Raw genomic sequence first — 144,179 nt, 5'->3', positions numbered from 1 at the left:
GCTGGGTCTTCCAAGTGCTCCACAAAACCTCTTTCTAAAATATTAACATCCATTTTATCAGCAATCAAAGACGGGCTTCAAAGTTATTGTGAAACTGCCTATTCTAGAGGTGGCGTGAATCAGATGTGGATACTTAAAAATTCCAAAGATCTTTTAGAGTACATACAATCTAACTCTCTTTCATCTTGTAACAGTATTAAAACATTTGACTTCTCTACTCTTTACACAAGTATTCCACATTCCAAACTTAAAGACAAATTAAAAGAGTTGGTATTACTTTGCTTCATAAAAAAGAATGGCCAACGTAGATGCAAGTATCTTGTCTTAGGGAGGGATAAATCCTACTTTGTAAAGAATCACTCTGATTCAAACAAAAAATTCTCTGAAACCGATATTATCAAGATGCTTGATTTCTTGATTGACAACATATTTGTTACGTTCGGAGGACGTGTTTTTCAACAGACTGTCGGCATCCCAATGGGAACAAACTGTGCCCCTCTACTTGCTGACTTGTTTCTTTATTATTATGAGGCTGACTTCATGCAGGAACTTCTTAGGAAGAAAGATAAGAAGTTAGCAATATCCTTTAACTCTACTTTCCTCTATATAGATGACGTTCTTTCACTAAACAATTCAAAATTTGGTGACTATGTGGAACGCATCTATCCCATCGAATTGGAGATAAAGGATACTACATATACAGTTAAGTCAGCTTCATATCTTGACTTACATCTAGAAATTGACAATGAGGGTCGGTTGAAGACAAAACTTTACGACAAAAGAGATGATTTCAGCTTTCCAATTGTGAACTTTCCATTTCTAAGTAGCAACATTCCAGCAGCACCTGCATACGGGGTATATATCTCTCAATAGATACGATATTCCCGTGCTTGCATTTCCTATCATGATTTTCTTGATAGAGGGTTACTGCTCACAAGGAAGCTATTAAATCAAGAGTTCCAAATGGTGAAGTTGAAATCATCCCTTCGTAAATTTTACGGACGCCATCACGAGTTGGTTGACCGTTATGGAATAACCATTTCACAAATGATATCGGATATGTTCCTCACGTCGTAACTACAATCCCCTTCCCTTTCATGAATTTGACCTACCGAATTAGACTATTTACCGGATTTGTAATCACATAAGCAACACGACGGGTGCCGCATGTGGAGCAGGATCTGCTTACCCTTCCGGAGCACCTGAGATCACCCCTAGTTTTTGGTGGGGTTCGTGTTGTTTATTCTTTAGTTTTCTATGTTGTGTCTAGTGTACTATTGTTTTTCTGTTTGTCTTTTTCATTTTTAGCCATGGCGTTGTCAGTTTGTTTTAGGTTTATGAGTTTGACTGTCCCTTTGGTATCTTTCGTCCCTCTTTTAATAATCAGGATATTTTACCAGCGTGTGACCTATCAATAGTACGATCACCTATACCTATTTTGCGATTCCTATCTTTGAGTAACCGTCGACCCCCTATTGGCCTCGACTTCTTTTAGCAAAGCTGAGGCTTTAACTGCTATGATTCAAATCAGCAGAAATAGCATGTAAGGTAAACAATTTCATATAAGACAATATTGTCTGTACATAAAAGAAACAGTTTTCTGCATTTACTTTTTTCATAGACAAATACATAATTTTAGAAATTAAAGACGAGTTTCCCCGATTAAAACATTTTTATGCAATTTTAGAATCCACTTCTTTGAGTAATTCGTAATCAATTCAAAAATTAATAATTAAAGGGGGGTTAGTGCACGGTCTGTCCGAAACTTTATTAATGCAATTAAGTACATTTCAACTTTGAGAGAAAAATATCTCATGTTTTGCACCTACATAATCGACTGTTTTGTGAAACTTTTTCCTTCAAAGTTGGCAAGGATTGTCACTCTCTACACTATAATTTAACTATACACACTTATAGAAGACGAAAACATACTAATACAAGTACCTACATTTATATTCAAATCCCAGAGCTATAGATGTAAACAATTCGAATATACCAACTTGACTATTTCTTATGTTGTCTAATTAAGAATTCTATCTATTTTATTTAATTCCAATTAAATTTCAACCTGCATGTAAGCAACAACCCTATATCAAGGAAATCGTAATAAAAGATGAAAGTTATAAGATACTATATTAGATAGAATTATATATTCCATATGCAAGCGATTCCGGCATGTTGCTACATAAACATGGAAAGTACATAAATTGTAATTGAGAAGCTGTTTTAAACATCATCAATATAGCGGAACGTGAAGGTAAAGGACAATGCAAGCTTCTGTTCATTCTCCTAAAATAAATGAAAGTTATAAAATACTGTATAAGATAGACGTTATATACTCCATATGCAGAGGTGATGCAGGCATGTTGCTGCATAAACATGGAGAGTACATAATTGGGAAGCTGAAATCATCTGTTTTAAACTTTTGTTCAAAGTCGTATATCATTGTCAATTTGTAGGATGCACACTTTACTGTACCTGTTTTATCATAAACTTTTTCTTCAAGTTCGTTGGGATAGATGCCTTAAACATAATCACTAAACTTCGAATTATTTAGTCAGGACATCATCAATATAGCGGAACGTGAAGGTCAAGGACAATGCAAGCTTATATATTAATGCGCTAGTTCTCGGTCAGGAATTCGGTCAGTTATTTTTTTGAATTAATGTATATACATGTTGTTAGGTCTTTTTTTAAATTGTTCAGTGCAATTAATTTTTTCTCTGTAATTAATCACAATTTATTCAAAATGGAGGTTATGATAGCGTGACAAATGATTATCCAAACCATGGCTCATCTAGACGATTGTATGTTGACTTATAAGCGGTTTTTTTTAAATAATTCTACTTTTATCAATACAAATATCTGTTCAACAACATAATATTTAAAAAGTTAAACAACATATGCATATTAATATCCGCTCAAAGCGCTTCTCTGAATTCACCTTCACCAGGATCGCTCAAAGTCAAATATTTGAATGCCAAGAATATAAACCAAACAAATTAAAGAGCTATACACCGTATAACAAAAACCGACATAACCAATGAATGAACACAATGTTATAAACGGTGATTGCCGAACAGACACAATATCCATTAAGTCAAACTGAAGAGATTGTAAGAAAATAAAGAAAAAAATTGTGTTAAAACTCATAATGTAAAGTCAGCTTAAAAACGTATGGACATGAAAACCGTGAAACATTAAAAACGAAGAAACTAATTCATAACAATACTATTTAACTATCTACAAAAATATAACAGGCTATAACTAATATAAACTACTAAAATACAGAGACCTCACATCGGAAAAACAATATGACAAACATGTACCATCGACAATTCTTAAATTCAAGACTCCTAATCCAATGTAGACAAACACAGAATGTGGAGGTTAAACATGTATGTGAGTGCTCAACTATCCCCTTCAACTCGGACAATGGTTTGACAATAAAACAAGACAATTTTAAAAGTTGTATTGTAATGGCTTTCCTCGTTTTACTTATACAAAGCATTCATTTTAATAAGTAAAAACAAAGATACAGAAAACATGAATACTAAAAATTAAATAAGAGCTAGTTAAAAGCCAACAATTACAGTAAATGAATAAATCATGTTAAGCCACTCCTGTTTATTTAGTTGATTCATTGGGCTTATTTTTCTGGTGTCGTTTTTATTCTTTATTGTTTCAAAAAGGACTAATAATTGCTAATAATGATGCATTATTAGAGTAGAATGTTTGTTTTTAGTCAATTGTTTACCATAAAATTTACAAACTACATTCTCCGTCAGTCTTTGACTTCCAAACATTTATCTTTAGGGACAAACGGTTTACTGTTTTTCTTTTTTTTTAAACCCATGCCCTTTTCAATTTTGATCCATTGTCAATTGTCAAAAAACAAAAGTCTCATTTATAAATTTGTGGTTTAAAAAATCCATAATTTATCTTCCCTTTGTTTATTGGAACATGTCCCATACATCTTGAATTTTTTACCAAATTAACAAAGTATATAAGGCGTTTAGAATCAACTATTCAGCACCACACTGTCATCGTATCGAAGCTGAACAAATCAGAATCAAGTAAGTTACTTTTTTACAAAATTAGATATTTTTTTTTTAACTGCCGGCAATGTAGTTTCTGTAAGAAGAAATATAAGCAAATGTATGCATTACTGCATAAAATGTGTTATTCTATATTACTTAACGGTATTTCTTTATCCCTTAAAGGACAAAATATAATGATGTGTCTTTAACTACAGGGAGTTAGTTTTGTGTTTTCGTTGTTTGCACTAGACTAGACAGAAATTTTATGTTTTAGTTTTATAAATAATCAGAAAACATTATTAATAAATATTAGTGTTGTCAACGGTTAACCGGTTAACCGTTCGAACGACCGAATACCAAATACCAAAAACGCTAACCGGTTAACCGGACTTCTCTTCAATATTAATAGATTTCATATAAATTTGTATTGAAATCATTAAACATATGTGTTTTCTTCAAAAATTGTCGTCGTGGTAATTAATTTGACGGATCAATTGTTCATTATACTGATTGGTATTGTTAATCCAAAAATATAAAATAAATTAGAACGTGTCGCTCAGCTCGGGGCAAGATCTTTAGGAAACATAATTAGTATCATGGTTTTTAACAGTAATTTTTAATCAGTAATACGACTAAATTGTACGATTTACTTCATTACTTCATTTTGATCTCATATTGTGTAGACCTACATCTGAAGGTGCAATCTCCGTCGTGCAAGTCTTTGTCATACTTTGAACTCAAAAACTGTAAAAAGCAAACCAACGTGAATGTAATCAATGTATACTTGATGATACGAATATCAGGATTAGTCAACTTTAATTGAAACACCTCACATTATTTTGGGAGCCAACTAGACAAAATGGAAGAATCGTCGGTTTCAGACATGTATGACTTGGATGGCATGCAGTCACACTAACAATCATACCACATCTTCTTATATAGATGTGAAATGTACTTTTAATAAGGCCTTCAAACATCAATTTAAACTACCGGTTAACCGGTTAATCGGTCGAACGTTTGAAAGAGTAACTGGTTAGGCAAAAGTGTACGATTTGACAACACTAATAAATATCCTTGTGTAGATTAATTGTTCATAAACTTACTAGTACTATTCATATTCCCCATATAATGAAATGTTTATATTCATCATTACAGAATTTGTTAATAGTTCAAAATACGTTTCAGATATGTCTATACTTCTGTCTATTATATGACACGTGTCCGCAGTTTTAAATTTTGATATAGCAATACATGTTGTCTTTTGATCTGTAATTTCACCATTATTCTGACCGTAACATTTTGACTAAGTGTGGATTCACAAGGCAGATGTTGCATGTCTTTTATGATATGTTTAACATAACGATCATCCGGGTTTGATCCTTTTAGATCCATTCGATTCCATACCATTTTAGCTTGTTACCTAGACTTGTCTTCGTAATCGATTTATTTGTATTTGAACATGGGTAAACTACTGTGTTATCAATTCGCAGTTTCAGAATCTAATGCATCCTGGGTAATATTTTCAAAAGTGTACACCAAACGTCGTGATTGATTAAAAATGTGATAAACAATGGAAATTCAACCAATGACTTGACGTGGGGTACACACAATGAAATTACCCATGATTCCTCAGATTCTGTAGTTTAAAAGATGTTAACAGATTATTTGTCGGTAGAATACACCCAATTTATTTAATAAAACAGGTTCAAAAACGGTATATAAAGTAGTATACCGAACGGATGTTCAATAGTCATAAGTCTATTAACCAAACACAAATCCGTGTAACAAACTAAAAATGAGAAAAACTCATAGCCCAAAAAACTTTTTTATAAACTATCAAAGGAAAACAACGGACATACAGAACCGGAACCACTGAACTTGTAACAACACAATCAAACGTCAACATACATAAAAACAAAAAACGTGCACATTTTTACAGAGCCTAAATTCGAATAAAGATAATATAAATCTCTCATCTTTCTAAGTCAATTTGTTCATAAGACAGTCTGTCAAGGCTCGGTGGTTTTTTTTAATTGTGTCATTTGTGTATCTGTATGTGTATTTGTGTATGTGTTTGCTGTAGGACTGCAATTTGCAAAGTTTACAAAAAATAACATCATTTTGAAATATGTTTATAGATATTTTTTAATATAAATACAAGTTATTCCATATCGTGAAAATATTAAAAATATAACTCACATTAATATCAAGAAGCCCGATTACATTTGAGCCTGACAAATGGGAGTTTTTAAACAAAGAAAATCGGATGTATTGTAAAAACATTATAAAAAGCCATGTAAAATGCTGTAGTGTATTTGTATTTAGGATATTGCTCAAACGGTTCATTTTATTACAAAAATTATAAGATTGCATGTTTGTATATGAAAAAAAAGTATAGTTTGTTCCTTTTTGAATACATGGACTCATCACTTATACTTGTATCAAATGAGTTTAAAGGTAAAAAAAAGGGGGGGGAATGAACAAAAGATTCCGGAAGAATTTGCCAAATGCCTATCTATGTCTATGATAGTTATTATTGAATTACTACATTTTAATTCATACGACCAACTGATTTGCACATGCTTTGTAGAAGTTTAGCTAACAGGTAAACTTGAATAAATTATGTACCTTGAAACGGTCGCTATCAGCTAAATACAAACAGGTTCTCCAAAAAAATGTCCTCTTATTATCCTGGGAATAAATATGCAAAAGGTCTTTTCCGAACTAATAGGGATAATAAAATCAATTTTCTTCTTTTCAGAATGAAGATTACAATTTGTCTAGTGCTTGCCCTCTGTAGCGCAGTCAGTGCCCATGGGTATGGAGGAGGAAATTATTATGGAGGAGGAAATGGAGGTGGAAATTATGGAGTTGGATGGGGCGTAGGGGGTGGATGGGGAGATGGAGGGGGATGGGGCGTAGGAGGTGGATGGGGAAACGGAGGTGGTAGATACGTAGGAGCAGGACACGTATATGTTGTTAGAGGTGGAGGACCATGGTATGGCGGTTATAGTGGTGGATACGGATACGGTGGAAACGGAGGTGGATACGGATATGGTGGATACGGAAACGGAGGTGGATACGGATATAGTGGATACGGAAACGGAGGTGGATACGGATATAGTGGATACGGAAACGGAGGTGGATACGGATATGGTGGAAACGGAGGTGGATACGGATATGGTGGTTCAAAGAAAGGTGAGATAATGTTCTATATAATATTTTGTTATGATGATTTCATGGTTGTATGTCAGTTAGAAATATACTGGATATGTCAAAAAGATTCAGTGTGATTTGAACAGATGGAAGGACAATATATTACATGTTTCCTATAAATTCCTGTAAAACAAATGTTTTATTAAGCAAAACGTTTAAAAGAAAATAGCAATTTGTAAAAGAAAATAGCCGTTATGGTGATTAAGGAGGGGAAAGTTGTAAAGATATGACAATAATTGTGTTGAAATATTTTATCTAATTATGCCCTTACTTTTTTTTCAATACGACTGTACCGCTTTGGTTTGTCTTTTTGACAATAACAGATATAAGGACATAGTATTAACTTACCTTTAATTGCTTCTGTGAATCATCATGGATAACGTGCTTTCTAAAAATCATAGTATTCAACAATTAGTTGTCTTTGAATAGATATCATATAAATAGTAACACATAGTTCAGAGAGTGATAGAGTAAATTGGTACCCCGAGAAAACATTGTCAACCGCAGTGAATCCAAGGTTAACAATGCTTTTTCGAGGGGTACCAATCTGCTCTATCACCCTCTCAGCTATGTGTTATTTAATTTATTATGTTATTTTGACGGTCAAATAATAAAAATTGAGCCAAAACGTAGAACTTACGCCTTGATTTAATTACTTGATGTTAAATTTAATTCATTGCCTTTTAAATTATTGATTTTTGATTGGTCCGGACGAGAGGGGAATATTAAAAAAAATGTCACCCGCTCACCAATGTGCTAGAGTAAATTAACATCCTCGTATTAGCCAATCAAAATATGGCATTTTTAACGTGAAGTATAATAAAAGAAGATGTAGTATGAGTGCCAATAAGACAACTATCTATTCAAGTCACAATTTGTAAAAGAAACCCCAATTTGTAAAAGTAAAAAGCATATTTTCACCTTTGATAACTATTTATTCCAGACGTATTCATAATAAACAATAAAACATCCTGGTACCTTTGAGAACTGTTTATTCCAGACGTATGCATAATAAACAATAAAACATCGTTATAATATGTTGTATGTGTTATACGAATTAAAGGACATATAGATAAGGTAAACGAGACAATAAACTATTATAAAAAATAAAGGCAAAAGTAATATATACCGCAGTTCAAAAATTAAATAAATCGAGTGAGACAGAAAAACAGAATCCGGGTTACAACCTAAAACCGGGGGGAAACGCATAAACTATAAGAGGAAAACGACCAAACAAAAGAACACAGAAGTGCAACAAAAAACAAACGACAAATCGAATGCAACATACATAGATATGAAAACAATACCGATAAGTTATTTATTGCGAACCCAATTGAACCTTTCTATAGATTCACCTGCAAGTTACCTGTCCATTTAAACTTTTGTAAGTTCTATTGTCCCATCTAACAAATACAACAGGTATTGTTCTCTGTATAGTTTATTCACTCAGACCTTTAAATTTCTTCTAAGAGAAATCTATCACTCATTGATTAATCTACCTGAGTAAAAAATGTATCTGCTAAATTGATAGAAATAACACTTTTACTATGTATAAAAAACTGTGTATGAGTTTGAATGTATTATATTAACAATCTGTTGAATGTAAACACTAATTCAAACATTAATAAAAGTTGATTTCTGAAAAAAAATCAACATTATTCCTATTTCTAAAATTTTTTTTTATATAAAACCCCTAAAAATGTTGATGTTTATATATTAAGGCCTTCTTAAAAGTATTCTATAACTTAACAAAAACTGAAAGATGCAAATTTTCATAAGAACAATACTTTTTTTTTTAAAAACAAACTTTTTATGATTAAATTATTAAGTATTTTGAACAGATTGAAAAAAGTATTATAAATGTTTAATAAACACGAAATCACAGGCATTTTTCTTTATGTGAAACATGTAATTTCTATCAATTTAGCAGATAAACTTTTTACTCTGGTAGATTAATCAATGAGTGATAGATTTCTCTTAGAAGAAATTTAAAGGTCTGAGTGAATAAACTATACAGAGCACAATACCTGTTGTATTTGTTCAATGGGACAATAGAACTGCCAAAAGTTTAAATGGACAGGTAACTTGCAGGTGAATCTATAGAAAGGTTCAATTGGGTTCGCTATAACAAAGAAAAAATACTTATTTAAGAATTGCTATAATTCATAATTTAACGAGTTTAACACCACTATTAAATTTACAGCAAAAACTATAACTTCAATTTACTTTCTTTATATTGTAGGATATTAGAAGTAGATTCCTTACCGTAACGGACAACGGATGATGTTCTCTTTGTAACATTTGTTATATTAAAAATATATTCGTAGCATTCAATTCATGTTGAAATTTTCTATTCCAAGTTGATGGTTATCTATTAGACTGTAGCACATCTAGATTCCTCAAATATTTAATATTAATTATATTATACATTAGACCACAGAAAATAAGGATCCTGGGATAGGAGGTGAAGACTGCAAAATATGTCTCAAATTGATTGATATATATGTTGAATTGGATCGGTTGTTTGATGGAATTGTTTGACGGGTTGCTGGTTTGATGCAACTTTCGACACGTTTGTGCTTTTTCCCTGGTGGTAGTCAGTCTTATTTCCTGGTGGTCGTCTTCAGATGGGGCAAGATATACTGCTTGCCCTTCCGGAACACTTGAGATCCCCCCAGTGTTTGGTTTGGTTTGTGTTGCTTGGTCTTTAGATTTCTATGTTGTGTCTTGTATACTATGATTTGACTGTTTGACTTTTTTAATTTTTAGCCATGGCATTGTCAGTTTATTTTTTATCTATGAGTTTAACTGTCCCTCTGGTATCTTTCGCCCCTCTTTTACGGTAGAAGAGGAAGCCGGTATTCCCACAGAAATCTTACGACGCGTGATAGCAAAACTAATAATCATAGTTAATTTAAATTGGAGCCCAGGGCACCTGTCATATACCGTATTTGAAGTCACAATATCAGTGCTGTCAGGCTAGTGCTCAATACAGTAGTTGGACTACACTTAGACCACCTGGTATGTGTTGCGGTTTAAGTACCGTTATACTATTATTAGATCGGCAAACGAAAAACACGTTTAAATAAATTGAAACAAAAAAAAATACCTTGCAGAACAATAGATGACACCGAAAACAAAATAGCAATGTCTTTTATTCGCTGAATTCACAAATATTGAAAGCAAACTCCAAGTACAGTCGTATTTCAAAATTGTTCCACCTATCAGAAATTCCCCTATCATTTCATTTCAAAAGATTGAAAAAAAAAGTTTGTCTTGATAAAAGTTTTGTCTTAAAAGAGGCACTAGCTACGAAATATATTTATGACATATATAAAAAAAAATACGATTTATTTTTTCAATAATTAATGAAAGTGAAATGGTGAGGTAATAATTTACATTTAGCAGCCTTTATAATACAATTTTGTCAAAATAAGTTAAGAAACGTCAATGATCAACTGTTCACTTGCAATAGACAATACTTTATTATCAAACCTCAGACACATAGGTGTACAAGAGGACACATTTACACATAAACATATTTCTTTATACTCAACACCTTCAAACTTAACATAATAATGCATGCACGGTAAAATAAAGCAAAATGTCATTTTACAAAATGACCATCACATTCAACTTAAAAAAAGACAAACATAAATAATAAGTATCGTGTAAATATTGCTAAGTTTTTGTAAAGATCTACATGACAAAATATTAAAACCTGTGTTATTTTGTACTACGTTGGATTTGCAGTATAATATTGTGGTATATATTTTTAACCAGTTGTATTTCCTGTGTTTGACATTTGAATAGTTATGAAATTCATCTCCTGTCCCATTTCCACACAGTTGACAAATTCACTATTTTTGGCTTATTCGATCCAGACCATCTTGCCGTTTCTACATTATCAAAATTGGGCATCTGAGGTTTGCTATAAAAATACTGTTACACGGCTTCAACTTTATCAAATAGGTTCCTTAACGAAATTCCAATTTGGTTTGAATAAAATGCACCACTTGAAGAGTAATTCATTTTGGAAAACCAAAGTTCAATAAACTGACCATTCATTTGTCGTGAAATTATGTTCTTTAAACCTATGCAGTTTATCCAAAGGAAGTTGATCTTGCAAAATAATTTTACTAATTCGATGTTCGTCAAACATGCAAGCAAAATCGAGGTGTTGTTAACCAGTTAACGGACCCCCTATCCCCCCCTTTCAAAAATATGTCCCCAATACACGGATGCCTCATTCGCACTATCATTTTCTATGTTCAGTGGACCGTGAAAATGAGGTAAAATCTCTAAAATTAGATAGATCATATTATAAAGAACATGTGTACTAAGTTTATTTATCCATCAAAGACAATTCATATAACAATCAGTAATATCAAAGGTTTCAAATGACACATAATCATCAATCAACAGTAATTAAAAGTAATTATAAAATAAAGTGTAACAATGCAGCCAAGAATTTTATTTAAAGTAACACTTTATTTTATAATTACTTTAATAATATACATAAATCTTAATATATATATTTCGTTCATTGATGTAACATATACATATCATAAATGAATATAGGGCGAACGAACCCAGGGAGAACGGACTATCAGGGCGAACGGACTATCAGGGCGAACAAACTCAGTGCGAACGAACCTAGGGCGAACATGTCATCAGGGCGAACAAACTCAGTGCGAACGAACCTAGGGCGAACATGTCATCAGGGCGAACGATCCCGATACCATCTTTAAAGACCCTCGGGTCAAAGAGGAACTGTCTTGTCTCCATGACAAATATGTTGTTGTTCTAGCTGACAAATCCTCAAACACTTTTGTTTTTGTTTGCAAGAAACACTACATTGACTGCCTGATGAAGGAACTGGGGATAAATGTCACACTTGGAAATCCTACATTTACACTTAAGTACGCTTACGAAGCAGGAGATCCTGGAAAACCACAAATCGGTTCTAATCTCCTTTGGTGTTAATCCAAAGGATGAATACCAGGATCTTCTATGATCTATCCTTATATTCCTAAGTTTATAAGAATACTTATAAGGAAAGGTATATTACAGGTTCTTCTAAGTGTTCCACTTAAACCCTTTCTAAAGTTAGAAACTGCCATACTCACTGCAGTCAAAGAAGGACTACAGAAATATTCCGAAACGTCATATAGAGTTATTTGTGAATTTACAATCTCAATCATTAAAACATTGTACCAACATTAAAACCTTTAAGTGCTCAACTCTTTGTTACCACTATTCAAAATACTAAACTTAAAGCTCGACTGAAAGAACTCGTCAGCTTCTTTAACAAAAAGACGTTTTAAATATCTTGGACTATTCAGCTTACTTTGTAAAAAATCATACAGAGTAAGGGAAAAAAATATACCGACGAGGATATCACTGCCATGCTGGACTTTTTGATTGACAACATATTTGTTGAATTTGGAGGTTTGATCTTCCAACAGACTATTTGAACCCCAATGGGTACCATGACTTTGTGCTCCTCTACTCGCAGATTTGTATTTTATATTCCTATGACGCAGAATTTATCCAAGGGCTTGAACAAATAGCTGAAAAGAAATAAGCCCAGTCTTTTAATTTCATCTTTCGGTATATTGATGGTGTACTGTCTCTTGATAATAGAAGTCTCAGTGATCACTTACATTTAATAAAATAATAATATATCCAAGTGAATTTGAAATTGAAGATACTACCGACATAGATAAATCTGCTTCATATTTAGACCTTTTTTTCTCGAAATGACTACTGATACGCGGTAGGTTGAATACCAAAATTTATGACAAACGCGATGATTTTAATTTTCCTATAGTCACCTTTCTATTTCTGTATAGTAACATCCCAGCGGCACCAGCATATGCAGTATATGTGTCTCAATTGATACGTTACTCTAGAGCTAGCTCAAAGTACGTTGATTTTGTTGAACGAGGAATGCTGCTTTCTCAAAAGTTGCTTAGACAGGCGGCTATGAATCAATGAAATTAAGGTCATCACTCAAGAAATTTTACGGTCGCCTTACTAAGCTGATTGGCCATTATGACCAAAGTGTGTCAGAAATCATATCTGATATTCTTCCTGAGTGATAATAAGCTTCTATCAATTCCGAACTGAACAAAGAAATAACACGACGGGTGCTTACCCTTACTGAGCACCTGAATTCACTCCCTATTTTAGTGGAGTTCTTGTTGTTTTCGTAATTATTATTCATATGTCCTTTGGTTTGGTGAGTCTTTGTTTACCCCTTGGTTTTGATTGTTATTGTCTTGTTACGCTGAAAGACTTTGAATATCAAGCATACCAGAGACGTTTAAATCGTAAGCATTGAAACTTTAAACTTTAAAATTGGGGAACAAATTTATCGGGACATGGATTTTTAACAAAATATGTCCGGGATTTCGGGATTTCCTGATATTAAAACCGGGAAATCGGGATGAGACCCCCTCTAGCCCCACTCTTGAATAGCAGATGTTGCATATTGGATTTTATTTGTTTTTAAAGGTATTGGATGCTCTCTGCATTATATTGATAACTTTTGTATTTTGAGATTGTTTTGTATTAAAACACTGCCTATTTCTGTATATAGCATATAACAAAAAAGTGTCTGCTGATAATGAAGAAAAATATTAAATGACATCATCTTCTTTGATAGATGCTAATGTAATTCTTTAAATTTCATATTGAATAGAATAGTAAGTGGATGCTGGCTTCCTATTGTTTTTAGATTCTAGCATCACATCAGACTGGAATGATGAAATCACATGAGATTGGATGCGACCATCACAAAATATGAGGATTCTGGCAACCCCATATAAGGAGATTCTGACTTCCCAAAATAGGGTGATTCTGACTTCACAATTATTTAAACAAAGCTTTTTTAATGATGGCTTACAAATTTAAATGCTGCTTTATAATCGAATGATGACATCACATGAGATTGGATGCGACCATCCCAAAATATGAGGATTCTGGCATCCCCATATAAGAAGATTCTGACTTCCCAAAATAGGTTGATTCTGACTTCACAATTATTTAAACATAGCTTTTTTAATGATGGCTTACAAATTTAAATGCTGCTTTATAATCAACTGTCTTAAAGTATTGGTCCACCAAGATAGCACCAACTACATTTCCTAAGGTATTGAATGCACAGGGAAAACAAACCAGTAAACCAAGAAACGCAAGAAACTACTGATGAATGCTTCTAGAGAAGATGATAATTTGTGTTTATTTTCATGTCCAGTGGCCATTTAATTACATTTTGAGAATCCGAAATCATTGGTCACAGAGTGAAATGTATACTTGACCAACATACTGATTCTGATTTGTAAAGTATTAAATTTCTGTGTGAAAGCTGATGCCAACAATTTGATATTATAAAACTATGTCAATATTCTAGCTTTTCCAATAAATGGCATATTCTCATGTTATTTTTCCTACTTTGATTACCATTATGTAAGACATGTATATTGTGGTCTCTAGACAAATTACAATTTTCCAGTCTAAAATGCATATTTTTATAGAATCAGAGATAATTAAATTATTCAGATCATAAATAACAATGAAGTTTAAATTCTTATGCCTACTAAGGTTGAAGAAATTGATCAAGCCTTAAGCACTTCGATAAAATCTGCAGATTTGTTGTTGCAAGTGTAATAGGTATAATAAGCAAGAAAGAACCAAAAATATATTTGTTTACATACCAAATTTTATTGGGTTACAAACTGTAGTCTACTAGCATTGTATTTTTTAATCCTGTATTTTATTTCACACAGATAATATAATGTTTTAAATGCACAGAAAACAGTAGATACATTACATACTTGTCATTATTAAGCAACAATCTACAATGGTGTACAATTATATTCTATATTATCCATTAATAACCGAAAGAAAATATTGTTAATTTCATTACTGGTACAATAACTACACTGACATTTTTTTATGTCTTTATAATTCATTATTTGATATACATTTTTCTATAAAAGAAAAGCTATCTACAGCACTTCAGATGATACATAAATAAGAAATACGGTACACTATTAATAAAATAAAGTAACAGTTAATATTTCATAGTAAACATTTAAAAAAAAAAAAGAAACCACTTACATTCTTGTGTAAGTATAAATAAAATAAAAAATGTACCTTTTGCTTCATTCATTAACTGGTTATAGTTGCTATCCTTATCTACAAATATTTTAAATTAAAGTTACTGTATATCAAAACAAATGACTAAATAAAAAAACTAAATTCATATATTGCTAAGGTAACTAATTTACAGATTCATATCTTTGGTATAGTTTTGCAGTGTTTCGCTTAAATTATACTGTCTCTGTTGAAACCACAAAAATAACCTCACTAGCCTAAATATTTCTGATATTTTGAAGAAAAAAAATTGGGATCCCACATTACAAGTTCAACTGCAAAAGTAAAAATTTCAATCAAATGTTCAAAATGTTTCAAGTTTTTTATACTTCAATGAGTATAGTTTGTCTGAAATGATGGTTGAATCATCTTCCTTGTTTCCTTAAAAAAAATAATCTCAATTCAAATTTCTAATAGAGATGGTAACAATAACTACACATTTAAATACATCATAAAAAATTAAAATATAAAATATAAAATGACATACAGGCATGGTTTAAATTAATATTAATAAACAGTAACTTAAAAAATAAAATTTAAAGCTACTCATAATTTTCAAGCAGTGTAAGGGAGGTAATCAAGTTATCAAACATATATATAACAGTGTTCTTTAAATTTCAATTGGATTACCTCTCCTTCACTGCTTTTAAATTTTCTAAATTGTCTTTTAACCAGAAAATCACGTTTTCCCCCTTTTTTGTGCCTTAATGCTTATAATGATTTTAACCTTACCCCCTCCCCCCCAAATTATCTATTTGTAGTATGTAAACTTGTGGTGTAATTTCAGAGAGATTTATACACTTAAACATGACTGAAAACTAAAAAGAAATGCTTATTTTGGCCCCAAATTCCTACGCATTTGGGACCATAATCCCCATAATCAATCCAAATCTTCTACCTGTGGCATTAAACAGTGTGGTACAATTTCAGAGCAATTGAAATGCTTATACACAAGTTGATATACTGAAATTAGAAAAATGCTTGTTTTGGGCCCCTTTTGGGCCCCTAATTCCAAAAAGGATGGACCATAATCCTAAAATCAATCCCAATCTTCCTTTATAGTTATTGAACCTTCTTATAAAATAACATAGAGATCCATTTACTTTAACTAAAGTTATTGTCTGAACTCCTAATGTGTCTTTGGAGGACCGCACAGACAACAACGCAGACGATGACGACATCATACCATTATACAAATGCAAAATTTTTTTGCGGTGGTATTAAAATTAACCATATTAAACCTAAATGTTTACACCTGGAGTAAAACTAGTATCTCTTTTTCTTGCTTTCGCGACAAAAATGTCACAAGCTCGGTCAATTAAGAGCAACGTAAAGAAGTACAATTCTTGGGGAAATTATATTAATTCATATTTTCTTTACACCACAAACTCATCGGAAAATAGTAAAATTTCCCATCAAATCACACCGATTTAATGTTTGATGTTACTTCTTTACATTGACCGAGTACCAGGATGTCATAGTTAACCTGTCGAAAAATAATATAAACCAGAGTCAAAAGTTGGTAATATGAGAATAGTCTATTGGAACCTTATAACATAATGTATCTCAATCAAATATTTTTATAGTTTACATCTATAAAATTATCATCATTTTTTTTTTTATTTTACTTATCTTCCCTTATACAGGTCTGTCGATTTCAAATTTTCAGGAAATAAATTGAAAAAATAGAAATCAGTAAAATGGTCTTTACAAATTAAAGCGTCAACAGGTAACACGTAAAGGTTGTACCATACTCCAAGACTCAATAAATTGGTTTGTTGAATTTTTATAAAAAAAAAAACTTCTCACAAATAAACAAACTTAAAAAAAATTTTTAAACACAAACTTCAGCAAAAAACCTTCATTGGATTAAAGGAGTTTGAAAAACACTAATTCTCAACATCAAAACAGGCTTAATATTTCCGTAACTGTAGAACATGAAGTAGATACCATTGAGATGGGAGCCATCTCTGTGGGCCCTGCTGTCAATAACGTGGGGTAAATAAGTTGTATGGATAATCTAATATGAAGCATTATTTTAAGTTATTACATTGTCTCATTTGTGATTTTATTCTAAGATTTTAAGTTTAAAACTGATAAATATTCTCAACTTACTTTCATAGTATAATAGTGACTGCATGATGTGAACTCATTGTTGACTACTCTAAGATGACTTCTGGATATATGGATTGATGTTTGAACAATATTTTTAAAGGTGCTGCCCAATTGATATTTGTCACATATTTTTAGAATTATGCCTTCAATATATTATGACCCACCAAGTAGAAAGTATGAATTATTAACGGTTCTCGAGAGGTAGAGCGGACACAATTTGTTAAGAACAACAAACGGATGGACAGACCGACGGACTGACCTTAGACCTAGGATGCATACATTATGACACATTCTCTGGTGTTGGTTAATACAAGTTGAAAATGTTTGTCAGGTATAAAGTATGAAATAATAACAGCTATCCTCTCAAAATATAGTGTGGATTAAATTTGTTAGCCATGGACAGACCAACAGACAGACAGACCTTTGACCTAGGAAGTTGTACATACATCATGACCCACCCTCTGGTGTTGGTTAAAATGGATGTCAAGTATAAACTTTGAAATCATAACGGTTATCTAGATATATAGCGGACACGATCTTCACCACAGGACATGGGGTTGTCAACTGAAACCAAAGTTTTTGACCTTGACCTTTGACCTAAGAAGTTGTACATACATCATGCCACACCCTCTGGTGTTGGTTTATAAACATATTAAGTATCAAGTATAAAATCATAATAGTTATCTAGATATGGAGCGGACACGATCTTCACCACAGGACGCGGGGTTGTCAACTGAAACCAAAGTTTTTGACCTTGACCTTTGACCTAGGAAGTTGTACATACATTATGACACACCCTCTGGTATTGGTTAAAATGGATGTCAAGTATAAACTTTGAAATCATAATGGTTCTCAAGATATAGAGCGGACACGATCTTCACCACAGGACACAGGGTTGTCAACTGAAACCAAAGTTTTTTTACCTTGACCTTTGACCTAGGAAGTTGTACATACATCATGACACGCCCTCTGGTGGTGGTTAATAAACATGTAAAGTATAAAGTATGAAATCATTAAGGTTCTTTAGATATGGAGCGGACACAAAGTAAAAGTGTTACGGACGGACGGAAAGACTGATCACTCTAGGGCGACCCGCCTATAGGCGAGGCCCTAATAAAATGTTCAGCTGATTTTCAAAAAACATCTCCATGTGGTTTAAGTATGTACAATGTACTTCGTTAAAATTAAAAAAAGACAATAATTTAAATTTTTTACAAGTCAGAAGAGCATAAGTTTAGAAACAAAAAAAGCTAAAAATATTAATTGGTCATGAAGCTCCTTTACAAGATATCGTAATTTTTAAATATTTCTTGAAAAATAAGATTCTTTGACATATTTTATCATTTTACAGAAATACATAACTTTCTGGTTTTAAAAGATAAACACAATATATTCTCTATAAGTAACTTATAAAATCATGCATTTTTTAAAAATGTAACTCATATTTATCAAATGTTCACGAATTAAGAAAGAAAAATGTATTTTTTTGCTGTATATTTATCAAATAAAAAAAATTACAGATAAGTCATTCAAATTTTTTAAACAAAAATATTGTTTGTCTGTTTATCCTGGCAGTGTTGTTACTGTTTTACTACCAAATTCGGCAACATGCATTTCCTGCAGGTCTGTGAAATGACTCTCTGCAAAATAAAAAAAAAAAACATGATAAAAAATTTATAAACTAAAAAATGAGATACGGTCATATATGTAATGATTGCTTTTCTAACTTCTGCTTTTATAGGCAATAAAAATCCATCTTTGAGATGACAATTCCTTAATTGTTATTATTATCATATATGGCATGGATCTTATATACTATTCTAATATGACAATGCTTCTTTTGATTTGTGAACAAACCCATGCTCTAATTCCAATAAAATTTGTTTGCACATGTGTATATTGACTAACTTCAGAAACATGAATTTTATCAAATTGTCATGCACTTAATATATTTCCTGAACTTTAAAACACTTTCAAACCTTTTTTGGGTGCACCTGATGTTAGTAATTCATTTATTATGACTTTAATGTGTTGCATTCCAAAATTTACATATTTGAACTAGATATGACAACCGTTCATGCTGGCTGTTCAAACTCCTCCCTCTGAAAATTCACAGTGCCAGCCGTTTGCTTCTTTACAAATACAAAAGGGAGGTTCATGGAAAAACTTACACAAATTATTTTACACTTGTACTTATCAGGCATAGAAATTACCTCAATTGTCCTATTCAGAATTGAAATAATTCATCGCTTGGGCAAAAATAATCACAAACATAATGACTTCCCATGTTAAAACTACAATAAAGTATAGCTTGCATCACTTATTTCTTAAGTACATATTTCATTATTTGTGACTGCTTTACATAATGAGACTCATAATCCTAATCATGCTAATTGCCAGTTTATATAAGATTTATGTCATTATCAATAATGTGTATAATTTTGTACTTAATAGTTAGCATAAACATCAGTCAAAACGCCAAATCTATATTTGATATTTGATTCTGATGCACCTTAATCTTATTTTCATCATATGAAAATAAAAGGTTCTTGATTTTGTGCAAAAATAATGTACAATATTATCCTGATTTAGAGTAATTTCTCGCAATTTGATTATGTCAATTGGAATTATCTCCCTTATACCATTACCTTAAAAAAAAAAAAATTTAGTGGCTAAATATTCCTAATGGGGTAAATTCAGTAAAAAAATCTCCCATTGACTTTAATGTTAATCTATGAATGGAATTAAATTTATACCTGATTTACCTTTAGAAATTGGAAACTTTCATATAACATTCATGAAAGTAAAAATGTAGCCTGATCTTTTGCAACAATAAAAACATAGGGTCATGCAGCATTTTTTGGCATTCACATGGCCTTGATTACAAACATCTACCAATCAGAAGAGCATATGACTTCAGTGTTATACAAAAAACTCTCCCCTAAATGGGCGGTCCCTGATGACGTATATTTATTTACTATATTTACCCCTATAAGGGACTTTTTTACTTCTTTTCCCCCTTTTCTTGTAATAAACATGTAAGGTATCCAATTTTCAAGTTCCAGTTTCAATACAACATTCATAAATGCTGAATTTGTAAAGATAGAGAATTTTTTTTACTACAGCCCATACTGCGTCCAATGTATATTTGGTATATAAAGTTGCACATTGACTGTTTTTAAAAGAATGGTGTAAAATACTATTAAATAAATATGAATTGTTTTCTGTGTTTGCTTTGACCAGTATTGCAAGTACACCTAGAAACTAAAGACTTGGTGTACTCTTAGTTAAATTTTTCCTTGATGGAAGTTTTTGATTAATTACCCTGAAAAGGTCACAACAAGACTTTTCAAAGGCTTTTTTTAAGCAGTTTGATACCAAATAAAACAACAATTATGTTTAATTATACTAAATCTGTGTTTTAATTACTTGTAAAGATCACAAAATGTCATTGACAATCACTCTGCAGAAATTCATGTTACCCCAACATCAGGATGGATTCTTTGCCAAAACTAGATAGCCAGAACTGAAGTAGAAAAATAATGCCAATATGAATAAATAAGACTTAGTATAACCAAACTTTGCATTTGAAAAATTAAAGTAACAATTTAGAATATTCAAATGCAATTATTTAACATAAAATCCTAGATGAAGGAAATTCCCTCCACTCCCATTTCGATGTAATAAAACAAAACTCAACACATAAGTAATGATAATCATATTTTGGCATAAATAAAAATATACAATCATACATATGTCATAAATAATTTCTCATTTAAAGTCCATATTCTTGATAAATATTAATTTCCAAAATATATAAATGCACCAAACTATAAAGTGTGCAGTGTAAAAGAAAAAACTACATTATAATATAAACATACCTGATTATACAAACAACAGTTACTACTGGAATCCTGCAAACTAATATAGGTTCACAGGTACACCAGATGCAGAAGTAATGGTATAGCCCAGCTGAGCTTTCTTGACCATCATCTTCTGAAAAATAAAATTAAAAACCACAAAGTATCTTGACCAAAAATACAGGTAAATACATGTACAATATTCTATAATTACAAATGATTAACTACACCTATAAAAAAGTTTCTTAAAACTGAAACACTAAAATAACTAAAGTGTAATCTATCTTTAAAAAAGCATTTACTTTTGTAAATAGATCCTGGTTGCTGAACAAATTGCTTATAAGTTTTGACAAATAAAATATTTTTCTTTAAAGTTAACTTTAAGCCAAAGCTTTATTACATTCTATTACAGTTTCTTTTGTGTCATCAAAATCTATAGGTCTTGGCAAAATTGCTGAAACTATTATCTTTAAAGAAGGAAAAACATTGCAAATAAAATCAATAAAATTATTATAATATTGAATAATCAATTTACTGGATGAACCATTCCCAACATCATGTGTGCCTACATGCAAAAAGAAATGTGTGTATTTTCTTAAAAGTGATTTAACGTGTTGAATTGACCAGTAAACATTTCGAAATGGTTAGGAAATATTTATGAAAATTTACTTGAAGTGAACAGGTATTTTTATTAACCAACAAATGCGTATAAATTACAAACGATAATTTTTTCAAATGCGTATACATTACAAATGATAAATTTTTGTACAAACAAGTAACGAGTGATGTCAAAAGGTAACGAGTAACGAATGTCGAAAGCATCTGAGATGGAATTAAGTATTTTTAATCTATTGAAAATTTACCCATAAAATTGAGAATGGAAATGAGAATGTATTAAAGAGACAACAACCTGACCATAGAAAAAACAACAGCAGAAGGTCACCAACAGGTCTTCAATGTAACGAGAAATTCCTGGATCTCACTCAGGAGGCGTCCTTCAGCTGGCCCCTAAACAAATATATACTGTAGCTAGTTCAGTGATAATGAACGCCATACTAATTTCCAAATTGTACACAAAAAACTAAAATTAAAATAAACAAAGACCAGATGCTCCTGACTTGAGACAGGCGCAAAAATGCGGCGGGGTTAAACATGTTTATGAGATCTAAACCCTCCCCTATACCTCTAGCCATGTAATCATGAAGTTGTCTGGTATAGTTTTTAAATAAAGAAACGCAATGTGTTATGTTAAAATAAATGAATACCTTCATGTAGTCAGATTATTCGAGTGCTAAAATACTAGAAAAGTGCTTATTTACCACTTGTTCTACAACTTAACATGGGGAACACAGCAAAAAAGAATCACTGTCAAAGGGAGGTAATCTGGGTTTTTTTCATGATTTTATATACAATATGAGGAGAAATATGTGCAAAATGTGATGTAAATGGGGAGTATATTGATGCCTTTCATTGATATCATAACTCTAAAGTGTAATTTCTGTTGTTTCTTTCAATCTTCACACAAAAACTGATTTTTACCATATACCCCCAAAAAATTGCTTCCTCTCACAGTACACTCAGTGCATCCTGGATAGCCGCAGCTAAGATAGAAATTTGTGTAAAAAAACAACTTCAAATGGTTCCAAAATCCTTCCATTATATTAACATTTACAGGAAATGAGTTTGTTGATTATTTTGTGGCCTTGGACACGTACAGTGGAAGAGTGCATATTTTCCTACAGGGGTAAATTCAGTAAAAAAAATGCTAATCTATGTATTGAATTAATTTCATACCTGATTTACCTTTAGAAATTGGGAACTTTCATATAACATTCATGAAAGTACAAATGTAGCCCTATCTTTTGCAACAATAAAAACATAGGGTCATGTGGCAATTTTGGGCATTCACATGGCTTCATGTTTACAAACAATGTAGATTTGCACTGATTTCCTATACTGACACCCATTTACTTTTCAACCCTTTAGTAAAAAAATTTAGTACATTCAGAATTTTTTTTTTTTTTTCAACTCTAGTTTTGATCCATCTGCCAAAAAATATTTATTACAAACATTATCTATCAATCAGAAGAGCATATGACTTCAGTGTTATACAGAAAGCTCTCCCCTAAAAGGGCGGTCCCTGATGACGTATACTTATTTACTGAATTTACCACTAATATTTTAAGTTTTCACAGTTTTAGACTAAATATCTAGTATATTTTGTTGATATTGTCCTAATTATTAAATTTGTAAAAGGACAAAATCAGAATACACAGTGTGCAGTTGCCCTAATACAGAATACGCCTCACCCGATATGAATTTTATTTCCCAGATAAGTTCTCCTATAATATTATAACTAATAATATTCTTTCAAAATAATGTTCTCAAAGCTGACTTTGAATTATTATATAAAAAAAACTAAATATGATAAATAATGTACCTGATCCCTTCTTCTGTTACACATTGGTAGCAATTTTTCCATAAGAGTAATCCGCCACCTTTTCTGTTTCATTGTTTAATTTTGTAAAGGAGGCAATTATATATAAGGGGATTGATCGCTCAATATTTTTGGCATGAATTTTCCTGATTGTTTCTTTCTTCACCTGAAATATATATATGACATATGTAGATTAGTTTGTGATTTTTAGACTAAACTAGAGGCTCTAAAGAGCCTGTGTCGCTCACCTTGGTATATGTGAACAAAGGAAGCAGACAGTTCATGACAAAATTGTGTTTAGGTGATTGTGATGTGTTTGTACATCTTACTTTACTGAACATTCTTGCTGCTTACAATTATCTCTATCTATAATGAACTTGTTCGTGTAGTTTCAGTGGAAAATTTTAGTAAAAATTTACAAATCTTATGAAAATTGTTAAAAATTGATTATCATGATTATAAAGGACAATAACTTCTTAGGGGGTCAATTGACCATTTTGGGTCATTTTGACTTATTTTTTAGTCTTAAATTGCTGTACATTATTGCTGTTTACAGTTTATCTCTATCTATAATAATATCCAAGATAATAACCCAAAACAGCAAAATTTCCTTAAAATTACCAATTAAGGGGCAGCAACCCAACAATGGGTTGTCTGATTCATCTGGAAATTTCAGGGCAGATAGATCTTGACCTGATAAACAATTTTACCACATGTCAGATTTGCTCTAAATGATTTGGTTTTCGAGTTATAAGCCAAAAACTGCATTTTACCCCTATGTTCTATTTTTAGCCGTAGCGGCCATCTTGAATGATTTGCCGGGTCACAAAACACAAATTTTAAACTAGATAGCCTAATAATGATTCTGGCTATACTTAGTAAAATTTGGCCCAGTAGTTTCAGAGGAGAAGATTTTTGTAAAAGTTAACTAAGATTTATGAAAAATGATTAAAAATTGACTATAAAGGGCAATAACTCCTAAAGGGGTCAACTAACCATTTTGGTCAAGTTGACTTATTTGTAAATCTTACTTTGCTGAACATTATTGCTGTTTACAGTTTATCTCCATCTATAATAATATTCAAGATAATAACCAGAAACAGCAAAAATTCCTGAAAATAACCAATTCAGGGGCAGCAACCCAAGAACGGGTTGTCTGATTCATCTGAAAATTTCAGGCAGATAGATCTTGACCAGATAAACAATTTTACCCCTTTCAGATTTTTTGAGTAAAAACCAAAAACTGCATTTTACCCCTATGTTCTATTTTTAGCCATGGCGGCAATCTTGGATGGTTGACCGGGTAGAAAAAACACAAACTTTAAACTAGATACATCAAGGATGATTGTGGCCAAGTTTGGATTATTTGGCCCAGTAGTTTCAGAGAAGAAGATTTTTGTAAAAGTTAATGACAGACGACAGACGACGGACGACAGAGGACGGACGACGACAGACGACGGACGCCAAGTGATGAGATAAGCTCACTTGGCCCTTCGGGCCCGGTGAGCTAAAAATTATCAGAAATGATTATGCAATTTGACAACACAAATAGCACAGCTGCAGTGTATTTGTACGTATCATGCTTACAAGGGGTATTTGCCTAATGGCTCTGGAAATTTGTACCTCTCAACCGGTATTTTTGGCACATACCCCTTGTAAGCATGATATATTTGTATATTATCGAATATTTTCTTATGTTTGAAATCTTAGATTATCTATTCATTTAGTTTTTTAATTTTTAACCATTTTTCCAATGGATTTACCTCTTCTTCTGCCAGGAAGATAAAATCTGCAGCTCTGAATTCCTTTACTGCCACAAACGTATATAGCTTCAGGCCCGTAGCCAGGAATTTTCAAAGGGGGGTTCGTTTGACTCACAAACTCGACTTTAACAGTCACAATTCGAACAGAACATCGACTTTAACAGTGCTTATTTTTTTTCAAGGGGGGGGTTCAGACGAACCCCCCGAACCCCCCCCCCCCCCCCCTGGCTACGGGTATGAGCTTATCTGTATTCTCATCACTCACTAGACAGTCAGTCATGCTTTTAATGAAGTTCTCAAACTCCAATCACTGAGACATGCTTAAATATTTAATATCATAAATTATGACTTGTAATTTTTTAATGATTTTTTTTTAACTTTCTGCCTGTACTATACATAAATGTTTCTCTAAATGGATACATTTTTTCTAATGCTACTGTACATCATTTGTAAAGCTGATTTTGATTGGAGAATGTGACTAATTGAGTCTATGAAAAGTTAAAGTGCATGTACAAATAATGTATAACAAATTTTAAGGTGGTTCAACAGAATATTTTTCCTAAGATGGAATTTGTTCATACTTCACTTGAATCAATATTTCCCCATGCTGTTTTTCAAAAATTTGATAAGAAGTATTGGGTCACCATGCTATTTCTTAAGCTACAACTCATGCCAAAATACCCAAAAAAAAATAGATAGTTCATGAAAACCACATTAATACCATGATAAAATTGGAAGCTGTGAGATGTAGTTTTGAGATCAATAATATAAGCTTTAAGCTAAAATATCAAAGTTTGATAAAAAACATCCCAAATTGTATATGAATTTATACATTTGTTGATGTAGCATGCACACTCTCTTGTTATCATGTAGCTAATTAAATATGTAGAATGAAACTACCTTTGTGTTAATATTCTCACATCATTCAAAAACATGGTGTCAGATGTGGGGAAAATGGGAGATAACTCAATTATTTTGAATAGTCTACATTAAGGCATGTGCTTAATCAAGTTACTACATTTTGTACTTCCTGTCAAATATATGTATTAATTATATATACTATTATTGCACCTTTGTTAATCATGTTCTGATGTAAATATGTAAATATGTTCATACTTTTATAGTTTGTTAAAAAAATGTTGTACTAACATACCCCATATGGGGGCTTTAGTGAAATAAAATGTCTTATGTCTTATGTCTTATGGCACATACAAGGAACATACAATAATCCAGAAATTCAAGGCATATTCCAAAAAGAACATAAAGTCAAGTGCATAAAAGGTAGTTAAACTTACTGTATACATGGTTGAGTGTCTGGAATCACTTCTGGATCTAAATCTTCAGTCATCATACTTATACCAGTATCATCTAAATCTTCTGTCATTATACTTATACCAGTAATATCTGAATCATTTGCATCTGGAATAAGCTCTACAAAGAAAGAGAACTTTCATTCAGTAAGACAATAAAATAAAAAGATAACAATACATCCTTCCTTACAATCAAAAGGAGTAGGTTCGGTAAGACCCTTTTTTGGCCCTAAAATATGGCAGTTTTACAAAATTGTTAAAATGTAAACTTATAGTTATTTATTGGATAGTAAAATGGTTCTGCTACATAAATATGGGCTGTTTTTGACAATACAATGCACATATATTGGGTACTAGCACCATAAAGTCATGCTAAATTACTGAAATCTTAACAATTCCAGCATTTTACTTAAATTTTAGACGGTTTCCGTGTAAAACGAAAGTGGCCGCATTCGTGTTCATCCAAAATATTGAAATGGAAGTTGTATTTGTTGATAATACATAACATATATAAAGGTTGAGGATGAACACGGATGCGGCCTCTTTCGTTTTTGACAAAAACCATCTGAAAAGTGACATTTTTTCGCATATTTGGTAGATTTTTCATATTTGAGCTTGAATCGGATCGTTTTTAAAGACGAAATAAGTTAAAAACTTTAACATAAATTAATCGAAACATATAAAATAGACACTTAAGTGTTTAAAAAGTGGTCAAAATCTTTCGTCAGATGAAACTGAAATTTGAGGCCAAAATCGGTCCTTACCGGACCTACTCCTTTAAATTGGTGACATTCTGCTAGAAGAGTAGCTATTTATTTATAAAACTTAATTCAAATATTTCCTTTCAATTTGTAAAAAGATGTATGGAAATTATTATACCTGTTTAAAAACATTCATCCTTTTTGTTGGAATTATACAGAATAACTATGCGTAAAAAATGAAAGATAAAGTTTACAACATACATATATGAGGGGGGATATGACCTCTATAGGGACTCCGAAATTGGGTATTTTTAAGCTCGGGATCTTGGGATTGATCCTTCCGGGTTCAAGGAATTCTTTTTTTCAAATTTCGGGACCTCAGGATTTCATGTTTTTAAGCCCAGGATTTCGGGATCAGGCCCCTCCTACCCTCCCTCATATATAATTACACTTGCAATGACATGATATAAAACTTTAATCATAATTTCCAAGATAGGCCATACCTATCCTAAGATAAATCTTATCTGTATTTGTAGTTGTAAAATCGAAAAATACTTCCAAGAATGCACTGCTATATATAGTTTTTGCATTCTTAAATTCTTCAGTGAATTCCCCTTTTGATGACCGTAAGTTGCTTACTTTTAGTACCAATTTTTTTGGTCTGCAAACATGATCTGAAAAAACAAGAAACAAATGGCATTTTTAAGTCAGGACAATTGTTTCTGCAAATTTAATGATTTAACTATGTTTTTTTGGATGAAGCTTGTATTCTGATTTGCTGACATTGCTTTGTTTATCAGCTCATAGACATATTTTAGTTATGTGACCATGATTTCATCAAGATTTTTTCATTTTATGTGACCTTGATGTCATCAAGATTTGTTCATGGTTTGCTCCTGTTTAAAATGGAACTCGAAATTAAATTATAGGAAATTACTGAAACATTTTTTCTTGTGCACATTTTAAAAGAACCTGCTGCACGAGTTACAATGTATTCAGTGAGCACCACATTTTTTATTTTATTTTGAATAGACAGAAAAAAATATTACAGTTATTCCTTAAATGTATAAACCTATGGTTACCTTAAGCCTCATATAAATTTAATGTCCAATTCATCTGAAAATTTCACAGCAGATAGATATTGACCTGACAAGCAACTATACTTCACATCAGTTTTGCTCTAAATACTTCGTTTTCAGAGATAAAAGTCAAAATCTACATTTTAATCCTAGTATGTTCTTTTTCTAGCCGTGGTGGTCATTTTGACACATTTTTTAAACTATATACCCCAAAGATGATTGTGGCTAAGTTTGGTTAAATTTGGCTCAGTAGTTCAGAGGAGAAGATTTTTATAAAAGTTAATGACGAAGGACGAGGACGACGAACAACAGACACCAGTGATGAGAAAAGCTCACATGGCCAGGTGAGCTAAAGGGCTAAAGAGTGGACAAGATTTTTGTTCTCAATCCAGATACGACCAAACTTTTTGTTTAAGGAGTCAGATTTTTTTTTTTCTCCAATATCTCAGACAACCTCTTCAAATCAAATGGTTTAATGTACCTTAGACTTTACATCTTTCTAGAGCTTATAGTTTGCAGTCTTGTAATTGACTGCTCCATAGGATTACATGCAAAACAGCTGATCTTTGAAAAAAAGAAAAAATGCTACATAGAAAAAAATTTGTTCATTTCATGTATGTACTAATGCGAAATTGTGTTTTAATCGGAAAAAAATTGGGTTAAGCAACGAAGAATAAAAAGTTACCTAAACCTGAAGTCAAAACATTTTATTTACTTTCTGTTTGCTGTTTTTACTAGGCCGCACCACTTCCAGTAAACATGATATCCTTCCATTTTCCTGGATTGATATCCTCCAAAAGATGCAAGATTTTCTAATAGTCTATATACCGGTATATGTTTCAATTAAGCATAAACCTATCATCGAACAGAAAAAATTGAGTTCAGAAAAAAATTAAGAAAAAAATGCACTGTTTTATTTCCCTCCTTTTGACATGCACCAGAAACTGGAGTTGTAATACAAGACTGGTACCTTATACTAACTGGGGATAATTATTCAGCTTTGTTATTTAAAATAGGCTGGGTTGTTATGTGGAACATTGAACACGTTTTCGTAGGCAAATAATATTGCTGTGAACTTTATTTTCATGAGAGTGTATTAGAGTATTCCTTTCTGTTTGTGAAATAGAAATCAATATGTTCATGCTCAATCCTGTTTTGCTTTGAAGATATCATGATTGTCATCCTCAGCCTAAGCAATGTATTACTGTTATTTGAATTTCAAAATGACTTAGTGACATTTTTCAATGCACTTGTTATCTATACCATCGAGTCCAAGCAAAGGGGGGCGTACACCACCCCTGGATCCGCAACTGACTAAAATACAAGTTTTAGGCTCACAAGATTAACATAGTTTGAAGGTTCATGCCCGAACTTTTGACAGGATAAAGAATGCAGTGAAAACTTGAACCTTACCCCTACACCTTGGGGATGCATCTCATTTTTATGCAGCTCTAAACACCATATCTTTTTAAAGGGGAATAATCCTTACATAAATTGATTGTCTCCCATATTACTTTCTCTTCCATGTGCATGCAATAACTGTTCAGTGTTCTATTGTCATGTATTTCATTTTATAATTTAATTGTTATAATACAAATCATTGTAATCATTGTATGAAATTTAAAACCCGCAAGGGTCCATAATCTATAATTGGATTATTAAAGTATTCTTTTTCTTATCCTTATACCTCTAATCAATGTAGAATAAACAAACGCACAAAATGCACACGGTAATACTATGTTTAAAAGAAGTTAGATAACAATGTGATAACACTGTCAGGCAGCACAAGAAACTAAGTAAAACCACTATGAAGAACCAAAGGTTATGACGGATAGGTTTTAGAATGTATATTTCTTTTTCATGTAACTTTTACTGCAGTTGGCTAAAATGCTTGTTTTGTTTAAACTATAACAAAAATAAATGTAATCAGACAAATTTGGTGTATTTTGAGTACATGTTTATAATGGTTTTGTCAGAATAAAAAAAAATGTACAGGTTAACTTAGGATTGACGCTGGGAGTGGCCATTGGAGCTGTAAGTTTCATGGTGAGAATACATAGATTATGACCAATTCATCCAAAAGCATGTAAAATAAATTATTATGCACAGATAAATTTATCCTTTTTTCCAGTTTAGACAGATAGATTTAAGAATGTATATTTCTTTTTCATGTAACTTTTACTGTGGCTGGCTAAAATGCTTGTTTTGTATAAACTTTAACAAAAATAGAATGTAATCAGACAAATTTGATGTATTTGGAGTACATGTTTATAATTTATTTGTCCAAAAAAAGAAGAAACTGCAAAGGTTCTCTATTTTCAATAAGATTGGTAGTTGTAGGTTAACTTGTATTTGAAATTTTTCACTTTGAAAATGTAGTGAAACAGACCCATTTTACTCTAAGATCTACTCGGTTACCAGTATATTAATAATTTGTCACATCTAGTCAAAACACTTTCAGTTAGTTAAGACTGGAGAATCTAAAAATAAAAAAAGAAGGAATGAAAAAAAAAATATCTTTTGCAATGTTTTTTGGGGTTTCCTGAATTTTAAAAACAAGTTTGTGTCCAGTAGTTGCACTATTTGGACCACTCTGTCATGCAGATGAGATCTTAGTACTTTATTACTAAATACCTTCCAACACTATTCAGGAGGTTAAAGGGTACAATTTTTTTTCATGACAAATTTTGTCTCTTACACTTTAGATGTTACTTCATGATATGGTACAAAAAGCAACCCAAAATATCAATTCGTTTTGGTCTCAGATGACTTTTGAAATGTTTATATCATGAAAAAGCTTCAAATTATCTCCCTGTGATGCCAAATATGCCACTTTTTTGCATTAAAACTGAAATATCTTTTTTACTCATTGGTGACATTCTATTATATTTTCTATAGTTTTTTTTTCAAATAAGCTGTACTTAAAGTAAACAATGGTAAAATCTTTTTCTGTAATAAAGTTCTTTCTTTATTTGGATATTACCTTTTTATCTCCTATCAGTTCAACAGAAAAAAAAGTACCTTTAACAAAAATGCATGCTTCTTTCTAAGGCAGATTGTGAGCTTAAATGAACAGTGACCCTAATTTTTCATTTAATTTTTCTCTTAATTATATGATAAATAAAATTGAGAATGGAAATGGGGAATGTGTCAAAAAGACAACAACCCAACCATAGAAAAAACAACAGAAGGTCACCAACAGGTCTTTAATGTAGCGAGAAATTCCCGCACCAGGAGGCGTCTTTCAGCTTGCCCCCTAAACAAATGTATACTAGTTCAGTGATAATGAACACCATACTAATTTCCAAATTGTACACAAGAAACTGAAATTAAAACAATACTAGACTAACAAAGGCCAGAGGCTCCTGACTTGGGACAGGTGCAAAAATGCAGGGGGGGGTAAACATGTTTGTGAGATCTCAACCCTCCCCCTTTACCTCTAGCCAAAGTAGAAAAGTAAACACATAACAATACACACAGTAAAATTCAGTTCAAGAGAAGTCCTAGTCTTATATCAGAAGATGTAACTAAAGAAAATAAACAAAATGACAATAATACATAAATAACAACAGACTACTAGCAGTTAACTGACATGCCAGCTCCAGACTTCATTTAAACTGACTGAAAGATTATGGTTTCAACACGTTCATTTATAGACAAAAATAGAAAAATCCTGTATTTGAAAAAAAAAAAGGATTTACATGTATACCCTTGAGTCCCCTTAAGATAAAGAACAATTATTAAACATTATTTTCATGTATTTCACAAAACTGTCCTCACATGTTTATCCTCAACACTTTCCTTTCTATTACAAATGTATTCTTACCATAATCTGCTTGTTTCTTCAATTATTCATCTCTAATTGCTTTCTTGTCTCTAATTGTGTCTTCTCATTCTAAAATAATTGCTTCTTTTCTTTCTAATTTACCTAAAAGGTAAATATGACAGTTTTTCGTTCAAAATTAGAAAGATAAATAAAGTTCAAATACAACTCTATAATCATCAGTTGATGTGTTCCTGTTTTCAGTTTCCAGTAAATTATGAAGGGCCTAATGGGGGTGGGTGGGGGGGTCTCATCACGATTCACCAGTGGTTTTTTGTCAATCAAGATTCACAGAAAATGAATAGCACAGATGCACCGATCACGAAGAACAAAAATAACCCATCAGGCCCCTCAACAAATTTTAATTCAGAAATTTTGCATGTATAATTGTGATCGTTGAATAATGAACACAAATACATTATTATTCATTTTAATAAATTTTAGGAAATGCCACACACAGAAACGAGCCTTTTTTAAAAAGTACAAAAAGTGACGTTTTTAATATTGCTTTCAATTTGTTGCCATTTCAATAATTACATTTGAATTTGACATACAGGGGGTACTATTACTTAAATAAAACCGGCCAGTTGATGAACACTGTATGTTGACATCTTTCCTTACTTATTTTCTGTAATTCCCTATATCTCTCATTATTTATATATATGCCAAAAACCAATAAAAGTACACTATATTTAAACATTTTACATTTATACAATTTACCACTAAAAGAAACTTAGACAATTATGCTATTGAAGGTAAATTAAAAAAGATCAAATCTGCAAAAAAATAGGATCCCAAAGGAAGTTATCATAAGTGCATTTTCACGGAACACTGAAATTCATGCTACAATGTATATCTAGTGGAAACCACATATATAACTCTGTCAGACGGAACTCTATTTGATTGTACATGTACTTACCTAATCTCCAACCTCCATAGACAAACCCACTTACTACGGCTGTTTATCTGGCCAACTAAATAAAAAAAAAAAATCATAGAACTGAAAATTGTCTCCTTCTACATTGCATTAGTCTCGATGACTAGATTTCGTCCTCTATGTGTCTCAAATAAAACAACTTTTTTTCACAAAGGTCAACAATCATGACCATACACATACAGGATATCATTTTGGGAACAAATTCATTAGTATCATTACATCCTTTTGTTTAATAAAATCTTATGTATGTATGATTCATTTTTACGATTTTGAGAAACATACTGCCAAGGATTGAGAGCAAAATCTATACCAATCTGATTAAGATTTGACTTAAATGAAACATTGAATTAGGCGATGCAAATTATCACCGGCTGATTGGACACCGGGGGCTGCATTGTACCTCAAAATTATAACACTTAATGCACATTTCATAATTTTATTGTGCTGTACATGTGAACTGTGTTGTTATTCTGTAATTTCTGGATAGAAATCAGAATCGGGGAGGACTTGTCACATATGCTTGATCAGATCTGATTTATGAGAGGAAATGAATTTAGAATTTAACTCAGTAGAATCAATTTATGTAGACCTTTGTGTCAATAATAAAAAGTGGCTAATAACAGGGTTCTGAAATTTGACCCTTTATCTGTACATGCACTTATCATACTGTGTACATTACCAATACCAGTATTAAAATTTCTTATATTCATACATAAACTAGATTTATTTGTCAGTACAACTTTCAGACTTGGATTATTCCCCTTAGTATGACATGTAGGTTCATGATCCAGATTTATTAAATCACAAATAATCACAATATATAAAAAAGAAGATATGGTATGATTGCCAAAGAGACAACTATCCACAAAAGACCAAAATGACACAAACATTAACAACTATAGGTCACCATACAGCCTTCAGCAATGAGCAAAGCCCATACTGCATAGTCAGCTATAAAGGCCCTCATAAGACAATGTAAAACAATTCAAATGAGAAAACTAACGGCCTTATTTATGTAAAAAAATGAACAAAAAACAAATATGTAACACATAAACAAACAACAACCACTGAATTACAGGCTCCTGACTTGGGACAGGCACATACATAAATTATGTGGCTGGTTTAAACATGTTAGCGGGATTCAAACCCTCCCCCTAACCTGGGACAGTGGTATAACAGTACAACATAAGAACGAACTATAAAAATCAGTTGAAAAAGGCTTAACTCATCAGATAGACAAAAAATACAAGCATCTTTTAATTATTACTTTTCTCATTTACTTGCATATCATAATTGAGATCTCCTAACATTAAAATATTATCATATTTTGTTGAAGCTTTGTCAAATGTATCTATAAAATCTTTGATAAATTCTGAAATATGTAAAGAAAAATCTACTTATCTCTCCATGTGCTTCTTCTGTATAAGGCCCTCTGTCCGCCTGTGGAAGTCCCGTCCTGAAAGAAAAAGAGTATGAATAAGTAAAAAAGTTTTAAAGAGTGTGCTTGGGCCTATGTAAAGAAAAATCTACTTATCTCTCCATGTGCTTCTTCTGTATAAGGCCCTCTGTCCGCCTGTGGAAGTCCCGTCCTAAAAGAAAAAGAGTAAGAATTAGTAAAAAAGCTTCAAAGTGTGTGCTTGGGCCTATGTAAAGAAAAATCTACTTATCTCTCCATGTGCTTCTTCTGTATAAGGCCCTCTGTCCGCCTGTGGAAGTCCCGTCCTGCAAGAAAAAGAGTGTGAATTAGTAAAAAAGTTTTAAAGAGTGTGCATGGGTCTTTGTAAAGAAAAATCTACTTATCTCTCCATGTGCTTCTTCTGTATAAGGCCCTCTGTCCGCCTGTGGAAGTCCCGTCCTGAAAGAAAAAGAGTAAGAATTAGTAAAAAAGTTTTAAAGAGCCTGCATGGGCCTATGTAAAGAAAAATCTACTTATCTCTCCAAGTGCTTCTTCTGTATAAGGCCCTCTGTCTGCCTGTGGAAGTCCCGTCCTGAAAGAAAAAGAGTGTGAATTAGTAAAAAAGTTTCAAAGAGTGTGCCTGGGCCAATGTAAAGAAAAATCTACTTATCTCTCCAAGTGCTTCTTCTGTATAAGGCCCTCTGTCCGCTTGTGGAAGTCCCGTCCTGAAAGAAAAAGAGTATGAATTAGTAAAAAAGTTTTAAAGAGTGTGCATGGGCCAATGTAAAGAAAAATCTACTTATCTCTCCAAGTGCTTCTTCTGTATAAGGCCCTCTGTCCGCCTGTGGAAGTCCCGTCCTGAAAGAAAAAGAGTATGAATTAGTAAAAAAGTTTTAAAGAGTGTGCAGGGGCATATGTAAAGAAAAATCTACTTATCTCTCCATGTGCTTCTTCTGTATAAGGCCCTCTGTCCGCCTGTGGAAGTCCCATCCTGAAAGAAAAAGAGTATGAATGAGTAAAAAAGTTTTAAAAAGTGTGCATGGGCCTTTGTAAAGAAAAATCTACTTATCTCTCCATGTGCTTCTTCTGTATAAGGCCCTCTGTCCCCCTGTGGAAGTCCCGTCCTGAAAGAAAAAGAGTATGAATTAGTAAAAAAGTTTTAAAGAGTGTGCATGGGCATATGTAAAGAAAAATCTACTTATCTCTCCATGTGCTTCTTCTGTATAAGTCCCTCTTTCAGCCTGTGGAAGTCCCATCCTGAAAGAAAAAGAGTGTGAATTAGTAAAAAAGTTTTAAAGAGTGTGCATGGGCCTATGTAAAGAAAAATCTACTTATCTCTCCATGTGCTTCTTCTGTATAAGGCCCTCTGTCCGCCTGTGGAAGTCCCGTCCTGAAAGAAAAAGAGTATGAATTAGTAAAAAAGTTTCAAAGAGTGTGCATGGGCCTATGTAAAGAAAAATCTACTTATCTCTCCATGTGCTTCTTCTGTATAAGGCCCGCTGTCCGCCTGTGGAAGTCCCGTCCTGAAAGAAAAAGAGTATGAATTAGTAAAAAAGTTTCAAAGAGTGTGCATGGGCCTATGTAAAGAAAAATCTACTTATCTCTCCATGTGCTTCTTCTGTATAAGGCCCTCTGTCCGCCTGTGGAAGTCCCGTCCTGAAAGAAAAAGAGTGTGAATTAGTAAAAAAGTTTCAAAGTGTGTGCATGGGCCTATGTAAAGAAAAATCTACTTATCTCTTCAAGTGCTTCTTCTGTATAAGGCCCTCTGTCCGCCTGTGAAAGTCCCGTCCTAAAAGAAAAAGATTAGAATTAGTAAAAAAGTTTCAAAGAGTGTGCATGGGCCTATGTAAAGAAAAATCTACTTATCTCTCCATGTGCTTCTTCCGTATAAGGCCCTCTGTCCACCTGTGGAAGTCTGGACCTGAAAGAAAAAGGGTGTGAATTAGTAAAAAAGTTTCAAAGTGTGTGCATGGGCCTATGTAAAGAAAAATCTACTTATCTCTCCAAGTGCTTCTTCTGTATAAGGCCATCTGTCAGCCTGTGGATGTCCCGTCCTGAAAGAAAAAGAGTATGAATTAGTAAAAAAATTTCAAAGTGTGTGCATGGGCCTATGTAAAGAAAAATCTACTTATCTCTCCATGTGCTTCTTCTGTATAAGGCACTCTGTACGCCTTTGTATGTCCCGTCCTGAAAGAAAAAGAGTATGAATTAGTAAAAAAGTTTTAAAGAGTGTGCATGGGCCTATGTAAAGGAAAATCTACTTATCTCTCCATGTGCTTCTTCTGTATAAGGCACTCTGTACGCCTTTGTATGTCCGTCCTGAAAGAAAAAGAGTATGAATTAGTAAAAAAGTTTTAAAGAGTGTGCATGGGCCTATGTAAAGGAAAATCTACTTATCTCTCCATGTGCTTCTTCTGTATAAGGCCATCTGTCAGCCTGTGGAAGTCCCATCCTGAAAGAAAAAGAGTATGAATTAGTAAAAGTTTCAGTATGTGCATGGGCCTATGTAAAGAAAAATCTACTTATCTCTCCATGTGCTTCTTCTGTATAAGGCCCTCTGTCCGCCTGTGGAAGTCCCATCCTGAAAGAAAAAGAGTATGAATTAGTAAAAAAGTTTGAAAGAGTGTGCATGGGCCTATGTAAAGGAAAATCTACTTATCTCTCCATGTGCTTCTTCTGTATAAGGCCCTCTGTCCGCCTGTGGAAGTCCCGTCCTGAAAGAAAAAGAGTATGAATTAGTAAAATAGTTTCAGTGTGTGCATGGGCCTATGTAAAGAAAAATCTACTTATCTCTCCATGTGCTTCTTCTGTATAAGGCCCTCTTTCAGCCTGTGGAAGTCCTGTCCTGAAAGAAAAAGAGTAAGAATTAGTAAAAATGTTTCTAAGTGTGTGCATGGGCCTATGTAAAGAAAAATCTACTTATCTCTCCATGTGCTTCTTCTGTATAAGGCCCTCTGTCCGCCTGTGGAAGTCCCTTCCTAAAAGAAAAAGAGTATGAATAAGTAAAAAAGTTTCAAAGTGTGTGCATGGGCCTATGTAAAGAAAAATCTACTTATCTCTCCAAGTGCTTCTTCTGTATAAGGCCCTCTGTCTGCCTGTGGAAGTCCCGTCCTGAAAGAAAAAGAGTGTGAATTAGTAAAAAAGTTTTAAAGAGTGTGCATGGGCCAATGTAAAGAAAAATCTACTTATCTCTCCAAGTGCTTCTTCTGTATAAGGCCCTCTGTCCGCTTGTGAGAGTCCCGTCCTGAAAGAAAAAGAGTATGAATTAGTAAAAAAGTTTTAAAGAGTGTGCATGGGCCAATGTAAAGAAAAATCTACTTATCTCTCCAAGTGCTTCTTCTGTATAAGGCCCTCTGTCCGCCTGTGGAAGTCCCGTCCTGAAAGAAAAAGAGTATGAATTAGTAAAAAAGTTTTAAAGAGTGTGCAGGGGCATATGTAAAGAAAAATCTACTTATCTCTCCATGTGCTTCTTCTGTATAAGGCCCTCTGTCCGCCTGTGGAAGTCCCATCCTGAAAGAAAAAGAGTATGAATGAGTAAAAAAGTTTTAAAGAGTGTGCATGGGCCTTTGTAAAGAAAAATCTACTTATCTCTCCATGTGCATCTTCTGTATAAGGCCCTCTGTCCCCCTGTGGAAGTCCCGTCCTGAAAGAAAAAGAGTATGAATTAGTAAAAAAGTTTCAAAGAGTGTGCATGGGCCTATGTAAAGAAAAATCTACTTATCTCTCCATGTGCTTCTTCTGTATAAGGCCCGCTGTCCGCCTGTGGAAGTCCCGTCCTGAAAGAAAAAGAGTATGAATTAGTAAAAAAGTTTCAAAGAGTGTGCATGGGCCTATGTAAAGAAAAATCTACTTATCTCTCCATGTGCTTCTTCTGTATAAGGCCCTCTGTCCGCCTGTGGAAGTCCCGTCCTGAAAGAAAAAGAGTGTGAATTAGTAAAAAAGTTTCAAAGTGTGTGCATGGGCCTATGTAAAGAAAAATCTACTTATCTCTTCAAGTGCTTCTTCTGTATAAGGCCCTCTGTCCGCCTGTGAAAGTCCCGTCCTAAAAGAAAAAGATTAGAATTAGTAAAAAAGTTTCAAAGAGTGTGCATGGGCCTATGTAAAGAAAAATCTACTTATCTCTCCATGTGCTTCTTCTGTATAAGGCCCTCTGTCCACCTGTGGAAGTCCGGACCTGAAAGAAAAAGGGTGTGAATTAGTAAAAAAGTTTCAAAGTGTGTGCATGGGCCTATGTAAAGAAAAATCTACTTATCTCTCCAAGTGCTTCTTCTGTATAAGGCCATCTGTCAGCCTGTGGATGTCCCGTCCTGAAAGAAAAAGAGTATGAATTAGTAAAAAAATTTCAAAGTGTGTGCATGGGCCTATGTAAAGAAAAATCTACTTATCTCTCCATGTGCTTCTTCTGTATAAGGCCCTCTGTACGCCTGTGTATGTCCCGTCCTGAAAGAAAAAGAGTATGAATTAGTAAAAAAGTTTTAAAGAGTGTGCATGGGCCTATGTAAAGGAAAATCTACTTATCTCTCCAAGTGCTTCTTCTGTATAAGGCCATCTGTCAGCCTGTGGAAGTCCCATCCTGAAAGAAAAAGAGTATGAATTAGTAAAAGTTTCAGTGTGTGCATGGGCCTATGTAAAGAAAAATCTACTTATCTCTCCATGTACTTCTTCTGTATAAGGCCCTCTGTCCGCCTGTGGAAGTCCCATCCTGAAAGAAAAAGAGTATGAATTAGTAAAAAAGTTTGAAAGAGTGTGCATGGGCCTATGTAAAGGAAAATCTACTTATCTCTCCATGTGCTTCTTCTGTATAAGGCCCTCTGTCCGCCTGTGGAAGTCCCGTCCTGAAAGAAAAAGAGTATGAATTAGTGAAATAGTTTCAGTGTGTGCATGGGCCTATGTAAAGAAAAATCTACTTATCTCTCCATGTGCTTCTTCTGTATAAGGCCCTCTTTCAGCCTGTGGAAGTCCTGTCCTGAAAGAAAAAGAGTAAGAATTAGTAAAAATGTTTCTAAGTGTGTGCATGGGCCTATGTAAAGAAAAATCTACTTATCTCTCCATGTGCTTCTTCTGTATAAGGCCCTCTGTCAGCCTGTGGAAGTCCCATCCTGAAAGAAAAAGAGTATGAATTAGTAAAAGTTTCAGTGTGTGCATGGGCCTATGTAAAGAAAAATCTACTTATCTCTCCATGTACTTCTTCTGTATAAGGCCCTCTGTCCGCCTGTGGAAGTCCCATCCTGAAAGAAAAAGAGTATGAATTAGTAAAAAAGTTTGAAAGAGTGTGCATGGGCCTATGTAAAGGAAAATCTACTTATCTCTCCATGTGCTTCTTCTGTATAAGGCCCTCTGTCCGCCTGTGGAAGTCCCGTCCTGAAAGAAAAAGAGTATGAATTAGTGAAATAGTTTCAGTGTGTGCATGGGCCTATGTAAAGAAAAATCTACTTATCTCTCCATGTGCTTCTTCTGTATAAGGCCCTCTTTCAGCCTGTGGAAGTCCTGTCCTGAAAGAAAAAGAGTAAGAATTAGTAAAAATGTTTCTAAGTGTGTGCATGGGCCTATGTAAAGAAAAATCTACTTATCTCTCCATGTGCTTCTTCTGTATAAGGCCCTCTGTCCGCCTGTGGAAGTCCTGTCCTGAAAGAAAAAGAGTATGAATTAGTAAAAAAGTTTCAAAGAGTGTGCATGGGCCTATGTAAAGAAAAATCTACTTATCTCTCCAAGTGCTTCTTCTGTATAAGGCCCTCTGTCCGCCTTACTTGTGCTGTGGGCATCAGACACATTTTCTAACTAGAAACCCCAATGATGATTTTGGCCAAGTTTGGTTGAATTTGTCCATTTCAGGCCAGGTCATCATCAAGTCGGAGTTATCTCCCATAGACTAAATGTCAAGTTGCAAAAAATTCAAAGCAACACAAGAACTTTAAAAGATGCAATCTCAGTAGTGAATCCAGAAATACTTAGAAGAGGGGGCCCACTGACTGCTTATGAGGGGCAAGCTCCAGTAATAATTTTGTTATTCCATATATAGACCAGGCTCCCTGCTCCACCCAGTGTTCTCCCCAGGCTGTTTTAGCATTGGGGTACCTTGATATAGTATATCATAATGGAAATAGAGCGTTGCCACGCCGCGACAAATTACAGTGAAAAAAATACATTTTTTGTTTACGCCAAATGTGATGCTATCCAAAATTTCTGGGGAGAACACTGCACCAACCCCTTCTCAGTTTCTGAATCTTTAAAAATATTTAAGGCTTAATTATGAGAAGGTTCCTATTTATCTTTAAGTAAAGAGCTGCATCTGAGCCCATGATATGCTTGTTTGAAAATGCATCCATTTAAATGGGGGGGGGGGGGAAATCCCATCTGTAAAACGCTTTTGTCCAAAGGGGGTCAGTAGTTAACATATAACGATTTTATCGCACATTGGACTTTTTCTCCTACATTTTGTTGACAAACAATAAAACACTACAACATGATAAGATGACGTCACCATTTGCAGTAGACGTGACGTCATGAACCCCCTATAAAAATTACTAACCCCCTACAGATCCATAGAGGGTTACCACATGATGACGTTCGACTAATCACAACATGCTAATTTACCCATGGTGCAATAAAGATCAATAGGGGGTCACCACATGACAACGTTAAACCAATCAAAACATCATATTTATACGGAGTGTGATAAAAGAGGGATGAAAGATACCATAAGGACAGTCAAACTCATAGATTGAAAATAAACTAACAACGCCACGGCTAAAAATAAAAAAACAAAGAGACAAATGATAGGCCTTATTCAATCTTTTTTTAAAAAGAATGTAATTGATTTTAAAGAAGACACTGATGAGTCATCATTCCAACAATGTAAATACCACCTGGGACAACATCCCTAATGCGCCTTGAAATGAGGAACTCAAAAGTCATGTGTAAAGAAAAAATCTCTGTGTAGTGATATTGGACATGTTTCTATTTTGAACAAATGACTGAACTTAAATATTTGTGGTGATTAGGAAAGTAGAGGAACATAGAATAAATGTGTAAAAACTATTGAGCTATTGAATGTGATCAAAGTATTAAATTTTCAAAGAACTTATTGTGTTAAAAAGGGGATATGTTACCACAAGGAGCCACATCACAAAAGGATGTTCGGGTTTGCTAATTTACGGAAAAAGTAATCTCACTTCGTACCCCGAAAATTTAACCACATATATGAAAATGTCACAGCTTTGAAACGAGCTATCATACATATCCAAGTTTACGATATGGACTGAGCTACAGGAAAAAATGTTACCATTACCGCATATGTAAAAACAATTAAAGATTTTGACCCACCTGGTCCAAGCAGCTGGGTCCAAGTACACATTTATTTCGTAGTGCATTTCTTTTTATAGACAATACTTCTAAAGTGAAAATTAGAAAAACCCCACCTTATTTTTCTCAATAATATTTTTACAGTGTGTTGTACTACTTTTAGTACAAATTATATCAATATTATATGAAACTTCATCAGCATTAACTCAAAATATGGACAATTTTATGTTAAGGGGGTCTTGCAATCTTTTGACAGCTGCTGAAATGCTAATTTTAACCATTTTCAGCTGTGAACCAAATAACTACTTTACTTTAAAATTTATGACCAAAATCTTTTTAAAGCCCAATTAAAACCCCTACTTCCTATTTGAGGCATATAACATTCAGAAATAAATTATGAAGGAGTATAAAAAAAACTGGCAAGTAACACTGTCCACATTAAGGACTATATTGGTAGACAACAAAAATCAAAGGACGATAACTGTGATCTTGGACTTAAATAGGATAAAAAATATGACCAATTTAATAAAACTCGATATGAGTCCAAAGCTTAATAAATTATGAGAATGCTTACAAAGTTTCATGGCAATAGAATATATTAAAACAATATGATAAACTCTATATTCAACTTTGCGTGTTAAATTTTTACATTAAAATTGAAAAATTTCAACTGTCAACATTAGGGCTTTAAAAATTAAAATATTGCAAAAAAATACTTTTTAAATGCCTATATATGTGATATATTTTGTATCGTAAGCAAAAGAGTAATCATTTGACCTATCAGACTTAACATAATTATTAAAAAGTAAAAAACTTTATATAAGCCTGTGGCTTAAAATGGAGGTTTTTCAATTAGGGGGGGCCTTACATGAAGATGTAATAAGTTCAAGCAACTTTAGTTTTGTGAAGCTGTATAGTTATAAATAATCTTTTAAGCACATGTGTATTTAATGTAGAAAAATTACAAATAACATATTGTATTAGTTTTAAAGGGTTTTAGTTCAAAATTTAAGAACCTTAGTGAGCACGCTCACATACCCCACGTCCCCGCATTGTCATTGGAGAAATTAAATAAGTGTAAGAAAAAAAAATTGTATAAGAAAAATTAATTTCCTGCCAATATGCACATCTAAATAGTATGTCCTTATTATCTACAAAATTTCATGAAATTCTGTTGTGTGGTTTCAGAGGAGTTGAGATGACAAACTGTTGCAGAAGTACATTGAAGCAAATAAGTTCAAAGGAGTGTAACTCCCTAAAAAAAAATGAATGGTAATTTCCTGTCGATATGCACATCTACATAGTATGTCCTTATTATCTACAAAGTTTCGTTAAATTCTGTTGTGTGGTTTGAGAGGAGTTGCGATGACAAACTGTTGCAGTAGTACATTAAAGTTAATAAGCTCAAAGGGGCCTAACTCCTAGAAAAAAAATTGAATCGCAATTTCCCGTCGATATGCACAACTACATAGTATGTCTTTATTATCTGAAAAGGTTTCGTGAAATTCTGTTGTGTGGTTTGTGAGGAGTTGCGATGACAAGAAACAGGACTGACGGATGGACAGACAGACGGGTCAAAAACATTATACCCTCCGCAACTCGTTGCGTGGGGTATAATTATTTCAGGTCAATCTAGGCCGTAGCACATATTTACATTTAAAAGTGCACATTGAAGCTATAAGAAAAGAAAATGTGTGTCTTTTTTATTATTTCTATACTCAGGTGACATAATACAATAAATCTGAGAATGAAAAGACTTTTGCATTCAACTTTTTTTGCAGACAGTATATGGTCTGATACAAAGATTTATCATTTTTTAGTGAAAAATTGTATACAATTTTTAGTCTAAACAGGCTTATAGATTGTTTGAATTACTTGTCATCCTACAAGAAAAGAAAGATATTATGTAAAATGAAGCAGGTAAAGAAGACATTGTACAGTGCTTTTTATACAAATTAAGTGAGGTCTTTATAAGGAATTTAAACTTTTATGTTCTAAGCTCCTCACATTAAACTTGATCCAAAGAGGGCGTTAAATGTTAATCATTAAACACAGGGCGCAGCTTTAAATGACAGCAATGGTTGAACACTGTTTGGGCAAATATGGTCACAATATTCAAGCTTGATACTGTCTGAATTTGGATTGTGTTCAAATTTTTTACATAATATAGATTTTTCGTCATAAAATAAATGAGGTCAGAGATCTAACAAATCTATAGTACAAATTTGAAAATTTTTGAAAAAAAAGGTATCCCTTAAAAAAATTGAAAAAATTGTATGGAAATAAACATTGGAAGGGGAGATAACTGTGCAAAAATTAGTCTTTTTTTGGTTAGTTTTTGGTTGATTTTCTTCAAATTTATGTAAAGAATGATACTTTGATGGGGTTATAAGTTTGTATCTGGTTAAATTATATAATCTTCTGCTCATGAAATATACAAAACCAAAGAGTTATGGGTAGTTTTTTTTGTGCATTTTTCATTTAAGAAATCGGAAATTTGAAGCTTTTTTACCATTTTGAAAAAATAATGTGAAAATTTGGCATTTTTTATATCTGTATATTATATTTTTTCAGCATCTTACTTGTCTAAAGAAAGTTTAAACCACAAAAAAAAAGGAATACAAGCTTACTTATTTTAATCAAATTTGAGATTCTTTCCTATGACATGTTGAAAAATTCATTAAACGGTCAACTAATGAATTACGAAATCTAGATTATAGCTTGATAATAGATATGAAAACATCTTTAGAGTTGTTTGTTATGCTATAAAGACCGCTAAAAAATCAAGAATCAATACATTCTGATGATTAGAAGCGCTAAAGTTATAGTTTTGTATCAATTTTCCTGTCTTTTTTGGCAAGAGTTATCTCCCCTTTCAATGTAAATCTCCATATGAATTTTAAACAGTGATTTTTTAGTCTTCCTCAAGTAAGATTTTTATGGGACTTTCTTCTGTGTATATTTGGGGTATTATGAGAAAGATAAAAACTGAAAAATCTTCTGTTGCAATTACTTTCAGGTTAGGGTCAAATTATGCTAGATTGACGGGACGGGACTACTATGAACTTGTGAACTTAGCATGCTAAAAGTCAATTGTTATGCAAGTACGTGCAGGTTGGCTTACATGTTCCTGACCTAAATATGTATGAAATAATTGCCAATGGTAACTAATTTTTTAAAGATTGATTGAACATAAATTACAGTAGAAAAATCAATAAATTTTATTTTTTTTTTAATCGGGAAATTTTCACTGTACTAATGAACTCAAAATCATTCAAATTATTTTAAGTAACTTTTTTTAATTCCGCCATCTGGGCAGAACACAGCAATCTACTTCCTTCTTCCGGTCTCGTTGTTGTGAAACTTTGAGTAGTCTAGTAAAATATAGGAACTCAAGGAACACAATACCAATATTTCATTTTTAATCATTCTTTGTCTTTGGTATGAATAAACGTTACCTGATGCATTGCGTTTCTTTGTTTACATTGAACATGATGTCATAACTTAAATAACACCACAAGTAAAATCCCTAACAACAGAACCAAAATCAGAAATGTTACGGTATTTCCATTTCTTATTTTGCTAACAAATATATGTTACAAAAAAATAATTCATGCAGACTTCGTCCCAATTCAGGTAATGCCTGCCTCATATTATGGGGACAAAGTCTCAAGTAACGGTAGAAAAAAAAAAAAAAAAAATTTAGGAAAATTTCCCGAATTTTTCATTCTACTAATAATGAACTCAAAATTGTTAACTTTTTTTTCAGATCTGCTTCTGTTTCCTATCTTGTTTGCACAAGACTTTGAATAAAATGTATAGGCCTATTTATCAACATATCAACAAATATAGGGAGGAATTCAACACCCAATCATTTTTAATAATTGTTTGATATGATAAAAAAAAATTCCCTGCATAACAGCATAATTTTTAAATCATTTGCATATCTATAAATACATGAATTGGATTGGTCAATTAATATTCTTCTCTTGGTTTACACTTCCATAAACCATGTTTCCGAAACTACTTTGATATTAAATCTATTCATGCGCGATACACATTCTTGCAGGGATACTGGAATTTCCAGCAAGTTGAGATTATAAAACAATTGCATAACAGTTGTTTCTATTCTAAAGCATATATAACCCAAAAAAAGAAATAAAATAAATGCACTAAAGCTTCGAAAATGTATAAAATAAAATTTAAATAATATTCCAGAAAATTTCATGAATGATTTGGCGAATTTACTTCATTGCAAAACACGACGTCATACGATTGAAAACTTTCAGACCGAAGATTATTTCTTTATTTGTAAGCTTCAAATTAGGATAGTATCTAATTAAAATGAAGTTTTTTGGGGTAGGTGATAGTCCATTTTAGATTCTGTTGCATTTATCGAACATTTAAGTTTTTTAGAAAGTCATGATGGCAGCATACTCCTTAATTACAAAATGCCATTGTGCTTCTGATGGTACATATAGTAGCCATCAAAGTAATAATGTAATTAATAATCGTGTATGTTTGGACAGTTACCTATTATGGTTCAATATTTAAAATATAATTACATTGTTAGATTAAAGCATATCAAAGAACCCCCAGGAATTCAATTCTTGATGATTTTCAAACAAAGTTGAATTTTGGACCCTTTTGACCTCAATAGGGGCCAATTTGAAAACCGGGCCCATAATTCATAAATCAATATACAAGGTTTGATTCAATATATCAAAGAGTCCCAACAATTCAATTTTGTTAAGATCAAACATAGTTTAATTTTAGACCCCTATTTGGACCAACTTGAAAACTGGGCCCATAATAAAAAATCTAAATACATGTTACAATTCAGCATATATATCAAAGAACCCCAAGAATTCAATTTTTGAAGAAAAATAATAAGCCTTTGGATCTTAATGAAGACAATTTGAAAATGGGACCAAAACTAAAAATCTAAATACACAGATTGGCATATCAAAGAACTGAAATAATTATTTTTTTTATGAAATCAAACTTACTTTAATATTGGACCCTTTGGACCTTAATTTTAGACCAATTTAAAAAAAAAAAAGGCCACTAATTCTTAAACAGTTCATACCATAACCCCCAAAATCAATCCAAACCTTCCTTTTTTGTGGTATGAAACTTTGTGGTACAATTTCAGAAAGAGCCATACACTTACACACAAGTTATTATCTTGAAACTAGAAAAATGCTTATTTGGACCCCTCTTTAAACCCTTAATTCCGTACCTGTTGGGACCATAATCCCTAAAATCAATCCCAACCTTCCATTCACTTAAACTAAAGTAATAGTCCCTAAAGTTATTGTCCCTAAACTAAGTGTCTTCATATGATGCAGACAACGATGACGAGTCATATAAAATGAACAAAAAAAGAAATATGTAAACAAACAACAACCACTGAAATACAGGTTCCTTACTTAGGACAGACACAAACATAGAGAATGTGACGGGGTTAAACAAGTTAGAGGAATCCCAACCCTCCCCTAACCTGAGACAGTTGTGTTAAAATTAGTTGAAAAAGGCTGAACTCATCAGATGGATAAAAATACAGATACAACAAATACATGTGGATGTGGACAGTTACTTGTACATCCTAACAACTAAAAGACATTAAGTACAGATCTGAGAGTACTCCCAGTTACTGACAGCTAGTTCAAAGCCACTAACAACTAATAAAACAAGAGTGCACACACTGAAATGTCTCATCTTCTTTACTAATCATTGACATTATTAAGAAAGACCTATATAAAAAGCTTTACTGTGTACAGCTACGGTATAGCGGGTTATGTTTGCGGATGTAAATGTTCACTTATTTTCACATAAAGAACAAAATTGCCAAATTATTTTCCGCCAATTTAAAAAGGAATTGATAAAAGTGTTAAATCCGCAAAAATATTTCGTATATCTTATATTATTAAATGAAAATCGTGAAATTTTACACCCCCCAAAAAATAACCAGCTATACAGTATCACATAAACTTAACATGATCCAAGAAAATGAGATCAAGGTAATATAAACAAAACAAGAAATACATGTTCACCTTACAATCATTCAATACACTAAATACAGTTGATCTATTGCTTATAGTTTCAAAGAAACAGACTTGACCAAGAAAACTAAACATTGACCAATGAGAAACATTGACATGAGAAAACTTTACCTTGTTCACTGATAGATGAAATGAGGTTGAGGTCAAGTGTCTGAGGGGCATGAGGACCTTACAAGGTTATCACATACCAAATATAGTTATCCTATTACTCATGATAAAAAAAAAATGAACATTACAAAATATTAAAACTTTTTTTTAAGTAGTCAATCAACCATAAAAATGAGGTCAAAAACAATGGACATGTGACAGAAGGAATCTTCATAAGTTCATATCATGAGGCATCTATATACAAAGGTTTGAAGCATCCAGATCTTCCATCTTCTAAAATATAAAGCTTTTAAGAAGTTAGCTAACCCCGTCACGGTAGCCACACTACAAAAGTCGCAGGCTCTCAACAAAAAATCCTGCATCTTATACTAAAATATCAATCAGTACCATCCAAAAATGGAAAATTATCAATAGGTAATGAAAAATCGTCACCTTTGTTTTAAATTTTAGTGTGAAGTTTCCCATTTAAAATCGAAATATCTGAATCTAGGAAAGGACGGTTATCACCATTTAAAGTTCCTTTGGGTAAAATTCTGCAGTATATTGAGAAAATTCTTGATTATTTAACAAAAAATATCATCAAGGTAACAGTAGGTGTTGTTGAATTTATCAATGAAGTGCAATTTCAACCTGTGTTTACTGAGTTTGGTCATAAACTGTGATTCAAAACACAACAAAAATAAATTGCTTTGCCAAGTGCAGCATGCTACGACCGCAGAGGTCCAACTCTGAACAGTTGGGACAAAATTATACACAATGTTCACGCTTGATACAGGTCTGCATTTGGATTGTTTTAAATTAAATATTTGACATGTAACAGGTTTTTGACACAGAATAACTGTAGTCAAAGAACTTAGAAAAATTGGTTATATGAATTGAATATATATATTTTTTGCTTTTGTGCAATTTACTATGCTGTAGTAAATTTCCCCCCCCCCCCCCCACTACCCACCCCCTTCCATTTTTCCAAAAAACAGTTAAATTCCCGTCTTTTTCTTTCGTGCAATACACTATGCTGTTGGAAATTGACCTCATCTCAAACCCAACCATAAAAATAAATTTTACCCCTCTTTTTTGATTGTGTTCAATACACTTTGCTGTTGCCTATTTGCCCCCCCCCCCCCCCCCCCAAAAAAAAAAAAGTGTGGGGCCCACTTTTTTTTGGGGGGGGGGGCAAATATTCTAAAACCTGACATTTCTTTATACATAATTTACAAGCAGTGTAAGGGAGGTAAATTCAAAGATACACAACATTGTATTTTGAATGTATTTCAATTTGACTTACCTCCCTTATACTGCTTTTAAATTGTCTTAATTGTACATTAACTAGAAAAACCTAGTTTCCCCCTTTTTTGCCCCTATTTTATAAATGGTTTGAGCCATAACCCCCTAAAAGTTGATCCTAACCCATCCCTTGTTGGTATAAAACTTGTGGTATAATTTCAGAGATATTCAAACACTTTAAAAACACAAGTAATTGTCTTGAAACTACAAAAATGCTTATTTGGGCCCCTTTTAAAGTTTTTTGGCCCTTAATTCCTAAACTGTTGGGATAATAACCCCAAAATCAATCCCACCTTTCTTTAGTAGTATTGAATCTTCTGGTAAAAAAATATAGAGATCCATTAGCTTAAACTAAAGTTATTGTCCAGACGTCTTTGGACGATTACGACAACATGATTGCATTATGATCGCATTATAGGATGCAAAAGTCTGCTATTAAAGGGGTGCAATAAGTCCCCATAGGAATATCTACAACCTGTTGATAAATATTGTTGCTAAAAAGTACATAAATATTATCAAGGAGAAAATTAACAGCTTCAATAATCTCATCCACCTACAGTAAGAATTTCTAGCATATTTACCAATCTCATTAGAGAGGAGACTTTAAATGAGTTGAAGCAAATATATTTGCATTCAGATTTATCAAACCATCATTTAATTAAACAGGAACACTTTTGTTTGATTCATGCATGTTCTGATTTGATCAATATATGTGTACAAAAAACTTTTAATTATCAGTTTGAAAGTAAGCTAATTTTAGCTTAATCCAATCAAATTGTGTAAGATTCAATAACAATGACTGGTCCACATCATAATAAGAAATAGGGAGTAAACTGGGTAAGGAGAAAATGACAGATATTTCAAGTTAATTTTTTTCCTAAAAACATTATGTAAATCAAAAGTTTTAAATAATTCACTTTAGACAAAAAATACCCCTTTTTAGAAAGTTTTATGCAGAGGCAGAGCCGGAGGGGAGCATAGATGGCATACCCCCCCCCCCCCCCCCCACACACACACACACACACCAGATGCACTTACATATGTACCAGTGATATTGTTGGCTTTTTACAAAACTACCTCTACCCTTTTTAAGTGTTATTTTTATCAAATTTGGAAATTTATAATAAAACATGAATTTGACTGAAACTTCAATTTACAGACCCCCTTTCAAGAGGTAAACCCTCATTTGAAATAAAAACCCCTTATTATCAGTAGGGGGGTTTCATCAGTGATGATAAATAGAACCTCAAATCTGCACAAATAAATGTAGTTGTTTTAGGCATGCAAAATGTTAAAATAAGTGTTTTTCAGTTTGTATACATGAACAATTACTACTGTGACTGCACTGTTTGGGAAAAAAAGTTGTCTTATAGGGAATAATTTTAAGCCCTTTTTTTCTTCAAATTTGGATTTTTCTCCAGGGGAAAAGCCTTTTATCTCCAGGGGAAAAAGCCTTTTTTCTCTGGTAATTTAAGGTAGACAATATCACTGTGTACAGACAGACATGGGTAAAACTTAATGTCCCCTCCTCTATGACTGGGGCACAACAATCTTGTGTTACATATTGCTTGGCATACATATTGTACAATAAAATTAACACCTAAATAGAACAACAGGCACTTGTTTCTGTCAATGTGTGGTTTAATTTCCACACCAGTCAGTGGCAGATCCAGATACATTGCACAACATGTATTATTATAAATATTCTTAGAAACTCAACAACACTTTGATTTTTTTTTTAATTTTAATAACTATTAATATATATATAAAAGTTTTTTCAACATGATTAAAATAAAAGATAAAATTAAATTAAATAAATAAAAAATATTATGTTCTTTACAGAGTGGAGTGGGTGCAAATTCTGTGTTCTTTAATTGGTTTTTTCCACTATTATCGATTAACATTTTAAATTACAGCATTGATAGCGGTCAACTCGATCGGCATATTTGGTTCATGTTTATTTTTTTTTGTTAGGAGGATTTTGGACTTGTATAAAAATCGTGGACTGAATACCTGGTAACAATAAAAGACATATCTAGCCATAAACAGGCGGGATGTGCATATTTTGCAGAACAAAATACAAACTAGTAAGCAATTTGAACAAAAGGCCCAACAGGCGAAAATAAATTCCGTCCGAGGAAAACTGAAATTCCCTCACAAGAAAAAAACAAATTGTCGTACCCTAAATATATTTAAAAGAGGTCGTAACATACATAATCTTCTTCTGTTTTAACTCGTTCGTGGCATTAAAATTAAACATTCATGATGTGTTAAGTTAAGGAAATATTTACCCAGTTAAGTCAGCCATTTTTTGTGTTGTCAATAAAGGAGCTACCATTTCATGTTTAGGGGGCTAGTATGAAATTTGAAAACAATGCAAGAAAGATGAGTTTTATTTCATTAAAAGGCAACAAGAAAATTTATGTAGAAATGTCAGGACCGAAAAAAAGCGTATACTTAAATGGCATGATAGAGACTACAAGTAAAAAATCCAGGACACTTTTTTTCATCCTAGCACCCCCGTAATATCAAATGGTAGCTCCCTAAAGAAAAGAAAAAAATTATCGAATGATAATACGACCACAAGTCAAGATATTTTATGTTTCAAACGACTAGTTCAATGATAGTGTTTTCTTATATTTATGACTTTCCTCATAAGAAAAATTGGAATAATAGAATTTACCCGCCAAAAACATTAACCAATAAAATAGAATAGAATAGAATAGAATATTTTTATTTACCAAATTAGGGCCCCAGACAATTTTATTATAAACAATAACATATGCAACACACACACAATGTAAGATATGTAACATGTGTTATAAAAAAAATATAATAATAATAATATACCACAGAAAATACACTCAACAAAATAGTAGCAATGTATTATTATTAGATGAACACTATGTTGAAATTGACTCAAGTGCACCCGGTTATTGTATCTTCACTTTGAAAAGACGAACATCAGGCATTAGTAGTTTGTGCGGAGAAATGTCAATATAAAAAATACAAAAAGAACCCAATAAAAAACAAAGCAATTAAGCACTCCCACATTTGACTATAAGGTATACTGCAAATAACAAAGTATATTAAATAAAGGATATTTAATATGACTTATCTGCAGAAAGCACCAAGAGTCGGTGCTTAAAGGGGAGTCCCTTAGGCCTACTTGTACTTAATGCAGACGAGTCAAGCTCCTAAATTATTGAAAATATATTTTAAAAACATATTTTTAAGATTATAGATCCTGTGTCCAGCCAGCAAGGATCATCAAGGGACGGTGCCAAAGAATTTGAAATTCTTCTCATGATCTGTGCATTCTTAACAGGGTATCCAAATGCATATTAAAGAGTTATAATGAATTAGTTATTACAGATTGATCATTAAGTTGTCCTTTAATTCTTAGTATCTTCTATATATTTGTAAAATGCAAATAGTACATTGGGATCCTCATTATTCATTATCTAAATTAATTTGTTTTCAATATTTAAATTTTGAAAGTTTGGACATGATTTTAATATATTTTGCATCAATTCCTCTCTTTTTAATAAATGAGTCTCACATTTAAATAAAAAATGAACTACATCCTCAACCTCACCTGAGGTGCACCTGAGACAAATTCGGCCAATAAGGCAGCAACTATTTGATTTTCCGGACAAACCTTTTATTTTCGCCTTCGGCGAAAACAATCTATTTTTTTGGCGACAAGTCGTAAACAATTTTTTCAATCAATTTCAGCATTACATATAGTGGCAGTTGAGGGTGAAACTAACATTTTTTTCTCAGGGTCAAAAACAAATTATTATTTTTTTTCTTCCAAAAACTGGAAACTTACTTTTTTTCCACCCACATCCATAGCCCCCCTAAAAACTTAAGGGTAGAGACGGTGCCTTATGGTACCCCAGCATCAACTGTTGTTTCGCCGCGTATCTCGCATTCCACTGTCATGAAAATCATGATGCGCATATAGATCTGACAGTCGAGAAGTTTTATAGCCATTTGTGTATGTTTTCTTTTACTCCATATTGACCTAGTTTTTAGAGTAATTTGATATGTGGTACTGTCTCAAATGCTTAAATGGTGAATTTGTCAAAGAGACAACAACCCGACCAAAGAGCCGAAGGCCACCAATGACAATGTTCACTGTTTTCAATCCTCTGTCTGCTATTATCTGTTCTGTTAAAATGTTGTTTACTGTTTTATATAAAATGGGAATCCTGTTATCTGTTACTTAACAAATAAAGTGTTCACTGTTTTTGAAAATCATTTCTATCATTTCATAAACTGAAAATTGTTAGTACTCAGAGTGGTCCTTATTGGCGATCCATCCTCTATTTTCAGGGGCATAATTAAAGATATCAAAGGAGATATATACAAATATCGTCCCTAGTGTGCATAGTGTATATAACTTTTTTTCATACATTTTTCAGATTTATTGATTTATATTTTATGTATAAACTAAAACGAAGGGGTGTGAAACTGCATGTAAAAAACAATTTGGTGACGAATTTTTAAGTAGTGATTTGGTTCAGTTAAAAAAAGGTAACAATTAGAATGTCTGAAGCTGTGAAACTGAATTAAAGACACCTCTTTTCATAGCATTGTGTTCATTTTGATTTAGAGCTGGAACACTTGTCACTTTTCCATAATTTTGATATTGTTTGTACCAAAAGTAGAAGACACTACAATGTTAAAATTTTGAAATAGAACAGGTGTGATTTTTTTTATTTGAATGTGTTGTCTTAAAGAAATGCACTACGTAATAACTGTGTTCTCAAGTAAAATATTTTAATTTTATCAATGAATTCTATTTGAAACTATCATACAAGTAATAAGCCGAGAAAATACAATGTAATATTTGGACTCTTTCAGTTAAACAATGAATTTCTAACTGCCAACCGACAGGCATATGTCAGTCAGAAATGTATATTCAGGTTATAAAAATTGACACTGATTTTAAACATGGCTACAGTCAAAATATTTTTTTAAAAAAGCATTTTTTTGTTGGGTCCTCTCTAATCTAAAATGCATTCTTTTTTATTGCAGATAGGCTTTTAAAATGACTTCAAACTGGCTGAAACTCTTATTGGCAGGAAACTTGTACCGCCCTAGGCACACCGAGAACATGAAATGGCCCCAGATCCCACAACACAATGCGTTTGTCTCCAGTTCTGAAATTATTCCTCTTATTCTAAAACTTGAAGACATTTAGTTTTTTAGAAAGTGTGAGCATTTCCTGCTTTTTGAAAGACGGCAACTGTCTTGTTTTTTAATCCCTCAATTTGGATAGAATAATCAAATTATACCTCCACATTGTACGGTTTTTAAAAAGGTTGTTTAGTGTTAATTAAGTATTTACACTCCTGTTATCTGTTATTCAATTAAAGTGTTTTGAAATAACTGTTATCATACAGTATTTTATATTTGTTATTGACTATCTTAGCCAAAATCCATCTTCGCTAGCCAAGGGTTACGAAAGCGGGGGTGTATCGTAATCCTTGGCTAGCGAAGATGGCCAAAATCAAGGTGTTGTTGATATGTGTATGGACCTCCTAATACTAGTTCTGTTATCCATCACACCAGCAATATCATTTATAAAAAAAAATTGAAAAGCAGATTCGTCATGTTTTACGCCAATATTGTTGAAAGTAATCCATCTCATTTACAGCTATTTTCCTAATTCATGTAGTTTAAAAGTTTGGTTGACATGCTTGTTTTGTTTGTAAAACTGTTTGCACCAGCATTTTATTTAAGTTTTATAATTGTAATCAATAGATAGATGGAGCCTTAGCTTTTATAAAACTCTTAGATGCTTGTACAAACATTTATACAAACAAAGCAAGCAAGCCGACCAAACCTTTAAACTACATGCAGAAGGAAAATAGCTGTAACACGAACATTAACACTCGTATATACTGATTGCGCCATGGAATCAAATTTGCTAATAATTCCAATATTGAAAAGCGTATACCAGAGTGTGCGGTGGTCAACATTGTCAAAAGCTTTATAAAAGTCCACGAATGCAGACTATTGCTTTTTTTTTTCTTTGTGACAGGGTTGTTAATATTATTCATGGAGAATCAAAACAGTATCAAGAGTTGATTTTTGGAGGCAAAATCCAAACTATTTGTAAAAAGAACTTTGTTATCTTAGGTCTAATTTAAATAAGTCGATTATTTAAAAGTGAGAGAAAAATCTTCGAAATTTTTCACTGTACCTTTGTGTCACATTTTCCTTTTTTGGAAGGTGTTCAAGGATTGCAATGAAAGTTCTATTATCATGATTATAATATGAAATTCTTGTTTTAACAAACGAAAGGTGTTATTTCAAAAATTTTATAACTTTTTTTAATTCTATAAGGATAATATTTTCTTTTTTATCTTAAATCGTGACAATTTTGGCATGTTGAGAGAGGTGTTAAATATAAACTGATGAGATATATAAAAGACTATTTTAATTTCAATATTCATTTTCGGTTGGTGTAAGTTTTCATTTTTCCAGGGTGAACTGAGGTCAATTTAAACTACTACTAATGGATGACACTTTTGTCACAAAGTTGAAGTGCATTGACATGATTTAGGATAGTTATCGAAAGTACCAGGATTATAATTTAGTACGCCAGACGCGCGTTTCGTCTACATAAGACTAATCAGTGACGCTCATATCAAATTATTAAGCCAAATAAGTAAAAAGTTGAGGACCTGCGTTATAGTTTCAACATAGAATTCAATTATTATGGCAAGCCGTTCTCGTCAAAACTCTGTTTAAACCCTTTTTTCGAAAAAAAAATACACACTGAGATTTAAAAACCTAAAATAACACACTGAGAAATCGAAATTACACACTGAGATTTAAAAAAATAAAAAACACACACTGAGAATTCAAAATTACACACTGAGATTTTAAATAGACACACTGAGATGAAATAAATTGAAAAACACACACTGAGAATTTTTAATTACACACTGAGATTTCAAAAATACACACTGAGATTAATATGCAAATTACTAATGAATATTCATGAGATAAATAATTCAACAGATTAATATCTTGATCTCAAGAACTCTTGTCATTATAATGAAATGCGATTCCTTCAACCAACATTCGTAATAAATTTCAAGACTTAACATCGCTCATATTCATAAGTTTGTTGCCTATAATTCAGATCATTACTACCAGTGAATCGGGATGATTTCTTTTTTTACTTAAAACCGTGGGTCCCTTTTCAAAAGTCTTCCAACTGTTTCCCTGGTTTCCCTAGTTAATCTTTTATATTTTTGTTACGTTTATATGCTATAATAGACACTTGGGTAAAAATTTCATTGCATTCTTTTGCAGATTGTTCCAATGTTTTCTTATAATTTTAATAAAGTTTTTCACCATTTGGTTATATTTTGTAATAAGAGTAAGTGGGTACTTTTCTTGTTCTTGTATTTCTTAAGTTTTTTTTTTATTAATAATTTGGAACCAAATCGAAGGACTAACGAGTTCTGTCCCCTTGTTGTTTTAAGCTTGTAATAGATTCAGATTAAGTATGCTTATTAGATATGTGCGCATAAAAAGTGCGCACAAATCTCAGTGTGTAATTTTAAATTCTCAGTGTGTAATTTTAAATTATCAGTGTGTAATTTCAAATTCTCAGTGTGTGTTTTCAGTTTATTTATTCTCAGTGTGTCTTTTTGAAATCTCAGTGTGTAATTTTCTATTCTCAGTGTGTAATTTTCAATTCTCAGTGTGTAATTTTCAATTCTCAGTGTGCGTTTTTCATTTTTGTAATCTCAGTGCGTCTTTATGAAATCTCAGTGTGTAATTTTTAATTCTCAGTGTGTAATTTTTAATTCTCAGTGTGTAATTTTCAATTCTCAGTGTGTAATTTTCAAATTTCAGTGTGCGTTTTGAAGTTTTTAAATCTCAGTGTGCTTTGTTGCAATTCTCAGTGAGTAATTTTTTCGAAAAATGGTTTAAACATAGTTTTGACGAGAACGGCTTGCCATAAATTATCATCAATTCCATATTTAGGACAGTCTAGTGTGTAAATGGGACAATTTTTTATCACTATACGTTCTCTTTTGAACTATTCAACTATCTGACAACGACAACTGGAATATGATCTACACATGGCTGTATCAGTTTGTCTCCCTTATGTAATTCAAATGGTATTATTCTTAAATGACCGTTAGAAATTCTTGTTGATCTACACCATGTGGTATTGGTAATATAAGCTAAAGTACCATCATTAGATAGGTTCGGTCTGAGGGTAACTTTGTATCTTCATAAATAACGTAGTTTCACGTTCAAAATGTTTAATGTAGCTTTTTTTCATAAAAATAATAAAAAGAATGCCGTCTAACTATTGAATTGCAAATCTGTCTCTAAATTTGCAGATTTAGGCAAATAACTAGACCGATTTTGTACTGTGATTGTACAATCCAAGATGGCGATATACCATCAATCTACCTTAAAGCAAATCTGACATGGCGTAAAAATGTTTATCAGGTCAAGATCTATGTGCCCTGAAATTTTCAGATGCATCGGACAACCCGTTGTTGGGTTGCTGCCCCTGAGTTGGTTCATTTAAGGAATTTTTGCTGTTTTGGGTTATTATCTTGAATATTATTATAGATAGGGATAAACTGTAACAGCTCACTGTTCAGTAAAGTAAGATCTACAAATAAGTCAACGTGACCGAAATGGTCAGTTTACCCCTTTAGGAGTTATTGCCCTTTATAGTAAATTTTTAACATTTTTTCTTAAATCTCTGTAATCTTTTACAAAAATCTTCTCCTCTGAAACTACTGAGCCAAATTTAACCAAACATGGCCACAATCATCATTGGGGTATTTAGTTTGAAAAATATTTGGCGTGACCTGGTCAACCAACCAAGATGGCCGCCACGACTAAAAATAGAACATAGAGCTAAAATTCAGTTTTTGGCTTATAACTCAAAAACCAAAGCATTTAAAGCAAATCTGACGTGGAGTAAAATTGTTAACTAGGTCAAGATCTATCTGCCCTGAAATTTTCAGATGAATCGGACAACCTGTTGTTGGGTTGCTGTCCCTGAATTTGTAATTTTAAGGAAATTTTTGTGTTTTGTTATTATCTTGAATATTATTATAGATAGAGATAAACTGTAAAGAGCAATACATGTCGGCAAAGTAAGATCAACAAATAAGTCAACATGACCAAAATGGTCAGTTGACCTCTTTAGGAGTTATTGCCCTTTATAGTCAATTTTTCGTAAATCTTAGTAATCTTTTACAAAAATCTTCTCCTCTGAAAATACTGGGCCAAGTGCATTATAGATAGAGATAATTGTAAGCAGCAATAATTTCAGTAAAGTAAGATGTACAAACAATGACATCATCACCAAAAAACAATTTTGTCATGAATCTGCGGCCTTTATTTAAGGTGAGCGACACAGGCTCTTTAGAGCCTCTAGTTTACCTCTTTATTTTTTTTTTCTACATTAAAGTTCGTCTCCCTTTGATAGATCTCTCTCCTTTCTCCCGCCCTTTCTCTCCTTTATCCCGCCCCTTTCTCCTTCCTCCCGTCCCCTTTCTCCCTGTCTCCCGATACCCTTTCCACCCTCTCAAGTTTCAAGTTGATTGGACTTCAACTTCATCAAAAACTTTACCTCGACCAAAAACTTTAACCTGAAGCGGAACGAACGGACGAACGAACGGACGGACGAACGGACACACAGACCAGAAAACATAAAGCCCATCAATGGGGCATAAAAAAACAGGAAACAAGAAATATTTATGAACCACATCAACAAATGACAACTACTAAACATCAGATTAAACATGTTTTAGGGCCTCAACTAATGAAGAATATAGTATAAAGTATGGAGAAGTCGAACAATTTTATTATATTGCAAAAATTGATAATTCAGCAATTGAATTTAAAAACAACTGAAACATTCTTTATTCTAATTTAACAAAATTGAGACAATATAAACAATTTTCTTAAAGTTTCAACATTATTTACGTAGCCAAATTACATCTTGTGTAGGCCAGTTGCCCATACTTGACTTCCGAAGTTGTCGCAAGTCCTTTGGATTGTAAGGAATAAACGAATGTTGCTCTAGAAAGTTTACAATGATTTGTCCCGAAGATTTGTTTCGATGAAAGATCCATTCTATCTGTATACCTTGAACAAATATTTTGTCAAAAAACTGATATGCTCTTTCTAAAGCCTTATGCTCAAATCCCTCAATGTCCATTTTAATGAATACTCTTGGAAATAAATTAATAAAAGGAAGTGTCAAGAGATCATCTAATACTATTGTAGAAATATTACTGTAATGTCTTCCAGAAACAGTTTTGCCTTTCACTGATTTTATATAGTCTGCGTTTTGATCAATGAAAGTTCCGCCAAAGTTTTTATCGTCTGCTCCTAGACTAACAGTTTCGTGTCTTGACGAAACTGCATTCATAATCAGATAAACATCTTCGAAGTGTGATTGGTTCACAGATGCACATAATTTTTGTACATTTAGATTTAAAGCGTCAATAGCAATAACCTTTCTTCCCAGTTTAGCAAATGATAGCGAGTATGTTCCCAAATTTGCGCCAATATCTATGAAGTTTAAAGTTGGATCTGATTCCATAAACTTTGAGATAGTTAAAATTTTGTCTTTATCAAAACTTCCAGTATTTATAATCCTTCTAGAAACCCATATATCCTTCTGTGGGTCGTGCACGTGAATTGGAAGATTACCAAACGGTGTCACCAATGTAGTCACCGTATCCTTATGAACACTTTTACAAATATCCATTCTTGGATGCCAAACTCCTAACAGGTCGTGACTCCAAACACAAATATTACGTCTTTCAATCTTTCTCACGTTTAAGTTTTGTTGAGTGTTAGGTTTTGAATCTTTGATCTTCATGTCTGTTGTATCAGATAAAGTACCCGTTTCAAATTTTGTGTCATCAGGTATTGATCCAGGACTAGTAATGATCATGTAAATAATGCAAAAGAAAAATAATACGCCTATTACTATACATATCTGTTTTATGGCTGCCATTCTGAAATAAAACCAAAACACATGGTCAAATGATTTAATTAAATATGTTTTCGTTCAACAGGATTTGTCATTTTAAGAAGTATATGGTCAAACAAGCCTCAACTCTGTCAAGATTTTGAAACATCTCTAGCTCTCTTTTTTTTTTTTTTCAACATTACAACTATCAGATAAAACAAAACTGTTCATAATAACATTTTGTCATTTTGCTGGGGCTTAGTTTCTTCTGTTACCCATTATAACATCAATCTTGTTATTTTTACTGTGCGCATTTCTGTGGGTTTTTTTTTCTAGATTGGCTGGAGGTATGTAGGGAGATGATTGAGATCTCAGAAAACATGTTCATACTCGCTCCAAAGTCAGGAACATCTGGTCTTTGTAAGTCTTGTATTTACTTTTAATTTTTGTTCAAATTTATATGTTTCGGAGTGAAGTACCTATAGATAAAAAAGATAAGAAGATTTGGTATGATTGCCATTGACAGAGACAACTATCAAATAACTTGGATGTAAACCATATTATATATATGTAAACGTACGGCTGGAAATTGAACGATGAGCAAATTAAATCCATATCGTATCTGCATACCGTATATTCAGCTATACTTTGAAAAGGAATCCGACATATAAACATGAGAAACAATTCAAACGAGTAAACCAACATCCTTATACATGACAAAACAATTACCGAATATCAAATATAATAGACACAAACGAACGACAACCACCGAATTAAAAGTTAATGATTCAGTAAAGACACTTTAAGAATGTTGAGATCGGTCAATCCTCCGCTGGATAACATGGGACAGTGATACAATAGCACAACATATGGACAAACTGTCTAATTTAAAGGAGATTGAATCATAAGATCATCGCAAAGCACAAATAGACAACCAATGAAATAAATATAAAAACAAAGTACTGATCTAAGGGTATTTGCAGTTGCTGAAAGCTTTTTAAAATTCAATTATGCACAGCTTATTATATATCACGTTTCCCACACTAAAATACCAATCAGAACATATCAAATGGAGTAAGTATAAAGACATGCATATACTTGTGCATTGCCAAGTATAAGTATCGACCAGACGTAAGACCATAAGTGTGAGTACTGCAATAAATAGTAAGTTATGTTTAAAAAATAAAAAAAATATTGCTAATAGTTTACTGCCGATAAAAGTATTATTCTAATGCAATTAGTTTATAACGATAATTTTCATTGGACGTTGATAAATATTTTGAGGGGTTAGATTCCACGTTCTACCAGTCCGTAACTAAGAAAGCCACCATTTTGAATTCTGGGATATGTAATTTCTCAAAAAATAAACAAGATATTCGCATTTTGAGCCTCAAAATCTTCTTTTAGTCTATATTGAAACCATTCTGAAGCGTACGAAAAGTAAAAATATGTTTAGTATTGATGTTTAACATCCAGAGTAAGCACATGACGTCACATTGTTTAGATGCTAAAGACAATGCAACAGTTTCGCGGACTTTTTCATTTATGCCATTTTTAAGCCAAAGTATTTATCAAATGACATTTATTTTCATATGTGGCATTAGAATGGAGATAACTGTATTGTATTTTAAGCTTGGCCTTCGTAAAACTTGATTTTACTGTCGCAAATATCCGTTTACCTATCTCCGCTCCGCGTCGCTAGGTAAACTCAATTTGCGACAGTAAAATCTACGTTTTACGAAGTCCAAGCTTAAAATACAATACAGTTATCTCCTAATTTAATTATCTCATTCCAGGGAGTCAACCATTGTCACATACAAATACTTCCCAATTCACCACAAAGAAACGCTAAGACTTACAGGGGAAAAAATACATCGAACACGCAGAACTGAACTACAGTCAACGGGGATTACGTCGTGAAATTTAAACTCCCCCTGTAAAAAGCGAAAATGTTGGATAAGATAGGCTTAGCATATAAACGTCCTTCCAAAGTTATTTATATTTTTCGACCCAGATGGGATACTATATTAGCTTCATAGAAATTATAGTATGCAGCAAATTCGCATAAAAAAGTAACGATGTTTTGTAAATATATATGAAAACAAACCGAAAATAGAACACTAAATGGTACAATTATCATCGACTCTCTCTATATATATTTCTTCACCTTACCTGAACATGAACCGGTCGTCATATTATAAAATTTGTAACGATGACAAATACATTGTGAAGGTATAAGGTGTGCGTAATCAAAAGTACACTAAAACATGCTTAAAACATTGTCTAAATCACTTGCTCAATTTTAATTGAAGCTAAAGGTAATTTGATATTTTACTTACTTGCACGTGGCATGTCTAACAGATTTATAATAAATCTGAAAAAGGAATAAATAGTGTACGAGGACATGACAACTTATTGTTTATTGCCTGTGGTCATTGTCACTTGGACTATAAACCTTGTATCCATACTTTCAACAAAGGTATATATCAATATATGTACATTTTGGTGTACGCATGCCATTGCATGACATGGCAATCAAATACAAATTAAAAATAGAAAAATTGAAAATAAGCGAAAGCCGGGGGATTAAAGTATTGAGAGGGTAATTATTTAAAATCGTTATATGAAAGAATGAAAATTCCATTGAAAATAAAAAAAAAAATCAGTCTGGTCTCAAAAGCTACGGTTTGATCGTCGATATTAAGCTCCTTTTAAATTTTTAACTTGATTTATATAAAATTTACAACTGATTTCGTTAAAATTATTCTGTAAAATTATTAGAGAAAGGTACTGGCAATACATATTTGTTATTATCAATAGAATAAAACAGTAAATGAAACACTTTCTGATCGTATAATTATCCAAACGATTTATTTTTATAAATAAAGGCAACAGTAGTATACCGCTGTTCAAAAACTCATAAATCCATGGACAAAAAACAAAATCGGGGTAACAAACTAAAACCAGAGACAGTATTATATGTCTCTGCTAAAACAGAGGGAAACGCATTAGATATAAGAGGAGAACAACGACATAACACTAAAATGTAACACAACAGAAACGGACCGAGCATCAGACAACATCCCACGAGAATAACAAATATAACATGAAAACCAAATACATGAATTTGGGATAGGCTAATAAGTACCGTGACACGTCTTATCGCAATATGAATTTATACTCAAAAATAAGAGAAAACAAACGACGCAACGTTAAAATGTAACACACACACAGAAACGGAACTATAATATAACAATGGCCATATTCCTGACTTGGTACAGGTCATTTTTAAAGGAAAAAATGGTGGGTTGAACCTGGTTTTGTGGCATGCCAAACCTCGCACTTTTATGGCCATGTGAAATATACTGACATCAAAATGACAACACAACAACACAGGACTACAATATAAATAAATTGGAGAACACAATTGACAAAGAATCACTCGAACAACAGCCAACAAAAGGCAGCAAGTTAAAATTTTAATACGCCAGAAGTGCATTTTGTCCACACAAGACCTACTAGTGACGCCCAGATACAAAAGTTTGAAAGCCGAAAAAAGTACAAAGCCAAGTTGAACAGCATCGAGGACCAAAAGTTCAAAAAAGTTGTGCCAAAAAACGGCAAGGTTTTTCTGATAGTTGCCAGGACATCCCTATTATTTAGAATAATTTATACTTTTGCATACAGTAAATTTTATAAAATGACTATTACACCCTCCCCCCTTTTTTACGAGACCGTATATTTTATGATGTACACAATCTGTGAAATATTGTTTTATTGACACCAAATGTAACTTTGGATACCCTTCCTTTAATATAGAATTTTGTCTTTCTCTAGACATTTTTTTTCATTCATGTGGACAAATTTCGAAAATATATAAATATGAGTTGGGAGACATCGTATTGGTGCTCTGGATAAAGGAGGAAGATACAGACATTCAAACATACGTATCCGGAAAGCGTATGGATTACGGTTTCGGATTAGAATCTGTCTCTAATTTCCGGATTTTTTTTTTGTAAACAATTAAAACAATAACAAAGATGCAGGTACAATGTACGTGTAGTAAATTAGGGAATAACATGCATTTGAAAATTACAAAGACCAAATATACAATTCAAACTACTGTAATTGTCTCACTTTATTCCATTCACATATTTTTTTTCATTAACTTGCGTCATCTTTGATCTAGAGTCTTACCGGATATTTCATAACAACGTGATATTCCAAAGTTTATGCACGTTAACTCAATAACTGTGAACACTTATATGTTTCAGGGTTATTTCACCACATCGTAATTACACAGTGATACACTGTGAACAAATGCATGTAGCATTATCCTTTAAAATCATAGTGTAAAATTATTCGACTGATAGAAGTAGCCATCTATATTTTTATCAAAAGAATTTTTAAGAAAGAACTACCTTAGCTGTACACAGAGGCCCAATATGTTGAGTTCAGTTAATGTTAACGACATACAAGAATACTCTACTAATTCCAAAACCAATGATGAAAAAGAATGTCGTCTTTCTAAAAGACTTTGCTATATCTTAAGATATGGAGCCTTGAAAGAAGGATTGGAAATTTCTGAAGGAGGTTTGTAAATTTTTCAATCTGAAAATTCTTTTATAATTTCATGAATGTAATATTAAGTAATTGTGTGGTTTAACTCAAAGTGAGTAGGAGCAGGAATAATTGAACCATACTTCTGGATACTATGTCATTGGATCTTGAGATCGCCATCAAGTGTTAATAACTGTTCTTTAAAATATACATGTACATGTACATATAAAATGTATTCTTCTGATTTCAGTCTAGAGAGACATATTGTTCAAATATTTTTTTTGTAGTTGTTTATACATTTATGTAGTTTGTCCATTATTCAAAATTTTGATCAGACTACAGATGAGGACAATGAAAATCATGAACATGATGAAGACATGATTTTACATGGTATCAGGTCCGTTCGCGCCCAGTACACTTTGGCACCCTACACGTTCGCACCTTGCACGTAGCACCCAAGGTCCGTTCGCACTCGAACAATTGAATAACAGTTGAATAATTGGAAAATCATGATTGTTGTTTTAAATTGCTTTGGTGTAAATACTGAATGTATTTATAGCTTGGTATGAGTAAAACATTGAAGATTTTAAACGAAAAACACAAAAGATAATTGTTTTAACAGCTTGGTTCCTTTGATCTGAAACAATGAAACAATAAAATTTATTCAACACACACAAAAAAAAACGTAGTCAGAATCTCACTTTATTTTGAAACAAGTCAGTAAAACATAGTTATAGATACACTAACCAAAACATGATTGATTAAGAGTTATTCAACACAAAATAAAACTGTGACAGAATCCCACTCATGACTTTATAAAGAAAGGATTAATATTATTTTTTTTAACACTACACTTTCCGAAACATGATTATTATTTATTCAACACACAAAAAAAATGCTGTCTCACTTTATTTTGAGACAATGACAACAATTATACTTATAAGAATACACTTGCCAAACTTGATTACAAAGTTATTTAACACAAAACCAATTAAAATTGGTCGCGAACATGTAGGATGCGAAAGTGAAAGGGGGCGAACATGAGTAGGTGCGAACGTGAATGGGGGCGAATGGACCCGTATTCATTTTACATCTCAAATCTTGAGAATTTTTGAGGGATTGTAAAAAAAAATACTTATACATGCATGACATGTACATTGTACAATGTACATGTATAGAAGTATTTTTTTGGAAAAAAATAGGGTGAGGTTATAACTTATACAAGAAGTACCCCTGAATTTATTTTCCTTGACGACATGCTAAATTACAAATTTATAAATATAATAATACTGCAAGCTACATTGTATGTGTATGTAAATGTAGTCCTTTATATAATATTTAAATACAAAATGTACATGTACATGTATATACGAGGGCTGTCCGTAAGTTCGTGGACAAGCTACAGTCTGCTTAAAAATAGCATTTCAGGGGAATTCTTTTTGCATATTTGTAATCCTGTACTATATCCTAGTTCAATTATATCAATATTTGTCCAATTTTAAATGCGAAATAATAACTTTTACTTCATATAAATGTATGCAATAGAGAACCGGAGCACAGCGAAAATATCACATAACATGCAGGCTGGTGTTTTCAAATGTTTGTTATTTTTAGTTTTAATATCCGCCAAAAATACATGACATTTGCATTGTGACGTCGTCAATAGTCTTGACGTTACAACTGATAAATTTGAATGGTCAAAATTTCGAAATGGTGGCGAAATCTCGATTTGAAGCATTGAATCCAGAATCGGCCTCACTGAAAAAACGGACGTTTACGGAAAAGGTGGAGCAGTGGGCAATTATTAACTTTTGTGTAGACATCAGAAAAACGCCAACAGAAACACACAAGTTCTCAAAACAGTCTGAGAAACATAGCAAGACAATGCACTGGCCAACACTTCTTTGAAAACTAGTCCAGAAATTGATTTACTTGAATTTGAATGTCTGCAACATCCTCCGTATAGCCCTGACTTAGCGTCAATGGATTTTGCAGTATTTCTGCATATCAAATCTTTTCTTAGTGGACAAAGGTTCGACGATTTATCTGAACTAAAACAGGAAACTTGTAATGAACATAGCTTAAAAATGAAAACAGACAGTTTGAAAAAAATATTTGATTACTGTGTAATAAGATGTAAAAAATGTCTTGCTTTGAAAGGAGACTACGTTGGGAAAAGTTAAAATGTTGTCGTCGTCGACCTCAGAACATCGGAAACATTTGTTTTGGTGCTCCGGTTGAGAGTTGCTTATGATTTTTGAATTGATGAACAAACGATAATACTAGCAGGTACTGAAAAAAATTTGAACACTTAATCAGTAAATCATAAAATTTGATACATACTTGTTTTATATATTTTGAACTGGTAAATAATATTTTATTGAGATTGTCCACAAACTTTACGGACAACCCTCGTATGTGTTAACATTTATTCCTGTAAAATCTGGAGGGGATTTGTATTCAAAATCTTTGTATTAAATTTCAGGTTTTGTTGATGTGTCTCAGATGATGGAATTAAAGATGATGAAACATCACTCTCTAGAAGATGTTTTACAAAATGTAGAAACATCTATGTCTCACAGAGGTGCCAAGAGATTTGAATCACAAACAGAAAACAGCAAAACTTTCATTAGAGCATGCTTCTGTCGTAATTTTGAACTGGTATGTACATGTATGTAGGTAAAATGTACATAATTAACATGATTAAATGATCAAACTCTGTCTGTATATATAATTGGTCATAGATATAATCAGTTTAAAGGAAATATATTGGTATTGGACTTTGAAAATAAAAAAAATGTGTTTGAAACTGCTGATGTATATTTGGTGAAGCATTAATTTTATAATTCAAAAGTAGCACTGGCATATTATATTCATATGCACACTGATGGATTCAAGCCCAAGGTTAAGGGAAATGGACATGAAATGAAGAAAGACTCAATGTCATGCTTCCAGTCATGCCAGTAAAGATGTACATTGTAAAAAAAATGTTTTATAATTATTTTTTTTGAAAATCTAATCACGCTTATAGAAATAAATAAATACAACTCTTTGACACTAAACTTATTATACAGAGATGAACATGTAATTGAGAGGGAAACATGTAAAATCATCTGAATCACATTGTAAATATATGTCAAGTGTGATGTACTGTATACTACCTATTATATGGAACTATTTAAGACTATTAAAAACTAGAAAATAATATACAAAGGCCTACAATGTAGGTACACATATCAGGCAAATAAATAGTAAATTGTTAAAGATTTGGAAAAGCCTGTATACATTTTGTTGATAAAGTCAATAGTTTCCTTGTTATTGGTTAATTATGCCCCACCTACGATAGTAGAGGGGCATTATGTTTTCTGGTCTGTGCCTCGGTTCGTTCGTCCATTCATTCGTTAATCCCGCTTCAGGTTAAAGTTTTTGGTCAAGGTAGTTTTTGATGAAGCTGGATCCAATCAACTTGAAACTTAGTACACCTATTGCTTATGATATGATCTTTCTAATTTTAAAGCCAAATTAGACATTTGACCCCAATTTCACGGTCCACTGAACATAGAAAATGAAAGTGCAAGTTTCAGGTTAAAGTTTTTGGTCAAGGTAGTTTTTGATGAAGCTGAAGTCCAATCAACTTAAAACTTAGTACACTTATTGCTTATGATATGGTCTTTCTAATTTTAAAGCCAAATTAGACATTTGACCCCAATTTCACGGTCCACGGAACATAGAAAATGAAAGTGCGAGTTTCAAGTTAAAGTTTTTGGTCAAGGTAGTTTTTGATGAAGCTGAAGTCCAATCAACTTGAAAAACTTAGTACACTTGTTGCTTATGATATGATCTTTCTAATTTTAAAGCCAAATTAGACTTTTGATTCCAATTTCATGGTCCACTGAACATAGAAAATGAAAGGGGGAGTTTCAGGTTAAAGTTTTTGGTCAAGGTAGTTTTTAATGAAGTTGAAGACCAAACAATTTGAAACTTAGAACACATGTTCCATATGGTATGATCTTTCTAATTTTAATTCCAATTTAGATTTTTTACCCAATTTCATGGTCCATTGAACATGGAAAATGATAGTGCGAGTGTGGCATCCGTGAACTTAGGACACATTCTTGTCTATTTTATATATTTGTAGATCACATATCATGAAGGTTCTAATGTAAGTTAGTTTCCTTATTAATGTTTTATTTATTTTATATATTTGTAGAGCACATGTCATGAAGGTTCTAATGTACCAACACTGCTGGCTAATTGTTTAGACCATATAACTTCTAATATAAATATGTATGATCTTGAAGACTTTCCTGATGAGTATTTGATTAAGTGAGTATGTATGTATATGATCTACTGCTAGAGACTATCTAAAACTTGTAGTCAGGTGAAAGTATTTGTTTTGCTCTGTGTTAAAGGCCTTGTGAATTTGAGATACTTTTTCATTGCAGTTTGATTTAAATTACAAATGAAGGAATATGTTTATCAGAATTTTTGTAATTAAAAAATGATTTTTGCTCTAAATTTGTGTTAAAAGACTCACTGTCACTCTGAAACGAAGAACAGCAATAAATCTGCTCTTCCTTTGCTTTTTTGTGTGTTTTGCTGTACATTTACTGATTTTGTATAATGGATATATATTCTACATTGTTTCTTTTCTTTTATTTGATTTCTTTAAACTTTCACAGTAAGATGATTCATCGCCTCAAACGACAAAAGAAATTGAACAACTCAACATTACGACAGTTACTTGTTCCCATTTTGGAACACCTTGACCTTGATGGTGTGTATGTTACAGAGGGCACTATCAAATTGATATGGAGGTCATGTCCTAATTTGAAGGTCATTAGTTTGAAAGACTGTGGATATGTGTCAACAGACAATTTAATGGAACAATTACTTAAGGTTAGTACAGTTCTTGCAAAATGATTTTGTAAATATTTTTTTTAATAAAAACAGTCTTATAACAAATTTAACAATAATATGAATAAACAGCACTATTGCTGTTGTTCAATAATCAAAGTAAAATTAGATGTTTCATACCTGCCAACTGTCACTATAATCTATTTGCGGGGGATTTCCCCCATGGAGGCTCCCAAATTGAAATTTTGAATGAACAATTTTGTCCACAATTTTAAACAAAACAATTAATTTTACAATGACTGTAGGCTTATAAAAGTATAAAGAAGCCAAAAATCAAAATTAAAATGTATTTGAAGGTCCCTTTGAAGATTTTTGTACGACCCCAAAAAAAATTTGGGATCGTACATGTATAATGGTATGATGCAACGTCTGCGTTGTCTGCGTCCGAAGACACATTGGTTTCCAGATAATAACTTTAGTTTAAGTGAATAGATTTTCATGAAATTTTTTCAGAAGGTTCAATACCACAAAAGGAAAGTTGGGATTGATTTTGGGGATGATGGTCCCAACCGATTAGGAATTAGGGGCCCAAAGAGCCCAAAACAAGCATTCCTCTAGTTTCCGGATAATTACTTGTGTAGAAGTATTTCAATTGCTCTGAAATCATACTGCAATGTTTAAAACCACAAGTATAAGGTTTGGATTCATCTCAGGGGTTATGGGGCCAAATTTTTGGAGTTAAAGGCGAAAAAATATGTCAAAACAAGCATTTGTCTAGTTTTAAGACAATAACTTATGTGTAATTGTACTACAATGTACCATATAACAAAGGGGAGGCTGGCATTTAGTTTTGGGTTAATTGCCCAAAATATGTAGGAATTAGGGGCCAAAAGAAGCGTGTTTCTAGTTTCCAAACGTTCTTGACAATAACTTGTTTAAGTGTATGGATTCTCTTTGGAATTGTTCTACAAGGTTCAATACTGCAATGGAAAGCATGGGATTGAGTTTAAGGGTTATTGCTCCAAGGAGGTTTCAAAAAGTGTGGGGGGGGGGGGGGGGGTATTTTTGGTTTACCATTTTTTGAAGAGCTTCCTTTTTTAGCTCATCTGGCCCGAAGGGCCAAGTGAGCTTTTCCCATCACTTTGCGTCCGTCGTCGTTAACTTTTACAAAAATCTTCTCCTCTGAAACTACTGGGCCAAATCAAACCAAACTTGGCCACAATCATCATTGGGGTATCTAGTTTTAAAAATGTGTGGCGTGACCCGGTCATCCAACCAAGATGGCCGCCACGGCTAAAAATAGAACATAGGGGTAAAATGCAGTTTTTGGCTTATAACTCAAAAACCAAAGCATTTAGAGGAAATCTGACATGGGGTAAAAATGTTTATCAGGTCAAGATCTATCTGCCCTGAAATTTTCAGATGAATCGGTTAACCTGTTGTTGGGTTGCTGCCCCTGAATTGGTAATTTTGAGGAAATTTTGCTGTTTTTGGTTATTATCTTGAATATTATTATAGATAGAGATAAACTGTAAACAGTAATAATGTTCAGCAAAGTTAGATTTACAAATAAGTCAACATGACCGAAATGGTCAGTTGACCTCTTTAGGAGTTATTGCCCTTCATAGTCAATTTTTAACCATTTTTCATAAATCTAAGTAATCTTTTACAAAAATCTTCTCCTCTGAAACTACTGAGCCAAATTAATCCAAACTTGGCCACAATCATCTTTGGGGTATCTAGTTTTAAAATTGTGTGGCGTGACCCGGTCAACCAACCAAGATGGCTGCCATGGCTAAAAATAGAACATAGGGGTAAAATGCAGTTTTTGGCTTATAACTCAAAAACCAAAGCATTTTGAGGAAATTTGACATGGGATAAAAATGTTTATCAGGTCAATATCTATCTGCCCTGAAATTTTCAGATGAATTGGACAATCGGTTGTTGGCTTGCTGCTTTCCAATTGGTAATTTTTAAAGAAATTTTGCCGTTTTTGGTTATTATCTTGAATACTATTATAGATAGAGATAAACTGTAAACAGCAATAATGTTCAGCAAAGTAAGATCTACAAATAAGTCAACATGACCTAAATGGTCAATTGACCCCTTAAGGAGTTATTGCCCTTTATAGTCAATTTTTAACAATTTTCATTAATTCGGTAAATTTATGTAAATTTTTACCAAATATTTTTCTCTGTTACTAATGGGCAAGGTTCATTATAGATATAATTGTAAGAAGCAAGAACGTTCAGAAAAGTAAGAACTTCCAACACATCACCATCACCAAAATACAATTTTGTCATGAATCCATTTGTGTCCTTTAATATGCACATAGACCAAGGTGAGCGACACAGGCTCTTTAGAGCCTCTAGTTTTCAAAAAATTTCAAATTTTGAATGTTGAAAAGTTTCAAGAAAAAATCTTCAATTGCACAGTATTGTGCAATAGATTTGTGAGATCTTTGGCCACATTAATTTCGTGACAAAACCTATATTATGTCAAAAATTTGATCACAATCCAAATTCAGACAGAATCAAGCTTGAAAATTGTGACAAAATTTGCCCCAACTGTTCAGGGTTCAACCACTGGGGTTGTATAAAGCTGCGCCCTACGGAGCACCTGGTTTAGGACTATGACAGCCATCTTGCATGGAAAACCCCCATGGGCATTTTGAAAAGTTGGCAGGTATGATGTTTGCAGACATTTGTAGCAATGAATCTGATATGTTATAGAATAAACAGAGAGGTAAATGAAATGTTCTTTAAGAATGCACCATCAGCAATCACCAAAGTTAAAGTTCATATTAACTGTGACAAAGTTTTAAAAAAACTAAAACAACAAATATGGTGAAGTTAAACTATCATACATTATATGAATAAAAGAAGGTTTAGTGTATATAAGTCAATGAGAAAACAACCGAACTATGAACAAGAATGCACACACTGGAATGTCTAGCCCGCTTTACTATGGTTGAATTTATGTTGAAAATCTGTAATATGAAGGTTTTACTACAAGTATCACATAAACTTAACATTATCAATGATCCATGAAAATGGGGTCACAGTCAAATGAGCCATGACAGACAGTCATAATCATTGAACACAATCATTCCATACATCAAACATATATAGTGGTCCTATTGCTTATAGATCATTAAAAAACAGATCAAACTCAAGAATCTTAACATCGACCAATGAACCATGAAAATGAGGTCAGGATCATATATGAACTCTGCCAGAAAGACATGTGCATCTCACAATCATACCATACTATTAATCATAGTATCTGATAAAGTCAGTGGCAAAGCCCCTGAAAATATATCATCAACCAATAAACCATGAAAATGATGTAAAGGCAGATGAATCCTGCCAAACAGATATTATGCAACTTACAATTATTCCATACACTAGAAATGCTAAACACAATTAATGTATTGCTAAAATTACAAATATCAATTAAACTGACAAAATTATGAAAACTGAACATGTATTAATGGGCCTTGAAAATGAGGTCAAGGATGTACATGTATGAAACCTGTCAGACAGACATGACCACCTTATAGTCATTCCACACACAACATATAATGGACCTATACACAATGTAGCTACTGCTTATAGTATCTGAAAAATATGAGGTCACGTAGTATGAAAAGTGCCAGTGTGCCACTGAGTTGACCTACATGTATTGCTTGTAGTATCCAAGTTAAGCACTTGACCAAGAAGACTTAACCTTAACTGATCTATGATATGAGATTGAGGTCAGATTGACCCTGTTGGATCGACATTTAGACCTTGCAAGGAATCAATATACCAAATATATATACATTATCTTATTACTCATAATAAGTGAGTTTTTTACATGACAACAAAAAAATTCAAGAATTCACTGAACCATGAAAAACAAGGCCAAGGACAATGAATTATGACCAACAGAAACTATGTTTCATAATGTATCTACATACAAGGTATGAAGCATTTAGATCTTCTACCTTTCGGACATTTAAACAAACAGTCTACAACTTCACCACAAGATTGTATACCCTTAGACTGGCATTCTGTGTGGAGATGTTTGTCTCTCAGTTAATTTAGTCACCTTTGCATATATGTACAAAAATAATGTTAATGCATTTGTTCCTTCATTTATTTAAACTTTTTTCGTTTCAGAATTTGCCAAGCTTGGAATCTATTAATTTGTGTGCATGTAAACATTTAACAGACAGAACGTTAAAGGCTTTGTGTAGATACAGTAAAAACTTGCGACAATTAAATCTGAGTTGGATACGGACCATGTCTGAAAAGGCAATTATAGATTTAATGATTAAATGTACACAATTAAAACATTTAGATATATATGATCATAAGATATCTCCAGAAGGAAGAAGATGCATGGTTGACATTGCTAAACCTCGAGGGTTGACTGTGGTATTAAAAGGATTAAATGATCAACAAGTAGCACCTGCAAATCCTTGCTTAATGTTACCTAATTTTGGATTAACATGGTAAAAGGAGTTTTTAATATTTTGTATTTAAAAAAAAATGAATTTAAGCTTAATTTAGTCACTAAGTGAATATTTTCATTTTATTATGATGCAAAAGATGTACTGTTTCTTCAGTTTAAAAATAAGCTTTTATCTTAAATTATAAAAACCAAAATTAAGTACAAGATTAATCACTTGTGTATATTGTTTTAAGAAGCTAAATTGTTGGAAGGAATATTTTAATTAAATTCTAATTTAATTGATGCATATGATTGGTTTCTGCAAAAATATGACTTTTCAATGAAAAATTACAAAAATAAAATTCACAATGTATTGAAAATTTAATATAAAGTTTTTTTTATATTTGCCACTATCAGGAAGTGTTTTGTTATATATATATATTGATTAGGTATCTGTGATATTATTTCTAAATTTTACATTGTATGTTGTTATAATGATTATTGTTATAAAATATTTGGGTAATAAACATTTTTTTATGATTTTTATCATTCTCTATCCTAATGCCAGAAAGTCATGTAAGATTCTGCTAATACTTAACCATTATTGTCTCTCTCATTGCCCTTGTACCTTGAATAGATAAAATATGTGCAGTGCAGGGAACATTGGAACTCTGTTCTCTTATTGACATTCTTATAAGTTTGATAAATGTATATGTTCCCTTTCTTTTTAATTGTGTAAATTGAAAGAACTTTGAATTACTGTGGATTCATTATTTTTCGTTGAATACCAATTTTCGTGGACTTCGTTGGTACAGGTTAACCACGAAATTAAATGTTCAACAAATGACAAATTTATATGGGCTATTTCAAAAAAAATGATGCCTTTCCTTTAAACCTTTGTCAGTCTCTTGTATGATACTATATCTGTAATGTTTTTAGGTCAGATAATGTATTATGATTAGTTGGTCCTAACTACCAAAGATAATAGCAATATGTGCTCTGTTTCAAAAATATTGTCCAAAATTGTACCTCAAAATGTCAGGAGTGTAACGCTTTTAGTGTGACATTTAGAAGAAAGCATGTGCATTCATTGATGATATAGAATAAATAAGGGCAGATACAATACCAAACAATATCTTTCATCCAACTATTATATCTTGACTATGATTTCTTGTTTAATTCTTCCATATATTTACATTTTTATGAGCCTCATAAGGTAAGTCAAATAAGTTTGTGTTAAAAAAAAAATGTTAGTAAAAGTCAATATGCTGCCAGAAAATGTCTTTGTAGGTGAAATAACATGTTTCTGTACATCTTGCACGATTTATTTTTTTTGGTAAGTATCATAGCTTGGCACAGGTGCATCCAGTTGACCCTGAAGTTCTACTACTGGAATATTATGGTTACAATAAGAGGACTACCCAGGTCTGTCAGGAGTGTAACAACTGGGTTAAGATGTATTTTTTTTAGAAACAATGTTGTTATAGTTGTTGTTTTTTCTTGAATTTCAGTGAACATTACCTGTTACAGTTTATCAGTAACAAACATGCCATTATTATGGCCTTCATTGCTTTTGTATGCTCAATACTTCAATGTCAGGAGTGTAACACAAAAAAATGCCTTATTTCAATCTTATTAGCAAAGGTAAGTTATTGGAAGTAAAACAAGCTGACAATTATTATAAAATGACATTACTACACCTCAGCTTAACACAGAATACAAGTCTACATCATTACTTTTTAAATTTTTGAACTAAAATTGCAATTGAACTAGCTTGTTTAAATGTGTTACAGTCCTGACATACAAGTATTGAGCATAAACAAGCAATAAAGGCCATAATAATGGCATGTTTGTTACTGAAAATATGCAACAGATGGTGTTCACACTCAAATTCCAGAAAGGAAAACCAATAATAACAACATTGTTTCTATAAAAAATAACATGAATGTTACACTTAAACATTTTAAAGCGTTACACTCCTGACATTTTTGGGTACATTTTTGGACAATTTTTAATATACAGAGCACATACTGCTACCATCTTTGGTAGAACGAACAAACTTATCATTATACATTATCTGACATAAAAACAGCATATATATAGTATCAAACAAGAGACTGAACAAGGTTTAAAGGATAGTCATCTTTTTTTTAAATAGACAATTAGCAAAATTTGTAAATATGTAAGAAGTATATAATTTTTTTAACCTGTTCTTAATTTGCACTAAAATAATATGTGAAATATAAAGACTCTACAATTGATTTCAGGTCAGTTTCAGGTTAAAATATTGTAGCAATAAATTATGGTCAGGAGTGTAACATTTGTTACACTCCTGACAAGTTTCTGATGTAGCTTATCTATAACAAAATTCAACATGATTCTTAATTAAAATAATTGTAACATCTTTACAATGTTATGAGAAAGCTGATCTGTCTTGTAAAATTGATTTTTCTGCACACTATTCACCAAAGATTCTTAAAAATTAAAGTGTAATTCTCATTAAACATGTTAAAAGTTTGCTCTTTGCTCAGAAATTAAAAAAATATGTAATCAAATATCTAATAAATTTATTTATTTGTGAGATTGTAAATTTAAAATAGATATCATTACTGATTTTCTAAACATTCCATTAAAAAACAGTCTAACAGTTACTGAAAAAATATGTCAGGAGTGTAACAAAAGGATAGAAAACACATGTTTGTATTTTTTAAATGAAGAAAACTTAGAATTGACTGAAGCAATTGTTGTGAAATTTTCAGAGGATGTAATTAGATCATATATGTTTGCTTCCTTATACTTTTTATATAAAATTAAAGCTTTTGCAAAGAGATATAAAAACTTTTGAAATAAGATATTAAAGAATACACTAAAAATTGGTGAAATTTACATATTTAAAAAAAAAAACTGTTTATAAGTAAAAAAAAATGCAGCAAAATCATTTAGTACCTTTATTGCAACAAACAAAAAAATTACATTGATATTTATATTCTTATTTATGTTTGTCAGTTGATATTATTATTATGTTGTTTCCTTTGAAAAGTGGATGAATTCTTATGAGTAAAATGTTGTTAAAATTTTTGTTTTTATTATTTTGCATTAACCCTTGGTAGTTTTGTAAACTTGAATGTCTCTGGATTAAAGAAAAATGATAGAAAAAAGATTAGCAATGACTTAATTTTTTACCATGTTTGTCACACTTTGGCATCATTTTTTTTTAAATAGCCCATATAGACATTAAAGGTCGACAAACATGTGATTTTTCCTTCATCCATGAAAATTGGTACCAAAGAAAATAAATGAATCCACAGTAGCAAATAATTTCAAATTAGTGTTTGCTACTTTTCCTCTAAGCATGCAGAATTAATAAGTAAGAGCAAAAACTGGTTGGCTTGGAGTCAAAATTATATGTCAGAGTAAAGTGACATGTCTTTCTGATAACTATTACCTTGTGAACTACATGTAGCACATTATACATTGAATGACAATCCTAGTCATTTAAGATTAGAGTTCAGCGCCCCAGTTTACCAAAATGTATAATTATGAGTTTTGAATTTTAAAGATTTTCTGATGACTGCCCACATTTTTAAAAATTGTTTCTTTTAGAATTTCTTTTAGAATTATAACACAGTGTTGACTGTTGTACCCATATTTTGACTATCTTATTTATTATGTCTGTTTTGTTCACGCATCGTTGTAAATATAACTGAGTTTGATGAGACTGTCGTATAAGTTAGAGGTTTAGCACTTCAAAACCCATTTTCTACATTTGAAAATGCCTGTTCCAAGTCAGGAATATGACAGTTGTTGTCCATTCGTATTATACGTGTTTTGTCATTTGATTTTGCCATGCAGTTAGGGACTTTTCGATTGAATTTTCCTTGGAGTTCAGTATTTTTGTGATTTTGCTTTTTTCTACAGTTTCTTTAAACATTGCGCTGGGTATTTTTTTGAAACTGTACGTTGAGCTGTGGTATAATAGGTAATTACAAATGAATCGGCATTACATAACTTAATTCTTGTTGTCGGCACTTGATTTGAATGAATGCATTCTTATTTTGTTATAATTGAAATTTCTGGGTCATGCTTCTAATTTTGTCAAAAAATTGGAAGACATGTAGAAACTGTCTAAAAAATAAGATGTGGTATGATTGACAACTAACCACTAGAAAAAAAAGACAGATGTTACAAAGAATAGGTTATCATGCAGTCATACGGTCATACCAGAAAAGAAGAAAACATCAAAACAATTATGTCAAGATTACAATGTTCTAGGATGAAACCTACTGTTGTGTGAGTACCATTGAATTTCTGTCCAATCAAAACAGTGGAGTAAAATGTTCAAATCAAAACCGATGTGAATTGATTATTTGAGCTATTAAAATACAAAACATCTATTCTATTTCAAAATTGTATTATCAATTTTACAATCACATTTACACACTTTAATGTCTAGAGTACTACATGTTATATCACTAAGACTATTCAATAGTACACACTTTAATGTCTACAGTACTAATATCATCAAGACTGTTCACTAAGTAACTTTAAAAATTCAACAACTGTTCTTGTTGGGCGACCTGACATTCCCTTGGATAAGTATGGAACTTCATCTTGGTTCATCATAACACCAGCTATATCTAAATGCATCCACTGCTTTGCAGTAACAAATTCCTTAAAAAGAAATGAAATAATTTAAAATGATTTAATAAGTAGACGTGAAACTTTTATACTTTCATGTGTCCTTCTTCGGCAATGATAAGCAATATGTTTATGGTTTCATTACTCTGGAAGAATGAATGTGAACATTATACTGACCCTTAGACATCCAATTCCTAATAATATGTTAAAGTCTGTCTTATTATTCATTGAGGCCAAAAAAATATGTAATGTTTCACAAATTTTGTCAAGCAATTCAGGAGCAGATAAGGATACAAAAAATTGAAAACAACACGTTTAATAATTTCAATGTGTCTGAAGCGCTTTTCTGGATTTACATTCATCAGGAAAGCTCAAAGCCAAACATTTGAAATACAAGGATGTTTAAGTACCGAAACCGGTGAAGAGCTATATGACAAAAATGCCTAAAAATGATAGCCAAAAGTGGGATGAAAGGATAAACACAGGAGGCTGGACAGACAATTCATTGAAAATTTCATCATTTCCCATACCTATCATTAATATATTTATGCTATTGATCTCCTGTTCCTAACTCATTAAAGATTTTCACTGTATTATTAAATCCATCATGATAGATAACTAACCTTGAGAAATGCTGCAGCAGTACACGCTCCACCAGAACGTGCATATTTACCAATATTATTGACGTCTGCTAGTTGTGATTCTGTTACTTGTTTACTATAATGCTGTAATAAAGGCATCCTCCATACACGGTCACCAGTTCTACTACCAGCCTGATGAAATAAAAAAAATTTTCATAAACAATTCTGATACACAGTTTAACACATACAATCTAGGACAAAAGTTGTGAGATGAAAACCTTAAAGCATAACTTATCAAACAAGAGTTTAGATTAGGGGCTTCTATGTCTTTCTTAATCCTTATGCTCATTACATAAAAATGAGGAGATGTGGTATGATTGCCAATGAGACAATTATCCACTAAAATTCAAATGAAGTGGATGTTAGCAATAATAGGCAACAAAATAGCCTTCAACCCACACCATATAGTTGCCTCTGACATGAAATATATGATCAAAAAATTAATTTATGAAACTAACACCCTAATTTATAACAAAACAATTTGTGTAAAATAAATATGACAGACTTGAACCAACAACCACTGAACTACAGGCTCCAGACGGTTTCATTCTTATAAAAACTAGAGAACTTTGAAATACATGAAATATAATTTTTTTTAATTTTATCTTATTTATGATTTATTTTAAAACATTTTTTTATAAGCCACAAAAGTCAAAATTGGATTCCGTTTAGAATCTTTTGTTCAAATTGACTATTGTTTTTGTATCAATTTAAACTGCAGCCAAATTCTAAATTTTTGTTGGAATGAATATTCCAATTACGACTCATTGTAGATTATCGGGGAACTACATTTCAATGTCTATAGATTAGGAAGTTATCTGGCTTCTTCCTGTATCATGTGTATGAGAGACTAAAGTTAGAACAAAATTACCAATCTTTCCAAAATAAATAATTTCAACACAGACAAACCTTTTGAAGAAGTTCCCACATAGTGTTAGAATTAGAAAATACACCTGTAACTGCTGATCCTAGAGCTACATCAATAGCACCTGGAAAATAAAAGTTTTAGTTGATACTTTGACACTTACAATACAAACAGGAACACAATGCATAATCCTCCAAGAGCACTGTCTATACCTCGTTTAAAATAACAACAATTTTCTTTTTTTCAATGTTTTTTAAAAAGTTTGAAATAACACACAATAAATAAAACCATTAATTTGTTTATAAAAAAAATGTTCTGTTTCCAATTACATGTACTTATGATAAACCTTCTTAGGAATCATAGATTCATTCTTACTGGGAAGCTCCAAGCATGCTGGGAGGTTAAGGATGCTTAGAGCTTTTTTAAGTAGGCTCTTCTCCACATCTAAGGTGACAATCATTATCATGTTCCATTATTATAATACCTGTAAGTGTAGCCATATCTAATACAGCCGTGGGATTAAATGTATCAGCATAACATAAAGCATCAGCTAAAATCAATCTTCCCTCTGCATCAGTGTTATCTACCTGTTGATGAAGAATAACATTTTGATTATACTAAGAATAAACAGCAGTCTGTGAAACATGACATCAGATACTTCAAACAAGATATTTGTCTTGAAAAAAAGAAGCAAGCGAAAAAGATTTTTTTTTTTTGTGAAAAAAATGTTTTTTTCAAGCTTTTCTCATACATTAGTGTAACCATATACAGTACATTCCGGTTATTTGCATAGCCTATTTGTCAGACGAAATTATGCAATAAAGCGGAGTATGCTTATATCCGAAATGACAAAATACGGAGTCAAATAACATCGATAGTGCAGATCAGCAAAGAAGAAAGATGTACGTCCATAGTCCACTTACAACATAATGAATGCTTATTTATTCTAATAAAAGTTATTTGTCTACTGTCATACATTTTATTTCATTGTGTATTCTTTCAATAAAGTTTATAAACACATTTTGTTTTAGTTTATTTATGTACCGACTTTTCCTTTACCTGAGATACGAAAATAAAATTGTTCTAAAAATAGATTTGTTTCTATGACCCGGATGTACAAATTAAATTGTTACGCTTTATTTAAAATAAACTGTTTAACAATACAACACAGTTTATAATCATTGTAAACAATAATTGTGCAATGAACTGCCTTTGATATGCAGTATTTACCAATTACACAGTGATGTTACACTGTTACTTTAACACCGATAGTTTCGTTTATGCAAAGCAGTTAACAGGTGATGGGGCCATGCACGGGTTATTTGCTGGACACGAGTGTTGAAAGTGAGAAAATATAATAATCAGAATTTAATTTTCTTTTAGAAAAATATTAAAAAGGAAAGATTGATGTATAAAATTCTTCAACCATATATAAATGCCCTGTAATATTTAACATAAATGTAGATCACCCAAGCTGAATTACGAAATTACACATTGGATAATGATCGATAATTAGCAGGCGTTGTTGTTTTAAAAATTCACCCAAAATATAATCTATGAACAATGTTTGAAATCCAATCAATAATTAACACCTTTTGAGATAGAAGATCATAGAATGGTTGTGTTTTTACAACAATCAGCTGATTGACATTTTTATGACCTCGAGGCTTAAAATAGAATATGGGAAACTTTACCTGTGGACACAACGAGGCCTTTTCTATAATCATATAAACACGAAAGATACTGTTTTAAAACTTTATTTGAATAACACACAAGTAAATGTGAAATAAAATGAAAATTATGATGCATTCAAGAAAAATATACTTACCAAATTGCCGTTTCCGGTAAAAAATCTCGTCAGTTTTAACTGAGCATATCTAGCTGGCGATTATTTTCTATGCAATAAACCGAAATGCCACTTGTAAGGCTATGCATATAACCGGACAATTTAACATTAGGTGAATGGGAAATGGTTTTGTGCAGGAGAAAAGTATGCAATTAACCGAATTATGCTATTAAGCGGTATGCAATTAAGTGGAATCGACTGTACAACCTAAAAGTACAGATTTTAGTAAAATTTGACAACATGGTCTGGTTTTTGAGAGATCGTTTTTAACCGAATTTAAACACAGAGCACAGGTTTCTACAACCTAAATTTTCAAGTCAGATTATATATAAATGTTATAGCAAACATTTTGTGGCGGGGTGGGTGGGTACAAATTCTATTCTGATTCTCAATGTTTAAAGGAAAAAACAACATCAAAATGTCATGAAACAAGAGAAAGAACATAGCACCCCCTTTGATAATAAATTGCTTCCTAAAGTGCAGCTGGATACAAACGCAGAGGTCCAACCATGAACAGTTGGGGCAAAAATGGACACAATATTCGGACTTGATACAGGTCTGATTTGGATTGTAATTTAATATTTGACACATAATAGGTTTCTGACTCAGAATAACTGTAGTCAAACACTTGAATTGAATTTGTGATTTGAATTTATATTATTTTTTTTTCTTTTGTTCAAAACACTATGCTGTTGCTAATTGACCCCCCTCCCCTATCGTGATACGAGTTTTACGGATACGTTGAGGAAACAGATATAGCCGTAGGGAAGGATGATAAATAATGTTATTAGACTGTTATCCTGTTAGAATCAAATGCACTAATATTAATGGCGTAGAAGTTAGCATGGGGGAGAAACAGCAATTGGAGCATGGAAATTCTACACTGGTCGAGCATGAACATGTGGCATATGTCCGAAAGACAGAAGTTAAAGAACTACGGGTACTGTCAAGGAAAAAGTCTGGAGGTGTATCATGTAGGCCTTCTTCCATCTCCCCGTAGTGAGCAGGGGACAACAGTTATATACATGTTATGATTGACAATTCATTACATTCGTACAAATGGCTAATAGAAGAGGTCTAAATAATAAATGAAAAATAGCATGACTTGAATGGAGAGTTCTCAGCTCATTTGCACTCATCTTGCATCTTCTTTTATCTTTTCTCATGTAATTTACCTGTAAAATAATCGGCGCAAATGAAAAAAAAAATCAGCGCAAATGAAAGATAAAATCAGCGCAAATGAAATGCAGATCGGCGCAAATGCAAAACACTGAATAAATTGACAAAAATAAAAGATCACCTCAAGACAATACAACATTTCTTAGTACATAATTTAAAAGCAGTGTAAAGGAAGTAATTCAAAATGTTATATTTTCTAAATATATGGCAAATAAGGGTCATTACCTAGATTTTGTAGTTCAAGGAACATTGAATTGTGATAGTGTGCGTGAGACATGTATAATACTGGGCTGAATCTCTTATTATTACTCTAAATCTACACTCAAAGCAGAATTATGAGCTGATTTCACTACCTGCACATATGTTTCTATCTTATTTTGTTGCCTAACTACAGCATTTCCATTCTTAATTTAATGTCTTTACCTGAATAGTTTTACCATTCCTAGCAGTAACAACATCACCAGGCTTTACAGCATTACCGCTTGGCATGTTTTCACATAATGGAATAAATGCTAAAATAAAACAATATGAAGAAAATTATCAAATTGAGCATTATAAAACTCTTTAACTGAAATCTAATTTTGTCTTCAATATTTTCTTTTTTAAACACAACATGGTTCTTTTTTTATTTATATTTTAAGAGTTTCTGTATTTAATGCTTTTAATCGTTTCCTTTTTTGACTGGATTAGACATTCTAAAGCTGTGTGAATGCAGAAAACACGAAAATATGACAAACATGAACTTTGCTAAGAAAGTTCTTTAAAGTTAGTCAAGCAGTGTATAATAGTATTGATCCATATTGTAGTTTGACTACAGTCTTCACCATGAACTGTAAAATCTACAGGCCCGATGCTCAGTTTTTGAAAATTTTTAGTAAAATTCTGTTGGCTGGTAGATATGATTTTTACAGGCCAGAGAGCAATTTTACAAGCTTGGCCTACCTGGGCTGACATTCAGTGTGAAGACTGTGACTACATAATATTTTTATTGCATTTAACTAATTACTCTAGCGTAATTTCAAAAAGATTGCTAGCATTTATTGATGAATATCAAATACAACCTCATTAGTCCAAGCCAGGGGACATAATTTCAAATGAACATCTTACACAACTACAAGTACCATAGATGTTGGGTATATTCCAATCAATCAAACAAAACCATTAATTAACAAGAGGCTGTCAGAGCGGCAGCAAACTCGATTTATTAACATTTATTTGTGTCCTGGCATTTTTCAATATCAGAAGAACCATAACTGCTAAAAAGTTAAGCAAAAAGAGTCAATATTAAACTTGACCTCCATTTTGTCATCAGTAACAACATATATAAATTTGAAAAGCTTTGGTTGAATTGTTTATGAATAAATGCAACAACATGACTGGTAACACAATAATTTTTCAATCTTTTAAGAACCATAACTCCTGAACAGAAAAAGTGAAAATCACTATTATTGAACCTGATCTCAATTTTGTCATCAGTAACAACCTATTTAAATTTGAAAAGCTTATGTTGACTGGTTCATGAGTCAATGCACGAACACGACTGGAAAGACCATTTTCAATCTTTGAAGAACCATAACCCCTGAACGATAAAAGTCAAAATCGTCATTTTTGAACTTGGCCTCCATTTTGTTGTCAGTAACAACATATTAAAATATTTAAACGCTTTGGTTGAACTGTTGATGAATTAATTCATGGACAACATTAAGCTGCTGCCGGCCCGCCAACCTTACATCCCCAAATCATTAATGGACATTTTTGTCCCAAAGTTGGTTATCAGGTGCAAAAAGCGTAAATTTTGACAACTTTTCATCCTTTCTCATGACCCAGAAGACTCAGGGTATCCAGCTGTAGCCAGCATGTAGAGTGGACCCTAGTTAACAAATTGACCCCAACAGTTGTTATGTGGGAGTGAATCTGATCTTGGTTCAGCAGTCTACAGAAGGTCATTTGGACCAAAAATAAGGAATTTCAAGATTTTTTCCGATATTAATGACTTCAAATGGACCTGAAACCGTAAGTAGTCATTTCCTATGCGTATTTCAATATTAATAATGATCGGTAGTTATATGGCAGTGGGTTTGCACTATTTTGCAAGTTCTATACCTCTGAACTTCCTGTGTAAGACACAGATGTGAAGCCCACCCCTCCAAAAAACCGAGTTTCAGCTGATTTCAATTTTCCAAGTCCATATTTGTACTCAAAATGCAACTTATTCATGAGAAACATGAATATAGGTAGCCTCAGGTTGACGGAACATGCACCAATTTTAACATAAGTATCATTAAGTTGACTTCTAAAAGTATGGAACGCCATTGGAGCCAAATAACAGTGTTTTGGGTAGGCCCGTCATATGAAGGTCACAGAATGGTAAGGGTTAATAATTTAAAGCTCATAATTGACATTTATATCCATTTTGAATCTTTTTATGTACCATCCCTCAATCTGCCAGTGTTAACATCATATAAATACAGACACCTACCTTTGATATATATAGGTAAATTAAGTCTAGCTACAGCCAATAGAGATCCTGCTACACAAGCTGCCCCACCCATATCAGCCCTCATCATATCCATACTAGCTGAAGGCTTGATTGATATTCCTCCACTGCAATGACAAAATAACTGTTTAATAACTTTTGCTTGTGCACTTGGGTTTTCAGATTTCCTGTGTACTGTTTGCTTGTTTTGTATTAAACCTGCTTGTTTTAAATGTTTTGTTTGTAATAAGGCAATATGAAAGCTGAAAAGCTCAATAGAGCTTTAATATTTCTATAAATAAAGCTTTTGAACATGACACAAAATCACTGAATTTACCTGAAAGAAATTAAAAGCAAAGGAATATAGTGCTTTTATTGATCTTTTTTATCATGTTTATCTCAGTCACAATGAAGCCTCCAACAAAGAGCAAAAACAATTTCTAGATTACTCAGCACCAATTTCAACAGAATCGGTAACAAGTTTTGAATTAATCTAAAACTGTTCACAGCTGTGGGGTTTACTTCTGTCCTAATCTATGAGGTTTATAGACTTCCCATTTTTTGAAATTACCTTTGAGTTCAGTGTTTTTTGTAAATGCTTTATTACCTCTTAAAACATCAGTAATTTACTTACAAGTCTTATCCTCATTATAGCAATAAGTTTTAAAAAGTTAAAATTTTCAAACATAATATCAACCTTAGAAAAGTCATTACAAAAACTGCTTACTTTATAGTTGAGTTATTTTGCATACCAGTAATATAAATCTATCATGACAAACAATAGTGTCCATGAGATCAAGCTATAGAAGATCTGTGCTATATACCTATCAAATGTTACTCCCTTTCCTACTAAAGCTACAGGACTATTTGAAGAGTTAGTTCCCTTGTATTCCATCTCTAAAAATACTGGTGGTTCATCAGATCCTTTAGCTACACACAGGAAAGATTCCATTTTCTGAGACTTTATCCACTCAGTGTCTCTACAAACATTGAAAGAAAGAATAGCCTTTAGACAGGAGTTTGTCTGCAATTTAAGATATATGATGAAGTACCCCTTCATAAAAATTGTGAGATGTATTTGTTTAATGAAGGAGACAATATTCAGGTGCAAATCTTCTTATTCTCATAATCAAACAGTTTTAAAGACCATATTTTTTTTTATAGTTAATGCATTCACTTGTTGCAAGTCCTGACAATTCCTTACACCCTCTTCAAAATTCTGGCTCCACACCTGTTGTATCATCATGAAATGTTCTTTTTGATAAATACGAACTAGAAATAATTAGAAGTGAATGGTATTTGCAGTTGTTATCATTAATATTAGTATCTTTCAGTTGTGTGTTCTCTAAAACAATGCTGAAGTCAGCCAAATCCAGGGTTGAAACACAGTACATCATGTTAAGTGGGAGCCGATGGCATACCTTGCAGATCAGCTGGTTTTTGTTGTCTTTCATAAAGGATGATAATTTTATTTACCATGGTGCTACATCAAATTCTAATATTACATATATTATGTAAGTCTACATATGTTACAACTTTATGAAAGAGTTTCTTCTGACATCAGATAACCTTTGGTTATTATAAAGGGCTAAAATTAACATAATTTACATAAGACTTGGACTCCAATTTAGCCCAATAATGTTAGATCTACAAATTTGCATTTTATATAAAAGGAGTGTGCAAAGAATTATGTTGTAATACTATGTACCTCACTGTAACAGATACTTTCTTTGTACTTGACAAACGTTCACTAACAATCTGTGAAAATATTGTAGGTGTTAATTTATTAGCTGGCATCTCCATTAATTTACTGGCAAACAACTGTCCCTCCGCCAAATACACCCCTCTGGTCCACAGATCACTTGTCCTGTCTCTATCAATATAAATTTTTAAATATATGGTCAGATCATATGTTTTTGTATGTCATATGTATTACATTTGTACTACTATGCATGCTTCTTCAATGGAAATTGTGACGTCACAATGCATTCTTAATAGTAAAAAAAAACATGAGACGATGATACAGAATAAAGAATAGTGGTATTTTTTATTTTGATACTAACTTTATCAGCAAGAATATCAAGCAATTATTCATTTTTTATCAGGAATTTGTCTTAATTGTATATTTTGTAGGGTTGAGAATAAAATGACATAAGATAGTAAAACTACTTTAATTCGTACAAAATTTTTGGATAGTTGTTCCATTGTATGAACAAAGTAGCATTGATAAATTGATGCAGAGGAACTTTAGCATATATGTGACTGCACTGATACATGGCATCATTGCCTTATATTTTCTAGTATCAAGTCCTGTCCATGATCTTAAAAAATATTAGAAGTAAGATCAAGGGGAAAATGTTAAAATTTGCCGATAAATATTCAAATTGAATTGTTAATACAAAAATTAGAGTTACTTTTTAATCAGAAAGCCACTGAAGAATACATTTTACAAAAAATCCAGACATCCAGTGGAGCCTAAATGGCCTTCAATACAGAGTTAGGCTTTCTGAAGTATGTAAGTTTCAATAAAGTAGGACAACACTCCTTGATAAAAGTTAATGTATATGTTTTAAACAATAAAACTGTGTTCCACACTATTAAAGGTTAATGCAAAAGACAGTTTCACAAATATTGAGGTGTAATACTACCATTGGTTTTCCCCTGTTGCCTATGTTAAATTTGCACTTTTCAACAAATTGTGAAGAATTTACCTTTGTTTCAAATAATAAAATGCATGAGTAAAGTTTTATCCTGTCTGGTACTATTGACAAAATTCACTTTACATTTCATTGCATATAAGAAAACAATCAGCACTGGAAGTTAGCAAATCAAGTTTTCAAGTCTTTTTTTAACTGTGCACAAGCTTTAGTAACCATGTAATCTCAAAACATTCTATAATGAACCAAGGTTCTGTGTTGAGGGTACCTTGACCTATAATGGTTAACTTTAAATTGTTATTTGGATGGAGAGTTGTATCATTGGCACTCATACCACATCTTCCTATATCTATAGAAACCCCAAATAAAAAAAAATAATGGTGCTTTGAAATACCAAAGATGTATGTTTATAACCCAGAAATATTTTACTGTAATGAGATGTAGGATTAATTACCTAGCCTACAACTGTCAAATTCAAGAGAATTTTTTTTTCGACCTATTTTCGTATCCAACCGGATGTGAAGTTCAATGATTTTGTGGTATTACACCTAAATTGATACTCCCATCTTCAAATCAAATTTCATGTAAAAACTAAATGTTAAAATTTTTCATAATATACATACACCAATGATAATTTTCAACTCTGTTCCTGTTACTAACCTGTCCTGAGAAAATTGTGTGTAACAATTGACCTTGACTTGAGGTTTCCTTTTGTCCTCTGATTTCAGTTCATCATAAGAATGTAAAGATAATACACTACCCTCTGCAGCGGCTGTCAACAAGTAAAGAAATACAACAAAATTACTGACAGCAGCTCTAATATAATTAAATTTTATTTGGTTCTTCTTTTAAGAGGGTGTTAAAGGGTTATTTTCGTGCAACATGTTTTGCCATCTTTTATTTCACGTACAGTCATGAAAAAGGTTGGTTATTCATCATGTTTCGTGAAACCGGTAAAAAAATCAATGTGCAAGAATTTTTAATTGTTCATCGGGAAATGGCAATTTCATTTCACGTTCTTTCGTGCAAAAAACCCCCCTTTTAATCATAAATGTCCCTTTTTTTTCTTTAGTATACATATTTTGGTATTGCTTATAAAATATTCAAGCACTAATACATCCTTGGCTTTACATTTTTTTATGTGACCATTCCTGATGAAGGATGCACTTGATGCTCTGGATTAAATAATTCAATATAAATGTCCAACCCATGGTGAAAACAAATCTATGGCTGCCAAGAATTATTTCTTAAATATTTTTTAACAGAAAAACTTCTCAATTTAAATGGTTCCATGGGAATGATGATGGAAGTGTTTTACGACCTTGCAAGGTCAGAAAATCCATGGGAATAACAACTTCTTCTAAATCAGTCTACTTAATCTCTTTATTGAATATTCATTCTTATTTTACATACAGTGATGATACCTGTCCAATCAACTTTTCAAAATCTCCATGGGGGATTTAAAGTTCAAGAAGGCTAAATTCTCCCTTTATATCGTCATTCATGTTTTTAATGTAAATCTATATTGTTTGAATGAGTGTGTATTTGCTTAAATACCCTTTTAATTCATTTGAATGCCTATTAAGATATTCTAAGTTTATAAAGAATTTCAAAATTCAAGTCAACACGTCTCATGGAGAAAATGACACATAAATCGTTGGCAGGTCTGATTTTGTAGATGTGTGTGTGTAACTATTTAACTTCTCACCTTCAGCATCACCACAAGGGTCAACCTCTACTTCTGTCTCTCCAATATCTCGTAACTGTCGAACAGCACCTGTTATTTGTATATAAGTTAATTAAAAGTGAGGAAAACCAGAGCTCACCAATATCTCTTAACTGTCGAACAGCACCTGTTATTTGTATATAAGTTTAATTAAAAATGAGGAAAACCAGAGCTCACCAAGTAGCTTGTAATTAAGAAACAGAAAAATCAAAGTTAAATGCCCTTGGTAAGGATCTGTTCATTTTAGACATGTTTTCAAAATTGCAAAGGGCAATAACCTTCACTATGGACACTTCGAAATTTCATGAAGCAACCTAATCTTTACTGCCCCCCCCTCTCTTTACCTATAGAGCAGTCCATTGCACCCAAAAGTGGTAAATTGTGGATTTGTTTGTTTTTCAATAGTGTGAAAGACATCGCTGATATAAACCTATGATATATGTTTCATAAAATTCTGGTAATAGTTTTACACACGAAAGAGCTGCCAATGCAATTTTCCATATAATCAATATTTACAAGGGGCATAACTCTTTAAAAATAATTGAAAGGTACTGATTTTTGAACTCATCAAATACATTGATGATAAAATTCATAAAGGTTCCATGGAACCCAGTGTCTTGCCTTCTTTTTCTGTTAATCGCAGGCTCAACAAAAATGAGGAATTAAATAAATCAATAAAAATATTCCTATGGATACTATCTTTTGGTTGTAAGAAGCTTCTGTCCAAGTTTGGTAAAAATCCAGGATAGTTTATGAATCTAATAAATGTTTAAAAACTTTAAATGCAGACTGAATTTAATGTTAACTGGAAAAAAACAAAATTTCCTTCTAGATACTAGCATTCAGAATCATAAACAAGCTTCTTTCCAAGTTTGGTACAAATCCAAAATAGTATAAGAAAGTTATTAAAATTTAAAAGTTTAACTACAGAGTGAATGTGTTGTTTCCTGGCAGAAAATCTAAGTCCATTTAAAAGTAAAATAAGGAAAAACTGGATTATTTTTTACAAAATTTACTTTAGCATTTGAATCATAAACAAGCTTCTGTCCAAGATTGGTACAAACCCAGGATAGTTTAAGAAAGTTATAAAAAAAATTAAAACTTTAACCACAGAGTGAATTTTATATATCCCAGCAGAAAAACTAAGTTCATTTAGAAGTAAAATACGGAAAAAATGGATTTTTATTTTAATAAAATTTACTTCTGGATACTATCTTTATGATCACGAACAAGCTTCTGTCCAAGTTTAATAGAAATCCAGGATAGTTTAAGAAAGTTATTAAAATTTCAAAAACTTTAACCACAAAGTGAATATTTGTGGACGGATACGCAGAGGAAATGCAAGATTGCTATGTCTCGCTTTTTCGACTGAAGTCAAAGGCTGGACAATAAACCTTCAGTATGAATATCTTAAAAAACTGGCAAGTATGTTACACATTAAAGACCTCATAAGGCAAAATTCCATATAATTGATAATTTCAAGGGGCATAATTTTTTTTATAAATTATTCATCAGCACTGACTTACAATCTAATCACAGGCATTTTTAATAGAAACACATAATTTAAGTTCAATAAAATTCAAGCGAGAATTGTAACATGAGAGGGCTAATTTTCCAAATTTATGTTTCTATGGGACATAACTCTTTTTAAATAATTGATCAGCACAGATTTTGAACCTGTCTAAGACATTGCTGATGTGAACCTATAATATGACATAAGTTTTGAACACATGAGAGTGCTAACAATGGAATTTTCCATATAATTAATGTTTCCACAGGGTATAACTGTGTTTTAAATGGATGGCCCAGGGGTATTTCTATGTTCTGCATGTTGCATGCAGTGGACAAATAATAATATTTCAATTGATTGAATTATTGGTACCGATTTCAAGAATTTAAATGAAGATATTGTTGATTTATGGTAAATTTTGACATACTGATTTTGTGCATATATATCAGCTGTTATTGATTGATCACTTTTCAGTTGCAAATATCCCTTGTACCATAGTCAGGTTGAGAACCAATTATTCAATACTTCAAAAAGTTGGTTTGATTTGTAGATTTTTTTTTTAAAGTTGTCTCCCACAGATAGATAAGTTCTCTTGGGTTCTTATGCTATTCTTTTTATTTTTGCATATGGTGTTCAAATAGTAAAAAAATAGCAAAGGACCTCAGAGCTATGGTTCCGAAACTAGATAAACCCATGCAGCTGGTTAGTCTAACATTTCATTTTTTACACATAATAGAAAAAAAATTATGTGATATAACATACTAGCGACAGCACTTCTAATTTGATCTCTGCCTTCATCCAATCCTTCCAGTTCATTGTATCCAATTCCTTTTTTCCCTATACATACAGCTGTGACTGTTGAAAATTCTCCATCTAGTCCATAAAACGTACGACTTTTACCTTTCTTCAACTTTTTTTTCACTCTTCATTTTGCAAAAAAAATACACAAACATAACATAACATTTTAAATATAACTATCATGACTATAGTTATTTGTAAAATCACTATAATACTCTAATCTTGTTAATTAATCCTTATATATGTATACAGAGGATTTTTCATGCAAATCATCATTAAATTTACCAGTTTTGTTCCAAAGATTTCAAAGATAGTAAATTTGTTCAAACTTTTCCAAATATTGCCCATTTGATTAAAAAATTCTTCAGAACTTCGTTATGGTTATTTGTATTGTCACTTTGGAGCTTTTAAAATCTAACATTCTGTTAAACAAAAGCCATTTTCACATCAACTAGTATTATGTTAGAAATCTTAAAATTGAGAATGGAAATGGGGAATGTGCAAAGAGACAACAACCCGACCATAGAGCAGACAATAGCAGAAGGTCACCAACAGGTATAACATACTCTAAAACTAGGGCAATAGCTCTGGTAGCATGGATGGAGGCGATCACACACGGACACATAAAAACACATTTTCTACATTTTAATCAGACAAAGATGAAGTAACAAACATAAATACAAAATACTGACTACAGAAACATAATCTGACCATACATACTGATATATAACACAGGTCTTCAATGCAGCAAGAAATTCCCCCACCCTGAGGTGTGTATAGATTATTAATTACTTATATTTATATTTCAAAATGGCATGTATGTTGCTGTAAAGTCATTTAAATATAGTTATTGTAAAATACCTAATACATGTTGTACATAGATATAGGAAGATGTGGTGTGAGTGCCAATGTATACCTAAACGATAACCAATCCGCGACTGTACCATTCTTTATGGAGTGTTTTGTGTTAAAGTATAATTACTTTTTGTATCATTTATATTAGTTTTTTTTAACTCATCACATTAATGTTCACGACTTTGTCCTTTGATCTATGGATAATTGTCTCATTGACAATAATACCTACTTATTTGTGAACATATAATACTAACAGTTGTATGCCATTTGTAAGTTTCTTGTCGACTTTGTTATCAAATTTTTCTGCTGCATTTGTTAACAAAGTTTCATCCTCTCCTTCATAGACTCCCAAAACAAGACCTTTCTCCTGAAATTAACATGAATTAAAAAATTAAAATTTTGATTTAACTCATGGGATTTGTAGTCTATAGAATGCATATATATACAACTCGTCTAAACATCAACCCAACAATGTTAGATCTGTAAATTTGCTTTCGCAAATTTTTGGTTCTTCCCTCGCCGGGATTCGAACCCATGCTACTGTGATATCGTGACACCAAATCGCCTGCACTGCAGCCGTCCCGCTAGACCACACGACTTATGAATGCATATATATATATATACAGTGGATAAATATTGTATTACACTCGATGCAGTGGTAAAATCTATATATATATTTATATATGGTCTAGCGGGACGGCTGCAGTGCAGGCGATTTGGTGTTACGATATCACAGTAGCATGGGTTCGAATCCCGGCGAGGGAAGAACCAAAAATTTGTGTCAGCAAATTTACAGATCTAACATTGTTGGGTTGATGTTTAGACGAGTTGTATATATATATATATACTAGAACACACCCGTGATATCGCGGGTCCGTGACTGAATTAACGTATATAACTATTCGCAAGCCTTATTTTAGCTTTCAAATCTTTCTGTTTGAACCCGTCGAACTGGAACTTATCAATTATTGGTAATATTAATTATTTGGAAAACTAAAGGTCCTTGAATGGATTATTTTTAATCAACAGCATTTTCCTATATATATCAGTTATAAATACAGTTGAATTCTTTGATTCGCTGTTTTACGTCATGCCCGCTAAAACACTTAAAACTGTACTCATACACCTTATTTTTTAGTCCAGATTTTTAGTATTCGTATTGTTATATTAGAAAGTCTTACTGATTAAAATACTACAATAGGTAACAATTTGACAATTTAGTAGTGTCAACCATGTGATTAATTTATGACCCGTGTATATAGCATATTAATCCTGAATACACCGTTTGCTGGTGCGCCTGTCAGATGCGGAACGTACAGATAAGGTAATAGGTAACAGGTGAATATACTATTGGTATCGGTATCGGACTCGACCCGGAACTTCTTAATTATTGGCAATATTAATTACGTGGAAAACAAAAGGGCCTGGAGTGGTGTAATTTTTAATCTACACCTTTGTACTATATTAGTTATATATAAAGTTGAATTCTTTGATTCGTCGTTTTGACGTGATGACGGCTGACAAATTGGACCTCGTAATTTTAGTATTAAAGATATATATATATATATATATATTAAAAAAAGTTAAGTAAAGTCTGTATGCTGGTAACATATAAGAAAATTATTAAAAGATAATAACGGTTTCAATGCATCACTTTTTTACCAGTACTTTCACTGCTTCCGCAGATCTTCAGGTAATGTGACTTGTATATAAATAAAACAATTGATTGACGTTAACAATAGTATGACGTTAACAAATACAAGGGAGACTACTAATGTCATTTTAAGACTTTAAAATGTTACGTTAAAATTAGAATATCATTTATCATTTAATCCCGGGTTGAGAATGTTTATGAATAATTATTCCTTCTTCTTAATAAATATCGTATTACACTCAATGCAGTGGTAGAATAGATCTATATATATATAAATATCGTATTACACCTGATGCAGTGGTAGAATCTATATATGTTTAAATATACTTTTTCATTTTTTTGGTCTTTTGAAAAATGTTGTTTGTGCTGTTTTTAGACCCTTCGACAACGAAATTTGTTTGACATGCACACGTATAAAAATTGCGGTTTATATCCGACGCAATCATAGGTTTGAACGTAGTTTTCAATTTAGACTCGTATATATACATATGTATATAGATTCTACCACTGCATCGAGTGTAATACGATATTTATCCACTTGAGACAGTTAAATTTTCAAATTTAAATGTGAGGCTTGCCTGAGTGTTTTAAATATTTAAAATTTAACTGTCGAGAGTGGATAAATATCGTATGACACAATATTTGGTGGTGGAATCTATTTCTCTAATGATTTTCTAACATTATGCAGGCAAACTTAATTATTCCTTCTTTTCCAATGATCTGCAAAAAGATGTGTTCTTTCTATGTGACGTCATGATAGGCATGATCGCCTTTTTTCATGCCATCACAATAGGAATTTCAGAGGAAAGCAAGAGCTTTCGACGTCATAATTGGATTTTCACCAATGAAGTACTAAAATCAGACTAACCACACATTGATTAATTTTTTTTTATACAATAGGCGCAGAAAGGGATAAATTGACGAAGAATTAGAGAAATATATATTATATATATACATTAATTTTTGGTGCATAACGATAATATTTACACTTTATTTTAGACAGTACAAAAAATCAATTGATTTTGACAAATTATGTCAAATTTAAATTTATCTTTTTTATAAAATTTATCATTGTTTATAACGTAAGGTACCCAAATTGCACCTATTTTGACAGTTTTTTCACCTACGTTTTATATGATAAAGAAAAAAATGTCCATACTGTGTTTATTTTGTAGCCCTATCCTTCTTTATTGTATAGGTACACCAATTTAATTTTAAATCCATATTGAGTCATAAAAAAATGGGTTTGAATCAACCTCCAAACTATCCATGATTCTGTAATGAGGAGTACCCAAATTGCATCCATGCTTAAATTCACATTGTCAAAAGTCTAATTAAGAAATAATTCCTTCTTGTCATGCTCTATGCTCATTTTAACATGGGTAGGCATTATATTTGTCGATATTTTACACTGAGCGTTAGCGAGGTGTTAAATGTGGTCAAATATAATGCCTACCCATGTTAAAATGAGCATAGAGCATGACACGAAGGAATTATTTCGATTCTAATAGGACAAATACAGTATTTCTATAGGTCGAAGCGTACGAAAATACCGTAGAAATGTTTGGCTTTTTCTGTTTCCTCTCCGAGGAGTCTGCACATTACATTTTATAAGTTTAAAACTATGAGCAGGGTAAATATATGTTGTTTAATAAAATATATTTAATAAAAGTTTATGCTAGCTGCTTAAATGTATACATTTTAAAGGATAACGATGGGAATAACGTTAATACACACAGTAAGTTCATGCGCATGTGTAAAACATATTTTTTATGCTCATTAGAACACGGCTTTGTTTACAAAGCGTAATAAGGACGTCATATTAGAATAACCGAGCTTTTATTTAATTTCTTCAATTATTTGGAACAATTGGATATTTGTCCATGCTTACTCTTCATATTTTACAAAATGGATACTTATAATATATTGTATTTGCTTATTTAAAAAAGATGACGTTTTGATGACGTCTCATGGTGACGTTTTCGTACATTTTGCTTTTTCAGTAAACAGTCCATCTGTTGATAAATACTGTGAACGTTTTGTGTATATTTAAATATGTTTACCTATGTTGAATGACATGCATAGTATCAAATCATAAAAATACAAATTGTTTAGTCTCTAGGTAATCTTGTAAGATTTTTGTTGCTATTTTTTCTAAATAGCTGCAATTTGGGTACTCGGTGCAATTTGGGTACCCTTACGTTAGGTAAAACTTTCTTGTTCAAAAAAATAATCTCAAAACTGAATTGTGTCTTTTGTGCCTGACGTTTTGTCTGAGACTTTTGTTTTGTGACTTATTGTCCTAAATTCGATCTTGGAAGTTCAAACTAGCTTATAATTTGTTATAGTCCGATTTTGCAAGGACGAGTTTGTTATAGGCCGAGTTTGTTATAGGCCGAGTTTGTTATGTGCCGAGATATCAGAGAGTCATTTTTAGTGCGATTTATCATAGGAATAAAAACGAAAGCATATAATGAAAAAATAATGTTTTAAAAAAACAAATAATATTATAAAGAAAAAAATCCACACCTCAAAATACTGGTCTTGCGTGCAAAGAACAGAAAAGGGGGTTCTTGTCCTTTACCACTCGCCCCAATTTACATCAGTGTCGGCAAATAACAGATAAACAGAATACAGAATAACAGATAATAAACTGAATAACTTAACCTTTCTCGTTGTTGTACTAAAATATCTATGTCGGGATACCAAGTTTAAAGCCGTTCTGCGAAGTTTCAAATGACAACTGATTGTCTTCATGGGCGCAGCCATTTTTGTTTTTATTTGATTCGTTTCGTAAATGATAATTCGTAATATCATTGTCAGTCGTTAATGTAAATCAAAATGGAGATGCAGGTGCACGTATTCTTCATTAAACTTTAAAATATAATGAAGAACGGATTATATTGCGATTTATATGACAATTTATTTTGATGGCAACCACTCAAAATGATGAGGAACAAATAAGATTAATAGAATGTCCAATATGTGATCATAAAGCGAAGCAGCAAGTAAACTCTCCTCCAAGAACAATCTGTCCAAAATGTGGAAACTTTTATGTGGACTCTGGGGAAGGACCTCCTCCGCCCAGAAGGCTAGCAAGAGAAAGACAAGAAAGAAAAAATATTCCTGAAAATGAGGTGAGGATTTTTTGTCGATGTGGAAAATTATACTTGATTTTTTTGCCCCGCAACGAAGTTGACAGTGCCATATAGTTTTACCCTTGTCCGTCATTCGCTTCGCGTCATTCTGTAATTCAGTTATTCTGTCATTCAGCAACAAACCATTATACAGAGTGTTTTTTTTCTAAACGCCTTCAGATATTGGGCTGAATTTTAGTATGTGCATGAGTTAACCATTGAGCATGATGATTCACAAATCAATTTTAAGTTTTGTTCCTCTCCGCCAATAATTACCTAAATTACAGGCTTTGGACTATGATATACATGTACACGGGGGTAACTTCGATATTTTTTTGGTAGGGGTGTGCCACTTTTGTCTCAAAAAACGTACCCATTTTAATATAACATTCACTGAAATTCAGTACCTACATGTATAGCATGTATAGTTACAAATGTATATAAATATTTAAGAAAGAACATGAAGAATAACCTATACATGATCTTATTTCATGTACTTATATACAATATTTAAAATATGTATGATATGACCCATATATTTTTGGCACATCCCCGTATACCCAATAATAGGGAGTTTCCATGTTCATAGCTATAGCCCCCTTTTCAATCAACTTGAAAATTAGTTCACATGTTTCCTATGATCTTTGTAATTTTAATGCCATATTAGAGTTTTTAACCCCAATTTCACGGTCCACTGAACATAGAAAATGCAGGTGGGGCATCAGTGCACTACATGTGTATAATCATGATAATGGACACATTCTTGTTATAAAAAACTATAAGCAGTACATGTAGGTCTAAAAATCTGTAGGTTCTAGCCTTTTCAGTTTTGCTTAAATATAAATTAAGTGTGCCACTGTGTGGTAAAGATCAGTAAACACAAGCACACATGCTGTGTCATCATACATGTAGGTGTTAGATACAGCTGACAAACAGTCCTGTTTGAAAATGTACAATATCACTCCATGTACATGTACTTGGCTATCTCAACTTTTTGGGGGTAATCATCAGTGCATGTGCACATGGTACTAAAAATATATGATATGTATGTATGATGAAGACAGAAAGAACATAAAAAAGCTAAGGTTTTTGAAAACAAATACATTGCTGTTGGCAAGTGGCACAGTTTTCCTGGGAAAAGTTGAACGTCAAAGTATTTCTTTTCATTTATATTATTAATTTAGAAAAAAATGAATTGATATGACAAATTTTTACCCTTGTCCTAATCTGTCCTGTACAATGTATGTCCCACAGTTGGTTTCCATTCTCTAACTTTAATATGATCACTCTAATGTTATGATACATTTTTGTACTTACATGTGCACACAATGCGTATTACACCACTAAATACAGATCAAAATTGAATTTAGGGGTGTCACATTTACTGTTCTAGAGTTATGCCCCTAGCCGGCCTTTAAAAATGTAAAAAATACTGAACTTTTCATTTCCCATCTTTTATTTATCTTGAATCGACCAAGTTTTATGAAACTTATATATATATATGTACAGTATACACCATGCTTATTACCACAAAATGCAGATCAAGTTTAAATTTCGGGGTTGTCAATTTTACTGTTCTAGAGTTATGGTCCTTTACCATGTTTACAAATGAGAAAAATGCCACAATTTTCGTTTCCATTATCCAACTTTCATGACTATCAAGGTTAAATTTGCCTCAACCAAACATTATGAAAAATTACACACTGCTTATTACCACAAAACTCAGATCACATGCACATACAAATTTGGTTAATGTCACTTTTACTGTTCTTCAATTATGTCCCTTTATATATCTAAAAGTACCCGGTATGTATAAAATATATATATGAGAGAGTGAAGAAACTTTTTTAGAGTAATTAATCCACAAATATAAAAATTGCTTGAATTGTCATACATGTACACATATCTGTTCTTTGACAAAATAGTCTTTTATCATTAAAAAAAATCCATGTTAATGGTATACGTGCATACATGAACATGATGAATGTATATTGTTCTTTGTTTTTTTCTATGGTACAACTCCATTTGACCTATAAAACTGCAGATGTTATTATTCAGTGTTGAGAATCACTGCCAGTTATTGAAAAATTCTATATACATTTGTAATCAGTCGTGTTAGTTATTAAATATAGGTCAATGATATCTACTGTGTGGATAATATACATGTACATCTAACACTTCAGCTAAATTTGCCCAAATTGGTTGATTTGAAACTCTAAATAAGCATTCTCTTATTTTTGTGCTATTTCACATTTCTTAATCAGTATGAGAAAAAAATTCTCCTCACTAGTGAAATATCTGTTCTTGGCAAATGATTGCAATTGAGAGAAATTTAAGTTTGACGTCAAATTTCTTTGGTTTTGTCTGAATTTTCCTATTGTGATGTCATGAAAAAAGGTGTCTATGCAGGGGCGTAGCTAGAAAGAAATGATGTGGAAGCAACTACCGCGAGATATTATAAACCAGCGTACGTGTTCGGCATCGAACAACCTCCTAGTTGAATTCGTCAAAATTACATGCCAGGTCAGTTTTGAATGTTTCAGACAATATTGAGACTTGTTCGTTTGGGATATTTCCTACAACGTACACGATAAAGAAGCGATTTTCTGATAATACTTGATGCGACTCCACTCTCCTGTTCCCTTATCACATGTTCTATGAACGCAAAAAATAATGAGACTTTCCAATACTGTTTTGGCGTGGTTGCATAATGATTGGCCCCGGTAGTCTGTTGGCGTGGTTGCAGGGTGATTAGTCTGTCGACCTCGGCATATTTTTAACGATATCAAAGGATCTGATAATTCTAATGCCGATTGGTACATCTCATTCCATACTGATGAACTGTACACTGTAAAATGTGCTTCATGAGTTCATTACTACATGTCATAGACTGAGTATTACAAATTTAAATCTTGTAAAAGATACAAGTTACCTTCCGATTTTGTCATAATCTCCACACAAAAAAAATGTTTTGAAACCAAATGCCGTTATTTAATGATATTTCATCAATTAAAAAAGTGACAACATAGGTGTTTCCTTTGACATTCAATTTATAAATTTTTATTTTGCCATTTCTTTCTTGCATGCCGAATCAATGTATACACAACTGCGTGTTCGCATATAGGGAGCGGCTACGATATTTTTCTGCATGACTCGAACACTTGTTACTAGGTTGTCAAACTAATATCCGGGATAGATGAAAAGACACAAACAGTCTCCGAACTTTGAACAAATATCTTAATCATAATACCTGTAGTCTTAGATAATACATGCATCACTCTGTCCGATTCCGATTGACCAACTCATCTCTCTCTTTTCTCTGTTCTGATTTGTTTTGTTCTGTTCTGTTTTGTTTTTTTTGAAAACGATGTGGATGCACATGCTGTCATGCCTCCGGGTAGCTACGCCCCTGCCATGTTTAATGACGTAACATAAAAAGTACACAAATTTCCTAAAATATTTGAAAAAGAAGGTTAAAAATCATCGGAGAAACAGATTGCGCCACTATACATGCTATAACTTGTGTATTTCTATATTTTCCCACTCTCAACAGTTGAATTTAAATAATATGAAAAGCTCAGCAAGCCATGCACTTTAAATATTAAAATTTAACTGTCTCAAGGGCAGAAATATTGTAGCACACTTGTTGCAGTTGTTCATGTTGTTGAATCTATGTTTCATTGTAAGATAATTATTTTTCACTAAAAGGGCTTAAGATTAATTGTTTATTAATTAGCATGCATTGATTAGAAAGTAACCATCTTGAAGCATCAGTATGAAGTACTGTAGCTACATGAACCCCTTCCTTTACAGAAGTTTTTTTTAACAATGTTTTACAGTAATTCTTGTTTACCTATATGTATATATGTACAAATAATTATACCAGTTAGGCCATAGACATGATAAAAGAAAAAGGTTTGTTTGTTAATCAGATATGCATGAAGAGTAATTAAACATCTGACACATCAATTTCTCTTTGCTGAAAAAAAGAAGAAAATTTCTACCTACCTATTAAACCACTGTCTTTACCTTTGGGTAGGGTTTGGGCAAACAAAAATATTTTTAAGTGTGGCCTTAATTATACAATATAAACACACTATAAAGGTCTAGTACATTTAGTATTACTGTATAAAAAGCCTGCTTAATATTTAGTACTGAACTTCTATATCTGATTTATATGATTCATTTCCTCAGAAACATATTATGAACAACATTATGATTTACATTATACATTGTAAATGATAATGAATATGATGATGGTATCCCTTGGTGGAAAATTTATCTAAAAGGTGGATTTTTATGACTTTCATCTACCATACATTTTTTTACCTACCAACTGTTACTATTTGCAGGGGATTTCAACCATGGAGGCTCCCAATTTGAAATTTTGAAAGAGCAATTTTGTCCACAATTCTAAACAAAACAATTAATTTTACAATGACTTTAGGCTTATTAAAGTATGAAGAAACCAAAAAAAAAACCAACATTAAAATGTATTTGAAAGCCCCCTTGAAGGTGTTTTTTGGACTATGACAGCCATCTTGCACACAAAACCCCCATGGACATTTTAAAAAGTTGGCAGGTATGATCCACTTCCCTGTGGTGGATAGTACTGTCTCTGACTTGTTTTAATTGTAATCACTTTTGCCTAAACTGGGGTTGTGATTTCCATTCCAGCCTGTAGCAGGTGTTTTGGACCCCTGGATCTCCTTTGACCTAATTAGAATTGGTATACAGTTTTTTGTTGAAAGTCAGTTCTTTCTAGACACTAGGGCTTTCTCCACCAATAAAAAATGGCTGTCACGAAACAGTTAATTAAGCTTGCTGAAAGTGATGTGAAAACCAAACAATCCATAAAAACTGATTTATATGATGAGAAAGTATGAAAGTAGATCTAGATGCATACCTGCTGACATTTAGACAATCATATATTAAATTATTAGCTTGTGATCGCATTGTTTTGTCAGTATCTATATTTTCATGTAAATGTTAGCTACATGTATAGGCAGATGAAACCTTATGATTACTTTATATACAGCTGTGAATTACCACTATGGATAAGTTACCATAGAAATATTAACACCTTTCTAAGAGTCAACCTCTCCTTTGTTTTATTAGAAATTTAAAATCAATATTCACAGTGATAATTGAAGAACTATTATAGTGAAATAATATCATAATTTTAGGACATTCATTTTTGTTGGTATGTACCTCAGTGTAAGAATAATACTTATAAAATATCTTTCAATGTCATGTATAAATTATATTGGTTCACTTAGAGCATAAACCATTTCAATCTTAATTATTTTTCTTGCTCATACTTATGATTTTCCAATTCCTTTATTGCCTTTTCTTGTAATCATGATATGTACATGTGAGATTTTTCTTTCATCCATTAATCATGTTAATGTGAGCTATATTTGTATTTTTGATACTTCCTTTAATTTATTTTCTTCATCCTTTTTCTGTTCATGATCATTGAATATATTTTTGAATGAATTGCATCACATGTCAGAGAAATTACTTTTTATAAACCTATTATAAACAACAATAATTATCCATATGCAAATATGAATATTTCACTGAATTTGTACTTATTTTATTGGGCAACAGGAGGTGTGCCACATGACATACATCAAGGTCTGCCTACCCTTCATAGCATCTACGACCCCCCCTCTATTTTGGTAGGGTTTGTGCTGCTTAGTCTTCAGGTTTTTAAGAATATATGCCAAATTAAGGTTTTGATCTAGACTAGAGCATGGTAAAATGGTGTCCAATGCCCACATAAATGTTCTTGTTGTACGTATATATATCTATTTATATTTCAGGAAAGAAACAAACAGGGAGGAAGACTTCAGACAATTTCTAATTTCTTTCAAAACTTAGGATCTAATAAGAAAGGAAAAAATAAAACTGAAAAACCGTACAACTCTGCACGATCTCAACCTAGTTCATCTATGTCTGAAGATAGCAGTTCAGAGTTACCTCCCATAACAAATGGACAGATGATTAACCAGAAAAGATCCCCAAACTTTCAACTTTCTTTAACATCGAAAAGCAGAGAATCGTTAAGTCCAAGGTCATTAAGATCAGACAAGGCTACATTAAGTCCACAGAACAGACATATTTATCCAGTGAGAACAAAAAATATTGACCAGTTCTTGTGAGTTATTTTAAGTTATTTTTGTAAAATATTGATCAGTTCTTGTAAGTTATTTTAAAGTTATATTTATGTAAGTTTTTCTTTTAACCATTAGTTCTTATCAAGAGTGGATTATTACATGTACATAGCAAGGCTTCTCATGAAGATGAGTCCTAGAATCGTGACAATCAGCTGTCTATACCAATTGTATTCTGAACTAATGAACCTGAAGATGCATCCCCATTAGACAATGTTGTTCACTTCATAAGCTGAGCCCATAGTTATCATCTGACTATGTAGTTTTATTTTTTGGTACTTTTTTGTCACAAAGACTAAATCAATTAGTAGATTAAGGCAATTATAAATGTTTTTCCCACTGTCATTATCATAATAACGGTTGGACTAGCAATACTGAATAGCCAAAATGGTGGGTCCCTGGTTTCTCCATCACAAATTCTTGGTGGGAACTTGCAACAGTATTACACATGAAGCCATTAAAGAATTTATTACTCACTATAATATCAATGCATATATGATGTAATTTGGTTTTGCTAATTGTTGAAGGTGGACCATGGTTCTTCGATCAGTAATTTTCACATCTTTGTCATTTGGCATTAATGGATAGTTAGTTGTCACATAAGGAATCATACTGAATTTCCATTTATTTATTGTACAAAAAAATAACTTTGTAACCATGAAAAATGAAAGTCTGATTTAGAGATCAAAGTTCAAGAGTCAAGGGTACAAGTTCTCCTCAATGCAATAAAGTCTCATCTTTTTGAAGAAGTCTCTTGCAGCAAGACTGAACTTTTAAGTTATTTCCCTACCTTAAGGGCATACGATACAGTTTTGAATCTGTATTTACAAGTTGATGAAAATTTGCATATAGGCTATTTTTTACCTGATTAAACCAAATATGTAATAAAAAATATACCTTCATGTGCTACTTTTTGAGTAAAATGAGGTCGAAATTTTGTATATATTTGCTCAAATTCAGATTTGTGGCCGAAATTTCTTTTTCGAAAGAAAGACATAACTTTTTTGTTATAAAAGATAAACACAAATTGTTTTTTGTTATATAATCGGTAATTTCTGTATTTTATATGTATCTTAAAAATTATGCATTTTTTTCTTCAGAAATAACTCATAATTATCAAATGTTCATGAATTGCGGAAAAAAACGTCATTTTTTACTGCATGTTTATCGAAATTAAAAAAAATCCTCTATTTACAGTTTCATAAAATTTGGGTCACATAATCTCCATGCCAAATAAAACAAAATGCCGTTTTGAAAAATAGAACTCGTTTTCAAATTAAATCAGTTTGAATGATAAAAATCAGTCGAAAAATGCATCTTTTCCCGATATGTCACAGTTTGACGTCGCAAAAATAACATATTACGTTAGCAACATCATTACATTCTCTGTAACTGTATCGTATGCCCTTAAGTAATTTTCTACTATATTTATTTACACATGTATTTACTTCTGTATCAAAAGTATAATGCATTGATTTTAGGGATGATATAAAGAATGCCAAAGAAAAAGATAACTGGAAGATTGTTCAAGATTTTTATTCTACGACGTTTGATTCATTCATGGAGATTAATGCAGTTTTCAAGGTACGGTAAAATATATTCTATAAGATACGAGACCTAAACAGAAGATGTGCATAATTTGCCTTTTCAGAATCTAATGCATTCTGGGTAATATTTTCAAAAGTGTACACCAAAACGTTGTGATTGGTTAAAAATGTCCAAAACAATAGAAATTCAACCAATGACATAACGTTATTTTCATTTTGGGGTACTAACAATGAAATTACCCATAGACTTCCTTTAGATTCTGAAACGGCCAATATGTCAATGAATAAAGTGGATGAATACTGGTCTATGTAAACCCAATAATTTTCATTGATGAGCCATAGCTCACATTTCAATTGTGTTCAAATTGTTAACAGCATTGATTGTTGAGGACCCTCATATTTCTTAACAAAAAGTTATATAAATAAGATTAAGGATTATTGCCAATAAGACAACTCTCCACTGGAAATCAAATTTTAAAAAAATGACAAAGAGGTTAACATTAACATAAAGTCACAATACAGCCTTCAATAATGTGCAAATCCCTAGTTTACTTGATTGATAACATTTTTTATTACAAATTTGTTATGGGCCGGGTCATTCAAAAGATGATAGGTACTGTTTGAGCAGTTTCCACTTTCTTCAGACGTAACGACAGGCCCACTAGCCCAGGCTTGTAAAATGCCTTTTACTCATTTTGTCCAAAATTTATACATTTAAAACTCATTGTACATACATGTATATAGATTCTACTACTGTATCAGGTGTGATACAATACTTATCCACTCGAGACGGTTAAGTTTTCAAATTAAAAAAAAAAAACGTGAGGCCCGCAGAGCATTTTAAATGTTTAAAATTAAATTTTCAAGAGTGTATACATATTGAATTGCACATGATTAATGGTTAAGAATCCGTTTCTCTAATGACACTATGCAGACCATCTTAATCCTTCTTTCAATCCACCTGCAAGAATATGTGTTCTTTCGACATGATGTCACCAGACATTGTAGCCTTCTTTCATGACGTCACAATAGGAATTTCAAAGGAAAGCAAGAACAATTGACATCATAAATGAATTTTGACCAATGAATTGATGAGATTTAACATTTTAACCACATGTTGATTGAATAAAAATGATAAACAGGTCAGGAAAAGGATAAATTGTGTAAGAATTAGAGAAATATAATTAATGCTGAGGATTAGACTGGATCATTTCACATCAATTCACACATTTAAGCTCATTAAAGCTCAGGATTATAGTTAACTGGGCATATTAAGTAGACTGATTTCATAACTTTAGAACATTGTTACACTAATTTATTGACTGTCTGGGGATAAATATATAACTAGTGATCTGTTGGAAAGAATATCCTAAATCAATCACAGAGGTCATTGACTGGAATTCTAAACATAGTCAAGGTCATAACAAATAACAATGATTCAAGATAACAAGGACATATTTGATACTGTTTTGTTAACTTTGAAAGTCTGAATCGATCTGATCATCATGATGTCTTATTTCAACTCAACATGAAAAATACATGTACATTGTATTATACATTTGTATGTATTGAATTGAAAAAAGATAAATCATAGGGAATTTTGTATCAGGTGATATAGAGACAGTTTTATAATATATTTATACATCATTAAAATTGAGAATGGAAATAGGGAATGTGTCAAAGAGACAACAACCCGACCAAAATAAAAAACAACAGCAGAAGGTCACCAACAGGTCTTCAATGTAGCGAGAAATTCCCGCACCCGGAGGCGTCCTTCAGCTGGCCCCTAAACAAATATATACTAGTTCAGTGATAATGAACGCCATACTAATTTCCAAATTGTACACAAGAAACTAATATAAAAATAATACAAGACTAACAAAGGCCAGAGGCTCCTGACTTGGGACAGGCGCAAAAATGCGGCGGGGTTAAACATGTATTTACATATATAGATTTAATTGTACACAAATGCTGTAAATTAAAAATGAAAAATTGCATTTTGATATATTATTAAAAATCCTTGACCTCTGGCAAAAATGTGAATTATAAAAAACAGGATTGTAAAACTTTTATGAAGGAAAATCACTACTGAAATTATGAATGCAAATTTTTTTTTCATTGTGAACTTTGAAAGTACTTTCACAATTTTTCATAATTTAAAACATCGCTACTTTCACAATTTCGCATAATTAAAAACATTGCAATTATTTCTGAATTTACAGTAGCTGGTAGTCTGGTACAAATGATTTACATTAAATGAAAGAGAGGCATATCACAAGTAATTGTTTATAAAATGCTTTAATTTATTCCTAAAGCATGAATAAAAAGCAGTTTACACTTATGTCTCCAGAATTCCACAAAAAGATTCAATAATTAAAAGTATTTTTACAGAGAGATCCAGGAAAAGAGTACAAATCAACTGAAGACCCTGGACTCAAAATGGATTTTGTACAAATTGTATTTGACAATCTGCTAGATACAGTAAGTGTTACTTCTTTCCTTTTAATCTCATTTTGGAATGAAAATGTTTTTTTCAGGTAAGGAACGCAACATATTGTGGGGAAGGCAGAAAGATTTGAACAAAAATCAACTGACCTTATATAATTATAAGTAGCTAACTAGTGTTAAAAGGCAAAATGAAAGTAGTTTAATATTTGTGTTCAGGTCCAATTCCTTGAAGTTTATAAGGTATTATCTCATCAATCACCATATCACCACTGCATTTCGTTGTCCAATATAAAACTGTTGAGCCAATATTTGGGTTTATACATGTATGACCATCAGGATTTAGAGAGTAACTCTGGGTTAGTTTCATTATTTTTTATAGTACATTGCTATTCAACAAAACTATAAGTCTTACAGATTATAGAACTAAATTCTTGTAAGTTGTATATGAGGGTTTTTACTTTTATTTTTCCAGGCCTTTTTACTTGGCCCATTTTTCTCTATTCTTTAAACCCCATCCACACAAATTCATACAATAATTTTTTTTTCTTTTTGTTTTTTGTTATTGGGTTGATGTCTAATTATAAATACTGCACTCATCATTGTATTAATGGTGGATAGGTTCTAAACTTTGTTCTTTGATTTGTGATAATTAGATTTGTCAGAATAAAGTGATAATACTAATACGTAATGAGAATTCTGATTTTGTTAAGATAATCAAATCTAAGAGGAAGAATGTATTTCTCTTTTGTTGCAATAGGCTTTTATTTGAGGTAACTCTTATAATACCTTACTATTTGCATGAAACATAGTTGTTTGGAAAGTTAGATGGAATTATTGATTCTAAGCTAATCCATTGTTTGATTTAGACTAGGTGTTTCATAACATTTAAGTTTAAAAAGATATTTCATTCTATTTTGATGAATAATTCAAATCAATATACTTTCCCCAAGAGATATTGCACATTAAGAGGAAATTGGTGGTAAAAAGGATTTTGTGATAGAAATAACTTTTCAGTAGTCACACGTAACAAAGGAACAAAAACTGGACATTTATTCTTTTATAAATCACGAATAGATCATATGACATAGTACTGTTCATAAAGCTGTAGCTACCATATTTCTATGATAAAAGGGTTGCTTCCAGAGGCGGATTTAGCGGGGGCAGGCGGCCCATGCCCCCCCTTTTGGGGAAAAATTTGGTTGCAATAGACATATAGTCATTGACTGTAATTCTATAAACATAAAGTCATTGACTGTAATTCTATAAACATAAAGTCATTGACTGTAATTCTATAAACATAAAGTCATTGACTGTATATCAATAGACCTAAAGTCATGGACTGTATTACAATAGACATAAAGTCATTGACTGTATATCAATAGACCTAAAGTCATGGACTGTATTACAATAGACAATATCTTTGACTGTATGACAATAGACATAAAGTCATTGACTGTAATGCAATAGACTTAAAGTCATTGACTGTATTACAATAGACATAGTTATTGACTGTGATGCAAAAGACATAAAGTCATTGACTGTATTATAATAGACACAAAGTCATTTAATATTTATTGTTGATTGTTTGACAATAGACAATACAGTCACTTAATATTTATCAGTGCCTTTTATAACTGTACAATCAAAAGTGACACAGAATATCTAAGACATGAGATATAGGAAGATGTGGTATGAGCGCCAAGGAGACAACTCTCCATCCAAATAATAATGTAATTACCTGGAAATATTTTTTTCTGTTCATTACATATATACATATATATGGTATCTTATCCAACAATTTAAGATATATCAATAAATGTCAATAACTTTGGAATTATCACTCAAGATATATCATTCACCTTTTAATTAACAGTTAACAAAGTGTTATTCTACCAGCTGTTCTTTATTTATTGAACATATTAGGCCAAATACAAATATATGTGTGGTTCCAGTGACCCTATCTTCCCTACTTTTTGTCTTGAAATTACCATACCCTAAAGATTTTATTGTCATTTTTCATTAAGCACTGTTAAAGTCAGAATGATACTCCCATAGCCTCAATGTAAAAAAAAACCCATAAAATAAAAAAAATCCCTACCAACCTACCCTTACTTTTTTCAGATGTAACTGGAACCACACATGCTATTTTATTTGGCCTTCGAAGGCTATGTCTGGATTTTATCTTTAAAAAAATCATGCATTTAAACAAAATGGCTTGACTTAAATGGAATTAACATGATTTAAGGGAAATAATTCTAGAATTTTATGAAAGAAAAGATGTGCTGATCTTTGAATATTAAAAAGTCAACAAAACGTATACTCACTCTGAAACTAAATGAAAAAAGAAAGTTTGAAACATATCTTGTGTTGTTCCAACATAAATTCATATGTAGAACACAGAATAAGTAAAATGAATATTCAGTTATTTCCAACTTACAAAAGACAGATACTCATTAGAAGAAGACATTGAAGACCTGTTGGTGACCTTCTGCTGTTGTTTTTTATATGGTCGGGTTGTCTTTTTGACACATTCCCCATATCCATTCTCAATTTTATTATACCCCACGCAACCGGTTCCCACGCAACGGGTTGCGGAGGGTATAATGTTTTTGACCCGTCTGTCCGTCAGTCCTGTTTCTTGTCATCGCAACTCCTCTCAAACCACACAACAGAATTTCATGAAACCTTTTCAGATAATAAGGACATACTATGTAGTTGTGCATATCGACAGGAAATTGCGATTCAATTTTTTTTCTAGGAGTTACGCCCCTTTGAACTTATTTCCTTAAATGTACTACTACAACAGTTTGTCATCGCAACTCCTCTCAAACCACACAACAGAATTTCACGAAACCTTTTCAGATAATAAGGACATACTATGTAGTTGTGCATATCGACAGAAAATTGCGATTCAATTTTTTTTCTAGGAGTTACGCCCCTTTGAACTTATTTACTTTAATGTACTACTGCAACAGTTTGTCATCGCAACTCCTCTCAAACCACACAACAGAATTTCATGAAACCTTTTCAGATAATAAGGACATACTATGTAGTTGTGCATATCGACGGGAAATTGCGATTCAATTTTTTTTCTAGGAGTTACGCCCCTTTGAACTTATTTACTTTAATGTACTACTGCAACAGTTTGTCATCGCAACTCCTCTCAAACCACACAACAGAATTTCAAGAAACCTTTTCAGATCATATGGACATACTATGTTGTGCATATCGACGGGAAATTGTGATTTAATTTTTTTTCTAGGAGTTACGCTCCTTTGAACTTATTTACTTTAATGTACTACTGCAACAGTTTGTCATCCCAACTTCTCTCAAACCACACAACAGAATTTCATGAAACCTTTTCAGATGATAAGGACATACTATGTAGTTGTGCATATTGACGGGAAATTACGATTATTTTTTTTTTTAGGAGTTACACCCCTTTGAACTTATTTGCTTCAATGTTCTACTGCAACAGTTTGTCATCGCAACTCCTCTGAAACCACACAACAGAATTTCATGAAATTTTGTAGATAATAAGGGCATACTATTTAGATGTGCATATTGGCAGGAAATCAATTTTTCTTATACAATGAATTTTTTTTTCTTACACTTATTTAATTTCTCCAATGACAATGTGGGGACGTGGGGTATGTGAGCGTGCTCACTAAGGTTCTTTAATTTTATGACTGAGTTCACATTCAGAAAAATGCTGAAACCAAACTGTTTTGAATCACCCTAAGAGAGAAGATTGAGAGATACATTGTATATCTGAAATCTAAAACAATAAAGTCAGAAGCCTGTAGTTCAGTGGTTGTCATTGGTTCATCATCAATGGTGTCATTTTCATTTTTCGTAAAACTTGGAATGAGTTTAAGGCTGTTCATTTTCTTGTCTTAATTGATTCACATTTTTCATGTCACAGAAACAAAACAGAAAGTGTCACAATACTACTTGCTCCTTGACATATGTTTCCTTTTATTGGAGTTTTATTTATAGAAAAACTTTGTTTATCATTGTTCCTTAAATTACTTCCTTGGTTTCGCTGCTTATTCTCCAATTTATTTGTATTGTAGTCCTGTCATGTAATGTTGTAATTTTAATGTTATATTTAACATTGCCATAAAAGTGGGGGATTTAGCATGCCACAAAATCAGGTTCAATCCACCAATTCTTTTCTTAAATGTACTATAACGTTGCGCACGATGTTCATACAACACGACGTTACACCACCACGACGTAAAAGAGAGTTTTCTGAAACTTTGGATGTACATATATTCAATTTGAAAGTTTCATTTGCTTTTTTTTTATGTAGTTGGTTGATTATAAATCTGTCTCTTTTAGTTTTGTGATGTCTATTTACCATGAATTTATTTATCTGAAGTTGTGGAAATCGATCAAATAGTTTTTACCCGCTTAATTCACCTTAAAATGTTGAAGTGTCGTAAGTGATGAACTTGAAGGAAGGAAAAATGGGAAAGAAGTATGCAGTTTTCAATAAATGAATTATAACAAAACTTTAATCGCAGGCTGCTAAAATTGCTTGGTGCATATCATCTGTCATTGTAAATTTTTCATATCTTGATTCAACCCTAATACAAATATATATCCGACACTCTGCAAATAAATAAAAAAAAATTACCCTTGGTTAATTGGAATTGAATTGTATTAAAAATTTGCTTGACACATAACTTGTCGAAATGCAACCATTAAATAGAATAATTATAACCCGATCTTGAAAATTATTTTCCCAGTCATTTGAAGTTACTTGCTTTTAAAATGTACCAATCTTCTCCTGAATCGTTCGTATAATACGGGGTTACATTACTAGTAATTCAATAAAACTGTTTTTGTCGCCATTTCCGATAAGTCTTTCAGTTAACTCCGTTTCCTGCACAACATGCACCGTTGTTTTTTTTTTCGACAACCAGCATTTTTTTTTTTTATTTCACTACGCGACTCGTTTTAAGTATCAGGAATATATAAAGGAACAAATGTAACGTCGGAAAAAAAGCGTTTGTTTGAATTTTTCGACGTTTTTCGACGTTTGGACAAAATGGCTACCGTTTTGTAATGTTTCGTAGCGTTTTATTCATTTAAGACCCAAACATGCAGTTGATAAAAAAAGAAGCTAGACTTTATGTTCTTTTCGTGTATCTAACTTTTGTTTAGGTAAATTATGAATTACTTTTTGAAATATCATGTAAAAAACCCGCATTAATTGCTTTGACAAATAAAATATCAACTTGGACAAAATGGCTACCGCTTGATAAACGACTGTGTAGACATGGTTTTATGGAATCTACAATTTTTGAACTCACGAGCAATGAGGCAACTGTTTGTTCTTTCGGTAGATGTTAAAATTATTTAACCTTTTTTAGACATTTTTAGCTATGTTTACTTATAAAACTACCTTTTAGCCGTCAAGTCAATGAAAAACGTTGTTGGACATTTTTCTTATTCCAGCTTTATATGCAGCAACCGAGTCAAACGAAATACGACAAAAGAACGGCTTTAATTTAACCAAGAACGGACACGCTTCGTTGTTTCTGCCAAGTTTCGGGAAGATCAGAGAATAAGAAATAGGATCACTATACATAAGAGATAAAACACTTGTTCAAAAATGCAACGTTGGACATCCGTTTCTCATCACTTGGCGTCCGGCGTCCGGCGTCGTCCGTCGTCCTGCGTCCGTCGTCGTTAACTTTTACAAAAATCTTCTCCTCTGAAACTGCTGGGCCAAATTAATCCAAACTTGGCCATAATCATCATTGGGGTATCTAGTTTAAAAATTGTGTGGCGTGACCCCGCCAACCAACCAAGATGGCCGCCACGGCTAAAAATAGAACATAGGGGTAAAATGCAGTTTTTGGCTTATAACTCACAAACCAAAGCATTTAGAGCAAATCTGACAGGTATAAAATTGTTCATCAGGTCAAGATCTATCTGCCCTGAAATTTTCAGATGAGTCGGACAACCCGTTGTTGGGTTGCTGCCCCTGAATTGGTATTTTTAGGGGTATTTTGCTGTTTTTTGTTATTATCTTGAATATTATTATGGATAGAGATAAACTGTAAACAGCAATAATGTTCAGCAAAGTAAGATCTACAAATAAGTCAACATGACCAAAATGGTCATATGACCCCTTTAGGAGTTATTGCCCTTTATAGTCAATTTTAAACCATTTTTCGAAAAATCTTGGTAATCTTTTACAAAAATCTTCTCCTCTGAAACTACCAGGCTAAATTTAAACAAACTTGGCCGCAATCATCATTGGGGTATCTAGTTTTAAAAATGTGTGGCGTGACCCGGCCAACCAACCAAGATGGCCGCCATGGCTAAAAATAGAACATAGGGGTAAAATGCAGTTTTTGGCTTAAAACTCAAAAACCAAAGCATTTAGAGCAAATCTAACAGTGAGTAAAATTGTTTATCAGGTCAAGATCTATCTGCCATGAAATTTTCAGATGGATCGGATAATCCGCTGTTTGGTTGATGCCCTTGAATTAGTCATTTTAAGGAAATTTTGCGGTTTTTTGTTATTATCTTGAATATTATTATAGATAGAGATAAACTGTAAAGAGCAACAATGTACAGCAAAGTAAGACTTAAAAATAAGTCAACATGACCAAAATGGTCAATTGATCCCATAAGGAGTTATTGCCCTTTAAAGTCAATTTTTAACAATTTTCATAAAATTTGTAAATTTTAATTAACATTTTCGACTGAAACTCTTAGGCCAAGTTCAATATAGATAGAATGTTTGTAAGCAGCAATCATGTTCAGTAAAGTAAGATGTACAAACACATCACCATCACCAAAACACAATTTTGTCATGAATTCAAATGCGTCATTTGTTTAATATTCACATAGACCAAGGTGAGCGACACAGGCTCTTTGGAGCCTCTAGTTTCATATAGCTTTGTTGTTTTAATCCTAAAATATACTAGATATTACTAAGCATATGACCATGAGCTACAAGAACGTAAGGGAAAATATATACTGAATTAGTTTTTAAAGTGGTTAGTGTTTGTTAACATTTTATTTTGTTTAGCGGAGGAAATTTCGAAGATTCTGTTATAAATCACAGGGGTTGTAGGAACAGCGTGCGTGACGTTTATACCATTAGTCAGGAAAATGGCCATTGTTATATTCAAGTTTGTTTCTGTGTGTGCAGGTAACATTTAAATGTTGTGTTTCTGTTGTGTCTTGGTTCTCCTCTTATATTTGATGCATTTTCATCAGTTTTAGTTTGTAACCTGAATTTGTTTTTTTCTCAATCGATTTATGAATTTCGAACATCGGTATACTACTGTTGCCTTTATTAAAGATAGTTTTTTCAGCATCTATTGTACTATTTAATACTTTTTATGTTTTATTTTCAGCCTCAGGAAATACAGAAAGCAACACTGAAAGCTACCATCAACAGTTTGTTAAAAGATAAAAGGTAAGAATTCTGAAAAAAATATTTTCTATAGATCTAGAAACTGTCCTGCCTAAGACAATATCATGGTTAGTACTAAAAATAAAAAGAGAAACCTGTCTCAAAACTCCAGCATGAACCTTCTTTTTTTTCTCATGGGAAATATGTGTCTAATAGTCCAGTCAATCTGGTATAAATTTGACCCTTACCTGAAAGTAATTGCAACAGAAGATTTTTTAGTTTTAATCTTTAGCATTATACCCCAAATATACACAGAAAAAAGTCCCATAAAATCTAACTTGAGGAAGACTCAAAAAATTACCATTTAAAATTCCTATGGAGATTTGCATTGAAAAGGGAGATAACTCCTGTAAAAAAAGGCAGAAATATCGATAAAAATGGATACAAAATTATAACTTTACCACTCCTATTTATCAGAATGGATTGATTCTTGATTTTTTTAGGGGTCTTTAGAGTATAACAAACAACTCTTAAGATGTTTTCATATCTTTTATCAAGCTATAATCTAGATTTCGAAAATTAATTAGTTGACCATTTATTGAATTTTTCAACATGCAACGTAAAGAATCTCAAATTTAATAAAAATAATTAAACATGTATTCTTCTTTTTTAGATAAGTAAGTTGCTGAAAAAATATAAAATACAGATATAAACAGTACCAAATTTACACATTACTTTTTCAAAATGGTCACAAAGCTTCAAATTTGCAATTTCTTTAATGAAAAATGCACAAAAAAAATAAAACTACCCATAACACTTCTGTTTTGCACATTTCATGAACAGAAGATGAGATAATTTAGTCAAATACAAACTTATAACCCCATGAAAGTATCATACTTACGTAAATTTTAAGAAAAACAACAGAAAACTGACCAAAAAAGACTCGTTTTTGCAAGAGTTATCTCCCCTTCCAATGTTGACTTCAATAGGAAATTAAAATGCTGATTTTGTGTTTTCCTCAAGTTAGATTTTATGGGACTTTTTTCTGTGTATAAAGGGCATAATGCTATAGATTAGAACTAAAACATTTTCTATTGCAAATAGTTTGACGTTAAATCTTAGTTTGACTGGACTATAAATAAAACATTAAGCCATCTAAACTGAATGAAAACAAAAGCAATTACTGGTTGAAAGGAATTCACTAATGATACATTGGATAGTGTAAAACAACACAAAATTTTCTTAGGTTATATTTCCAGTATCTTAATTACATGTTTCCTTATTTACTTAATGCTTACCAGGAATCAAGAATCTGGGAATGGAATGATCAGGTAAAATTCATTGAATGTTGTCTTTGTCTTTTATTGTAAGTGATGTTGCCCCCTGTTATTTTTGTTATTGTCAATACTGTGAATTCAGAAATGGTGCATCCATTTATTATGATGATTGTTGAATAATTTCCAAATATGTGAAACTAATTATTGACCTTTCATGAAATGCTGCTAGTAAATTATGCTTTCACAATTCAAAGTGTGTCAATTTTTTACTTATTTTTCACTTATTCAGTGGTTATGTCAGCAATAATAAAAAAAAATAAAAAAAATCCTAATTTCCACTGAGTATGTATATACGATTCGTCCTGTACATCAATATCAAGGACATTAGGTATGGCAGCTATTATTTTCCTGAAAAGTATAAGGGAATCAAAGTATTAAATTTTTCAGTAGAGATCAATAAGTCTCAATATGCAGAGGGGTTGAGGGAAAGTGTCAAAACAATGAAAACATAGTCACTATGTCATGCTGCAATATCTTATGGTATCATAGAATGTGATGCTGTCTTAAGTTAACTTCTTAAAGATATTGTTCTGAATATGGTGTTTCATATTCAAGAAAGAAGAAGGTATTTCATATTATTCCACTGCATGTTGATTTTGATGGTGAAATCAACATTTGATTGGTTGAAACTATCACATGTGACGTCGAACAAAACTTCATATTCCCCTCTGAATATCATATTCCCCTCTGAACATCATATTCCCCTCTGTAGCTCGGGACCTTGAAAAAACAAACGTATACAAATTAATATAGTATACCCAGTAAGTAAACGAAGCATAGGCAGTGGAATAAAACATTCATTTCCCTAAGCTTCGAGAGATATGAAAATTTGTTCACCCTCGAAAAATCACATTTCCCTCGGGCCAAGCCCTCGTGAAATATGAATATTCTTGGGTGAACAAATCTTCATATCTCCCTCAGGAACAGGAAATAAATGTATAATATTCCCTGTTTAACAGGATGATATACAGGCACGGATCCAGGGGGGAGTGGTTCCAGGGGTTGGAATCCCCCCCTTTTTTTGGGACTATCAATGCATTTGAATGGGGACATGTAATAAGAACCCCCCCCCCCCCCCCCCCCCCCTTTTTTTTGTCCTGGGTTAGGACCCCCCTAAGGATCAGCCCCTGATATACGAAATTCTGAGACGAGCACTGTAAATCATACTACATTTCTCATAATGAAATGAAAGTCCTATAATGTGTATTAAACAATGTTGTTAACTTTACATTTTCTGTTCTGTATACTGTAACAGTATTTAACTAACTTTCAGCTTTACATCTAAAGGTCACACTGTTCAATGGTAAACATGTCTGTCTGGTAAGGTTTATCTGATTTTGACCTCATTTTCATGGTTATGAATGTTTCTCAGATAATAAAAGAAATAGGTCTACTGAATCTGATTTATGGCATGATTGAATGAGTATTTATCCTTTGGAAAGTTTTATCTGACCTTTACATAATTTACATGAAGCATTTGGTAATGTGAAGTTCATGTGACACTTGTTGTTAAACTTTTATCATAAAGACTTTCAACATAAATTCAATTATGACCAGTACAGCAGGTTTGACTTCAAATTCAGTCTTTGTACTTTGTATTGAAGTTCTGACTCTTGATCAAATTTTCCACTTATTTTCTGAAGAGTACTGTGGATTTACTTAATTAATCGTGGGTATCAATTTTTGTGGATTGCTGAAAATCCCATGAAACCCACGAAAAATTGATATCCAACGAATAATAATGAATCCACAGTAACCACAATTATATGTTAATTTTTTACAAATATTTAAACATTTTTTATTTTTTATTTTCCCAGGCCTCACACAAAAGATGATTTACGAGCTTACTTAGTATTGATGCAGGTAAATTGTATAATAGTCTTTTATTTGAATACATTATATTTGCATTATTTTAAAAAAGCTGAGTCTCTGTTTCATCATTAGCCAGACTGTGTTTGATAATTAATTAATCTTTTTATATCTACAATGAAATGAATTATTGTATTTGAACCTGGGTTTGTCTTGAAAGATAGTCTGTTAAAAGGGTTATTCAAAAATGCATTTACAGGAGGCAATATAAATCAATAGTTTACACATATTAATATATATCTATATATATTTTGTTGACCTTTATAAATTGTTTATTGATTCGTTTCACACTGTATTGTTTATCTTATTAATTTAAGAACAAAAACATAAACAAATTGTTGAGGAAACAAAACATTTTTTAAGTAACACTAATATTCATGATAGATGTATGAATAAATACTTCTTATTAGGGATGACATCATGTAAATGAGTACAAATGTACTCGAGTATTTTTGTATTGTTAGGTAGTACAGGGTATCAAATACCAAAAAGGATACTGCAGGACGTATTGCTTTTCTGTTAGAATGTTGCAGTCTTCTTATTCCGGGAAATAAAATATTAATCATATTATAATATGTTTTGAATGCCTGCGTTAAGTTGTCATTTAAAATATCTATGAAATATACATAGCTATGAATGATCGAGGTTACCCTTTCAAGACTTAAACTTTTACTAATCATGTCTTCGTCGTCTGAACACATCTGTACCCACAGAGCAAGTATTTTCATCAGCAGGACTTTGAGATACTTGAAACAGTCGAGACAATATTTCTTAATAAAAAAAAAATTGTTGCACCCTTTGTGTACCCTTAGAAAATAGCCAATTCTAGTCATCACCCATTTGTTGATCATGAAATAGTGTTTTTTTTAAGATTCCCAAGCACTATTGTTTGAGTACAATCATTTTTCTATAGATATTTCGAATTAATTAATTAGATTATTACCTGTTAACATAGTAGTACATGTATTAAATGAGCTATTTATTATAGTAAAAATTCCTTGGATTATTATCTAGTCCTAGATATTGAGAATGTTTTCTGAAGGAGTACTTGAGTATTGCTGGGTAAATCCTACAAGTACTCGATTAGTTAATCTTCACTGAGTTGACATCCCTACTTAATTTATTATAAGTTTCTAAATTTCTGTTAAATATCAATGACATTTTATAAAAATAACTTTATGTAGCATACATGGATTGAACAAGATCTTGGTTATCATTTTATATTAAATAAGGATATCTTTGTGGTAACCACCAGAGATGAAATGAAGTGGATGTAAGCAATTATAGGCAACTATACAGCCTTCAACAATGAGAAAAACCAATATCAAATGGTCAGCTATAGAAGCTTTAAAACATGAAACAATTCAATTGTGAAAACTAATGGCCTAATTTATAACAAAACAATTTATGAAAAACAAATATGTCAGACATGAAGCCTTGACCAACATATAGGCCTATAGATTGGAAATTAATTCAATATCTTCCAGTGAATTTATGAATCATTAAAAAGAAAATATAGGTGAAAGAAGTCTTGAAAGATTTTTATAGAATTTTATAACTTTTTGTCAATTTGGTTATAATCAATTTGTCTGCTAGGTTTTATTTTTTATTCGATAGGAAGTACATTAAATAGGTCTTCTTCATTTGATAATGGCAAATTAAAAAGAATAATTACACTGCTTGTTCCTTGTGTTTTTGTGGAATTAATTTGTTCTTTGAGTAATAAGAAAGCCAGGTGAATCAATTTTATATATATGGGATCTTTTATTATTAACCTAGCCTGGAATCAATACCTGTTGGCTTTATTGATATTTTTTTGGTACATATTTTGTTTAATTGACTCCTCCTACAGTATTTAACCCAGATCCTTGAAACTTCATAGGAAGAATGTACATATGAATTGAAGTTATGCACCTGTTATTATGAAATCGTTGAAACAATTATTTCTCTTTTTTTTTACATTGGAACTTAGTAATTTTCAACAAAATTTTTGAAAGAGGGTGCAAGTTTTAGCTTCTCGTACAGTTTTCAACCAAAATCACTCATTTGGCTTCATATAAACACTGTTCAGCATATTGAAGTAGTTCACCCATGCTGTTCTACAATAATTTCAAAAGTTTTTACAAGTTTCTGGACCTTCATGTTATTGCAGCTACATTCTTAATGTTCTACATTGATAAGTCACAAATATTGCAACCTTAGCTTGTTATTTGAGATTTTTTCCCTGATTTTTTATAATTTTAAAATTGATGTCATAAACATTTAAAAAAAAATCTACAATTATTTTAAACATATGTACTGACTAAAATGAATAAATGTGACATCTGTTGAACATAGTTCACTAATTGTTACTTTTTCAATTTACCAAAAAAAAATCTGCATAAAAAGCATGACGCAAAATGCCCTGAATAGTTCTTCCATTTCACCTCTATTTTCTGTACCGTCCTAGGTAACATTGATTGTTGTAGTAAACACAGACGTATAATTCAATACATCTATTTAATAATTGATCACTCCTTTCCAGTAATGCTCCAGATCTATGATTACAACATTAAGTAAGGGAAATACGTCTATTATATCATTGACACGTTAAATTTGTTAAACAAATATTAGGATCTTGGATGTCAACATACAATTGTCATAATTTTCATTGTAACCTTATATTGAAATTAACTTGGCATTTGAAGCTTTTTTTTAACTAGATTACTTGTTTTATTGATGTTTTAATGACTGCTTAGAGAAAATCTATAAGTAATCTAGGACTATGATTCATTTCAATGTCAAAATATAGTTCATTTTACAAGAAACAAGGATTCTACCCTATACAGAACATCCCCTTAACCTTTTAGAAAGGGGAAGTTTTTTTTTAGATGAATGAGGCAATAACTGCTATATAAATATATATTTATATAACAAGTGTCAGGTTCTATGCATGAAAATCCTGTTATTTATTTAGAGAGTTAAATGCTGTTTCTCTAATTCTTACTCAATTTAATTCTGTTTCCTGAACTGCTGACTATTTTTAATTAATCAATGTGTGATTCCTTTGATCTCAGTTCTTTATTGGTCTGAATTCGATTGTGGCATTAAGTTTTCTTGCTTTCCTCTGTAAATCTATTGTTCCTTCATGAACAAAGCCTACCATACCTGCTTTCATCAAATAGAAGGAACACATCTCTATACAGGATTGAATTTGTCTGTACAATGTATATTGTGTAACAAAATTACTAGAGAAACAGATTCCACCACAAAATCTTGTGCACTATGCAATTTATCCACTCTTTAAAGTTATGTTTACAAGTGGGTTAATATATATATAGTGTATCACACTTAATGCAGTGGTAGAAACAAACTATATTTATCTGCTTTATTAAGGCCTCTTTGGGCAGTCATGAGGAAGGTCCCTACTAAATGTATTGGCTACCAAAAGGTAAAAATGTACTGTGGATTCACTTATTTTCGTGGGAACCAATTTTCGTGGATAAGGGAAAACTTGCATGTTCGTGGATATTTAATTTCGTGGCTTTGATGTAGTCTAGATACAAGCCTATAGTAAATTTGTCATTCGTGGAACATTTAATTTCGTGGTTCACCTGTAACCATGAAATCCACGAAAATTGGTATCAAACGAAAATTAATGAATCCACAGTACATAGAATTTGTCAACTGTTTCATCTCAGCTTCTAGTAAGGGTTCTACAGCTAATATTTCTGTGCTTTGAAGTAGTTTCCTTACTGTTATTAAATAATTTATTGGCAATCATATCACATCTTCTAAGTTTGAGAGTGCCTCTAAATATATAATATTTGATGTTTTTACTCTTTTCAGAATCCTCAGTTTGAGAGTGCCTCTACATATGTAATATTTGCTCACATGTTACGACAGATTGCAGCCTTGAACGATCATGATCACCATTTTCTTGTTCATTGGATCAGAAGGTAAAAATCCTCAGAGAATTTGATAATTTATTTATATGTCATCAATTATGTCAGCATCAAAGCATTTAGCAACATGACTATTAAAAAAGATAAACATGAAAAGGATCAAGTTTTAGATACAAATGCAATATTAATCATGTGAAACTCCTTATGGAGTTCTTGAAACAACATATTATGTCTTTGGTAAAAATGTTTTAATTTGTGGTAGAGGAATTGTAATTCATTTAATATTTAACTATTTAAACAAGAATTTTGTAAGTTGTTTTTAAAAATCTGAAATCAGGAAGTGAAATCTATAGATTTATAAACATGAAAATTGACAACTGTGAATCTAAGGTACTTTCACGATAATAATAAGGTTGTTTTGTCAGGAGGGGATTGAGAGAAGAAAGTACATTAATATTCAAAATTAACATATAATGAAGCAAGTTTTATAATTAACTCATAGTCTATGATATAATTATACAGCTTTGGAATGACAATTGATATTGTTTGACTATACTATACATTTGGGACAACCAATGAAAGAAAAATTATTCAATAAGATATCAAGACACATTGTTTATGCATTCAATAACTGATGCATAACAGTAAAATATTCAAATTTAATTTCTTCTTTTTCTTTTATGATTGCAGGCTGAAATCTGTTCCAGTTAGGAAGCTTATAAAACGTCTCCATAGTTTCATATCAATCCGTCTGTTCCCTCCTCGTCCGCAAGATTTACCTCCTATGCAAAAGTGTTCATGGTGGGTCCCGAGTGCCACCAAAGTCATGGCATTAATAAGTAAGTTATAAAGTGCTTTATATTATAACATCAGTGTTCATGGTGGGTCCCCAGTGCCACCAAAGTCATGGCATTAATAAGTAAGTTATAAAGTGCTTTATATTACATAACAGTTTCATGTATGCCATTATACAAATTGTGATATTGAATTCATACGACTAAGAATATTGTCACTTTAAGATTATTCTCTTATATACAATAAAGTAAGAAAGTTTACATATTCATGTCAAAGCTTTTAGGGAAAAAAATCATATGAATGTTTGAAAGTCATCTACATACATTTTAGGCCTCCTTTGCATAATGGTCCAAGTAGTTTATTTAGTTACCCCTAGTCTGTCAACACTGAGGTTTTGATTTCGAACCAATATAAACTTGCGGAAAAGTGTGTTTGACGCTCATCTTAAATGACTGAGAATAAAAGTTTTCTACAGAACTTCATGGGTCCAACAAAAAGTGCTGAAAGTGGTGTTGGATATATAGGAACTATAAATGAATAAATAACTTTGTGATAGGGCTACAGAATAAAGCAAACACACAAGAAAAATAGGTTTTAAATTCATTATCTGTTTACTATATTGTTATTTGGATTTTTTCAGGAATTATTGATATCAAATACATTGACAAGCCATGCTATAAAGAATACTTTCAAACATTTTTTTCTGTGTGTTTATAATTTTACTGCTGTACCAAAAGATTTGTTTCTGTATTTTAGATGCTGCCAATAATTTATCTAGTCCTCCCCTGGTGCCATTCTATGAGTTTTACAACCCAACCCTAGATCACTTAGATCTGATGGCTGAGTATTATACATGGCAAAATCCAAGCTCCTGTGCTGGGTAAGTATTTTAGGGTATTAAAGTTTTATATTGCATCAATGCTTATGCAGTATTGGTGAAATTCTCCATTTAAAACACTTTACTAATTCAAAGATTTATCTCCCTTGACAAGGTATAACCCCCCCCCTTATAAATTTGAAGAACAAATATTTGGAAAAAGTATAACAACTCCTTAAATTTCATTGATTGCTGCTACACAAATATCGATCTCCAGACTACTAACTACCTTGTCAGTCAGCATTGATCCCCCTCTTTGTAATTTTATAGGGAATTAAAAGTTGGCTGTTTTGATAACTATACAGTATAAAAAAGTTCATATAATTCTATTTTTCAAACCACATCACACATTCATTGAATATTTTTATTTTCAGATTTTCCTTCTGTCAGTATCCATTCATTTTAAGTATTACAGCAAAGAGAACAATTTTACAACGAGATTCAGAACAACAAATGATTATAATGGCCAGGGTTTGTATTACTCATTTAATGTCAAAACATAAGCAGTTACATTTCCTTAATCTTTTTTCACTGATTTAGGAGAAAGATATTTTATATAAATTTGTTAAGTGTGTTGAAAACTGATTTACAGAAGTAATGGGATAAAAACAAAAAGTTATAGAATTCTTTCATACTTTGCAAAAATGCAGTTTGTATTATGCTATTTCAAAAATATATATGGTTTAATATGTGAAATAGTAGAAACCTTTACAATTTTTTTATTGCCCTTTTAAAAGGAGGCTCGCGCGTGGCATTGAAATTGAAATATCTTTTTTAACTCATCTGTGACTCACATTTTTGATTATTGTTTTCAAATGAGCTGAACATAACAAAATAATTAAAAAGTTCAAGTGATTTCTGTAAAAAAGTTATTTTTAGCTCACCTGGCCCGAAGGGCCAAGTGAGCTTTTCCCATCACTTTGCGTCCGGCGTCCTTCGTCCGTCGTCCGTCGTCCGTCGTCTGTCGTCCGTCGTCCGTCGTCGTTGTTAACTTTTACAAAAATCTTCTCCTCTGAAACTACTGGGCCAAATTGAACCAAACTTGGCCACAATCATCATTGGGGTATCTAGTTTAAAAAATGTGTGGCGTGACCCGGTCAACCAACCAAGATGGCCGCCACGGCTAAAAATAGAACATAGGGGTAAAATGCAGTTTTTGGCTTATAACTCAAAAACCAAAGCATTTAGAGGAAATCTGACATGGGGTAAAAATGTTTATCAGGTCAAGATCTATCTGCCCTGAAATTTTCAGATGAATCGGTCAACCCGTTGTTGGGTTGCTGCCCCTGAATTGGTAATTTTGTGGAAATTTTGCAGTTTTTGGTTATTATCTTGAATATTATTATAGATAGAGATAAACTGTAAACAGCAATAATGTTAAGCAAAGTAGGATTTACAAATAAGTCAACATGACCGAAATGGTCAGTTGACCCGTTTAGGAGTTATTGCCCTTTATAGTCAATTTTTAACCATTTTTCGTAAATCTTAGTTATCTTTTACAACAATCTTCTCCTCTGAAACTACTGGGCCAAATTAATCCAGACTTGGCAATAATCATCTTTGGGGTATCTAGTTTTAAAAATGTGTCCGGTGACCCGACTATCAAATCAAGATGGCCGCCACAGCTAAAAATAGAACATAGGGGTAAAATGCAGTTTTTGGCTTATAACTCAAAAACCAAAGAATTTAGAGCAAATCCAACATGGGGTAAAATTATTAATCAGATCAAGATCTATCTGCTCTATAATTTTCAGATGAATCTGACAACCCATTGTTGGGTTGCTGCCCCTGAATCGGTAATTTTAAGGAAATTTTGCAGTTTTTGGTTGTTATCTTGAATATTATTATAGATAGAGATAAACTGTAAACAGCAATAATGTTAAGCAAAGTAGGATTTACAAATAAGTCAACATGACCGAAATGGTCAGTTGACCCGTTTAGGAGTTATTGCCCTTTATAGTCAATTTTTAACCATTTTTCGTAAATCTTAGTTATCTTTTACAACAATCTTCTCCTCTGAAACTACTGGGCCAAATTAATCCAGACTTGGCAATAATCATCTTTGGGGTATCTAGTTTTAAAAATGTGTCCGGTGACCCGACTATCAAATCAAGATGGCCGCCACAGCTAAAAATAGAACATAGGGGTAAAATGCAGTTTTTGGCTTATAACTCAAAAACCAAAGCATTTAGAGCAAATCCCACGCGGGGTAAAATTATTAATCAGATCAAGATCTATCTGCTCTATAATTTTCAGATGAATCTGACAACCCATTGTTGGGTTGCTGCCCCTGAATCGGTAATTTTAAGGAAATTTTGTTGTTTTTGGTTATTATCTTAAATTTTATTATAGATAGAGATAAACTGTAAACAGCAATTATGTTCAGCAAAGTAAGATTTACAAATAAGTCAACATGACCGAAATGGTCAATTGACCCCCTAAGGAGTTATTGTCCTTTATAGTCAATTTTTAACAATTTTCATAAAATTTGTAAATTTTTATTAACATTTTCCACTGAAACTACTGGGCCAAGTTCATTATAGATAGAGATAAATGTAAGCAGCAAGACTAGTAAAGTAAGATTTACAAACACATCACCATCACCAAAACACAATTTTGTCATGAATCCATCTGCTTCCTTTGTTTAATATTCACATAGACCAAGGTGAGCGACACAGGCTCTTTGGAGCCTCTAGTTTTAATTTCGATATTACCTCTATTTCTCCTATTAGTTCAACAGAAAAAAGGATATAAACAAAAATGGATGCTTCTTTCGGAGGCAGATTGTGAGCTTAAATGAATTGTGACCCCATATTTTTATTTCATTTTTCTATTAGGTATAGGAAAAAGTTTATTTATAGAAAAAAAAATGTAAGGGTTCCGCGGAACCCAATGTCTCGCCTACTTTTGCTCTGAATCACAGGCTCAACAAAAATGAGGGGGGAAATCAATAAAAATATTCCTCTTGATACTATCTTTTAATTGTAAGAAGCTTCTGTCCAAGTTAACATCCAGGATAGTTTATGAATCTAAAAAATGTTTTAAAAACTTTAACTGCAGACTGTATGTAATGTTAACTGGAAGAAAAACTAAGTCCATTTATAAGTAAAAAAACAGATAAACAGGTACAAAATTTGAATAAAAATTTGTTCTAGTTACTAGCTTTTGATCATAAACAAGCTTTTGTCTAAGTTTGGGACAAACCCTGGATAGTTTAAAAGTTATTAAAATTTCAAAAACTTTGACCACAGAGTGAATGTAATGATTCCGTGCAGAAAAACAAAGTCCATCTATAAGTAAAATACGGAAAAAATGGAATTTTATTTTTACAAAATTTACTTCTGGATACTATCTTATGATCATACACAAGCTTCTGTCCAAGTTTGGTAAAAAAACAGTATGGTTTAAGAAAGTTATCAAAATTTCAAAAACTTTAACCACAGAGTGAATGTAATGTTTCCCTGCAGAAAAACTAAGTCCATTTATAAGTAAAATACAGAAAAAATGGAATTTCATTTTTACAAAATTTACTTCTAGATATTATCTTATGATCATAAACAAGCTTCTTACCAAGTTTGGTAGAAATCCAGTATGGATTAAGAAAGTTATTAAAATTTCAAAAACTTTAACCACAGAGTGAATATTTGTGGACGACAATGACGGAATGTAGGATCGCTTAGTCTTGCATTTTCGACTAAAGTGGAAAGCTCGACAAAAATATAGTGAATTCCTATATTAGAAAAAAAAAGAAGATTTACACCCGTGAGCCCCCTTAAATGACATTTAGATGGGGTTAGTTTGCTGTAAAAAATCAAAAGTTGTGTGGACTTTAGAAGCCAAAACTTTCTACTGCTTTTATATGTTGATAAAAGACAAGAAAACTAACTTTATACAGACATACAGATCTTTATGATTCTGGCCAAAAAAAAAAGAGACTTTTACTGCTATCCTGCTAAGTATGCAGCATTTAAAAGTAAGAGCAAAGACTAGTTGGAGGCATGTTGAAAAAAGTGACCTGAAATTGATAATTTCTTCATTATTTGGTCTCTGGTGGAAAATTGTCCTACTGTCTATCATACCACATCTCACATTAGGGATGAATTCCTTGTATATAGCTATAGAATAATCTTTCTGTTATTTCATTACCAAATTTTTAGTTCACCATTGAACAAATATTTTACAGAGAAGTTTAGTGGCCAAGGTGCAACGACGGCAACTACCAGATGTAGGGATGTTGTTTCTGAACCTTAACATTAGGAGAGCATATCTGGTCTCTGACTCTTTAAATGAGGTAAGTTTAAAAAATAGTGATATATATTTATTAAAATTGAAAATGGAAATGGGGAATGTGTCAAAGAGACAACAACCCAACCATAGAAAAAACAACAGCAGAAGGTCACCAACAGGTCTTCAATGTAACGAGAAATTCCCGCACCTGGAGGCGTCCTTCCGCTGGCCCCTGAACAAATATATACTAGTTTAGTGATAATGAACGCCATACTAATATCCAAATTGTACACAAGAAACTAAAATTGCATACATTTTTATGTGAAATGTATTTTTTTTCAGTGACCACATGAAATGTCATTTCAAAATTATATTGTTGAACTTCATGATTTGTTTTTTTTTAAATTTGTGCTTAATAATTTTCAATGGTTTATGTTTTACTGTTTAATTCATTTCAATTAATAAGTTGTCATTATGAAATGATATATAAGTTTGATTTGAAATTTGACAGATTGCAGAGAAACAACATGATTTAAAAAAGAAACTGAAAGTTACATTTGTTGGTGAACCCGGTCTTGATATGGGAGGACTAACTAAAGAATGGTTTCTTCTCCTACTACGGCAAATATTCCATTCTGATTATGGTGAGATGATCAAATTATATACAGAGTAATACAGTCAAAATCAATGTTAACAAGGCCTTCATTTGTAAAGTGAATGATTTAAATGTGTATGAATCATAACCAGTAAGCTGTAAGCTACATCAAAAATGCAGATACAAGCGGATGTTTGCAACTGTTAGAACACATAAAAAACAACAAACATTCTTAAGGCTGTTCCGTTAAAACATGCATGGGACCCAAGCAAGGCACCCCAATATCTCAACTATTGGTAGGTGTCATCTTAGACTTTGCATAGTGGAAATGTAAGTGAATTTTTGATTTTCCTTTTAAGGTGGTTACTCAATTTTTAAAGAGCCTTCCCTGGGTACCATGTATGTTTTAATGGAACAGTCGTGAAGAATATTTGTTATAAAAACTGATGCTTTGAGAGAGATATATTATGTTATTTTTTTTATAATTACACATTTAAGGTTCGGAAATATTTCCTTCAAAGTATTTCCACTTTATAATAACATCTTTGTTCCAATACGATCAGGTCAATTTTTCTGGATGGTTTTCATTTTTTTTTCCAACCTTGCTCTACCATTAGTTACTGAAGGATGTAAAGCAAATGTCATAAAATATAAGCCCCTAACATATATTTTATATTTTTTACCTAAACATGATTTATGATGTATTTTACAGGTATGTTTACCTATGACAAGAAGGCTGGTGTACATTGGTTTAGTTCTGCTCAGTGTGAAACCTACCAAGAATTTAACCTTGTAGGAGTTGTATCCTTTGTCAGTATTGGCAGATGTCACTTGTATAATATAACTGTCATTGTTTAATTTCTTCACTCAATTGATAAACACTGGATCAACACTCATCTAGCATCCTCATTTCCCTAAACCTCATTTTGCTATGAGATTTAAAATTTACATTTGGTTAGAAAAAGTTTTTTCGATTAACAGACTTACTTGCAACTTGGACAGTGTTGAATGTTCTGTGAAGGGCCTAGGATTTTAATATGTTATCTTATAAAAGTACAAATTATATTCCCTTGCTTTGCCCACATGGCCATGGCAATGTTTAATTTTACTTTCTATACTGTTCATCTTGTCAGTATTTTGAGGATTCGTTATTATGTCTCATTTCTGAAAAGATAATAGAAGCAGTTGTTTTACTGGTTAATGTAATGACACTCTAAACAGAAAGTTATACACAATATTGTAAGATCTTTGTATAATGTGAAACAAGTACAAAGGATCTGTATTTTGTTTAATGTTTGTATGCTGTCAGACTTATTATGATGTTTTGTTTTCCAACAGTTTAGTCTTCAGTGAACTAAATGAACATTTGCTCACACATTATTAAAACTGTTTTTTTTTTCTATAGACAAAAAGACAAATCAAAGAGCACAATGATTGAGATATTACACTACAGTTTATTCAATTTAAAGTCATTTTCATAATTACCATTTTTCAATCATAAACATTTTGTAAAATATTCCTTAACTCTGATAAGTTAATGGGTTTAGCAGTTTACAATAGTATCATACTGGACATAAGATTTCCTGCCTGTTGTTACAAGAAGTTGCTGAGCCCTGCTGTAGTACCATATAATAACCCACGAGCTGTTGTAGGAGTCACACCATTAACTGTAAATGATCTCAAAACCGTTCAACCAGTATGTATAATCAAAGTTCATATACAAAAAAAGTAGATAAACTATACCACCATCACAGATTGTAAAATAACAATACACAATTGGTCTAATGCTTTACTTAAGTCTGAAAATTTTGATTAATTAATGAGTCATACATTTTGTCTCAATAAAGAGTAATAAATGATTTGGTATATTTTTTATATTAGTTTTACAAATACCTACCATTTGTTTTCTATGAAATTTGGCAATTTTGCACACAAATTGTAGCTGAAAAAAAGCATGGTGACCCATAATTTTTATTATATATATTTTTGAAACAAACATAGAAATATCTACACTTTGACAAAGTATAAGAAAATTTTATCCAAAGATAAATTTAGAAATGATCCAGCTAACTCATAGAAATCTGAATGTTACAATGTTTTATAAATGTAATCATTATTTATAATGTTACAAGATATCATATAACATACTTATGCATATTGATGTGAAATGGTTTTCTTAACATAAAGCAATTATTATTTAATTCTGTTATATGTTTTTCTAAATTGTTACATTGATAAATTTGTAACATTTTAAATCTTTGCTTAATATATAGATTTTTCCACTTTTGCTTTACAGGAAGTAGCCAGTGGTTTGAAAGATTTGTTGATTTATGATGGTGATGTGGAAGATGATTTTGGTTTAACCTTTCAGGTAACTTTTGATCTATATTCTGTGTACCTTTTGAATAAAAAATCAGCCAGTCCAAAATCTTTTATCTTTTTTGATTTTGATTTTTGATGTTTTAAAACCACTTTAAAGCACAGCTTTTTGGCTATTTTTGTGGTGGTCAGTTATTATTGGTGGATGAAGCCAGAGTGCCTGGACAAAACCAGAGACCTTCGATAGGAAAACTGACAATCCTAGTCAATTAGTCTAGTGCACCCACACGAGCGGAGTTTAAACTCACAACATTAGTGTTGACTTCTTTTACCTTGTCAAAACTATTACTGATTCAAACCTACATGAAAAAAAAAATTATGTCTAGAGTGACGAGATGAAATAAAACAAAATATTTTTTTATCTATACGTAGTATTGTTTTCTTTGTGCCTTTTATCTTTTTATTTTACGTTAATATTCACAAATAATTGATTCACATTTTCTTCATGGTGTATATATATATACTAGTACTAATACGCCGCTAGATTAAAACTGACGAGGAAAGGTAACACACAGCCACTGAAAGCTTTATTATTATAGAGCCCAGGTGGTCGTGTGGTCTAGCGGGACGGCTGCAGTGCAGGCGATTTGGTGTCATGATATCACAGTAGCATGGGTTCGAATCCCGGCGAGGGAAGAACCAAAAATTTGCAAAAGCAAATTTACAGATCTATTATTGTTGGGTTGATGTTTAGACGAGTTGTATATATTATGCAGGAGTTTATGAAAAATTTGTTGATAAAACTGGCAAGGTCATCTTGCAAATATGTACTGTTACTCATTATCTAAAAACAATGTACACAAAAAGAGACAATCAAAATTATTATCAGATTTAACCAAAGATTGTATGTGTCAACTGGGATAGTTTGTGAGTCAGCAGCCCAATTTACATTAAAAACCTAGATATTATTTTTCTTTCAAATTAGACAACTTCAGTATCCTGCCCATGTGTATGGGGATGAGACGACATATTGTATACATAGGTTACATAGGCTACAAAAATAGATTCTAATGGATCAATAACATTCAAATATATGTAGATATTCAAACCTCATTATAACATTCTACTTTCACACAGGTATCTCAGTCTGAATTTGGATCTGTTAAAACTGTGGAATTAAAGCCAGGTGGTGCTGATATATCTGTCACTAAAGCCAATAGGGAAGGTATATCAATTTACTAGAAACACTGACTTAAAGCAATCTAGAAAGATAGAAAATGTCAAAAAATTGTGTTTCCTTATTTGATGGGTGGTTTTATATGTTTCATTCATTCATGCTAAATTTTCCAAACAAAATGTAAAATAAGTAAGTTCAATTAATGAAAAGTAAAATCACAAAAATACTGAACTCTGAGGAAAATTCAAAACGGAAAGTCCCTAATCAAATGGCAAAATCAAATGATAAAACACATCAAACGAATGAACAACAACTGTTGTATTCCTGACTTGGTACAAGCATTTTCAAATTAGGAAAATGGTGGATTGAACCTGGTTTTATATCGCTAAACCTCTCACTTGTATGACGGTTGCATCAAATTCTGTTATTTTTAAAACGATGAGTGAACAAAACAGATGTAATCGGTAAATAGTCAAAATATGGATACAGCAGTCATCACTGTGTTACAATCTCAAAACAAACAAACATTCACAAAAAAGACTGAGTACATCATTTATCTTCTGTATATACAGTTTTGAATTTATTTTTTGTAGAATATGTACAGTTGTATGTTGATTGGGTTTTGAATAGATCAATTTACCCACAATTCCAAGCATTTTACCATGGTTTCCACAGTGTTTGTGCATCAAATGCATTGATTGTAAGTTCTATATATAGAAACATCTTGCCTTGAGTTCATAAAAAATTCAAGTATGATTAGTGTACTCCGAAATCCACCAATCAAAATACTTGATTTGGTGCATTTTGAACAAAACTCATTCTTCAAATACTAAGTAAAGTTTTATGACCTAGAACCCTGGTTATGGTTGTCTTATTCTTAAATTCTATTTTTTTAGGTCAAATTGTTTCAAAACTGCATTAATTTTAATGAACAATAATTTTATCTGAAGACAAAGTTAATTGAAGTGATAAATTTAAGTCTGCTACCTGTCCTTTGATTTTTATGGTTACATTGTCAGAGCTTACATGTATATCTCCTTTAACTTTTAAAAGCATTTGTGCATAAACTATTGCATCTTCATACATTGGCTATATTTTACGTTTTTCACCCTAATTCCTCAAATACAAATAAAGCATATTGTTAGAACATTTGTGTATGTCTTGTAATGTAAATTACATGTACAGCTAATCAAAGTTGAAGAATTGTCACAAATTAGGATGGAAGTTTTAACTACTGCGGATTCATTAATATTCTTTGGATACCAATTTTCGTGTGTTTCGTGGGTACAGGGAAACAACGAATTTAAATGTTCCACGAAATGCAAATTTTCTAAAGAAATGCATGTGACCTTCTGCTGTAGTTTTTTTATTTGGTCGGGTTGTTGTCTCTTTGACACATTCCCCATTTCCATTCTCAATTTTATTTGTCAAAACCACAAATTTAAATACCCTCGAATATGCAAGTTTTCCTCTATCCATGAAAATTGGTACCCACGAAAAATAAATGAATCCACAGTATAAAAAAAATTTGTTGAGAAAGGAGTAGGTTCAGTAAGACCCCTTTTTGGCCCCAAAATAGAGCAGTTTTACAAAATTGTGAAAATGTTTTGTTTTAGCTATTTATTGGAAAGAAAAATTCTTCTGCTACATAGATATGGGCTGTTCTTGACAAAAAAATGCACATATAACGGGTACTAGCATAAAGTCATTCTAAATTACTGAAATCTTCACAATTTCAGCATTTTAGTTAAATTTTAGACAGTTTCCATCTTAAATGAAAGTGGCTGCATTTGTGTTCATTCATAATATTGAGATGTAAGTTGTATTTGATGATAAATCATAACATATATTAAGGTTGAGGATGAACATGGATGAGGCCACTTTTATTTTTGACAAAAACAAACTGAAAAGTGACGTTATTTGGCATATTTGATAGATTTTTCATATTGAAGCTTGGATTGGAGTGTTTGGTATCACTAAATCAGTTAAAATCTTTCACATAAACTAATTGAATCAATTGAAAGTGACACTTAAGTGATTGAAAGTGTACAAAATCTTTCGTTTGAAGAACCTGAAATTTGGAGCCGAAATGAGTCCTTACCGGAACTACTCATTTACAGAAATTTATAATTTTTCCTTATTTTAAAATGTATAATTTTCTATGTATAATTTGCGTTTGTTTTGTTAGATGTTGCGACCACAGGAAGTAGAAATGTTAGTTTGTGGTAATCCTAACCTAGATATGAAGGAATTGAAGAAAGTAACAGTGTATGATGGGTACAGTAGTAACGATCCTGCTATCAAGTAAGTTCTACACATTATAATGTTGTGTGTGTTTGTTTTATTATGGTGTTGTTAAATAATTAAATAGAAAGTTTTTTCTGCTGAAGGTTCTCTCTGGTTACTTCCTCAGCAAATAAAAACTGTTCACCATGATATATGTGTTTGAGAAAATATAACAACAATCTTAATCTTTGAGGGGAAAAAAATATTTTTAAGACATATGATTTAGTTTCTGATTTGACATACACAAACTTTTCTTTAGAAATCTAAACATATTATTCAGTTTTTCATCAAACTTAAAGAAGCCGTCAGTATAATTCTTCAGAATTTTTGGAAAATTGTTTATTTGTCCATTTGACTTACAAAAAAAGATTTTATTGATTTTTTAAGGATTATTCAGTTTTCCAATAATTATTCAGAAGTGATTTGTTTTATTTTTAAGAATTGTTGGGATATAATTCAGTTTACCATTTGACTTACAGAAGTCATTTGTTTTATCTTTTAGGAATTTCTGGGACATATTATTTAGCTTTCCATTAGACTTACAGAAGAAGTTTTTATTATTTACCACTGGCAGTGACAGGATACCTATCGGTGGTATGAGTGAAATGCAGTTTAAAATCTCCAGAGTTAGTGGCAGTGATCTGTAAGTTTTCTAATAACATTTTCCTCAGTTAAATACATGTACCTTGATAAGTCACCTAATAAAGGCACAAAGGGAAAGGAGTATTAGGCCATCTTGTTTTTGCTCCTTGAATAAAAAAATACAAATCAACAAAATTTCCACTGAAACTGAAAAATATAGTCAAAGTAAAATTTGAGATAATAGCAATTAAGAAATAATTCATGGGGGCTTGAATATATCGTTATTTTACCACGGGTTTGCCCTTTATGACAAATATTTTACCCTGAGCGATAGCGAGGGGTAAAATATCGGCATAAAGGGACAACCCGTGGTAAAATCTAGATATATTCAAGCCCCCATGAATTATTTCGATTCTCATAGGACAAACACGGCAATTGTTTTGGATCGAAGCGCTCTAGGTGTTGGCCATTATTTGCCGTTCCCATAAATTAACGCACTTTTAAATTGGCATAAAAGAACGGAACAAACAGAATAAGTGACATGCTAAAACTATTCACAAAACTTTTTGGGATAGATTTGGATGAATTTTAATGATAATTTACTTATATGTCTTCTATGTATATAAAAAAAATGGGCTTATACCACATTTTAGCATCGTTTGTTTACGTTTCCTGTTGTGATGATTTTCGGTATCAAAAGCGTGTGTTTTCCCGTAAAATGCTTAAATTATAACGTCATCATTCTATGACGTCGGGTACTTCATTCATAAAAAAAACATATGACGTGGGAGTGCGATCGGAACGGCCAATACAATATATTCATATTTTATCACGGGTGTGTACTCAAAGCGTTTGAAGGACGTCATGTTAGAATATATTATGATATTCTAAGACATTTTCACCAATAAAGAACAGATTGTAAAATTTAGATTATGAATGCATTCACTACAAAAAAATCATTCTACAAATGTTAATCCCTTGTCAATTTTTGGTATAATACTATATAAGATTCAAATTTTAATTTCAGACTGCCCATGGCACATACCTGTTTTAACCAATTAGTCCTACCAGGCTACAAATCTAAAAAGTCTCTGAGACAGAAATTGTTGACTGCTATTGAGAATGCTGAAGGATTTGGACTTGAGTAATCACTAGAGCGTGCTTGAGAAAAGTGAACTGTTATGTCTTAAATAAACTTGCTGGTCAAGTTGACATTGTTATGTTTGTATTTGATATTTATTTTGAGTGGAGAAGAATCTATGACAGTATTAATTGTAATATTACTGTAGACCAAGAAATAGTCTTGGAAATTTGTCAGGGTATAGAGTCCTACCCATTTTTCTCTTTCCGTCCTTTAAAAATACTATAAATTGAGGTGATATTTCTTATCAGGTGCCACATTTTTTTGGTGGAATTACAACCCTTAGACTTTTTTTGCTACAGTTATCTAAAAAGCTCTAGTTTTTGTAACATAGAGTGAGTGACCCATATTCGCCAAATAATTTGTTCATTTCAACTTACATCCAACCTAAATTTGAATATTTGGAACTTTTTATGTAGGTTTCAGAAATTTTACTATATGACAAAAAGTGTTTGATAAAGGAATTATGTTCAAAACATTGGTTAATTGTTTTAAAAATTAATGTAAACTCAGGAGGAAATCAAGTTGTTCGTGTACCATGGGGGACACATTTTTCACCCGATACATGATATGACCATCCTCTTTATCTTAATATATTATAAAAACGTTTGTACAATGTAATTAAATGATTAAGCTTGAGAGATCATTCCTATACAATTTTTCACACGACTATTTACTTATAGACTTGATTGCCATATAAATCTAGCATAATAGCTAAGAATTGTTTAAAAACACCTGCATATCTTTTTATACTTGTGAATAACCTTGGAAATGGAGTAAAGAGGTATATCAACTGTTCAAACATTACACACAGTCTTTACCATCTATTTAGGCAAGTCATGGGTAAAAGCACTCAACTTTAAAGAAAAAATTGCACAACGGCAAAAATTTGTCCATAGCCAATATGTGCCACCCACTCTATCAAAAATTAGTAATTTTCGGAGGGAAATGTGGATATCCATACAAATAGAGATTCTTATGCTGTTCTGTCAAAGATTATCACTATTTATACAGAAATTTTGTATGAATTTTCACTATGTTCATGGAAGGTATTTTGTCTTGACAATTATCATATTTTTAAAATACTTTGTAGAAGGCTGTGAAATGGGAGCCTTAAACATGGAAAAGATTTAACTGTCTCTTCTAGAACTGAAACCACTAACAAAACCTAACATGAAAGTTTATATTTAAGTTGACTTTAAAATTGTGTAAATATGCGAAATTCATGTGCACCACAAACTAAAAAATGTATTACCTGTGTCTAAATGATCCTCACTTCTCTTATTAATTGCTTTTTGTTTCTGCTAGACAAAGTCTAAAAATCATGACTTATGTGATCTGTTTTTGAAGCAGATAGTTAAATGATATATATGTGTATGGTTTGCAGTTGCATTATTATTGTCACAAGTTAGTTTGATTCTATGTCAATACAGACTTTTAAAATTGATGCAATGTATGACCATTTATCTATGTAAGTGATGGTTTTAATAACACCACATCAAAAATATATATCATTAACCTTATCACACATGATCATATACATCTATCACAGCTGGTGAAGGTCTTTTAAGGTGGTACCTAACACTACAGGGAGATAACTCTGTAAAATCAGCTAAACGTTTAAATTACATTGCATTGTAAAGAGAATATTAAGCTTCTCAGAGCTCAAAATGAGTGTTTGTCAAACTGCCATATAACCAGTGTAATTTATCTTATAAAACGGTTGGTTCAAATTTTTGATTTTTTTATATTTTTATCAAAGGGTCAAATTGAATACTTCTTCAAAGTTTTATGAAAATTAAACGAGCCAAATTAATTTTAGTGCAGGTGTTGGGTACCATCTTAAGGAAAGTGAGATAAAGAAAGAATTTTTTATAAAATTTTCACACCACATTTACCCTGACAATATAGATACATTTTTTGAAGTTTGATATCAAATAATTATCAAAGGTACCAGGGTTATGATTTAGTACGCCAGACATGCGTTTCAGCTACATATCGATAAGACTCATCAGTTCATATCAAAATGAATCCATATATGAAATGATATTTTGTCGAATCATTGTTAAACAGGGTAAAATATTGATATAAATACTGTTTAAATAAAAATATTGCCATGGTCTATTTTTTTAAAACTATATTGCCCCTTGAAGAAAGTATTTTTTTGCATTTATTAATATAACTACCTTAAGATGACAGTGTTATGATAAAACATTTCTATTGGAAGTATAGTTGCAATAAATTATAAGGCAGTACATGTACAGTTTCTGATAATCATATATGAAAAAAAATCATATATTGCAAAGAAAAGAGATATAAAATTTGGAACAAATAAAAGTATTGACCCACACCTGACTCTTATTTGGAACTGTACTAACAATTGTTGATCCGTCCATATGAATAGTCTGTGATATGTTTTAACAATTTATTTTATGTTGAATTTGTATAATCTAGTAATATCTCTTATTTATTTGTTTTTCAATTGATCACATATATAATAATTTTAAAAGTGATCGATTGTTTTTTCTATTACAAAACATCTCATTATTTAAGATTTCTTTAGAATATGTTGAATATTAGCTTTAACTATAATTGATGTGCATATGTGGGCATTCATCCTTGGTTTACTAGTTATATGGTATTTCTGAGGTATTCAGAGACAATCTATTGTTTAAAAATGTCATATTACAAATTTGCATTTACATCTTCAATTCTTGGTCTTTTTACTGACCAGTTATTGTAAGGCTGTCTTATATGAAGAAAAAAAATCATGTTTTTTCTTTTTTTATCACCTATAATGCTCTTCATTTTAGGCCAATGTTCATATAAAGAACAAGAACTATATTTTATAGTAAAGTATAGAATATACATGGAAGTGCAGTATTTTAAGCTACAATATCCTGAACACAAATCTATTGCTTGTCCTGTTTAAAGAATATCTTCAATTTGTTATTGATAATCTAAAATATTGTGCAGTTAACTCATGATTTCTAATGACAAATATGTAACAGCAAGCCCTATAATGAACAAACTATCATTTTGTCAAATAGTTGCATTTTGTACACTGTTATAAGCTTTTGGAATATTTTTTGCGTTGCATTATCTTTTTGGGGCTAAAAAGGCTCCATTTCTATAATAACTATCATACTTCACATTCCAAGTTATGCTTGCAAAAAATTCCATTCTATTTTTCAATATGTATTGATGATTATATACTTTTTAAAATATCTCAATGTATATGAGGCAGCTTCATATATCAAGAGTATCAACTAAATTATTTGAGTTTCAAATGTATCATTTTGATTTGATGCCTATAGCTTTGCACCTCAGAGAGTTTTCAAACATCACTTAACATTTCATATCTAATAAAATTGAGAATGGAAATTGGGAATGTGTCAAAGAGACAACAACCCGACCATAGATAAAAACAACAGCAGAAGGTCACTAACAGGTCTTCAATGTAGTGAGAAATTATTACATACTGAATTTATTTAAAGTCTGTATATTGATCACTAATTAATGCCAATATGAATGATACAGTTTCTGTATGATAATGTCTACTTTAATGAAATTCTTCAGTTGTGATAGACTACTTTCCAATTAGTTCACTGTCTGTAAATTTCCTATGACACAATTCTTTTTCTAGTATATCACAAAAAATATTGATTGTTCTATGACTTTATTTACATTGATTGATTTAAAAATATTTGAGTAATAGTTTGACACAAAAAACATTATGTTTTTCTTAGGGAACTGTTTCAAACTTTGCCCAGCAATCACCATATTTTTTTCAATAGTAAATGATCATAAATGAAAAATGTACACTGTTATGCACTTTTGAAATTATTATTATTTCATCATATTTTTTGTATACATTTGATAAAAATTGCATTTATTTTCCCCATTCATTTCAAGTGTAATAATGTCTAAAAAAAAAACACAAGTTTAGACAGACCTATTTTGATTGTCATGATTTTTCCCCAGATTTGATTAGGTCTATAATTATTTTATTTGATCATTGATTCAAATTCATTTATTTGTACACCAACTTAGGAAGTTTTCTCCTGCACAAAATATGATAACAGTACATAAAGATTTTATGTATTATCTATTGAAAAAAGACTTCATTAATGACAATGTTGATAATGTGACTTTCAGTAGAAAGCATACTTATACACTTGCATCAATTTGTCTATTGAAGTATATAGAGTCGAACTAATGAGGTAAATTAAGGTAGATTGATGGTATACCGCCATCTTGGATTGTACAATCACAGTACAAAATCGGTCTACTTATTTGCCTAAATCTGCAAATTTAGAGACAGATTTGCATTCAATAGTTAGACTGTTTTTTTCTATTTAAAGAAAACCTGTTAATTTATCTTATTATACAAAATATTTTAACAAATATCATTTGTTTTGGTTTTAAAATAAAAAAAAAATTAAGTAAGCCATTTAAGGGGAGATAACTCTTTTAGTACAAAATTCACTTGTAGCTAGAAAACAAGTTCGGTGACACCATGTTTTCTTTTTAACTTCTTAAAACATATTATGAAACCTTTCTTCTGGCAATTTATTTCAAAATTCTATCTCATAGAATTTTTTTTATGCACACTAATGTGTTTTTTCATGAACAAACTAACCAAATTTTGGCAATTTTCAACGACTCATTGCTTGAAAAATAGCACGGTGACACATACTTTTTATTAAATTTTTGAAAAGAGCATTGTGAAATCTTCATTTTGGCAAATTATAAAAAAATTATATACTTGTGATCTTCCTAAAACAAATAAAAGTTTATGTCAATGTGACAGCAACCAAATCTGTCATTAAGGATATAAAACGCCTAGATTAGGGTCTTCAACAATAGTTAACTAATTAGCAACAGGAAGAATTTTGCAATAAGTGACAATGATATAACACCTATTATAGTCTAAAAATTATGAATAAATTGACAGCAAATGTCATTTACAATTTTTTTAATGAAAAAATGTTCGATTTTTGTAACGGTAACCTCTACTTTGAGTTCAGACAATAGGCTCTTAAGAGCCTGTATTTAATGATTAATCACTCTCATTTCATCATAACTCTGTGTGCTATGGTTGATAAGGCATAAGATATACCTGTATTTTTAGATATGTGTGTTTATGTATTTACTTATAAATTGATCTAGTCAGGACACTTATATAGTGCCAATATTTCTGTTTACATTAAGATTTAATCAAAATTTAATGTTATTGTGTCAAACTTCACAATGTAGTTATTCTTTAATCACTAAAAATAGCTATAAACATTCTATGGTATTTAGAATATTTTAGTATATTTAAATGTCAAGACTTTAAATTATGCACAGATATCAAATATTGTTTTTGATTTAATATTAACAAATTTTCCAGTAAAAGCCTATCATTTCAATATTACATTTAACTAATTTTGAAACTTATAAATAATTCAATATTTGAAAACTTCCATTTGTAATGCGATTCTTTTATGGTAACATATTGTTGAGACCAGGTTGTCTGCAATTACTTATGATTACATAAGATTCAGATGCATAGAATTCAATTATCTTTAATTAAAAACTGTATTGAATCAAATAAAATTCCAGTAATGGGAACTATCACACGATAGTACTGATTACTATACAAATTGTTAACCCCTCTTAACATGACATTGATGAAATTTGTCATCAATACAAACAGAAAGCCCTCCATGTAGAATATTGTAACTTCGTAATCATATATGATTTCTGACAATGAAGCAGTTTACAACACATAAACAAACAAAATAAAGGAAGGAGATTTAAGCATTTGATGCTTTGTGCAATAACTAGACCAAAAATTCTGTTTTCTTAGAATATTTTGTTCTGTGATATAATCTTTTGTTATTTCTTATCTATCATTGTTTATTTTGTGCATTGTGGTTTTCTTTCTAATAAAACGTTTTATGCAATTATTTTTATAGTTTTGTATTGTAGAGCCTTTTTTTAAACATGAATTAATTGTCATGGTCCTGTTCTGTGTGTAATCAATGTAATACTTGAGAACTTAAAAATGTGTGCTCATATATGAAGTCAGGTAACAAAAATACCAAACTCTATGGAAAATCCAAAACATAAAGTCCCTCAACAAATGGAAAACAACTGTTATATTCTTGACCTGGTAATGCATTTCCTTTTGTAGAAAATGGTAGATTAAACTTGGTTTTATAGCTAGGTAAAACTCACACTTGTATGACAGTCGTTTAGTATATCATTATATTTATAACAATGTTTGAGCTAAAAAGAAAGATATAGCCGTATTTGACACCACTTTATGGAATTTTGGATCCTCAATGCTCTGCAACTTTGCACTTGTTTGGCTTTATAAAAATTTTGATATGAGCGTCACTGATGAGTCTTATGTAGACGAAACACTCGTCTGACGTACTAAATTGTAATCCTGGTACCTTTGATAACTGTATAATAGGTAAATATGTCACAATTTGAGGTACTACCGTCAATATATAATTTTAATCTTTTTAAAAAAATAAACATTATGTGTAAAAAGAAAAAAAAATGGTATGCAAACACTCTATAGACGAATTGCATAAGCACAAATGAAAGACAAAAATACATAACGACTATAGCACAATAACAATTTTGGGGTGTATAAATATCCCACGCCACGTCAAAAAGATAAAACAAAATATAGACTAAACAGAAGCACTGTGTAGGAGGCAACATGTGGGGTGTTCACTATGTTTGACACGGGTTGCAGGATTTGAAGCAGTGAAAATTGATCAAGGTCAATTCAAATAACAATTTTTTTTATTTATTTTTTTTAATTATTAACAAATAATGTATTGCACGGAAGGAACCAAACCATAATCTAGTTCCAGCAGGCAGAAGCAGACATTTTCTTACTTTGTTTTTTCAAACACCTCTTCCTAGTTTGCTGCATTGCAGATTTTGAAGTTTTATATGCAAATTTCAGGATAAAAAAAACACTACCTTTGACGATTTATATAGAAAGGAATTTCTTCCATGAAAACTAACCAAATATCAGCTTTTTAGTAACAATTTATTGTTTTTTAAACTATTCATCAAAATATAATGTGGGTCTCTGCC

The 144,179-nt window shown here is 31.9% G+C and overlaps 5 protein-coding genes and 1 long non-coding RNA gene across 8 annotated transcripts; 3 read left to right on the top strand and 3 right to left on the bottom strand.

Annotated features, from left to right (window-relative positions):
• Window positions 1–3,969: 3,969 nt before the first annotated feature.
• Window positions 3,970–9,590, top strand: LOC134714100 (uncharacterized). The gene is made up of 3 exons (XM_063575345.1): window positions 3,970–4,076; window positions 6,802–7,238; window positions 9,499–9,590. The coding sequence occupies exons 2-3, from the start codon at window positions 6,803–6,805 to the stop codon at window positions 9,504–9,506; spliced, it is 444 nt and encodes a 147-aa protein (XP_063431415.1). The 5' UTR covers window positions 3,970–4,076; window position 6,802; the 3' UTR covers window positions 9,507–9,590.
• A 9,454-nt stretch (window positions 9,591–19,044) lies between these two features.
• On the bottom strand, window positions 19,045–21,508 carry LOC134714099 (uncharacterized). Its single transcript, XR_010106488.1, has 3 exons — window positions 21,416–21,508; window positions 20,964–21,060; window positions 19,045–19,174 (listed from the first exon to the last, which is right to left on the bottom strand). It is a non-coding gene; the product is annotated as an uncharacterized LOC134714099 (long non-coding RNA).
• Window positions 21,509–59,448: 37,940 nt separating this feature from the next.
• LOC134715747 (uncharacterized) lies at window positions 59,449–63,053 on the bottom strand. 2 transcript variants are annotated; one of them, XM_063578147.1, is made up of 2 exons: window positions 62,929–63,053; window positions 59,449–60,635 (listed from the first exon to the last, which is right to left on the bottom strand). In XM_063578147.1, exon 2 carries the CDS (start codon window positions 60,632–60,634, stop codon window positions 59,585–59,587), a length of 1,050 nt encoding a protein of 349 aa, XP_063434217.1. In that variant the 5' UTR covers window position 60,635; window positions 62,929–63,053; the 3' UTR covers window positions 59,449–59,584. The 2 variants fall into 2 exon arrangements, with proteins under 2 accessions (XP_063434217.1, XP_063434216.1); XM_063578146.1 differs by lacking the exon at window positions 62,929–63,053 and adding an exon at window positions 62,762–62,854.
• Window positions 63,054–64,624: 1,571 nt separating this feature from the next.
• Window positions 64,625–74,803, top strand: LOC134715745 (uncharacterized). The gene is made up of 5 exons (XM_063578144.1): window positions 64,625–65,182; window positions 67,635–67,810; window positions 69,360–69,475; window positions 69,832–70,048; window positions 74,170–74,803. Exons 1-5 carry the CDS (start codon window positions 65,035–65,037, stop codon window positions 74,506–74,508), a joined length of 996 nt encoding a protein of 331 aa, XP_063434214.1. The 5' UTR covers window positions 64,625–65,034; the 3' UTR covers window positions 74,509–74,803.
• A 4,041-nt stretch (window positions 74,804–78,844) lies between these two features.
• LOC134715744 (cytosol aminopeptidase-like) lies at window positions 78,845–98,069 on the bottom strand. The gene is made up of 13 exons (XM_063578143.1): window positions 97,956–98,069; window positions 93,889–94,001; window positions 92,744–92,904; window positions 90,454–90,522; window positions 89,406–89,517; window positions 87,797–87,961; window positions 86,913–87,068; window positions 86,092–86,216; window positions 84,036–84,124; window positions 81,072–81,174; window positions 80,632–80,711; window positions 79,705–79,854; window positions 78,845–79,114 (listed from the first exon to the last, which is right to left on the bottom strand). The coding sequence occupies exons 1-13, from the start codon at window positions 98,055–98,057 to the stop codon at window positions 78,965–78,967; spliced, it is 1,575 nt and encodes a 524-aa protein (XP_063434213.1). The 5' UTR covers window positions 98,058–98,069; the 3' UTR covers window positions 78,845–78,964.
• Window positions 98,044–141,304, top strand: LOC134715742 (probable E3 ubiquitin-protein ligase HECTD2). Of its 2 annotated transcripts, XM_063578140.1 has the most exons (21): window positions 98,044–98,425; window positions 104,254–104,588; window positions 106,086–106,188; window positions 108,543–108,632; window positions 115,985–116,046; window positions 117,285–117,314; window positions 119,138–119,183; window positions 123,018–123,127; window positions 123,764–123,912; window positions 124,625–124,748; window positions 125,120–125,216; window positions 128,929–129,036; window positions 129,484–129,616; window positions 130,280–130,368; window positions 131,102–131,263; window positions 131,864–131,938; window positions 133,024–133,111; window positions 133,657–133,763; window positions 135,252–135,367; window positions 135,852–135,992; window positions 136,959–141,304. In XM_063578140.1, the coding sequence occupies exons 1-21, from the start codon at window positions 98,219–98,221 to the stop codon at window positions 137,077–137,079; spliced, it is 2,493 nt and encodes an 830-aa protein (XP_063434210.1). In that variant the 5' UTR covers window positions 98,044–98,218; the 3' UTR covers window positions 137,080–141,304. The 2 variants fall into 2 exon arrangements, with proteins under 2 accessions (XP_063434210.1, XP_063434212.1); XM_063578142.1 differs by lacking the exon at window positions 117,285–117,314.
• Window positions 141,305–144,179: the final 2,875 nt, after the last annotated feature.

The sequence above is a fragment of the Mytilus trossulus genome, chromosome 4 (assembly GCF_036588685.1).
Source record: "Mytilus trossulus isolate FHL-02 chromosome 4, PNRI_Mtr1.1.1.hap1, whole genome shotgun sequence".
Classification (NCBI taxonomy): domain Eukaryota; kingdom Metazoa; phylum Mollusca; class Bivalvia; order Mytilida; family Mytilidae; genus Mytilus; species Mytilus trossulus.
This window is presented reverse-complemented; position numbering and strand designations above follow the sequence as displayed.

Bases quoted from the DNA above. Each gene is read 5' to 3' on its own strand.
- LOC134714100 (XM_063575345.1), top strand. From the start codon at position 6,803: ATGAAGATTACAATTTGTCTAGTGCTTGCCCTCTGTAGCGCAGTCAGT.
- LOC134715745 (XM_063578144.1), top strand. From the start codon at position 65,035: ATGTTGAGTTCAGTTAATGTTAACGACATACAAGAATACTCTACTAAT. The intron at 65,183-67,634 runs GTTTGTAAATTT...ATTAAATTTCAG, and splicing joins ATTGGAAATTTCTGAAGGAG to GTTTTGTTGATGTGTCTCAG. The intron at 67,811-69,359 runs GTATGTACATGT...ATATATTTGTAG, and splicing joins TCTGTCGTAATTTTGAACTG to AGCACATGTCATGAAGGTTC.
- LOC134715744 (XM_063578143.1), bottom strand. From the start codon at position 98,057: ATGGCTGCGCCCATGAAGACAATCAGTTGTCATTTGAAACTTCGCAGA. The intron at 87,962-89,405 runs GTTAGTAACAGG...TTATATTGATAG, and splicing joins ACACAATTTTCTCAGGACAG to AGACAGGACAAGTGATCTGT. The intron at 87,069-87,796 runs GTACATAGTATT...CAATGTTTGTAG, and splicing joins AAAGTATCTGTTACAGTGAG to AGACACTGAGTGGATAAAGT.
- LOC134715742 (XM_063578140.1), top strand. From the start codon at position 98,219: ATGGCAACCACTCAAAATGATGAGGAACAAATAAGATTAATAGAATGT. The intron at 129,037-129,483 runs GTAAGTTTAAAA...GAAATTTGACAG, and splicing joins TCTCTGACTCTTTAAATGAG to ATTGCAGAGAAACAACATGA. The intron at 133,112-133,656 runs GTATATCAATTT...TATTTTTTGTAG, and splicing joins CACTAAAGCCAATAGGGAAG to AATATGTACAGTTGTATGTT.